Genomic DNA, 121,896 nt, shown 5'->3' on the forward strand with positions numbered 1-121,896 from the left:
TATGTACTATTCTTGAAACTTTGCTATTAAATGTGAAATTATTTTAAAGTAGCAAGTTTATTAAAAAGCAAAACAAAACATGACAAGTGAAAAGAAAGATATTAAGCAGGATATATGCAGGATGGGAATATAAAATGGTACAGACACTCTGGAAAATAGTTTCCTAAAACACTAAACATGTGCTTACCATATGACCCAGTAATTGAGCTCTTGGGTGTTTATCCCAAAAAAAGGAAAACTTATGTCCACTAAAAACTTGTACATGAATGTTCCCAGCAGCTTTATTGGTAATACTTGAAAACTTGAAACCACCAAAACATCCTTCAACAGGTGACTGGTTAAACAAACTGGTGTAGTCGCACCATGAAATATTACTTAGCAATGAAAAGGAACAAGCTATTCATATATGCAACAGTTTGGATGAATCTCAAGGAAATTATGCTGAGTGCAAAAAGCCAAACTCAAAAAAAAGTCACACACAGTAGGATTCTATTTGTATAGCATTCTTAAAATGTTGCAGAGCACAGATTTGTAGTTTTGTGCTCTGAAACTACTACTAGAGGATGTGGAGAAAGGAAGGGAGGGAGGAGGCTATGACACTAAGAGGGCAATCAGAAGGACCTTTGTGATGGAATGGGCCTGTAGCTTGACTGCAATAGATACACAAATCTATGCATACTGCAACTGCCTTCGCAAAACTCATAACAGTGAGAAAATTACCACAGTGAAAGAGATCTGACCTAACCAGTTCCATCTTGCCTGTAACCTTCAAACTGCCCTTGTACATTCCTGGACATGGGCCACGCTATCTCTGGGAGAAATTTAGTTTACAGTTTAAATGATAATACCCCTTCCCAAAACTAAACCTATTTTGTAAAACTCATGAAAGGCCACCAGATTGCAAGAGAGGCCTGAATTCTTCTAAGATAGTTAAATAATTACAAGCCATTATTCTGGAGGTCACAAGATTTACAACTTCTCCAAATACTCCTGTAATTAACATCACTATTGTCTAACCTAACATTGGCCTTTTGAGATATCTTTTCAGGCTTTTGCATTCCAGCAACTGGATGGCTCCTCCTGGACTGGCAACTCCTCTGTGACCCCACCCAAAAGCGAACTCAGCACACGAGGACCATTTTCCACACCCTTTTGATTGCATCCCCTACCCATCAGTATTCCTTCTTTCTTACCCCTCTGCCCACAAAACCATCCTTGAAAATCCCTAGCCTCCAAATTTTGGGGGAGGCTGATTTGAGTAATAATAAAATTCCAGTCTCCCGTTTAGCCAGCTCTATGTGTATAAAACTCTTGCAATTAAACTCTATTGCAATTTCCCCATCTTGACAAATCAGCTCTATCTAAGCAGCAGGCAAAATGAACCCACCGGTTGGTTACAATATGACAGAACTGAATAGAGCTATACATGCACACACACACACACAAACAAGTGCATGTGAGAAATCCGAAGAAGCCCTGTAGATAGTACGAATGTCCATTTCCTGCTCTTGATACTGTGCTATGGTTACGCAACAAGGTAACACTAGAGGAAGGGTGCGCAGGACCTCCCTGTACATTTCTTTTCAACTTCCTGTAAATCTATAACTATTCCAAAACACAAAGTTGAAAACAAACAAACAAAAAAGCAAGTCTAAACAAAGCCTCTGTGCACTCCCCTGCTATACCACTGGTGACTCTGCTCCCAAGAGATGTCCTGTGGGGAGTCTATCCTTCAGACTGTCATCTTGTCTTATCTTGCCTGATAACCCCTGTCTTCGTCCATTGAGTGTTACTATAAAGGAATATCTGAGGTTGGTTCACTTATAAAGAAGAGAGGTTTATTTGGCTCATGGTTTTGTAGGTTGTACAAGAAGCATGGTGCCAGCATCCACATTGGGAGAGGGCCTCTGGCTGCTTCTCATAGTGGAAGGGAGCTGGTGTGTGCAGAGATCACATAGCAAGAGAGAAAGCAAGAGGCGGGGCAAGAGGTAATCTTTTTAACAACCAGCTCTTGTGGGAGCTTACAGAGTGAGAACTCACTCACCTTGGAGACAGCTGAAGCTCACGTTGGATTAGGACTTTGAAGTCAGGCTGCTGGATTCAAAGGCCAATCTGTCACTATTCACAAAACCTTAATCTATTCATGAGGGATCTGAAACAAACACCTCCCAATTAAGCCCCACCTCCAAAACTGAGGATCAAATTTCAGCATGAAGTTTTGGGGGGACAATCATCCAAACTACAGCAACTCTCAAAACTTCGTATGTGATCTCAACCCCCTTCCTCATGTATCTTAGCAGTCGGAAAAGATGGTGGAAGTACAAGGGCAGAGACACACAAGAGTCTGGGTGTAGCCTGTAAGCACAGGATCAACTCTAAATGCTGAAGCTCACGTTGGATTAGGACTTTGAGGTCAGGCTGCTGGATTCAAAGGCCAATCTGTCATTATTCACAAAACCTTAATCTATTCATGAGGGATCTGAAACAAACACCTCCCAATTAGGCCCCACCTCCAAAACTGAGGATCAAATTTCAGCATGAAGTTTTGGGGGGACAATCATCCAAACTACAGCAACTCTCAAAACTTCGTATGTGATCTCAACCCCCTTCCTCATGTATCTTAGCAGTCGGAAAAGATGGTGGAAGTACAAGGGCAGAGACACACAAGAGTCTGGGTGTAGCCTGTAAGCACAGGATCAACTCTAAATGCTGAAGCTCACGTTGGATTAGGACTTTGAGGTCAGGCTGCTGGATTCAAAGGCCAATCTATCACTATTCACAAAATCTTAGATACAATGCTTACCCATTTGTGTTTCAGTTTTCTTATCTATGAAATGAGGATGATAATAGTAGCCATATCATAGGACTATTCTGTGTGTGAGGTGTGCATGTATATGTATATAGCTTAGAACAGTACCAGACACCTAGAGTTAGTAAATATTAGTTGTTATTTATAATACTCATAAAAACAACTGCTCAATATTATTATAACTCTCTACAAGTTTTAACATTCCTATTTTACAATGAAGAAGCTAGGTCTTGGCAAAACCAATTAACTAGCATGGGTCCATTAGTCACAGGACAAAGTTTATGCCCTTTTCAATATGCCTATTTGATTAAGTCTCTATGGATACCTTACTAGCAAAAGAAGAAAAAGAAAATCCAGAAAGCAGAGAAAAGGACAAAGAATAAATTCTAGGCCGGGCGTGGTGGCTCACGCCTGTAATCCCAGCACTTTGGGAGGCCGAGGAGGGTGGATCACGAGGTGAGGAGTTCAAGACCAGCCTGGCCAAGATGAAGCCACGTCTCTACTAAAAATACAAAAATTAGATGGGTATGGTGGTGGGCGCTTGTAATCCCAGCTACTCAGGAGGCTGAGGCAGAGAATCGCTTGAACCCGGGAGGCAGAGGTAGCAGTGAGCCAAGATCGTGCCATTGCACTCCAGCCTGGAGACAGAGTGAGACTCTGTCTCCAAAAAAACGAGAATAAATTCTATCCCAGGAAGAAAGATTGTACAGTTGACATTCAATAATGCAGGAGTTAGGGGTACTGATGGCCCGTGCAGTCGAAATCTGCCTATAACCTTTGACTCCCCCAAAACTCAACTACTAAAAGTGTACTGTTGGCCCAAAGCCTTACTGGTAACATAAACAGTATATATATTAGCACATATTTTGTATGTTATGTGTATTATATACTATATTCTTACAATAAAATAGAGAAAAAATTTATTAAGAAAATCATAAAGAAGATAAAATTTATGGGCAAGGCACAATGGCTCATGCCTATAATCTCAACACTTTAAAAAGCCAAGATGGGAAGATCACATGAGGCCAGGAGTTCAAAACCATCCTGGCCAACATAGCAAGACCCCGTCTCTACAAAGAATACAAAAATTAACTGGGCATAGTGGCACACGCCTGTTGTCCCAGCTACTCAAGAAGCTGAGATAGGAGGATTGTTTGAGCCCAGGAGTTCAAGGCTGTAGTCAGTCATGTTCATGCCACTGCACTCCAGCCTGGGCAATAGAATGAGAATTTCTTTTTAATCTTTATAAAATAAAATGTCTTCATTTAAAAACAATAATATGGCTGGGTGGGGTGGCTCAACCCTGTAATCCCAGCACTTTGGGAGGCCGAGGCGGGCAGACCACGAGGTCAGGAGATCGAGACCATCCTGGCTAACACAGCGAAACCCCATCTCTACTAAAAAATACAAAAAAAAAACTAGCCGGGTGAGGTGGCGGGCACCTGTAGTCCCAGCTACTCGGGAAGCTGAGACAGGAGAATGGTGTAAACCCGGGAGGCGGAGCTTGCAGTGAGCTGAGATCCGGCCACTGCACTCCAGCCTGGGCGACAGAGCAAGACTCCATCTCAAAAAAATAATAATAATAAAATAAAAACAATAATATTTTTAAAATTAAATTAATTAAATACAATAAAATACATATATTTGCTATTTATTAAGTGGAAGTGGATCATCATGAATGTCTTCATCCTCATTGCCTTCACATTGAGTAGGCTGAGGAGGGGGAGGAAGAAGAAGAAATGGTTGACTTTGCTGTCTAAGGGGTGGCAGAGGTGGAAGAAAATCTATGTATAAGTGGACCTGCACAGTTCAAACCCACGTTGTTCAAGGGCCACTATAAAAGAACATCTCAACTGACTTAAACTACAAAGGAAGTTAATTTTCGTACTTACCATGAATGTCCAAGTTTGGGAGCCTTGGGGGCTGGTGAATTCAGTGGCTCAGCAATGTCATCACTAACACGGGTTTTTCTGTCTCTCCACTCTGCCAGTTTCAGCGACGGTTTAGCTCCCACTGTGGTCCCAACACGACTGCACTATTTCCACACAACAAAATCCAAGGGAGAAGGAAGGCTACTCCCAACATGTGTTTTTTAAGAAAGGGAAATCGTAACCAGCACCTTAGTTCGAGTTGTGTCACCAGCCCATGGACTGTCGTGACTGGGTCAGTGAAGCACGTGGCTGTGTGAAGAAGGGTGGGTTACCCAAGCAAAACTGAGATTGAGTCACAGGAAAGAAGTAGACAGTGGCTCTTAGGTGGTAACCAGTATCCTCCTCCCACCATTAAAAGCACCCTTCTCCTTTGACACTCCCTTATCAACAGGCAAAATAGTAGTTAATTTTAAGACTAAGCAACAGTACAAATCTATTTTATTTATTTATTTATTTATTTATTTATTTTTTGAGACAGAGTCTCACTCTGTCGCCCAGGCTGTAGTGCAATGGTGCGATCTTGGCTCACTGCAACCTCCGCCTCCCGGGTTCAAGCGATTCTCCTGCCTCAGCCTCCTGAGTAGCTGAGATTATAGGCACCCACCACCACATCCAGCTAATTTTTGTATTTTAGTAGAGACAGAGTTTTGCCATGGCAACAAAACAAATGTTACAAAGTTTCAGCCATAACATACTTAGTTTTTGACAATTATATTTGATATATGTGTGTATCAGTCAGAAAGGCTGGTTTATGATGCCATAATAGGCAACACCAAGTTTTCTGAAACATACAACTGTGGCAGTTTATTTTTTGTTCCCAAAACTTACAGCCAACGTTTCAGGGCCATCCAAGGTCTTACTCAGTCCCAGGCTTATGCAATCTTCCAGCAACCTGAGGCTTTGGGGTTCACAGCAGTAGGAGGAGCAAGCATGGAAAATCTCACACCAGGGGACAAGTTGCCTCCTTTCCAGGCTTTTGCTAGAGCCGGTCCCATGGCTCTGTAGGGAAGTCGGGTAAAGCAGTCCTCTTTGTGTCCAGAAGAGGGAGGGGAGCCAGAAATGTCCGTGAGTACTAGTAAATGCAACCACACCCACTGTCCAGGAAGTGTGCCAGGAAGGGGCTCCTGTTCCACAGGGGTCTGGGCATCAGGGAAGAAACCTTGACACTGCCAGGACTAGCTGCGGAAGCAAAGAGCCTGTCCACTCAGTTTATTACAGCTCCCTCCTCTAGTGGGATCCCTGTCATTAGGTAGGAGCTTGGTTTCCAGTGGGGTAAATAGCTTGAGCTAATCAGAACTATTTGAAATCAAGCCATGAAGTGGAAAATATAAAGCTTTGCAAAAATAAAACACACACACACACACACACACACACACACACACACACACACACATAGATGGGAGCTTGCTAAATTGGGAAATGGTCATGCTCTATTATCACCCAGGCCCCTCCCAAGCTGTGAGATTTTTTAAGAACAATTTTAAATTCTTCCTAGCCTGTGATGTGAACAACACTGGTGTCAGAGCAGGAAGGACCTTGCGCTAAACATCTCTCCCTCCATCCCTATATGACTGTAAACCCTAAAATGTGAGAGAGCATCTCAGGAACAGGTCCAAGTCAACAACTGTGGCTACAGAGACACAGAATCAGCCACGGCCCACCCCCACCCCCACAGAGAAATTTTCTTCTGTCTTCTAAAACTTCTCAGAGAAAGTCTGTGGGTAACATGGATTAAAGACATACTCTAACTCTAAATAAGATACTTGGCTTCAGTCTGAATGAGAAGACCCTTGTAGGAGTCTCTGTCCATTAAATCAATTATAAACAGAAAGGAAATTTGGAAATTCAGAAAGCTGTTGATTCAAAATTCAGCTGAACTGGAAAAATTGTAAATGTTTGTGCTTTGAAGTAAACAAATTATGGAGGCTATGAAATTCCTGCTGGTGGATTAGGGTTTTGTTTTGTTTTTGTTTTTCGTTTTGATCATTTGTGAGCCCAAGAGGAGTAGCAACACTTAAGCTTAATTTTATAAGCTTTTTCTTGGAGGACTTGCTAATGGCTTCAATAAAGTTTAAGGAATCTAGTGTAATGAAAAAGACTTTCCCAGCATTTAGCATGTCATTGAATAAACAAAAACAAAACAACCCAATCCTTCAAGATGATCTTCTACCTAGTAAATATTCAGTTTCACTGTGAATTTTTTAAAGAGGAAATGGGTATTTAAATTTACAGTAAAAATATTTAAACAACATTTTTATCCTATTCTGTCTGCTTGTGTATAACATTTATCAGAAGAAAAAAACAAAAAGCAAAATGGGTATTTTTGTTGCCTTTAATTATATTCCAATGATATCAGGGTTGCCCTTAGTATCAACACTGCGGGTCCTGTAACCTAAGTCAGAAGCAGGCTTATTAGTGGCAAAGCAGGGTGTGATGGTGACTTGGACTGGGTCTGTTTCCAGACAGGGGACCACCTTCAGTATCTTCACTCAAGAACATACCATGCTCCTTAAAATGCCTAAAGGGCATTTTCAACTGAGAAGCGAAACTTTGGTTCACTTTTTGGTTTGATGCCTTTTACTGGAAAACGGTCACTGTTCCTGTTCCCATTAGGGGAGGACTGAGCATACTGTGAAATGTCCCCACCCAGCTCTATCCTTGGATTAGCGGCTCCAAAGAACAACATGACTCTCTAAGTCATCCTGTAAGGTGACCCAGAAGTGTGACTTGTCACACCATCCCGCCTTCTTTATTCCCTGGGCTGTGAAGGGCAGCCTGGCCTGATGCACTAAGGATTCATGCTCACAGATGATCCAGGGCATGTTCTAAACATTAACTTTACTTCCAGCCAAGTCATGGCCTTTGTAGAACCTGCCAGAGCAGAAGCTTACCTGCCCCTGGGGTGGGCAGAGGGAGCAGGGGATGGGGACTGTTTTACACTTTGTCCCTGGAATAAGATCTCTATGATTCTAGTGCTAATTTGGTGTGTGTAACCTTGTCAGGCGAAGGCATTTCTGTAACTCCTCCCCTCTGCATATAAAAGATTAAGACCCTGAGGTTTCAGGACCAGGTCGTGGCCTCTGAGAGCCCCAGAGCTGAGGAAACAGGAGTTACAATATTTGCCTTCTGTTACAACACATCAAGGCAGCAGCAGATTCATCTAAAAGGTAAAGGATGTTGAACTTGATGTGGATGGGAACCTGGTGGAGGTTCATCTCACTCTTTGGCGGGGAGGGAAGTGGATGTGCCCCTTGTAAGCCTGTAAACCTGTCTTTCTCAGCGGCTGGGATTCAGCTTTCCCCCTGAACTCCCTTGCTTGCATCTGCTTGGGAATGACTCACAAATCCTAATGGAGTCTTTCCATACCTAATTTATATAATTCGATGATGTAATCAAAACAAGTTAAACTGTGAGAAAGCCGGAAATCGGGGCCAGTGTCCACTTAACCAGCCTCTGAGAAAAATAGTACATATGGACTGTGAGATGCCAATACCCCAAAGAAACGAACACCCTCAAGGAATATTCAAATAGAGATGCTCGACCACAGTGGGCTTCTTGGGACACTAGCACTGAGGAGGCTGTACCTTAGCTTCGGCCTTTGTAATTCTGAAGCAGAGCTGCTTAAACTGCAGTATGCACAGGAGTCCTCTGGAGATGAAATGAAAATGCAGGGTTTGATTCCGATTTGGGCCTTGATAAATTGTGCACTTGTTCTAACTCCGTGGTGATGCCAGTGCTGCTGGTTCACAGGACAATTGGGTGGCAGGGCTCACTGGGGTCTCAGTGACAGTAAATAATCTTTGAGACTTTTCCATGCCTGAATCTTATCAAATCAGCAGAGTCAAAATGCATTTTACCAAAAGCATTTTCTGTTCCGTTTTTAAAGTTTTTATTTTTAAATTAGCACACAGTAAAAAATGATTCTTTTGTGTGTACTCAGTTCTATGAATTTTTTTTTTTTTTTTTTTTTTTTGAGACGGAGTCTTGCTCTGTCACCCAGGCTGGAGTGCAGCGGCCAGATCTCAGCTCACTGCAAGCTCCGCCTCCTGGGTTCTCACCATTCTCCTGCCTCAGCCTCCGGAGTAGCTGGGACTACAGGCGCCTGCCATCTCGCCCGGCTAGTTTTTTGTATTTTTTAGTAGAGATGGGGTTTCACCGTGTTAGCCAGGATGGTCTCAATCTCCTGACCTCGTGATCCGCCCGTCTCGGCCTCCCAGAGTGCTGGGATTACAGGTGTGAGCCACCGCACCCGGCCTAGTTCTATGAATTTTAACATACATACGACTTCGTGTAACCACCGTCATGAAGAATGCAGAACAATTCCATCAGGTTCCCCTCAGTTCCTTCATGCTTTGCCTCTGCAGTCATACCCTCCCTTGAACCTGGGAGGTGGATGTTGCAGTGAGCCAAGAGCACACCATCACACTCCAGCTTGGGCAGCAAGAAGGAAACTTCTCAAAAAAAAAAAAAAAAAGAAAAAGAAAAGAAAAAAAGAAAAGAAACTACTGCCAAACTGTTTTTCACAATAATACCTGTACCACCCTGCAGTCTGCCAGCAATATGTGAGAGTTCCAATTCCCTTTCTCCCTGGAACCAGAGGACTTCTCAGAGCTCTTTCTATCCTTGTTCCCACTTCTGGGTTGCCTTGAGTCTAAACTGGGGATACCAGAGTAAAAACAGAAAATTTAGCACTGTTCAATGGTAACTGGAATTCTGGGGGTTTTCCCCTAATCTACCTGCTGCTGTTTACTTTTCAGAGTCCTCAAACAGCTGCACCACACATTCTGTCCAGGCTGCATTCTTTGGAGGGACAGATTAGGGTGTGCTTCCTCCATCTTACTTGGAACTGGAACCCTTCTGTTCTATTCAAGCCCCAATCATAAAGAAAAATGTGAAAGGTGGTTAAACATACTTTTGCATATGTGAAAAATAATCATGAAATACTTGCTCTCAGGTGTTGAATAGGCAAGAAGTACGTGAGTGGTGTGCACAGTCAGTGATGTGCATTGAACCATCCTAGCCAAGAGTCACAAGCACACTCAGTGTAAGCCAAAAGCCTCTTTTAAAAAAGCAGCTCTCAGATTTCTCAATTTGAGTTTAATACTCTGGGTAACTGAGACTTGGGAAATCAAATTGCTGGCACAGCGTTAAGGCTCACAAGGGACAAATGTTCCTTTGTTCCCATTGATTTGCCGAATGTGAGTTGGCTCCTGGGGCAGCACAGATGCCTCACAGGCGGTCAAGTGAGACACATTTGGTTTGACAGAATCAATGTCTTCACAGCCCTTCATGTGGTTGTTCTCTGTAAGCATTAATTAATTTGTTGATTTTGTGAAGTAAAATTCCTAAGGGTTATGGAGGTTATGGTTCGTCCAAGTTGGTGCTGATTGACTGGACGCAGCAGCATGAATTCTCTCAAGCACAAGGTTGGATGGCATTTTGGGCTGAGGGGATCCAGAGGAATAGAGCTATTTACTTATCAAGAGCTTTCCAACTATGGATAGTCTCCTCATCACACTTCTACTAAGAGAGCAGTTGTCCTCATTGTAGACACCAGGAAATCGAAGCACAAATACTCACAGAAATACATGTTACTTGTGAAGAAATGGGCTAAACCCTAATGACAAGATGCTAACAGAGTCTCCCAGTAGGTTAGAGCCAGGGAACTTGCATTTCTTTTTTTTCTCTGAGATGGAGTCTCGCTCTGTCACCTAGGCTGAAGTGCAGTGGCACAATCTCGACTCACTGCAAGCTCCGCCTCCTGGGTTCACGCCATTCTCCTGCCTCAGCCTCCCAAGTAGCTGGGACTACAGGCACCCACTCACCATCACACCTGGCTAATTTTTTGTATTTTTAGTAGAGACAGGGTTTCACCATATTGGACAGGTTGATCTTGAACCTTCTGTGATCCACCCATCTTGGCCTCCCAAAGTGCTGGGATTACAGGCGTGAGCCACCGTGCCCAGCCCAGGGAACTTGAACTTCTAGTCCAAAGACAGAAGCTATTCCCCTATGTTTACTGAGGAATAACTTATGTGTAGTGAAATTCACTCATTTAAAATATAGAGTTTGGTAAGTTTTAGCAATTGTATACTGCTATATAATCAACACTATAAACAAGACACAGGCCAGGCATGGTGGCTCACACCTGTAACCCCAGCACTTTGGGAGGTGGAGGCAGGTGGATCATCTGAGGTCATGAGTTTGAGACCAGCCTGGCCAACGTGATGAAACCCTGTCTCTACTAAAAATACAAAAATTAGCCGGGGGTGGTGGCAGGCACCTGTAATCCCAGCTACTCGGGAGGCTGAAGCAGGAGAATTGCTTCAACCCAGGAGGTGGAGGTTGCAGTGAGCTGAGGTTGTGCCACTGCAATCCAACCTGGGTGACAGAGCGAAACTCCCTCTTAAAAAATAAATAAATAAATAACAAACAAGACACAGAACATTTCCATTATCCTAAAAAGAGCCCCCATGCTCCTTTGCCTTCAGTCCCCTCCCACAACTCGACCTCAGCCAATCCCCAATCTGTTTCTGCAACTCTTTGTTCTGCAAGGTTCCCACTGCAGGTCTCTGCACAGACCACTTCCTGTACCCTGGGTGCTCCTGTCTGCTCATCCTGCAAGTCCCTCCCCCTAGAAGGAGCCCCAAACCCTTGGCCAGGTCAGGGCACCCTCCTTGTGTGTCCCATTTCAGTGCCTATCATATGCAGTGCCAGTGCCTCACTCCCCTGTTATCTGAAGTCCCCTGAGGAAGGGCCCTGTCTGATCCCAGTGTCAGCCCTTTAGAGTGAAGAAGGATGGGGTATTACATATTTGTTTGTTTGTTTGTCTGTTTGTTTGTGACAGGGTCTCACTTGGTCCCCCAGGCTAGAGTGCAGTGGTACAAACATGGCTCACTACAGCCTTGACCTCTTGGGCTGAAGCAAGCTTCCCACCTCAGCCTCCTGAATAGCTGGGTCCACAGGCACATACCACTACAGCCAGCTAATTTTTTACTTTTTAGTTTTGTAGAGACAGGATCTCTGTATGTTGCCCAGCATGGTCTCAAACTCCTGGGATCAGGTGATCCTCCAGCCTCAGCCTCCCAAAATGCTGGGATTACAGGCATGAGCCACTGCACCTGGCCTAAACATAGTTAATCCCTTCTTTCTACTTTATTTTTATCTTTTCCTAAAAGTGTGTTTCTAAAGTTATCATTAATTGTGTTTCCTTGAAGCTACAAAATTGATGATAGTAGCCACTACAGTTCTGCCCATAGTGAGAACAATGACTAAAACAAGTTAAGAAGACAAGGTAGTTTGTTTAAAAGTGAAATGCATTTTTTCTTAGAGATTTTACTTGTTTTCACCATTGTGTCAGCAGCATTTTCCAGCAACACACACACACACACTTAGCTGGTTAGTTTATAAAATACCATTATGCAGACAGAGGTAGAGATGGATGTCACTCTTCAACCCAAAGGGAGCTCTGCTATTTCTTAGAAAAACATGTATCTCCCATTTTACACATGTGGGACACCTCCCAGTGAGTGGGCGTGGTGAGGCTTATCTCTGACATATGAGAAGTGAAAGAATATAGGACAAATGTTTTTACCCAATGCTCCTCTGGGCATGGCCGTACGTAGTACATGGTTCAACTTAAGAACTTCTACTGTCATCCAAGCTTTCCTAAATGGTGGCCAACAGACCAAGGATAGAGATAAATGAATCTGTCATATACCCAAGAAGCCACACACTCAATATTGTGTGCAAATAAAGATTCACACTTATTCAGGGTTTTCAATGACATTTAATTAGCTCAGACTAATGATGTCCCTATGCTGGACTAATGATTCCCTATGCCAGACAACAGTCAGAAAAATCAGTGGGCCAGGACCAAGCTCATCAGCTACATTTATTCAGAACTTTATAAACTGCAGAACACTTTCACATTTGGAGTCAAACTTGGCCTTCAGAGAAATTTTAAAGATGAGAAAACTGAGGCCAGGAGAACCCATGTGACAGACGGTACATCAAGGCAGTGGAAACACAGGTCTGGAGTGAACATCTGGCTTCAAACCCCTTTCTCCTTCTACCTTGCCCCACTGTCCCGGTCTTTCTGAGACCTGTGGCACAGACCTCTATGCTGAGTTCCAGACCCATGTGTCAGGCACCCCTCCTTGCTTCCCCCTGGGGGTCGGCACCTGGGAAACTCAAACTCCATCCATCCAGCACAGCCTGAGCCCACTCCCCATAGCCCTCCTCCTCCTACATTTCCCATCTGTGGACAGGCAGAGACAGGGCAGTACCCACTGACAGCCCTTCTCCTTCATTTTCCACGCAGAGTTTCCTGTGAATCTGTCCACTCTTCATCATCCTTGCCCCTCACACCCTGGTCACAGCATCTCTCTGGGCTCTTCCAGCAGCCCAGTCACTTCTCCCCCTGCATACACTCTCACCTCTCCAGTCTCTGCCCCCAGAACATCTGGCAAAATGCCTGTCTGGACCCACCATTTCCCCACTGAAAGCCCTTCCTGGGATAAGGTCCAAATCCTCTCTGGGGCATGCCAGGCCAGCTTCTCCAGGCTCCCATCTTCCCACACTCTTCTACAGGGGTTCCCACCAGCAGACAGGAGCTTCTGCTTTTGAGCTTTCTACTATATTCACTCAGCTGGTCTGAAAGTCAAGCAGTTTCTGCATGTAAAAAAGGGAGAATTTTGAGTGTCTGATATGTATAATTCCACACACAAGAGCCCACGTGTGTGCATGCACACACACACACACACACCTCAAAGCAGCTTGCTTTGGGGGTGTCAGGCACTGGAACCATTTTCTCTGATAAACCCCTTTAGTAAAGGGCCTGGAAACTTTCAGAAGTCTGAAGCCTGTCACTCCTCAAATGTCTCACCTAAAAGATGATGAAGGTCATGGCCATCTCATGTAGCAGTTGTGATAACGAAATGGACTTAGGTTCACAAAATTCCTGGTGCATGTTCCTGCTGCTGGAAGTTGAGAAATGATTCTTCTGTGAGGAGGAAGGAAGGGCAGAGGTATTTGCCAGGTGCCAGCTTGTGGGAGGCTTGCACTCACATCTCACTGTGTCCTGACAACCAGCCAGCAGCAAGCATTGAGGCCACCATTGTCCTCCCACTTGCAGAGGTCCTGTGGCTGGCCAGGTATCCCTCATGTCAACAGCAGGGTCAGGATGCCTATACCCTGCAGAGTCTCAGGGATCATGTTTTATGGGGGTTCAGCTTCTATTTTTTTATGTCAATAGCTTTAGGAGTACACGTGGGTTTTTGTTACATGGGTAAATTGTATAGTGTTTAAGTCATGGCTTTTAGTGCTCTTGTCACCCAAATAGTGTACATTGCACCCAATAAGTGACATTGTATCCCCAACCTCTCCCCCTTGAGTCTCCAGTGCCCATTATACCACTCTGTTTATAAACCCTTTATAAACCCGTGGCTTAGCTCCAACTTATAAGTGAGAATACACGGTATTTAGTTTTCCATTCCAGAGTTACTTCATTAGGATAATGACCTCCAGTTCCATCCAAGTTGCTGCAAAAGACATTATTTTATTCTTTTTTATGGCTGAGTAGTATTCCATTTTACACACACACACACACACACAAAACATTTTTTTGGTCCACTCATCAGTTAATGAGCACTTAGTTTGACTCCATATCTTTGCAATTGTGAATAGTGCTGTGATAAACAAACACATGCAGGTGTCTTTTTAATATAATTACTTCTTTTCATTTAGGTAGGTACCTAGTAGTCAGAATTGCTGATCAAATGGTAGATCTACTCTCGGTTCTTTGAGAAATCTCCATACTGTTTTCCAAAGAGGTTGTACTCATTTACATTCCTACCAACAGCATATAAGTGTTCTCTTTGCTCTGCATCTGCACCAACACCTATTAGTTTTTTGACTTTTAAACAGTCAAATTGGAGTAAGGTGGATTGGAGTAAGATGGTATCTCATTGTGGTTTTAATTTACATTTCTCTGATGATGAATGATGTTGAGCATTTCTTCATATGTTTTTTGGTTATTTGTATGGCTATTTTCTTTTTTAGGGGATGAACAATCAATACACCCGTCGGGAGGTCTTCTGCCGGAACACCTGCCATGACCTCAAGCGTTTCTGGGAAAGGGAAATTGGTAAACAGACTTACTACCGAGAATCGGAGGAACATCGTCTGGGAAGAAGCGCACTGAGAAAGTATGTGGCTTGTTTGTCTACTTTTTAGAATTAACTCATTTTTAAAATACATCTTATAATTTAGAATAGTTTTAGGTTCTAAATTATAAGCAAAATTAAGCAGAAGGTACAAAGAGTTCCCTGAGCCCCCATGCAATTGCCCTACTATCAACCTCTGCACCAGTGGTACCTTTGTGACCGTCAATGAACTTTCACTGACTTTCAAGCCATTATTATCTTGTCTGTTTTGTAAGAGCAAAATTAATTTCCCCAGAAGAATGCCAGATGGGCATATCAGAGGAGGTAATTATTTTAATTTTCCATGATTATAGTCCTTTAATTCTTATCTTTATGAACTGGAAAACTCTCTCCTCTCTGTCACCATGTCACCTTCTAGCACATGAGGGTTACACTAAATGGGGTGGGGGTGGGGGGGCAAACACTGTGTCTGTGAAAAGCAATCAAGCAAAGAAAGCAGTGCCCGGTTCTCAGCGCCCATTTGGGTGAAAACACAAGATGCCCTGCGTGGTTCCTGGAGGGGAAGGCGGGGTCTCTCCTTGTGTGCATCCCTGTTCTGGCCCAGTGAGTCTGCCGAGCAGTGGAGTGCAGTGACCTGACCCCCGCTGGGAAACGACGGTCACCTTGCTGTGGAAGCAGTGCAGGCTCGCCACCCTCACACACACACTGCAGAAAGCCATCATGGGCTGCAGGGAGGGACTGCCCTTTTGAGCTCTGTCCCCTCAAAGGGAACAGCTCAGCCAGCTGTCTGAGGAGGCCATGGCTTATGTGTGGTAAGGGAGTATGAGACCTTGTGTGCTGTCCAGACGGCAGGGCCCATGACTGCACGGCCACTGGACTGACGACGTGCCTTAATTCACAGGCAGTAAACTCACTGCTGCCTTCCCAAAGCCCCTCCTGAACCCTAGAAGGGAACCCAGCCTCCCACTTACAGAGACCTCCTCAGCCTTATTCCCGACTACCATCCCACCTGCTGAAGTACAGTAGTAGGGCACAGAAAGCTGATTTGGGTGGCCAGTCATTTCTACAGTTCCTGCCATCTTTGTCCCCCAGGCTAGGCCGCTCAGAGTCCTGTACCATGTGTGCGTTCCCTGGGGAGCAGGCAAAAGGCCTCAGGTGAAGTGAAATTGGCCTGAGGAAGATGAAGAAAACAAAGGCTCCAAGAGAGGCACAAGCCAAGGGGTGAACAAAATAGCCTCTGAAGCAAATTGTGCAGGTTGTTAAAATACTAAAAATATATACATGCGGCCTGGCGTGGTGGCTCACGCCTGTAGTCCCAGCACTTCAGGAGGCCGAGGCAGGCGGATCACCTGAGGTCGAGAGTTTGAGATCAGCCCAACCAACAGGGAGAAACCCTGTCTCTACTAAACATACAAAATTAGCTGGGTGTGGTAGCCACACCTGTAATCCCAGCTACTCAGGAAGCTGAGGCAGAAGAATCACTTGAACCTGGGAGGCGGAGGTTGTGGTGAACCGAGATCTTGCCTTTGCACTCCAGCCTGGGCGACAAGAGCAAAACTCTGTCTCAAAAAAAAAAAAAAAAAAAAAATATATATATATATATATATATATATATGTACACACACACACACACACACACACACACACGCAGTATCTATGCATATAACAAAAGAATGCAAGGATGTAAACGTTTTGGTCGATAGGATGGCAGAAGACTTTATTTGTTCTCCTCGCCCTCTTCTGATTTGAATTTGGGTAGCCAGGCTCCAGAGGCGCTGCTCTGATTAACACTCTATGTTGTCCCTTCACAAAATGGAAAATAAAGTCCCCGATCATTGGGCTGTTAGGAGGCTTGACTACGGAAATGTACCGACAACACCTAACCTGGTGCCAAACCCAAGGTCAGGGCTCAGGAATGTTAGTTCCCCTCCCTCTTCTGGACTCCCATTTAACAATCCAGGATCTAATATGGCAGCAGCAATACGCCAAAGGAAGACATCCCTTGGAGGAGAAAAACAAGATGAAAACAAAATTGCAAGAGTGAGCAAGGGTGGGAACAAGCTCAGAATTGCGGTGAACAGCAGAGACTTTGCAGCCAGCTGCCTGGGCTCATCCTTTTGGGTCCCTGGGGTGAGCAACCAAATCTCCTGGGTCTCAGTGTCCTCATTGCTATTTTAATCATGGAGAAACAGACACTACGAGAAGGAAGAGGGATGCTGGTGAGTTACTGCCCTTTGAGGGTGGGTAGAGGGAGCGCAAACTTGATCGTCTTCTTTCATTAGCAGATGGAGCACCTGGGCTACCGATGCACACAGGGGTGTGCACAAACCTCCCCCATTTTAGAACTCGTCAGGGAGGCGACACAGATGCTGCCATCTCCCACCTGCCCACGACAGGGTCTGAGCGTTTTTTTCTGTAGTCTTCTGGGGGTCCCAGCTTCAGAGCTGGTTCACTTGGCCCTTGGGCACCAGCAGCTTGTTGAGCTGCTGTGCAGATGTGTTGGCATGCTGGAGTTGGCAGCCCACACTTGAGGTCCAGCCCTCCAGGTAACTAGGATGGCACCCTCCACCTCCTCTCTTAGGGAAGAGAGTTGGGCAAAGGTGGGAGAATGGACAAGAGCATTCTAGGCAGAAGAAATGCATGTGCAAACACCCTGAGGCAAGGGAACAACTTGCCCTATTTGTGGAATGGAGAAACCGCCATTTTTATATATTGCTTGTGTATTCTCCAAAGTCATACTTGCAGTGCTGAATATATAATAGGTACTCAAGAAAAGCATGCTTGACTGGATCCAAGAAAACCATGGAATTGGCTCTTAGATGGGTCTTTGCTGCCTACTTACTTTGGTCCAGGACTCACTCCCATTCCTGTCTTCCCTCCAGGCTGATCTGCTTTGACCCCCATCGCCATTAATTCTCCTCCCTCAGCTGACCCCTCTTCCCATTCTAGTCCTTGAATCACCTTGTCCTTCAGGTTCTGCTTAGGTTCTGTCAACAGGAGATGAGAGGACTGGAGGCTAAGTCTGCCTATTTCTTCCCCACACCCTTCCTGCTCTGGGTCCTGTTTTCTAGCAGTGACTTCATCTCTCCTGGACTACAGCACCTGCTGCAGGGCCACTCCCCCATGGCTCCAGGCTCCAAACACAAGTGAAAAGCGACGGGTAGAAAGAAGCTATTGACATTTGGCAACACCTAATCAAAGTAAATTGGATCTAATGATCATTAATATCTGCTAACATCAAAAAAAGCGAGAGACAACCAGACAGATTTGATGGCCGTCCATCATATCACTGGTGATGTAGTTTGTCAAAAATAAAATAAAATAAAATAAAATAAAATAAAATAAAATAAAATAAAATAAAATAAAATAAAATAAAATAAAATAAATCTGGATCTAATCAAACTTCTAGTGCTAGCCACTAATTAACAGAATATACAGGAGACAGAGGAATGGGTTAGAGTTACACAGGAATACAGTCAGCAAAATTCAAACTGTGCCTACTCTCCAGAACAATCTGGTTTCAAAAAAAAAAAAAAAACTGCAAGGGAAGGGGAAAGATGAGGGAGAATTTCCAGATTAAAGAAAACCTAATGGATATAGCAACAAATAGGAATGTATGCGCTTCATTCGGGTCCTGATTCAACCAACCTAACGTTCAGCATTAAAAGACATTCAGAGTTGTGAACCAATGAAATATTTATTTCATGATATCAAGTACCTCCTGTTAATGTTTTAAGTGTGATAATGGCAAGGTAGTTTCTTTTTAAAAGAGTTATTAACTTTAAGGACAAAATAGCTAAATACAGTTATTTTGTTTATTATGCAGGAGAAGGGAGATGTGAGAAAGGAGATCAGCCTTAAGCTGGGGAAGCTGGGGAGTAGCTATAGGGGAGTTCTTTATTACTAGTTTCTCTACTTTTTTATATGCTTGAAATCTTCTACTATAAAGGTTTTCTAAACAATGTTATTTTGAAAAAAAAAAAAAAAGAGTGCAACTTCTCTTTCCCTTCTTCCTCACCACCTCTTCACAATCCAAGTAGTTCCATTAATTTTTTCTGTATGTATTTTGAGGCTATTTTATTAGGTGCATGCATGTTCAGAAGTGTAATATCTTCACGGTGAGGTGAGCCTTTTTATTATTAGGCAGTGACTTTATTCCTGATGATTTTTTCTTTGAAGATCTTTTTATCAACAGACTTTGTAACTGTATTAACAGACTTTATATTAAGTCTGTCAACATAGCCAAACCAATCTTGTTTTTATTAGCATCTGCCTTATGCATCTTTTTTCTGTCTTCTTATTTTCAACTTATCTCTGTCCTTATAATTTAGATGTGTCTTTTTTAAACAGCACCTAGTTGTCTGAGCACGGTGGCTCATGCCTGTAATCCCAGCACTCTGGGAAGCCAAGGCAGGTAGAACACTTGAGTTTGAGTCCAGGCTGGGCAATATGGCAAAACTCTGTCCCTATAAAAAATACAAAAATTGGCCAGGCGTGCTGCCACGAGCCTGTAGTCCCAGCTACTGGGGGGGAAGGAGGAGCGGGGCTGAAATAGGAGGATCACTTGAGCCTCGGGAGGTCAAGGCTGCAGTGAGCCATGACGGTGCCACTGTACTCCAGCCTGGGCAACAGAGACCCCGCTTTCTCAAAAAAAAAAAAAAAAAAAAAGGGACATAGTTGGACTGGATGTTTTCCTAATCTGACATATTTTAGTATAAATTGGTGAGTTTAGTCCTTTTTCATTTATTGTAACTGGCTTGTTTCTACCATCTTAGTTACTTAGAGTGCTTTACGGTTTCCCTTTTTCTGTATTCCTTTCTATTTTATTCTTACTGTTTGAACTGATATCCATATCTCCTTAATAGATAAGAACTATTTTACTAGTTTCTTCTCTCATCTTCATCATTGTCTTCTTTTCATTTTCTTTGGATTTACACTTTTGCAGAGATGTTCTCCGTTTTGATCAAGTCTAATTTATGAGAAAAATTTCTTTTCTAGATTTTGCTTTTGTTGTATCTAAGAAGACTGCCTATCCCAAGGTCACAAAGATTGTCTTCTGTTTTATTTCTAGAACTCTTATGAATTTAAGTTTTGCATTTAGATTAATAATATATTTTGACTTAATTTTTAATATAATGTGAGGTACAGACTGCAGTTCACTTTTTTTGCATATCCAGTGGTTCCAGCATCATTTGTTGAAAAGGCTATCCTTTCTCCACTACATTGTCTTTGCACGTTTGTTGAAAACTAATAACTCATCTATGTGTAGGAGTGTTTTTGGACCTTTTCTGTCCCATTGATCTATCTGTCCATTGGCACCAGTGTCACACTGTTTTCATTACTTAGGTTGACAATAATTCTTGAAGTCAGGTGGTGTAAGTCTTACAACTTTTTCCTCTTTTTCAAAATTGTTTTAGTTATCCTAGGTTCTCTGCATTTTCATACGAGTTTTGGAAGCAACTTGTCAATTTCTGTTATGTAAAACAGCCTGCTGGTTTGATTGGGATGGAATTGAATCTATAGGTCAATTTAGGGAGAAATGATGTCCTAACAATATTTAGAGTATCTGATATATGAACACAATATATATGTCCCTTTATTTAGGTCTGTTTTAATATCTCTCAGCAATGGTTTGCAGTTTTCAGCACGAGTCATATATATCTTTTGTCAGATTTACCTCTATTTTGTATTTTTGATGTTATTATAATTGATTTTTTTCATTTCAATTAATGGTTGTTTCTTTGATTTATGGGTTATTTAGAATTTGTTATTTAGTTTCATAATATTTAGGGGACTTTCCAGATATCTTTCTGTTATTAAGGCTAATTTAATTATTGCAAACAGGGAACATATTGAACCCTTTTAAATTTATTGAGACTTGTTTTATAGCCCAGAATATTTTCTATCTTCGTAAATATTCCATGTGTGTTTGAAAGGAGTGTGTGTTCTGCTGTTGTTAGGGAGAATATTTTATAAATATTCTATAAATATCAAGTTCGTTGACAGTGTTGTTCAAGTGTTTTATATCCTTATCAATTTCTTATATACTTGTTTTACTGATTATTGAAAGACGGGTATTGAAATCTCTGCTATAATTACAGATTTGTCTACTTCTCCTTGCAGTTCCATCACATTTTGCTTCATGTATTTTGAAATTCTGTTATTAGGTACATAAATGTTTCAGATTGTTATATCATCTTCATGAATTGACCCCCTTATTACAAAATGACCCTCTTTCTCTTTGGTAATATTTTTTGCTATGAAAACTACTTTGATATTAATATAACCACACCAGCCTTCTTTAATTAGGTTTAGCATGGACTATCTCTTTGTCCTTTTGCTTTTAACCTATTTTGTCTTCATATTTAAAGTGGATTTCTTATAAGCAGCATATATTTGGATATTGTCTTTTAAAAATCCAATGTGACAGTCTTTGCATTTTTATTGCATTGTTTACACCATTAACATTAATTGGTATGATTTGTTTTAAATCTACCATCGTGCTATGTGTCCTCTATTTCTCTCATCTGTTGTTTATTCCCTTTTTCTCTTTTTCTGCCTTGTTTTGGATCAAGTGAGTACTTTTTATGATTCCATGTTATCTCTTCTGTTGGCTTTTTAACTATTGCTCTTTGTGTTTAGTGGTTGCTTTAGGATATATAGTACACATCCTTCACTTATCACAGCCTGCCTTCAGGTGATATTTTATCACTTTTTGTGTAGCATAAGAACCTTACAATAGTATATTCTCATTTCTCCCCTCTTGGCCTTTATGCTATTGTACAAAGTACAACTTTACTTCTACATATGCTATAACCCCACAGTACATCATTAACAGTTTCACTTTCAACAGTGGGCTATTTTTTTTTTGAGACAGAGTCTCACTGTGTCACCCAAGCTGGAGGGCAGTGTCGCGATCTCGGCTCACTGCAACCTCCGCCTCCCAGGTTCAAGCGATTCTCCTGCCTCAGCCTGCTGAGTAGCTGGAGCTGCAGGCACCTGCCACCATGACCAGGGAATTTTTGTGCTTTTAGTAGAGATGGGGTTTCACCATATTGGCCAGGCTGGTCTCGAACTCCTGACCTTGTGATCTGTCCTCCTTGGCCTCCCAAAGTGCTGGGATTACAGGAATGAGCCACTGTGCCTGACCACAGTGGGCTATTTTTAAAGAGATTTAAATAGTTTTAAAAAGTATTAATACATAACCACATCGTTGCTTTTCAGATGCTCTTCATTCCATGTGTACATCCGGATTTCCATATTGTGTCACTTTCCTTCTGTTTGAAGGAATTCCTATAACATGTCATATAGTGACAGTCTGCTGGTGATTTCTTTCAGTTTGCGTATGTCTAAAAATATCTTTATTTCACCTCTGCTGTTGAAAGATAGATTTGCTGTGTAAAGAAATCTAGACTGACAGGTTTACTCTCCCTGACTTTAAACATATATATATATATATATATATATATATATATATATATTTTTTTTTTTTTTTTTTTTTTTTTTTTTTTTTTTTGAGATGGAGTCTCGCTCTGTTGCCCGGGCTGGAGTGCGGTGGCCGGATCTCAGCTCACTGCAAGCTCCGCCTCCCGGGTTCACGCCATTCTCCTGCCTCAGCCTCCCGAGTAGCTGGGACTACAGGCGCCCGCCACCTCGCCTGGCTAGTTTTTTGTATTTTTTAGTAGAGACGGGGTTTCACCATGTTAGCCAGGATGGTCTCGATCTCCTGACCTCGTGATCCACCCGTCTCCGCCTGCCAAAGTGCTGGGATTACAGGCTTGAGCCACCGCGCCCGGCCTAAATATATTTTCAAAGGAAAATTCAGAGAAGTAAGATTAAGCACTTTTAACAAAAATGAGAACCTGTTTACTCACACTTATATAAATAAATAAATATGAATAAATTATAAATATATATATTTAAACTTGCATGTCCTCTGCATGACTTTTAAAACCTGAACACATACACGTAATTTCAGGGGCTGGCAGGAGAGGAAGAAAGCTCTTCTAAACCAACAGCCGTGGAGATGAGTGCTCCATCTGTGTGTGTTTGGTTTCTATTTTCAGGCTCAGAGAAGAATGGAAGCAGAAGCTGGAAACAAAGCTGAGGCTGCGGAACAATCCAGAGGACACTGAAAAGCGGACAAATGTTGGCTGAGAGCTTCCTGCTTCATTGACACAAGAAGATGCAAAACACTGAGGTCACTTTGCTAGGAGAAGTCAATGCAAATCCCTGAGTCCCTTTGCTATACCTGTCAGCCCTCACACTATTGTTTCCCCAGCTGGGAGAGGATTTACCTGTAAATGCTTTCCCAGTGCTTGATGGCAGTTATTGGTCAAGTCAGTCCTCTGTGCATGGGTGCCAGGTTATTATCCCAAATGTCTCTAAAGATAGCTTATTTAATATCGAAGCTCCATGCAGCATTCCTTGCTTCTATATAATTATCTTCTAATTTTGAAATCCAAATATTTTAAACTCTAAACACACCAAGAGGAATCCTCAACCTTCATGGTCAAACTTTAAACATCGCACAGTGGTATTGCCCCACCATTTCACCTAGGAAACACAGCTTTATGGAATGCTTGTTTTCTTTTTATAAGAAGAGAAATGCACCTATCTGCAGAAATTTAAAAAAACTATCAATAGTCAAAGCACAGTTTGAAAATAAATTGATCTAATATTCTTTTTTCTTCATATAAATTTAATTGGCTTTTTCAAAAATATGTTTACCAAGAATAATATCAGAATAATTTTAATAAAGCTTGATTGTCCTGTCATCACCATGCACATGCCTTCATTTTATTACTTTATTTTAGTCTCTACATGTTTGCACTGGTTGGCTCTCTGTCAGCCCAGCCAAAGTATATCTGGCCACTCCACAGAGTATTTACCACACAGATTCTGGATTTTGAAATGGTACAGTCACTCCCTTGCCAACTCTCAAGTTCAGAAGCACCAGGGTTTGATACTTGCGAGAGTGCAAACTGTAACTGGGCCTCAGGCAATTATTTTAACCAAGGGAAGGGAGAAGAGGTGCAACGATATAAAGTCCTGGGTACTTGCTGGCTACAAGCAGCACCTGCAAGGCCTTATATACTATACACAGAGGAAATGTTTATGCAGACGCACCTGACAGCAATAACAAGATAACAACTTAAGCAAATACACTGAGAATTATATCATGGTCTAAGAAGAATGTGTGTTCAGAGTCCCAAGCTAAGAAATCCGGGAGTGGCTAACCTGGAGTTTCATACCTTAACTGTGAAGGACACCTGAATCCCCAGCCATCTTTTGGAACCTAGGTTGTACAGGTGATCAAAGCCTTCTGTTTTGGGTTAGATGGTAGTTGCTAGGTGGAGGGTGCTAAGTGAAAATGCTATATAAACTGCATGGCTTTTACAAACAGTGGTGGTTCTCTTGTCCAGCCCACTGCCACTGGACCATCCCTGTATGTAAGTTCCCTCAATAAACCCTATGTCTCATTCACTGTCTCTGAGCGTCTTCTTTGTCTTCTCAGACATGGTGCCATTTCACTGGAGTCAATAGGAGCCTGGCTTGCCATAACATTACTAGGCGATGCATAGAGTCAGGCTGGCCAATTCTGCCAGTGGTGAGTGTGGTGTTGCAGTCTTCTAAATGCCCTAATAGAGCATTAAGTATTTCTATCCACATCCCTGGGGAACCCATTAGGCTTCATCAGGCCAATGGGAATTTCCAGGAGGAAAGCAGGACTGGGGGAGTATTTCCCCAGCTTCCACACTTAATATGATCCAAGGAACAGGGCGCAGAGCCCTCTCTCCCTCTATGGTCTCTTATTCAATCTTGGATTCAATTCAACTAATAAATTACAAATTAGAGCTGGGGAAATTTGAGAATGTTTAGATGAAGAAGGAATTTTTGTTGGGTGTAGGAGGAATGTAGGAATTCAATAGAGGTTGAAGTAAAGTCATAGCTTACAGAGCTGAGAGGCTCTCAGAAGCAAAGGCCTCCCTTTACAAACTGCAAATGCTATTGCTGGGATTGAAATGCAGTAGAGTGAGGCAGGAAATATAGGTGAAGATTCATTGTGCATTTACTCATTCACCATATGCCAGGCACTGTGCTAGACAACCAGAATCCAGCAGAAAAAAACAGAGGTGCTAGCTCTGGAAGCTACAGTCTAGGGAAGAAGTCACTGGGAGTCACAGCAGGCCATGGTGCTCATGCCCTGTGGGAACACTCTCTGGCCTAAGGAAGATCATATACACATGATCCAGGAGCAGTGAGAATTCAGAGCTGGCAGGTCCTGGGTACTTTGAGGAAATACATTCAGGAAAGGTAGAGTGGGAGTGTGCAGAAGGCACAGCACACAGGGCCTTGTTGGCTGATGGATTCGAGCTTTGCCTAAGGGCACAGGGAGCACCTGAAGGGTATTAACAAGGAGCATGCTGGAGCATTGCCCAGCTACAGGAGGTGAGAGGACAGAGGTGGGAGGCCAGTCATGAGCTCCTGCAGATGGCTCTGGAGAGGCCTTGGTGCCCTGGAAGGAGGGGTTAGGAAGGTAAGGGGTAGACAAGGAGGAAGACCATCTTGGAGGGAAGCGCACAGCTCCCTGAGTGATGGGGTGCAGAGGGAGGAGTGTGTCCAGGAGGTTAGAGGTGGCAGAGGTTCTTGGAGGCTGTGAAAAGGAAGGGAATATGAAGGAGAAATATGATGTGGGAATAGAGGTGGTGGGGACACATCAGAAGCATGATGAGTGAGAGGGCCCAGGAGACATGCAATTTGCACCAAGGAGCATGCAGGAAAACGCTATTCCCAGGTGGCTGCCCAGTTACTCTAGAACACTACCTCCTCAGGGCGCTGCCTAGATAGTATAGAAATGGATATCTCAGGGCCTGACTGATCTTCAGGATGGGGGCAGAGACCTGGTAGAAATCTTGGCTGGTTCCAGGCCAGTATCCAGGGCAAGCATATGAATCCATCAGAGTCATCCTCAGAGAGAATGAATGATGAACCCATGGCCAAGGAGATAGTGAGCAGAAGAGGTTTCGGATTCGGAAAGCCAGTTTTCTTGGGAAAGATTTTATTACAGGCGTGCTGACAGGTGAAACAGTTTATGGGTGTTCTGTCTCTGCTTTTTGAAATACCCAAGCATTGCTGACTTCTCAGAGCTCTGTATCTGCCCCAGTGCCTGAATGTGCATTGCATAGACTTTTATTGATTGGTATGTTTTGGTTACAAATGTTTTAGGTGCTTTTCTGTAAAGTACCTAAATACAAATAGAATGAAATTACTCGGTTAAGACTGATATATAAAGTTAAATTTTCATATTCACTGATATGGATGAAACTCATCACTTTAAAGCCTCCAGTGGTTCCGTTCTAGGAACGTATGTTTCTATGGAAACTCGTAGATGCATAACATAGGATTGGTTTGTTCACAGTCTCAAAATAGCCTTGGAGGTTGACCCAGGCCTTGAAGTCCTGCTCTCAGTCCGCTCTGCACCGTTGGCTCAGTGACCTCCCAGAGATCTGAATAGTCCTAGTTGCTGCTCCTTGGAAACCTTAACTCTCCACAGATGAGCAAAAGCTGCTTCTTTTTTCCCTAATCTATGGAAGGGTCACCAGGATAAGCCCCTAATGGGTGTGGAAGCCAGCTTTGGGAGAACCTGAGAAGTGCAATGGGAGCAGCTGCGAAAGAAAGATCGCAACTATACAGTCAAGCTGTGAGGCCAGGAAGACCCGGGACCCCTCCAGGGCTCTCAGAGGCTGAATATGAGGGCAGAAATCTCTGCTGCCTTGGCAGCAGAAAAACCGTGGGGACAGGAACAACACTCATATATTAAGAGACCCAAAATTATCTTTTGGATGCATGAATGGAGGGCTTGCTTGTAGCACAAGCACATAGTCTTATAAGAAACACTTAAATAACAACTCCATTCAAAGCAGGGCTAGGCAGACTTAATAGATCGGCTCGGGGCTTATTTCCTCCCTCATTTAGCAGAGAGCTGGCTTCGCTTTCTGAATTGGTCAATATAAAACACACTGAGACTAGCTGCTAAGCTTCAGAGGCTTCTCTCCACACAAGGTCACTTCCTTACTGGGAAGCTTCCAGTGTTTCATAATTGTCCACATGTTTCCATTTAGCCTACAGAGTTAAGGGCTTTACAGGGCGTGGTGCTTCTGGAGCCTGCGCCCAGCACAGCGGTGCCAGTCCAAGCCCGAGTCCGGGCTGTGCTCTGCTGCTTCTCTGCCTGCAGTTTCCCCGCAACAAACATAATTTTGCCTTTCTATCAAGCGATGGCTTTAGTGATGGGTGTTCCATGACCATGTTCTCAACAGCGGCTTCATTCAGGCCCTCCCTAGACCCAGAAGGCTGTCTTGGAGGACAGCTCCCAAGTATACACAGAATTTGAAGCAAGAAGAGGGAAAGATACAAAAAAGGCAGAGAACAAAACTGAGGAAAGTTTAACACCCGCAGAGGGAGAGAAAATATAGCTTTCTGAAAAGACTCTTGCACGGGGTTTAGAAAAATTCATTCTTGATCATGGCTGTTTCTGCCAGAGGCCAGTCAGGCAAAAAAAAAAAAAAAGCCAGGAGGAGGAAGAGGAAAAGGAAGAGGAGAAGGAGGATGAGGATGAGGAGACAGGGAAGAGGAGGGGGTAAGAGGAGGAGCTGGGAGAGGAGGAGAATGGAGGAGGAGGAGGGGACGAGGAGGAAGAGGGGAAGAGGAAGAGGAGGGTGAGGAGGAGGAGGAGAAAGAGGAGGAAAGAGAGGAGGAGGGGAAGAGGCGGGGAGGCAGGCCCTGCCCACTCGAAGTGGTTCGTCGGAGTCGCTGTTGCATAGATCTGGTTACTAAGGCACTGGAACAGCTGAGACACCAAACAGGGAACAGCAGGCAACCCGGGGCTCCTCAGCACCAAGTTGCTGCTCAAATCCCTAGCACTGCAGGAACAAAGGAGAGTCGCCTGGTGGGAACTGGAACAACATGGAGAAGTATCCCCAGCAAGCTCTGGGCCCGCGGAGGGAGGTGGTACGGGCGACGCTGAAACCCAGCAGCCGCGCTGCCTGAGGGGGAGGTGAGAAGCGCCCTGGCTGGGCCTCCCTTCGGCGCCTCCCAGTGGCCGCAAGCTGGTCGGCGGCAAGTGCTGCGCAGTCAGCGGGACCCCGCGATGCGAACGAGAATGGTGGGCATAAGGACTCCTCTCCATGTGCTGGGAAATGTCAGGACAGGTCTTTCTTTCCGAGTTTCCCTTCTGAGATGGAAAGCGGTCTTTAGGGGTTTGTCCAGATCTGAATTTCTGTGAGACAAGCATGAACTCTATCAGGAGACGTTGTAATGGAACCACACCTGGTCATGGGCCTGGTGGGTGTGTTCTTCAAGAATGGGGTCTTCCGCCGGACGGACGCAGTGGCTTACGCCTGCGATCCCAACACTTTAGGGGGCCGAGGTGGGCGGATCACCTGAGGTCAAGAGTTCGAGACCAGCCTTGCAAACATGGTGAAACCCGATCTCTACTAAAAACACAAAAATTAACCAGGCGTGGTGGTGGGCGCCTGTAATCCCAGCTCCTGCTGAGGCAGGAGAATCGCTTGAACCCTGGAGGCAGAGCCGAGATTGTGCCACTGCACTCCAGCCTGGCGACAGATCAAGACTCCATCTCAGAAAAAAAAAAAAAAAGAAGAAGAAGAAGAATGGGGTCCTTATGCTAACATTGACCCCGGAAGAGCTAAAGTCTCTCCTACCACAGAGGTGGCCCTAAATCTGGGCAGAGTCTGGGAATGAGGGAGTGGAGGTGTATATGTCACCTGACATTCTGTTTCATGATGACAGGTACTGCATTCCACACTGACTCTTGTACCCTCCGCAGGGATGTGGCCTGACTATTCTGGGTGTGTGACTCCTGAGACAATGGTTGTGCTACAGGTCCTTCCAGTGTAGCTTTCTGGGGAAAAAGTATTTAGGACATGAGGTGAGCCAATGGGAAAGGCAGACATTTTACTTGTTTTCAAAATACATTTATCAAACATTATCAAGTCTGAGATTTTTCCCTGCTTACAAGTTAACACACTAGCCTGCCATTGTTTCATGGATATGGCAGGAGGCGTGAGGCTCCTGGATCAGAGAGAGGATGCTTTAGCATTGACAGCAATAGCAGTGGTCAGGGTATCGGCACCTGCACCCATTCCTCAAACCTCAGTTCCCACTGAAAACATGAGGAGGACAGGTGAAGAGCCCTGAGGTTAGGAAACTCAAATCTTGAATAAGGGGTAGTAAGCTTGCCTGACCTTTGCCCTGGTGGAAAACACTATACCTACCTTCGAATTCTGGAAGCAAACCTACCCTCCCCCGTATTGAGATTCCATAACTGTCAAGGCTGCTTATCATACCAACATCCTTGGAAAGGTAGACTGGAGCACAGGCAGCCAGTGCTTCTGCTCAGAAGATGTGCAGGAATTCTAGAGACCCAGGAAAAATGCCTCCCAACAATATCCACCCCTTATTTCTGTACTGTCTTGGCTTCTGGTGAATTTCCCCAGAGGAGACTGACAGAAGCTGGAACCAAATTCATTTAGTGTGTCTCATACAGACTCAATTGAGTCAAGTATGAAAGGACTTCAAACAGCAAGATGAAGCCAACCTGCAGTACTGACCACAGCCATGCCTCTAAGGGTCCTTGATCCAAATAGCAGAACAAATCACACAAACTCTCAGGGCCTACTTTAGAAAGCCACATGGCTTGAGTTTCTGGATAGACTGTTCCTCTTGTCCAGAGGCCTTAATTAATCCAGGAATGGCGGCATGTACTAATGATTGCACAGACTCCACGTTGGCCTGCACGGAGGAAGTCTAGGGAGATTCCATTATCCGTAATAATCCTGAACCAGGGAGCTGAGGCTGCCCTAAATGTCTTCCACTGCCAAAGTGGTGATCCCTTCAGCTAAAACCAGGGACAAATTTCATACCATTAATTAGGTGGCTTCCATTATAAGGGAAAATGTACTGAGAGTATATATGATAGTCCGAGTAACTGAATTACTCATTTTGGAGCAATTTTAGAAGTTGTCTGAGGGCCAAGTGATCCACTGGTGGTATTTCCTTAAGCACTCAGAGGTCTCTCATGACGAATCCTAAGGTACAAGTCACCTAGGGGCCTGATAGGATGAAGAATTGGGTGTCTGCATCCAACAAAGCCATGAAAGATGAAGTCCTTCCCTTCTCTGAATTTCCCCAGCATACTTGGATGGGTGTGTGCAGCCTTTGGTCCATCTTGGGGAAAAGGAGATCTCTGCCCTACCCCTAACACACTTTCTCCTTAAAGGAGCTGAGGTTAAGGTAGAGGGGAACAGAGGGATGGATTTTCTAAGCATGATGTGAAAGGGTGAAACTCTAAAGAAAAATATTGATAGATCTGACATTTTGATGATTTTTGAATATCCCAACTTGTGAATACCAAAAATGAAATAGATTTAAATTTAAAAGCAAGTAGGAAGTAATACGAAAAATTTGAAATATTTTAATATATCCCATTTTATATTGTATAATAAACTTAATAGACTTTGCTTGTACCAATCAATAAAACAATAATCAACAACCTAGTATGTAAAGAAGCAATCACTATAAATCTGCAAATTCACAATAATGGAGATATCATGAATAATAGAGTAAATTGTAATATTTATGAATTATAAAAAGACACAATAAGAGAATTTGAATTTTTAAAAACAAAATTGGCAAAGATCTTTAGAGATCATTGAACCTATATATTTTTTACTATGTTAGATAGTTGTTCAATGAGTATGCACTTCCTCCTCTATGTCTGTGGGAGGCTGGGCTTGGCTCCATGACCTGTTTCAGCAAACAGAACATGAACAAGTATAACTGGCCAGTTCTGAGCAGAGGACTCTCTGCTCAGAGACATTGTGAGAGTCTTCTTGCCCTTCTGGAAGCTTCTGACCTCTGTGATGGAAACACGTGCTCCAGGGAGCTGCCCTTCTCCAGCCTTGGCTGCAGAGAGTGGCATTGCAGAGCAGATCTGAACTCAGGCTGCAACCTAAAGCAAGCCACCCTAGCAGACTCAGGGCCCCACAGCCCGAGGCAGAGCTACCCAACCAACCCTTGAACACCGGAGTGAGGAAAAAAAAAGTTTATTGTATATGCCATTGAGATTTGGGGGTCAGGGATTATTATGCAACAAAAGGCTGACTAAGACACAAATTGGTACCTAGAAGTGAGTGTTCTATAACACAAGCCTAAGACAGGTAGCAGCAGTTTAGGTACCAAACTGTACTAGAAAACATAATAGGCTGGTAAACGGTGATAAAACGGTTACAGAAAGCTAGAAAAGAGTGGCCAGTGTTATTGTTATGAAAAGACAAAACTCTGTTCAGTTGTTGCCTGTGATAACCTGGAGGACTGAATGTGTCTTCTGTGTTCACGGTTCTATGCCTGGCATCAGACTTTGCTCAAAGCAGATATTCAAACACCAAGGAAATGGCTCAAATATCTTTCCTAAGAGGTTGAAGTTCTATTAGAGTAAAATAACTCAATTTCCCTGTCCACCTTAGTGGTGGTGTATGGACTTTTAAATATCCATCTCTGGCTGGGCGTGGTGGCTCACACCTATAATCCCAGCACTTTGGGAGGCCAAGGTGGGTGGATCACCTGAGGTCAGGAGATCGAGACTCTCTACTAAAAATACAAAAATTAGCCATCTCCTGAATGGTTGATGCCAGCCACTTGATCAGGCTTGACTCATGGCTGATGCTAAAACGTGTGACAGGAAGCCCTGCAAGGCTCCCCAGGACATGGTCAGGACTGCCTGGGATATGGGGAGCATGAGGGCAGCTTGACCAGAACGTAGGGCTTGCCTCAAGGGGGTGTTGATGGGCGCTCTCTGCTGACCCTGGAACTAGGACTACAAGTTTCTGGCCCCGGCCCCTCACACAGGCTCCGCAGGTGCTCAGTTGCCAACTTATTTCATGTGGTTCCTCATTTCACATACCACTGGAGGAAGGGTGCCATCTTGGGCTATTTCTGAATATTGCTGCTTGTAGAACTTGCTGAAAATCAAGGTCCGTGGGGTAAAATGAGTTGATTTTCAAACTTATGTTAAGTTGGTGTTTATACCCAACTTTTGCACAGGTTCTCAGCTGCAAAGCCCAGGGCAAAAACAGCCCCCTTGGTTCCCCAGGAGTTTCAGCAGAAAAGAGGGAAGAAAGGGGGGCCAGAAGCCTCCCATGTCCATAACAAAAGCCTCACAGGACATCTTAAGAGCTATAATATCTATAAATCTCAGCTCTGTGCTCCAGCATTGCCCTGTCCTGGAATGGGCCTGATTCAAATCCCATATTGTTTCCACAGGCATTTGCAGAAAGAGTGGACCACCGACGGAACGCTGCGTTTGCTGGTCGCTACCCTGCTGTGCCTCAGTTACCTCATATTTAGGGCATCGACTGTGTTTCTCGAAGACGATATTCTGATGGCTTCTATCTGTTTCTTCTCATGCAGCTTCCACCATCTGTGGAAAACAAGATCTGCTTGTTTTCCCTGAAGCCCCATGTCTCCAGGGATGGTGGCCCTGTTAGCAGTGGGTTTTCCCATTTATACAATAGATAAACTGTATGGAATTGCACTGGAAGCATTTCCGCATCAGCCCGATTTAAAATATTGAGTTTGATAAGTTTTTGCCCCTCTTAAAAATGTTTGTTTTCTCCTCAGTGTTAAGTAAGTGGTTAAGGGAGATATGAGAATTCTAATCTATGAAATTTGAATTTCTGGGCTTCCACATCAGCCACACTCACTCCGCATCTCCTGTAACCGATTTCTCTTCAAAGAAGAAACTCCTAAGTATGGTTTCCTCTTCCTGTTACTGCTACAGTCCCACCATCAAGAACACACCTGCTTGGAGGGAGGCAGAGAAGCTCCAGTGAACTCCCACTGGCCCTGGCCAACCCCACTGCCCTTGCCCTCCATCTGCAAAGAGAAAAAGGCCCAGCCTATGGCCCTCGGCTGAGGTCAGTGCTGAGAGGCAAGGCCAGCGCTTCACCAGCACCAGGTCCAGGACCAACTCATGCTTCCCTTCCCAGGGTAAGAAACTATTGATATGTGAACCCCAACGGGGCCAAATATGTCTCTTCCTCAAGTGAAGGAAAAGACATTTATTTATTTTGGGGAAACAGGGTCTCCCTCTGTTGCCCAGGCTGGAGTGTAGTGGTTCGATCACAGCTCACTGTAACCTGGAACTCATGGGTTTAAGTGATCCTCCCACCTCACCCTCCTGAGTACCTGGGACTACAGGCAAGAGCAACTGCACCTGGCAGACCTTTATTTTAAATATGTGAGTTTCCTGTGAAATAGCCACACTCAGTGATGCTGTGCCGGGCTGTGCCAGGCCTCCTAACTCTTGGGGTCAAGCCACAAATTAGTGATACTCTGTGAGGATCTGTTTCCAAAAATTTCACTTTGTTTACAACAGTAACTCGGGCTGCTTTTGCCCCACACTTCACCAAATTGTGTTGATCATAAATGAAGTTATACAGTCACTGCACGATTTGTAGGAACTGCAGGAGGTGGGGCTTAACAGATTTGCTCTGTTCTGAGTGCCATATACGATCAAAGAGTGAGATGGCATTTCTGGTTAATAACAGAGCCTGAATCAAGCGTAAGTGAGACTCACTCTGCCCATTATGGTGTGTCCCCTTCAAGCAGACGCATTGTCACAGCTAACAAGTCATTGTAACCTCAGGTGGTTTTGCATTTGAGGAATTTATGTGTGATGCCTCAGCATCCTCTGTCTCCTCATTTCTGTATCAAATATTCCTGTTTCCTGTACTCCTGTTTCTTTACCCATCTGTCACTCACACCATCTGTATCTTATATTTTCATAACAATTTGCCATAGTTTGGAAAGGACAGGTTTTGCATGTCTGTGTACTTGTGGACATGAAGTGCTTGATTTAACGCCCTTCCCTTACGAGTGCAGTAGGATCCGAGGGTAAAATAGTGATCCCTGTTCTTGGGCCTAGTGGAAGGTGAGGAAGGTTATTCTTGTCTGTCACATATATTCACATGCCAGGCAGTGTGGCAAGGGGCTCAAAGCATCTGAGAAGTCAAATGTTTGCTCTATGTCTCCAAGGACAGATGACTGTGCCCAAAAGGGCATGATTCCTCCTACATGATAGTGCCAAACCCTTAAACATTCATTCCTTCATTCATTTATATAAAACAGAATCCATCTATATCTGTTTTTGTAATCAAGCAATTTATCCTAAGCAAATGTCTACTTAACGTACAAACATATTTGCATGTTAATGACCTCAAGGTAGTATAAATCCATGAATCGTGATTTATTTACTAGTACTTAAGTATAGAAATATAAGTAAATATTCATACAATGAACAAGCATCCTTGTACATTTTCCTTTGCACGTTTCTCTGATTTAAAATGATTCTTGGCCAGGTGCGGTGGCTCACGCCTGTAACCCCAGCACTTTGGGAGGCTGAGGCGGTGGATCATGTGAGGTCAGAAGTTGGAGACCAGTCTGACCAACATGGTGAAACCCCGTCTCTACTAAAAAAAATACAAAATTAGCCGGCCATGATGCTACACGCCTGTAATCCCAGCTACATGGGAGACTGAGGCAGGAGAATGGCTTGAACCCGGGAGGCAGAGGTTGCAGTAAGGCGAGATCATGCCATTACACTCCAGCTAGGGCAACAGGAGCAAAACTCCGTCTCAAAAAAAAAAAAGAAGATTCTTAAAATTCAAGTGCTAGGTAAAAGCATGTGGACATTGAGACTTTGATATGTTTTAAAAACTGCACAGCCAAAGTGGACCAATTTGCCTTTCCGGCAGTCTTATGTGAGAGTATACAGTCCATGTACTTTACAGAGCTTTGTGTTAGCATTCTTTGTAACCTTAGTACATTTGGTAAATGAAAAATTATATCGGATAATTCAAAAGTTGACTTCCTTATATAATAATGTAAGGAAGGAACAATGATCTCATTTTCTTTGTTCTCCATTTTTATATACACTATTGTTATTGCCTGTGGTGTCCATCTGCCCCCTTTTCTACCGGGAAAATTTTTGCTTTTGATAAAGATAACTTTCTAAAATATTAATATAATTGATAGTTAATATAGTTAATAATTATTTTAATATTTTATCTATATTGTCAAGAACATTTCCCAATAATACTTTTATATTTTAATTTAATTCATGGGAATTTTGCTGTAATATTAGTGCTTTTTGTCAAATCTTTAATTTTGTCATTCTTTTACTTATGTTTTCTGAATTTGATGTCATGACCTCTACAATGTATGTTTACAAAAATATTTACCGATATATTTAAATATCTGTTGTTGTAGTTTGTTATGTGGAACTCATTAATATTTTGAGATTAACCTGGGAATGCACAAAGTACAAATGATAACATGAGTTTTAATTTGCAAACAACTAACATGCATCAACTCCTGAATAAACCGTTATTTTCTTATTGCATTCAAATTCCACACATGGCCAGATGTGGTGGCAAATAACTGTAATCCCAGCACTTTGGGAGACCGAGGCAGGTGGATCACCTGAGGTCAGGAGTTTGAGACCAGCCTGGTCAACATGGCAAAACCTCGTCTTACTAAAAACCCAAAAATTAGCCAGGCATGGTGACATGCATCTGTAATCCCAATTACTCGGGAGGCTGAGGCAGGAGAATCACCTGAACCCAGGAGGTGGAGGTTGCAGTGAGCAAAGATTGCACCACTGTACTCCAGCCTGGGTGACAGAGTGAGACTCTGTCTCAAAAACAAAACAAAACAAAACAAAAACAAAAACAAAAACAAAATCCCACACATTACCATGCACATTCTTGGATCTTTTTCTAGATTTTATATTTCACTTCAACAATGTACCTCTCTCTTTCATGCCGGTAAATAACATATTATTCTATCTTATTAGTTATTGTAATTCATGTACTTGCTCAGATAAGTCCTTCCACGGTCATGTTTACAGTAATTACCCAGCTATTTAAGCATGTTTGTTCTCTTATGTTTACTTTTGATTTATTTTAGTTTGATGTAAAAATGTTCCCTGCGCAAACTTGATTAGATCCCTTGTATATTATGGATTTATTTATTTATTTATTTATTTATTTATTTATTTATTTATTTTGAGGCGGAGTCTCGCTCTGTAGCCCAGGCTGGAGTGCAGTGAGGCAATCTCAGCTCACTGCAAGCTCCGCCTCCCGGGTTCACACCATTCTCCTGCCTCAGCCTCCCAAGTAGCCGGGACTACAGGCACCCGCCACCATGCCCAGCTAATTTTTTGTAGTTTTAGTGGAGACGGGGTTTCACCGTGTTAGCCAGGATGGTCTTGATCTCCTGATCTCGTGATCTGCCCGCCTCGGCCTCCCAAAGTGCTGGGATTAAAGGCGTGAGCCACCGTGCCCAACCTTATGGTTGGTTTTTAGACATCTTTATCATGTGGAATCTTCATATCCAATAAAGTGGATTGCATGTCCAAGTTTTTGAGACTTCTTTTATATCCATCAGTAAAAATTGGACATTTCCATCGCATATATCCTGCATATTTTGTTAATTTTAATACCAAGACATTTCAGATACAAGTGTATCTGCATAATTAACTATTTAATAGTAAACAGTTAACTGAACTCTGTCCTTAGTTCTTATCATTTTTCTCATATTTTGCCTTTGTATCTACAATAATAATATTTGCTTTCTCCATCACATTCTCCCTTTTCTGTCATGCTATCCCAGATTAAAATGGTGTTCAAAACTGGAATGAAAATAAATTTGCTGTTTCATTTCTTGTTCTGATGAGTTTCCACTTGCACAGTGGTTCTTAAACTTTTCAGCTCCAAATCTCCTTCTGAGAGTATCAAGCTGGACTGGCTTTTTATAGCATCTGAATATAAACAGAGTACTTTTTTTTTTTAAGTGGAGTTTTTGCTCTGTTGCCCAGGTTGAAATGCAGTGGCATGATCTCAGCTCACTGCAACCTCTGCCTCCTGGGTTCCAGCGATTCTCCTGCCTCAGCCTCCTGAGTAGCTGAGATTACAGGCATCCACCACCACGCCCAGCTAATTTTTGTATTTTTAGTAGAGACAGGGTTTCACCATGTTGGCCAGGCTGGTCTCGAACTCCTGACCTCATGTGATCCACCCGCCTTGGCCTCCCAAAGTGCTGGGATTACAGGTGTGAGCCACCATGCCCAGCCTTAAACAGAGGAATTTTTAATCACGTTAAACTGAATAAAAATCTGTGTCATTTGCCCAGTGAGTTATCCAAGGGTAGGGAAAGGACCGCTACACAGAGGGAATTTAAAGGGGATGGGGGAAAGTACTTGTTTCAGTTTTAAATAAATGAGGGCATTCTATTCATTAGAATGAAAACAAATTCACAAATTAGTTTTCTAGTTTCATAATAAAATGGTCAGTGTTGCCAAGTGGCTAGAATTATAATGCCTGGAGAAAGGCAATTTGATCTTAGCTCCATGACTACGAGTTAATAAACGTGGTCCCTCCTAAGCCAATCCATGTTTCCTATGGGGATAATATTAGTCCCTAGTGTTAGGATACTGTGAAGATTAAATTAAATGAGATAGTTTCCACAAAGTGCTAAATCCAATTCCTGGCACTTAGGAAACTCTGAATAAAGCCTTGTTATTGTTGCTCTTGCTGTTGTTACTCTCATAATTACCATCATCATCATCATCATAACAGAATTAGAATATCGTACATCTCTCAGTATAATCTGGGACATTTTACATTGTACAAGAAAGTCTGTAAAATCATGTGGAAAGAATATTTAAAATTTAGTTTCTCAAAAGCCCCCTTGATTTCGTCAGTGGCTACTATTTATTTATTTATTTAATTTATTTTGACACAAAGTCTCACTCTGTCACCCAGGCTGGAGTGCAGCAGTGCAATCACAGCTCACTACAGCCTCTACCTCCCAGGTTTAAGCAATCTTCCCTGCTCCGCCTCCGAAGTAGCTGGGACTACAGGTGAGTGCCACAATGCCTGACTAATTTTTTGTAGAGACGGGGTTTCACTTTGCTGCCCAGGCTGGTCTCCATCTCCTGGGCTCAAGTGATCCTCCTGCCTCTGCCTCTCAAAGTGCTGGGATTACCGGAGTGAGCCACCACATCCGGCCCAGGCTACAATGTTTTTTCTTTTATCGCTTTCATTCTCAAAGGAGGTGCGCAGGCTACCATATATATATATATGTATATATATATATATATATATATATATATATATATTTTTTTTTTTTTTTTTTTTTTTTTTTTTTTGAGACGGAGTCTCGCTCTGTCGCCCAGGCTGGAGTGCAGTGGCCGGATATCAGCTCACTGCAAGCTCCGCCTCCCGGGTTCACGCCATTCTCCTGCCTCAGCCTCCCGAGTAGCTGGGACCACAGGCGCCGCCACCTCGCCCGGCTAGTTTTTTTGGGGTTTTTTTTTTTCTGTATTTTTAGTAGAGACGGGGTTTCACCGTGTTAGCCAGGATGGTTTCGATCTCCTGACCTCGTGATCCGCCCGTCTTGGCCTCCCAAAGTGCTGGGATTACAGGCTTGAGCCACCGCGCCCGGCCGCTACTATATTTTTTAAACGTCTTCTCTGTCCATGGTTTGCTAGCCTTTCTAACTGAACAGTGAAATTATCACCGTATTTAATTCATGACTTTGCCACTGAATCTAACTCTTTAGCGTTAGCTTATGCTCTGACATACTCACCACCAACCTCAAGTCAGTATTTCAGCTATTCCATAAACAAAGGATCAATTTCAACAATTTTAAAAAGCAATTTAGGATGGTTTCACATACTGAGATTGAAAGACCCATCATTAATTCAAACCCACCAATGATAAACATTACCTTTATTTTACTTTTTTTTTTTTTTTTTTTTTTTTTGAGATGCAGTCTCACTCTGTTGCTCAGGCTGGTGTGCAGTGGCACAATCTTGGTTCACTGCAACCTCCACCTCCTGGGTTCAAGTAATTCTCCTGCCTCAGCCTCCTAAGTAGCTGGGATTACAGGCATGCGCCACCACACCTGGCTAATTTTTGTATTTTTAGTAAAGATGGGGTTTTACCATGTTGGGCAGGCTGGTCTCGAACTCCTGACCTCAGGTGATCCACCTGCCTCGGCTTCTCAAAGTGCTGGGATTACAGGTGTGAGCCACTGTGCCCAGCCTTAACTTTATTTTATTTTATTTATTATTATTAGTTTTTGAGTCAGAGTCTTGCTCTGTCGCCCAGGCTGGAGTGCAGTGGCACCATCTTGGCTCACTACAAGCTCCACCTTCTGGGTTCAAGCCATTCTCCTGCCTCAACTGCCCAAGTAGCTGGGACTACAGGCGCCTGCCACCACGCCTGGCTAATTTTTTTATGTATATATATATTTTTAGTAGAGACGGTGTTTCACCGTGTTAGCCAGGATGGTCTTGATCTCCTGAACTCGTGATCCGCCCACCTTGGCCTTCCAAAGTGCTGAGATTACAGGCATGAGCCACCGCGCCCGGCCTTACCTTTATTTTAAATCACAGAGAGCAAACTTGGGACCTTCCTGAGCCTGGGTATCCCATTCACATTAGGACCTTATCGCCACCAAAGGTTATTACCACTCACCAGTCATTATGATTCAAACTAATTGAGTTGTCTGTGCTGTAGTCTCTGAAACTGTGCCCTTGGAGACAGTCCCTTCAGTTGTGCCCTAAGAGATAACCCTGAAGCCCTGGATAGACACTCACCTCCAATGCCATATCCTCCAAGCAGGAGGGCGGACAAACACTACGTGCAGGTTTTGGCCTTTATGTTTGCCACTGAGGAGAAGAACAGAAACTTCTGCTATCCAACATGTCTTGCGTGTCTACAGTGCACTCCACAGAGATAAAAATTCTTGATGAGTGCCCTGATGTGGTTGTCAGGATGAGATTAGACCACCCCCAATTTCACTTTTGAGAAGGAGAACAAGGCCATGGCTGTCATTACAGGAGTCACTCCAGCATTTTCTTCCCAGATGGGAACACCACTGGAACCCTACAATTCCCACAGGTGAAGAAGAAGATGGAGTGTTGAGGGGCAGAGATTTTGTGTTAACGCAGGCTCATCTAGAAGCAGATACCAAGACAGGCAAGAAATGTATTGGGCGGGGAGCAGGAAAAGGCATGGAAGACCACAGTGCAGGTCTGACACCTGTGGAGGGGTGAGGGAAGCAGGAGAACTGAGGAGGAAGTCTCCCCATTTGCAGTGCAATTCCAAGAAACACTCAGCCAGGCTGATAAGCCAAAACTGACCGAAGGAGACCCATGTCTTGCCAGTGCATTTTCAGGGCCAGCACAGCCTACTCCTTGGGACACATGGATCTGATTCTCCATGCAGGTTTGGAAGCAGCTCCCCCACAGCTGCCATGAGCCTTTCTTCCTGAGTAGAAAGAAGAGGGAGGTTAGCAGGAGGTTAGCAGTACCTGCTGCCTCTAGGTACTGGCACTCATCTGCTGCCTCCTCCCTATTCATCCCAAATTCCCTTCACTCTCAGCTACCACCTCAGCTGGCTGTGGTGGCTTCCTGGTGGAATGAACCAGTCCTTCATTCCTGAGAGGTCTGAGCCCTTCGTAATGCTACTTTCCTCAGCTGGTGCTATTGCATGATTCCATCCAGTGACAATGGGCAAGGAAGTACCAGGAGCTGTCCAAGGGAATCACTTGGTTTCCAGATATTCCTCCCTGTCCCCATCATGTAAAAGCAACCCAACCTCCTCCTTCTGATCAGGGTCATATACACCTAAAAGATGGCAGGTCCTGGCCGGGCGCGGTGGCTCACACCTGTAATCCCAGCACTTTGGGAGGCAGAGGCAGGTGGATCACCTGAGATCGGGAGTTCAAGACCAGCCTGACCAACATGGAGAAACCCCATCTCTACTACAAATACAAAAAATTAGCCAGGTGTGGTGGTGCATGCCTGTAATCCTAGCTACTCGTGAGGCTGAGGCAGGAGAACTGCTTGAACGTGGGAGGTGGGGGTTGCAGTGAGTCGAAATCGCACCATTGCATTCCAGCCTGGGCAATAAGAGCAAGACTCCGTCTCAAAAAAAAAAAAAAAATGGCAGGTCTTCTCACCTGCTGGTCTCTGGACTCAAGGAGTCCAAAGTTCCCTGGTGGCAACCCTAGCTTGTAATTTAATGATACCCTCTTGTATCCTCTGTCAATGGTATACTTTATTTAAAAACCAGAAACTTCAAACTTGCAGAGCAAGGCGGTGCAAAAATGGGAAGCACAAAATCCCCCAGTGAATCATCGGAAGTGATGATAAGTGAGGCCACTTCTGCTTCCACCCCTTGGTTCCTGGACCCATGTATTCTTCCTGTCTATATGATGTCTATATGGTGTCACAGCACCATATAGAGATCTCTGATTTAATTAATGTAATGCATCCTTAAGGCTGGCACCCCATTCTGTCAGAGTGTTAGCTCTGAACTGGTGCGTCAACTATCCCAGCCTTCTGTGAGGTCAGCTATATGTATATAGTTGATATCTATGGTCATGGACCTAGCCTCTCACCTCAACATGAGGTGGGTTCCCTGGTCAGATGCTGTTTTGTATGGGATTCCATGCCCGTGGATCAGGCTTTCCACAATCCCCCAATTATTGATGCTGGCTGAGACTCTGCAGGTAGGAGATGTAAACCCATATCTGGAACAGGTATTTGCTGTCTTGAGAACAAACCACTGACCCTCCCAGGATGGAAGGGACCCAATGTAGTCAACTTGCCACTGCATAGCTGACTGGTCTCCTCAAGGAATAGTGTCACATCAACAGCTCAGTGCTGGTCTCTGTGGCTAACGGGTTGGATCTTCAGAGGCAGCAGTCACAAGACTGGCCTTCAAGAGTCAGAGTCCAGGCCATTGACCCATGCGTCGTCTCCATCTCCACCCATAGCAACTCCATCCATGTGTCCATTGTGCCACTCTATTCCATACACTGGTGACAAGGTGGCTGATGACAAAAGCTGGCTAATGTCAAGACTTCCAGTCATTTTATCTACTTAACTCTTCAGTGCCTCTTCCTTGGTGAGAGCTTTCTGCAGGGCTTTAACATTTAACACAAAAATCTCCACATTTTATTCCAGGTCCCTGATCAACCAGTCCTGCCACTGTCCATTGCTCAGGAATCCATATATATTCTCAACTCAAACCACTTTTCCTACCATACAAACTGAGTGACCCAGACGTACTGTTTAACACAACTCCCGGTGGAAAGATAATCCCTCTCCACTGTCTTTCAAGACCACCCAACTGTAATGCATGCATCACCCACTTCGGCTTGATCACACATTTCAAAATGACTGATCTGTACATCTCCCTTCAGCCTTTTCTCTCTTTTCCTCTTCCTTCAGCTCCCCCTAACCCAAAGCAGCCATCGGTGCAGGCTGGGTATGGGTGACCTGTTCATGCAGTTAGTCGTGCCTCTGATTCTGTTCGGGCTCAGCCTCACATACACTGTCTCCATCTTCTGATGGCTGCTGCTAGAACTCCCTCACTTTATGACTTAGCAAGTACACAGTGCCCAGCTCATAATGGACAGTTCCAGACATATGGTGACTTGGAGTCCCGTGGCCAAGTGTTTTATTTCAAAAAGGGCCTTATAATACGCCAAGAATTGTTTCCCAAAAGTTATATAATTCATGGCTGTGGATGATACAGATGACCTTGCCTTAGACTCCCAGGTGCCTGTATTGTGCTTCTCCAGCTGGGGCATGCCATAGAGCCACAAGGCATCTTTTTCCACCACTGACACATCCAACACTGTGGCGTCTACTGAACCATATGGCCCAAATTGCAAAACCATCATCTGGACCTGCCACAAAAACTTTATCTGTTCTAGATGTTACTCAAGGCTTTCAGCCTTCCCTGTCACCAGTATATGGAATAGAGTGGTATTCCTAGGTGTGGAATGTGTTGCCACCAGAAACCAAAGAAGGTACGAGATGCTGTATTTCCTTCCCTGTGGTAGCAGATGTATGATGTCCCCCATATGCCTGTCTCAGTATTCCCTGACCACAGGACACCAAAGAACTTCACTGAAATGGCAGGTCCCTGAATCTTCATAGGGTTTATTTCTCACTAAATGTGGAACTAATGTGTCTTAACAAGGTTTCCCGTGCACTAGCCCTCTTTTGTTAGTTCTAACTGATCAGCATGATGTTATCGATATAATGAATTTAATGTGATGTTCTCTGGTAGATCTAGACAATCCAGATCTTGTTACACTATGACAGAAGGCAGGAGAATTCACATGGCTGTAAGGCAAAACCATAAATGAATATATTTGTCTAGTCTACCTAAATGCAAACTTTTTTTCATTCCTTTTCCTAATTGGAAAGGAAAAGAATGACTCCACCATATTAATAAACACATACATGTTCATGAGGTCTTATTAATATGCTCTAGCAATGATATTACATCTGGCACAGCAGTTGTAATCAGGGCTACTATTTGATTAAGTTTGTAGAAGTCTAAGTATACAGAATCCACTCAGTTTCTGCAGGGTCCAAACTGATGAGTTCAATGGAGATATGATAGGGAACACCACCCAGGTCTTTAGTGGTGACACTAATCATCATCCTCAGGATGTGATATTATTTTTTATTTACTCTTGTGGCTGGGAGGACAGTTTTAGAAATTTCCATGTGGCCTTTTTCACTAAGATAGTTCTTATCCCACAGGCCAAGCACCTTATGTTGTGATTACTCCAACTGTGAAGAGACCAATTCCAATTATACAGTTCCAGGAACTGTAGAAATGACCACTGGCTGGGGCTCCAGATCCAACAGGTCTACTGTAAACTAGACTTCATTTACTGAAGCAAGGACTTCACTTATTACCTGGACCTCATAAGTCCCCACTCTAACAGGAAGACCATAATGGTGCTTTGGGTCCCTGAGTATTAATGTCAACTGAGACCCTGTGTCCAATAGTCCTCAGAATGTCTAGGGATTCTCCTTTCTATACAGCCATCCGAGAAAATGACCATATGTCCCTTTGAGAAGAACTGGGACAATCATTACAGTATATACTTACTGTGGTATATGAAATCTTCATCCTAGAGACTCAGCCATCTCTTGAGTTGACAGAATCTGAAAATTAGCTATTGTTGTTTTTCAGGCTTCTGAAATTCACCCCAGCCATGAGTTTGACCTATCCCCTGGGATCTTTGCCAGGGTGTTAAATCTCCTGTTTCAAGATAGTGCCTTCAAGTCAATGAATTCTTTCTTACCCCGCCTACATTCCAACCTTCTTGAATAAGCACACTCAAAATTCAATACTAATGATAATCCTTGGTCCCAGCCAGCTAGCTAATTCTTTCAACTACTTTGGTGTGTAATTTCTTTCTTCTCTTGTCAGACACACCGCAGCTCCAGTCGGGTTATGCTGGGATTTAACACTAGTCATTTGACTGGCAACCAGGAGAGAAAGTAGGATAGATAAGTAGGGAAACACCTATTGTCTTGTTGGGGAGAGGGCTCTTTAGTATCTTGCAGCATAGGGGGAAGTGCTAGCTCTTACTAGGGAAGGGTAGGCCACCTCTGCAAGCTCTATGTGTTTGGGGATGGGGGTGGGGTGGGGTGGAGTAGTCTTCAGAACTCACATCCTCAAAGACATTAATCCAGGTACCCCCATCCCACATTTCAGTACCAGGATTCCCCAGCCAAAGTCCTCACCTTAGCATAAGAGAGCTGCTTTGGCAATCAAACATTCCTGGACTTCTGTGGCTCTATCAGATCCTTGGTCAGCCACTCAGCTGTGTCTGGTGTCCTACTGCAGGAGATAAGGCCTCTCTGTAAGCTACTAAATATGTCCTCTAACTCTAACACTTAGCCTTTAACTGCTAGTTAATGACACTTAGTTTCTCATTATCCTCTATAGGACATCTATACAACTCAACAATAACCTGCCTTTGTAGGTACTTTCCCCCCATATGTATCAACCTGAAAGACTCCTTTTAGTATTTCATTGTCATATCTGGCAATGAACTATCTCAGCTTTAATTTATCATCTGGGAATGCCTTAATTTCTCCTTAATTTTTGAAGGATAGTTTTGCCAGATATAGAATTCTGGACTGACAAGGATTTTTTTTTTCCTTTTAATACTTTAAATATGTCATCCCACTATCTTCTGGCTGCCATGGTTTCTGATAAGAAATTGGCTGTTAATCTTATTGAGCAGCTGCCCTTAATCTTTTTGGCACCAGGGACCAGTTTCATGGAAGACAATTTTTCCATGGACCAGGTGGAAGGATGATATGGGGATGATTCAAGTGCATTACATTAATCGTGCACTTTATTTCTATTATTATTACACTGTAATATATAATGAAATAATTATACAACTCACCATAATGTAAAATCAGTGGGAGCCCCGAGCTTGTTTCCCTACAACTAGATGGTCCCATCTGGGGGTAATGGGAGACAGTGACAGATCAGCAGTCATTAGATTCTCATAGGCGTGTGCAACCAAGATCCCTCACGTAAGTTTCCCATCCTATGAGAATCTAACGTTGCTGCTGATCTGACAGGAGGCAGCTGGTAATGCCAGCGATGGGGAGCGGCTGTAAATACAGATGAAGCTTCGCACACTTGCCTGCTACTCACCTCCTGCTGTGTGTCCCATTTCCTAGCAAGCCACAGACAAATACCAACCTGTGGCCCCAGGGTTAGGGACCCCTGTTATTGAGGATCCCCTGTATGACAAGTCACTTCTCTCTGGCTGCTTTCAAGAGTCTCTCTTTAGCTTTGACTTTACTCAGTTTGATTATAATGTATCTCAGTGTGAATCTCTTTGAGTGTATTCTACTTGGAGTTCATTGAGTTTTGTGATTTATAGATTTATGGTTTCCATCACATTCAAGAAATTTTTAACCAATTATTTTTTCCAAATACCTTTTCTTCCCTTTTCTCTCTTTCTTTTATTTCTGGGTCTCTCATAGTGTGCATGTTTGTATGCTTGATGATATAACACAGTTACTTAGGCTCTGCTCATTTTTCTTCTTTTCTTTTTTTTATTTTTCCTCCTCAAACTGAATAGTTTCATTGTGCCATATTCAAGATCACTGATTCTTTGTTCTGTATGCTCAAATCTGCTGTTGAAACATTCCATCAAATTTCTCATTTTAGCTATTGTACTTTTCAGCTCCAGAATTCACATTTGGTTTCTTTTTCTTATTTCTATCTTTTTGTGTTTTGGGGGGATTTTTTGAGATGGGGTTTCACTATGTTGCCCAGGGGCTAATCTTAAGACAGACAGACCAAGCCTGGAAAGCCAGCTGCAAAATTCCAGAGATTACTTCAAGGTGATTAGTTAACAACCCAGCCATAGTGGAGATGACACCAGCCCATGATCCAGCTAGACTGGGACCTAAATAGCCACCAGAACAAGACACACAGACATTCTACTCAGCACAATTCTTGCATGCCTTCCTTATCAATGTTTCCCTTTTTAAACTCTGCCTTCCTCCCGACCCCCACCCAAAATCAAAATGGTTGCTTTGGATGGAATCCAGCCACTTCCCCTTTACTAGTTTTGGTTAATAAAATCACTTTCCTTCTACCAGACCTTGTTAATTGGACTCTGCAAGCGGTGAGCATCTAGACCTGAGTTCGGTTACATGGGTAACATGTCTTTAAATGGTTTTTTTTTTTTTTTTTTCAGACCGAGTCTCGCTGTCGCCCGGGCTGGAGTGCAGTGGCCGGATCTCAGCTCACTGCAAGCTCAGCCTCCCGGGTTTACGCCATTCTCCTGCCTCAGCCTCCCGAGTAGCTGGGACTAGAGGTGCCCGCCACCTCACCCGGCTAGCTTTTTGTATTTTTTTTAGTAGAGACGGGGTTTCACCGTGTTAGCCAGGATGGCCTCGAACTCCTGACCTCGTGATCCGCCTGTCTCGGCCTCCCCAAGTGCTGGGATTACAGGCTTGAGCCACCGCGCCCGGCCTAAATGTTTTTGATAGACAGATACCTAGAAAGCCAGACCAAGGGGATTAAAACAGAGGTTAGTCTCATATCAATCCCTCACAGATTGCCAGATAAGTCCAAAAGCACAACCAGAATTTTTTAAAAACCAGATCTGTATTGCCACCCCCTCCAGCAGCAGGAGGCTGCCCTAGGAATATGGGCCACCTTTCTTGTGGCTGCTGAGCTGGGGATAGTAGACACTTAAGTAAAAATGCCACAACAGTCTGTTGCAAAAATTTAACAGCTTCCTTCATTAAGCTCTCACTTGGCTGTTCTGTTTTTGATTACATTCCAGAATTCAGAAAAAAATTTGACTCTGATCATTTTTGCTACTTGGTAGTTGCTTCACTGAAGGGACCAATTCTTGGAGCGCCCTGCTCTCCCATTTTCATGTCACTCCCTTAATATATTTCACATTCCTAAGTGATCACACCTGCAGAGTATTCCTTTCCACAGGATGGCCTGCCAGGCCACCACCAAGGAAACCTTTAGCAATTGAATTACCTGAGCCTTTCTCACCACAGAGAGTGGCATTCTCCTTGCCTGCCAGATGGTGAGTGAGCCATTTCCAAATCCCCAGCTCACTGCCTGCTGTCTATACACCAATTTGTGTCTGCTAAGAAACAGACATCAAAATGGGATTAGAGGTAACAGAAATTTTTGGAGGTGAGGGAGCAGAAGAAGGTGGGAGAAACTTCAGATCATACATCAGATTTGAAACCTGTGGGACAATAGAGAGAAGGGAAGATGATTGGATAGGAAGAATCTTTTTTTTTGTTTCCATTTTCTTAAAGACAGGGTCTGGCCTAGGTCTGTCACGCAGGTTGTAGTGCCAGTCCCGATCATAGCTCATTGCAGCCTCAAACTCTTGGGTTCAAAGGATCTTCCTACCTCAGTCTCCTAAGTGGCAGGGACTACAGGCATACACCACTGAATCAGAGACAGAGTTTTGCTGTGTTGCCTAGGCTGGTCTCAAACTGCTGACCTCAAGATATACTCCCACTTTGGCCTTCCAAAGTGCTGGGATCACAGGCATGAGCCACTGTGCCCAGCCTTGAGGAAAAATCTCATACTGCAGCATTGTTTCAAGAAATACGCACCCAGGGCAATGAGGAGTCTTCAAGCCAAAATTGCCCACTGCATGGATCCAGCATCTCACCAACATGGGCCTGGCTTAAGACTCCTGCCACATTCCGTGCTTTGCTGGGAGCAGCCGACTGAAGCATGACCTCAGCACAACTGGAAGGGTTTATCTTACTCAGAGGGGCAGCAGGTGAGACCATCAGTCAAGCAGACTGTCCTCAGAGGAGATCTCAGCAATGCATTTTCAGGGTCATCACAGATTTAAATGTATGGTTTTGGGTTTTAGTTTTTTGCTTTTTTTTTTTTTTTTTTTTTTTTTTTTTTTTTTTTTTGAGATGGAGAGTTGCTCTGTAGCCCAGGCTAGAGTGCAGTGGCGTGATCTCGGCTCACTGCAACTTCTGCCTCCCAGGTTCAAGTGATTCTCCTCCCTCAGCCTCCCAAGTAACTGGGATTACAGGCACCCACCACCATGCCCAGCTAATTTTTGTATTTTTAGTAGAGACAGGGTTTCACCATGCTGGCCAGGCTGGTCTGGAACTCCTGACTTCAGGTGATCCACCCGCTTCAGCCTCCCAAAGTGCTGGGATTACAGGCGTGAGCCACCGCGCCCGGCCTCAATGTTTATTTTTCATCTCCTTCTAGCAACAACAAAGTCATAGAGAATGGCCGCATACCTCTCTCAAAGTAGACAGCAGAATTATGCAACTGTCTTGGTCTGGTGGGATTTTTTTTTTTTTTTTTTTTTTTAGTACAGATAAGAAGTAAAGTATTGAGCTTCAGAATGAAGACACGGTCCAGTTGAGTTAAGCCTCAGGCATTTCTGAAAAATTGCTTTACTGCACTCTCTTAGAAGTCTGATGAAAAATCAAATATTGAAAGGAAAAAGAAGTCTTCTTCCTCCCATGCTTCTTGTTTTAATTTAACATGCTGTATATCCTCTGGGTTCTTCCCTTCTTGGTAATGGAAGTTTGAATGTTTATGATGTAAATTTCACATTGTTCTCCCTTGAATTATTTTTGATCTGCAAAAACTTGATCATCTTTCCTCTCACATTCAGAATACATATAGTCCTTTTGATCTTCTCCTGAGTGAAGAAAGCCAGTTTCTATCTGTTTATCAGGTGGTCCCCAGGGAGGCCTCTCTGGCTGTAGGCTTGGTGTTGTTACTGCTGCATTTTGGCTGAACCTGGGTGAGCCTGTTGGTCTCAGATGACATGAAAGGTGAGCAGTGCCCCTGGGAGCTGAGAAAAGAAATGACTTGGGGAGATATCTGCATAGCCTTCATGAAGAAGACACCTATTAATAAGATATATCAGAGTCCTATGGATATTAAATTTTTCATCAGCCTCATAGACCTGCCAGCAACTGTAACTACTGTTTACGGTAATACCAACTCACTAAGAAGCCTGTTTTCCTGGAAATGTAGTTTCAACCATGAGGAAGGTATGCAGCATAACCTCACGCTGGGATTTCACCATCAGTGAGAAACCAAACTTGCTTAACATTTTCCAGGGAAGTTTTGCTTTTTCACACACACAAAAAACCATGAAATTCTAGGTTTCAAACAATTTCTACAATTAACTCTTTCAAATACCCAGATGATATTTTCCATAGTCAACAATGGAGCTTTCTTTTTAGTTGCACGTGTTCTGAATGTGACTGTGAAGTTTTGGGGGAGATGTTTACTAAATGCTTCCTTGGAGGCCATGCCTCTGAATCTTCCTGACATGACCATGTCTGACTCCAGACACTGTGTACAATGCTGTGTGTGCTTTCGCCCGTGGCTTCCTACAGATCCTGTTCATAGTGAGAGAAATGGAATCTGTGGCTACGGCAGAAAGTTTGGTGTTTCCCTCCTGCAAGCAAAGTTTTTCTAAATTGCTTGATTCCATTTTTGTCTAGTTGGCCAGAAAAGCCTATAGTTTTTATTTTTTCTTTTCTTTTCTTTTTTTTTTTTTTTGAGAAGGAATCTTGTTCTGTTGCCAGGCTGGAGTGCAGTGGCACGATCTTGGCTCACTGCAACCTCCGTCTTCCAAGTTCAAGAGATTCTCCTGCCTCAGCCTCCTGAGTAGCTGGGACTACAGGCACACACCACCATGACTAGCTAATTTTTTTGTATATTCAGTAGAGACGGGGTTTCACCATGTTGGCCAGGATGGTCTCGATCTCCCAACCTCATGATCTGCCTGCCTCAGCCTCCCAAAGTGCTGGGATTACAGGCGTGAGCCACTGTGCTTGGCCAAGAGCTTATAGTTTTTCAAGAAAATAATCATTTGTAGGACTTTTTCAGAGCTCAAAAGGAGATAGGATTGATGCAGGGCAAGTGAGCCCCAAAACTAGGGCTTAGCCTGGGTGGGTTCTTGTTGCCCAGGAAAGGATTCAAGGGCAAGCTGGTGGTGTTAGACAGCAACTTTTATTGAAGTGGCCGTGTATAGAAGCAGCAGAGGTATGACTCCTTGTGGAGCAGGGCTACCCTATAGGCAGTGTGCCCAGAGTGGCAGCTCAGAGACAGGTCTGTAGTCATATTTAGACCTACTTTTAACTATATGTAAATTAAGGGGCAGGTTATGCAGAAATTTCTAGAAAAGGGATGGTAACTTCTGGGTGTTGCCACAGCAATGGTAAATTGACATGGCACACTGGTGGGCATTCCTAGTTCCTATTTTAACTAGTCCTCAATTTGATCCAATGTCTGAGCCCTGCTTCCATGATGGAGTCCCACTTCCTACCTCAAGATGAAAGGGCAAGTTTTCTTTTTTCTTAGTTATAGGAGGATCCATACTTGTTTCACTTTTTAGATGAGCTCTAGGTCTATGCCAACATGGTACCCATGAGCCACATGTGGTTCCCTAAATTTAAACTTAAATTTAAATTAAATGAAAAAATTCAGCTCTTCAGTTGCAGTCGCCACATTTCAAGTGCTCAGTAGGTAAAGGTGGGAGTGGATGCCATCCTGGACAGCACAGGCAGAGGACCTTCCCATCACTGAAGAAAGTTTTGCCGGACAATGCTGCTCTAGAATATCAGTCACCTTGGTATGAATATTTTCAGGTGGGAATCTTCATTAGAAAGAACATGGTTCTGCGTAGAAAATGATTTAGAAGACCAGGGTCAGGGTCGTCTGTGCCACACAGAGCATTCCCACACTGGCCTGCGCTACTGTCTTCAGGGTGAGGATGTCTCTGACTTTACCCATGAGATCTTCAGGTGACTGAGTTAGAGGGATGAGCTCCTTAAGCTTCTCCTTTGTGTGAGACATTCTTTGGAGTCATTTACAAAATGTATCTCAATTAATCCTGTACCATATTAGGAAGTCATTATTATTCTCATTTTACTGATGAACTATCACCTGACTCTGAAAGAGTGCATCAACTACGTAAATTGCAGGCTGAGGTCAATGGTTAGCCTTAATTTCAATCTTGATGTTGATAAATACAGACTGCTTGCCCAGGGCTATTTACCCTCAATAATGAAGGTAACTGACATTTAAATAAACATTTACATGTCTATAAATATGAATATTTATGTATGTAGTAACATATAAGGCTTTTGTTTGAGTGTTTCAGATATGACATTTTTCTCCCTCCTTCCCCCCAGATTATGGCACAGTGTAAATACCAATTTTCTTTTCCACATTTAGGTCTACAGGAAGCAGTGATTTTCCACAGGTCTAGAGAGTAAAACTCAAAACTGTGGATTATTCCACATCTGTGTAGACTATAGATGACCATGTGCTAGTAAGTGATAGAAGGAGGATTTGAAGTCAGGTGTGTGAATTTCAGCCCTGCTCTTTCCACTGCGGAACAGAGAACCTGGAAGAAGTGCGCACAGCATGAACAAAATGTCTGCAAGTCTGAATGATTCCAATGGGCCGGTCTGTCCCATTGAGTTGAAGGTGTTTCAATGGGTTTTATTATTCTTTAGGTATGATGAGGCTAAGATCAGGAGATGACTGCTATTGAAAACATAACTTATCATGCCCACAGGTCCCAAGAGAGGGAGCCCCCATGACACCATGGTGGGGCCACATGGGGAGGCACCAGCATCAGTCACAAAGCAGAGGGGCTGGGAAACTGTGGGCAAGAGTCTGAGTCGTGTTTTCTGCAGGAAGGAATGGGCGAGGCAGGGTGAGTAGGTAATCTCCACAGGCTCTGGGGCACAAGTGCTGTCCTTGGTTGTCTGGTACCTGGCCCTGTGGTGATTAGGGCAGGAGGACGGTGGCCTGGAGTGTGACAGCCCAGTTAGTAAGGTGGTTGGGAGTGGACTCTGGATTGGTTGGTTTTTATTTGAAAAGCACACTCCTGGGAGGATGACTCCTCCCTGAGGGAGAGGAGGCAGTGAGCAGGGAAGAGCCAAGGCTGGGTGACTCAGGCACGTCACAGGGTTGTCCAGAACAAGGTGGATCTGGCATACACATGCAGGGCAAAGGTTAAGCTTCCATTTATAGAAACTAGAGACGTGGTTGATCCAAAAGGGCTATTTCTGAGGCTCCATCCTTCTCTATACTGCACAAGCATCCCCTTAAATGCCAGTTCTATGGGTATCAGAAAAGAGGACATCCTCACTCCAGGAGATTCCCGTGTACAAGGTCACCCCGGAGCTTGGCCTCCCAGAGGGTCTGTGCTTTCCCCTCCTGAAGTAGGCCTGGGATTTCCATTTCCAGCCTCTGAAGCTGACAGTCTCTCTGTGTGACGGGCACCTGTTCCAGGGTCCTAGTGGTCTCAGCACACACAGGGCTCCACTTCAAAGGTGATTTTGTAAGTGTTCAAGTCCTGAATGTCCTCCATGACCTCGGAGAGAAAGAAACAGGTTTGGATAATTCTGTCCTTATTCCTGGAGTTAGCAGTTCACTTGCACACTTCCTTATATTTTAGTAGGCCCTTTTATGCTCCTATTTTCACAATAATCATCATAATAAATAAGTAATGTAAACATTCAAATAATGCAGAAAAACATAAGACAGAAAGCGAAGGTTTCTTTTATTGTTTTAAAATGACTATTTATTGTGTACTTATCATGTTCAGTCTACTTTATATATATCATCCCATTTATTACTTGCAACAATTCTACATAAATGGGCATTATTATTCCTATTTTGGGGACAACAACAACGAAGCACAGAAGATTTATATAATCTATCCAGAAAGTCTGCCAGACACCAACATCCATTCTCTTAACCATTGCACTGTCCTGCGTTTCACTCTCACTGAACTGACTCTTATGCTTTCTCACTTTGGCTCTGTCCCTTATGGTCTTTCCTCTCCATCATTTGTTTTGGCACTCCCCGTACGGTTGTTTTATAGTGGCAATATCATTCACATACCATCAAATTCACCCTTTTAAAGTATAAGATTTAGTAGCATTTGGCATATTCACAACATTGCACAATTATCCCCACTAATTCCAGAATAGTTTTAGCACCCCCCAAAGACCCATTAGCAATCACTCCCCATTCCCTCCATCCCCAACCCCTGTCAGTCACCAATCTACTTTCTTTCCCTATGGGTTTGCTTGTTCTGAGCATTTTTTTAAATGGAATCTTACAGTACATGGCCTTTTGTATCTGGCTTCTTTCACGCCATAATATTTTCAAAGTTTACCCATGTTCTAGCATGAATCAGTACTTATTTTTTAATGACTGAATAATAATTTATTGTATGAATATACCACATTTTGTTTTATCCATTCATCAGCTCACACAACATATGACATTTGTGTTGTTTTCACTTTTTGGCTGTGATGAATATGCTTCTATGAACATTCACATACAATTTTAATGACAGACACCAAACCACAGATCCTGGAAGCTCAGAGAACACCAAACAGGATAAATACCCAAAAAACCTATACCTATACGTATCATATTCATTTGATATAAATATGATTCATGAAATCAAAGATATAGAAAAAAATAGTGAAAGAGGCCAGAGGGAAAAAATACCTTAACTATAAAGGAACAAAGATAAGAAAGAATTATATCAACTTATCAGAAACTTTGCAAGCAAGAAGAGAGTAGAGTAAAATATTTAAAGTGTGTGAGAGAGAAAAATCCACTAATCTAAAGTTCTATGCCTTGCAAAACTATCATTCAAAAGGCAAGGAGAAATAAAGACTTTCTCAGACAAACAAAAATAGGGGGAATTTGCTGCCAACAGAATTTCTTAACCTTGTAAGAAATATGAAAAGAAGTTATTGCACACCAGAGAAAAATGAATAAAATTTTTAAAAATTAATGTAAAAAATAGAAGTTATTCAGAGGAAAGGAAAATGAGATAGGTCAGAAACTCAGATCTCCATAATGGAAGAGCATTGAGAAAGAAATGAGTGGAGATAAAGTAAATACTTTTATTTTTCTTTTTTTTTTTTTTTGAGACAGAGTTTTGATCTTGTTGCCCAGGCTGGAGTGCAATGGCACAATCTCGGCTCACTGCAACCTCTGCCTCCCGGGTTCAAGCAATTCTCCTGCCTCAGTCTCCTGAGTAGCTGGGATTACAGGCATACGACACCACACCTGACTAATTTTGTATTTTCAGTGGAGATAGGGTTTCACCATGTTGGTCAGGCTGGTCTCGAACTCCCAACCTCAGGTGATCCTCCCACCTCGGCCTCCCAAAGTGCTGGGATTACAGGTGTGAGCCACCACACCCAGCTATTTTTCTTATTCTTAATTGATATAACAGGTAACCGTTTGTTCAAAATAATAATAGCAATGCTCTGTTTGATTACGTATGTGAAATGAATGACAGCACTGATGCAAGGGATGAGATGGAGGAATTAGGATTATTTTGTTATTATAAGGTACTCACACTACCTTGAAGCAGTATAAAATTATTTCAAAGTGGAATTGGATTAGTTGTAAATGCATACTGCAAACTCCAGGGCAATCTTTTAAAAAGTGAAAAAATAAGTATAAATGATATGTTAAAAAAGGAAAGAAACTGGGCTTATATAAAATCCTCAATTAAAACCACAAAAGGCAGAAAAAGAGTGAAAGACAAAATAGAAATAAAAAAATAGAAACCAGTAACAAATATGGTATATATTATTATTAATAATCACATTTTTTTTAAGAAACAAGGTCTTGCTCTGTCACCCAGACTGGAATGTAGCAGCGAGATCACAGCTCACTGTAGTCTCGACCTCCTGGGCTCAATTAGTCATCCCGCCTCAGCTTCCCAAGTAGTTGGGACTATAGTCATGAGTCATCACACCCAGCTAATTCTTTTTTAAAATTTTTTGTAGAGACAGAGTCTTACTGTGTTGTCCGGGCTGGTCTTAAATCCTAGCCTCAAATGATCCTTCCACCTTGGCCCCCCAAAGTGCTTGGATTACAAGCCTAAGCCACAGTACCTGGCCATAAATAATCACTTTAAATGTCAACAATCTAAATATACCAATTAAAAGACAGAGATTGTCAGAGTAGATAAAAAAATAATGCCCAACTATATGTTGTCTTTAAGAAATCAACTATAAATACAAAAACATGTATAGATTTAAAATAAAAGAATGGAGAAAGATGTTCTATGCATCATCAAGTTCCAAGAGAACTTGAGTAAGTATATTAAGTTCAGACAGAGCAGACTTCAAAGCAAGAAAAATTATCAGAGATAAAGAGGGTATGACATACTAATAAAGGGGTCAATTGTCCAAATAGACATAACCATCCTTAATGTGTACACACCTAACAATAGAGTGGCCAAATACTTGAAGCAAAAACTGACAGAACTGCAAGAGAAATAGATGAATTCCATTAATATAGTTGAACTCAACGCCTCTCTATCAGAAATGGACAGATCCAAATCATGAAGAGATTTATCATTTGTCTGATGTATCTGGGATGGGGAAAAGAAAGAAAGAAAAAATGGACAAATCCAGCAGGCAGAAAATCTGTAAGGACATAGTTGAATTAAACAGCACCATCAATCAACGGGATATAATTGACATCTATCAACTACTTTATCCAACAACAGTAAATACACAAGATCACATGGCATAGTCACCAAGATAGACCACATTCTAGTCCATAAAAAAAAAAAAAAAGTTAGCACATTTAAAATAATAGAAATAGCAATCAGTAACAGAAAGATAGCTGGAAAATACCAGAGCACTTGGAGATTAAACAATACACTTCTAAATAACACATGGGTCAAAGAAGAAATCTCAGGAGAAATTTTAAAATCTTCTGAACTAAATTAAAATGAAAATACAGCTTACAAAAATGTGTGGGATGCACTGAAAGTTGTGCCTACAGGGAAATTTCTAGTATTTAATGCATATATTAGAAAATAAGAAGGATCTAAAATTATCGAAGCTTTCACCTTAGAAAACTATAAAAAAGAGCAAATTAAATCCAAAGCAGAAGAAAATAAATAATATAAATTTTAACAGAAATCAATGAAACTGAAAACAATTCAAATTGAAATAAATGAACTGAAAACAAGGAAATCGACAGAGAAAATCAACAAAATCAAAAGCTGCTTCTTTGAAAACATCAATAAAATCAATAGGCATCTGGCCAGCTAACTAAGGAAAAAAGAGAGAAGACACAAATCAGAAATAAAAGAGATGACATCACCACAGATCTTATGGACATTAGAAGAATGAGAAACAAATACTATGCCCACAAATTTGATAACCTAGATGAAAAGGACCAATTTCTTAAAAGACACAACTACTGAAACTCACATATGTAAAAATAGACAATCAAAATAGGCCTATATCTATTAAAGAATTTGAATAAAAAAATTCATAACCTTCAAAAACAGAAAGCAGCAGGCCCAAATGGGTTTACTGGTTAACTGTACACCAAACATTGAGGAAAAAATAATACTCATTCTCTACAATCTCTTCCAGAAGATATAAGCAGAGGAAATAGTTTGTAACTCATTCTATGAAGCCAGCATTTATCCTAATACCAAAACCAGACAAATAAATTACAAGAAAAGAAAACTGCAGACCAATGTCTTTTGTGAACATAAGTGCAAAAATCTTCAACAAAATATCAGCAAATAAAATCCAACAATGTATGAAATGAATCATACACTACCACAAAGTGGGCTTTATCACAGGTATGCAAGACTGGCTCAACACACAAAAATCAATTGATGTAATACATCACATCCACAGACTAATGAAGAAAAATCACATGATTATATCCATAGATGCAGGAAAAACACTTTACAAAACCCAACACTCATTCACGATAAAAACTCTCAGCCAACTAGGAATAGAGGAGTGCTTCCTTAACTTGACAGAGAATAAGAATTGAACTTGATAAAGATCTACAAGAAAACCTACAGCTAACATCATACTTAATGGTGAGAAACTAGAAGCTTTCCTGCTAAGATCAGGAACAAGGCAAGGATATCCCTGATATCCCCTTTCACCACTCCTTTTCAACATCATACTGGCAGTCCTAGCTAATGCAATAAGACAAGAAAAGGAAATAAAAGCTATATAGATTGGGAAGGAAGAAATAAAACCATCTTTGTTTGCAGAGGGCATGATTGTCTGTCTTTGTAGGAAGTCTGAAAGATTTGACAAGTCTATGGCCTTACCACCCTGAATGCACCCAGTCTTGTCTGAAAGAGTTCACACACACACATACACACACACACACACACATATACATAATCCTCCTGGAACAACTAAGCAATTATAGCAAGGTTGCAGGATATAAGATTAATATACATAAGCCAATCACTTTCCTGTATACTAGCAATGAACAGTGGAATTTGAAATTAAAAACACATTACTATTTATATCAGCAATCAAAAAAATGAAATACTTAGATCTAACAAAATATGCACAAGATCCAGGAAAACTACAAAAGCTTAATGAAAGAAATCAAAGAAGTAAATAAATGGAGAGATACTTAGTCTATGTTTATGGATAGGAAGACTCAATATTATCAAGATGTCAGTTCATCCCAGTTTGAACTATAGAGTCAGCATAATCCCAATCAAAATCCTAACAAGTTATTTTGTGGATATTGACAAACCAATTCTAAAGTTTACATATCTAAAGGTACTAGATCCAGAGTGGCCAACACAATATTGAAGGAGAACAAAGTCAGAGGACGGATACTACCCAACTTTAAGACTTACTATAGGTCAGCACAGTGGCTTATGCCTGTAATCTCAGCACTTTGGGAAGCCGAGGCTGGTGGATCACCTGAAGTCAGGAGTTCAAGACGAGCCTGGCCAACATAGTGAAACCTCATCTCTGCTAAAAATACATGCCTGGGACTACAGGCGTGGTGGCGTGTGCCTGTAGTCCCAGCTACTTGGGAGGCTGAGGCACAAGAACTGCTTGAATCTGGAAGGAGGAGGTTGCAGTGAGCTGAGATCACGCCACTGCACTCCAACCTAGGTGACAGAGTGAGACTCCATCTAAAAAAAAAAAAAAAAAAAAAAAAAGACATATTATAAAGCTACAGTAATTAAGACAGTGTGGTATTGGTGAGAGGAGAGACAAATAGATACATGAGACAGAATCGAGAGCTTAGAAATAGACCCACATAGATATAGCCAACTGATTTTTTACAGAGGAGCAAAGGCAATACAATAGAAAAAAAGATAGTCTCTTCAACTAATGGTGCTGAAACACCTAGACATTCACATGCCTAGACACATTTTGCAAAAATTAACACAAAGTGGATCATAGACCTAAATGTAAAACTATGAAACTCCTGGAAGACAACATAAGAGAAAATCTAGATGACCTTGGGTATGGCAATGACTTTTTAGATACAATCCATGAAATAAATAATTGATAAGCTGGACTTCATTAAAATTAAAAACTTCAGCCTGGTGCAGTGGCTCATGCTTAAAATCCCAACACTTTGGGAGACTGAGGTGGGAGGATCGCTTGAGCCCAGGAGTCTGAGACCAGCCTGGGCAACATGGCAAAACCCTGTCTCTACAAAAAATACAAAAATTAGCCAGGTGTGGTGGCGTGCGCCTGTAGTCCCAGCTACTCTGGAGGCTGAGGTGGGAGGATGACCTGAAGTCGTGGCTGCAGTGAGCTGTGATTGTGCCATTGCACTCCAGGCTGGATGAAACCCTGCATCAAAAAATAAAGAAAGAAATAAAGAATAAAAAGATTTAAAAACTTCTAGCCAGGCACAGTGGCTCACACCTGTAATCCCAGCACTTTGGGAGGCCAAGGTGGGCAGATCATGAGGTCAGGAGATCGAGACCATCCTGGCTAACACGGTGAGACCCCATCTCTACTAAAAATAAAAAAAATTAGCCAGGCGTGGTGGTGGGCACCTGTAGTCCCAGCTACTTGGGAGGCTGAGGCAGGAGAATGGCGTGAACCTGGGAGGCAGAACTTGCAGTGAGCCGAGATCGTGCCTCTGTACTCCAGCCTGGGCAACAGAGCAAGACTCCATCTAAAAAAAAAAAAAAAAAAAAAAAGACAGTTCTCAAAAGAAGATATACAGTCAACAAACACATGAAAAAATGCTCAACATCACTAATCATCAGGGAAGTGCAAATTAAAACTACAATAAGATACCACCTTACTCCTGCAAGAATGGTCATAATTAAAAAGTCACAAAACAATAGATATTGGTGGTATGGAAGTAGTGAAAAGAGAATACTTTTACATTGCTGGTGGGGATGTAAATTAGTACAACCATACTGTATAAAACAGTGTGGAGATTCCTTAAAGAACTAAAAGTGGATCTACCATTCAATCCAGCAATCCCACTACCGGGTATCTACCCAAAGAAAAAGAAATCGTTACATGAAAAAGACACTTGCATACGCATGTTTATAGCAGCACAATTCACAATTGCAAAGACATGGAACCAATCTAAGTGCCCATTGACCAACAAGTGGATCAAGAAAATATGGTATATATACATCATGGAATATCACTCAGCCACAAAAAGGAACAAAATAATGTCTTTTGCAGCAACTCGGATGGAGCTGGAGGCACTATTCTAAGTGAAGTAACTTAGGAATGGAAAACCAAATACCGTATGTTCTCACTCATAAGCAGAAGCTAAATTATGAGGACACAAAAGCATAAGAATGATGTAATGGACTTTGGAAACTTGGGAGGGGGACGGTTGGGAGCAGAGTGAGAGACAAAAGACTATATACTGGGTACGGTATACACTGCTTGATGGATGCACTAAATCTCAGAAATCACCACTAAAGAACTTATCCATGTAACCAAAGCCCACCTGTACCCCAAAAACTATTGAAATAAATATAGAAATGAATCCATTGAAGAGGCAAGCTGGATAGCTCCCATTTACCCTTTTAGATCTGCTCTACACCCTTTAACATCTCTCTCTGTAACCGGATTCTGGGGGCCTCTGGCTCCCAGTTGGGTGCAGCATATGGAGTGGTTGTTTTATTCTGGGCCGCCCAGTGCCAACACCAACGCATACAGCAGCCTCTGCAGGGGGCCGTCTTTCAACCCTTCTCTCATCTGTTTCTCATTAAAGTCCTTCTCTGCTGCCCCATCAGGGCTAGTAATATTAAGTGTCTCACCATTATTGCTAGCCGCAGGATGATTCCTCTCCTTGTTAGTTTCTCTAAACACAGCCCACACTTTTGGAAAGAGGCCCAATGGTTCCAACTGTCAAGAGGACCATCTGTCTCCTGCTGCAAACTTGACCAATGCAGAACAACATTAAAATCAGAAGAACAATATTAAAATCAGTTGGCATAGGTGAAAGCATTGAGGAGTGAATGGGCATGGAGAATGAGGGTAAATTCTGGAGCAGGGGTCCCCAACTCCCTTCACGGTAGTAGTCCATGCTCATAGTACTGGTCCATGGCCTATTAGGAGCATGGCCTATTAGGAGCTGGGCCACAGAGCAGGAGGTGAGTGGTGGGCGAGTAAGCAAAGCTTCACCTGTACTTTCAGCCACTCCCCATCACCAGCATTACCACCTGAGCACCTCCTCCTGTCTGATCAGCAGCATTAGATTCTCATAGGAGTGCAAACCCCATTGTGAACTGTGCATGCAAGGGATCTAGGTTGCAGGTTCCTTACGAGAACTTAATGCTTGATGATCTGTCACTGTCTCCCATCACCCCTGGATAGGACCATCGCTAGTTGGAGGAAAACAAGCTCAGGGCTCCCACTGACTCTACATTCTGGTGAGTTGTATAATCATTTCTTTACATATTACAGTGTAATAGTAATAGAAATAAAGTGCACAACAAATGTAATGCACTTGAATCATTCCGAAATCACCACCCCCCATCCCACCCCACCCAACCCTTAGTCTGTGGAAAAATTGTCTTCCACAAAACTGGTCTCTGGTGCCAAAAAGGTTGGGGGCCACTGTCTTAGAAGATTCATATGGCAGAATGATAGATTACAAGATTTAATAAATGCCAGGATTGTGACTGGAAAGGAGGATAGAAGTCAGTTCCAGAAGACACCTTTCCTGTTGTGCAGTGGACTCAGAACTGGGATGATAGAAAGTTGCTCTGTGATTCATGGAGGGAATCCACACTAACCACAGGAAATCACCCATGACATCATTTGTAAGACAGAAGGAAGGAGAAACTGAACTAAGGGGTGGTAGCAGAACTGGACAGGAGGTAGTACAGAGAAGAATTATTTGCATGGTTGAACCATTGGAGTTAAGAGCTAAGTGTTGGACTTCTTTTTTTTTTTTTGGTGGAGACACGGCTCACTATGTTGCCCCAACTGGAGTGCAGTAATGCAAACAAGGCTCACTGCAGCCTCAACCTCTTGGGCTCAAGTAATCCTCCCACCTCAGCCTCCTGAGTAGCTGGGACTACAGGCACATGCCACCATGCCCAGCTAATTTTTAAAATGTTTATACAGATGAGGTCTCACTATGTTGCCGAGGCTCATAGAGCTCAAACTCCTGAGCTCAAGTGATCCTCCCACCTTGACCTCCCTAACTGCTGGGAGCCACTGCACCTGGCCTACTGGGCCTTTTTTAATGCCCAGCCTTAGCAAAGCATCTGCCTCACAGCAGACACTCAATGACTAGCACCTGGTGAATTTAGTCCAGTCTCGCCTTGATCTCTGCCCAGCAGGTTATCAGTATTTGACTATACTAAGCATTTCATTTAAAGAATGCTTTGAGCCTGAGCATGGTGACTTACGCCTGTAACCCCAGAACTTTGGGAGGCCGAGGTGGGCAGATCACCTGAGGTCAGGGGTTCGAGACCAGGTTGGCCAACATGGTGAAATCCTGTCTTTACCAAAAATAGAAAAATTAGCTGGGCGTAATGGTGCATGCCTGTAATCCCCGCTACACGGGAGGCTGAGGCAGGAGAATCACTTGAACCTGGGAGGTAGAGATTGCAATGAGCTGGGATTGTGCCACTGCACTCCAGCCTGGGTGACCGAGTGAGACTCTATCTCAAAAAAAAAAAAAAAAAAAAAAAAAAAAAAAAGCTCTGCATGCCTGCCTGTAGCCAAAAATAAATACTCATTGCTGAGTTACTTTTACTGTGGAAAAACTACTCATCTGCTTGACATTGCTTTTTCACCAAGGGGCATTCTGTTGTTTCAGCTCTGCAATTTAAAATTTCTAGTGAAATTAAATTCTGTCACTTGTTGTGGCTATGTACCATCTTAAACTATCATTAATCACAAAGACAGATAATACCAAGGAATGATTTCAATGCCACACCTGCAAGTAGTGGAGAACTGCAAGCTGGAATCAGCCTCTGCCGAGGTGCAGGCTCCAAGAGACAGCAGCATCTGTGTAGAAACCAAACACATGCCTTTGTTTCCTGTGTTTATAGAATTGTCTTCCGTTTATGGTCATTGATGCTGGATTTCCATGTACACAGGTATATGAAGTTTCCCATTTTAATAGATTCCCATTTTTAAGTAGAAGTATAGAAAAACTCTAAAAGTTAAAAGATGAATAGTAGGTTTGGCAAGGACTGCCCTGTTTACCTAGTGCTGCACTAAAAAGCCATCCCAAAACAATGGCTTGAAACAATAGCCGAGGTTTATTTTGCTCAGGAATCTGGGGCTGACTGGGCTGCTAGGCAGCTGTTGCCTGAGGGCATCTCTAAGGTTCCAGTCCATGGAGGCTGCAGTCACACGCAAGTGTCCTCACTCATGCACCCAGTGTTTGGGCTGGTAAGACTCTAGGCACTGGATGCTGGATAGGCTGGGTCTACCGGGTCTCTCTCTGAGGTGTCCCCACATGGCAGCTCAGGGCTGCCAGACTCCTAGCACGATGGTTAAAAGGATCCCAGAACAAGCATCCCAGGAGAACTGGCAGGACCTGTGTGGCTTTCTATAAGCAGCCTCAGAAGGTACTCGGCTCCCTCCTGCGGCAATTATTAAGGGCCATGGTTTAAGGTGAAGTTCGTGGCCTTTGATGGGGAGAGTGTGGAAGAATTGGTGGATATGTTTGAAAGCCACCACCAGAGCAGAAAAAAAAAACTACTGAGACGCTGAACATTATGGGATATGGGGAAATGCCCCTGCGGGTTTTGAAAGCCTTTCTCACTTGGGGTTTGCCTGACCTCCCCGCAAGTCATCTCCCAGCTCTCTGCATTCTGGAAAGCCAGGCCCTTCTACCTCTGGACCTTTATCTCTGCCTTCCCCTCTGCCAGGCAAGCCATTCCTCACTCTGGCAAATCCATTCTTCAAGATCCAGTTTCATGGTGCTGTCTGCCAAGACAGAGCCTCCACCTCTGTCCTTTCCTCCTGTGACCACACAGACTAGGCATGTTTTCCAGGCTCTTTCTCCAGCAGGACCAGGCACACAGGAAACCAGTGACCACTTACTTCACCAAGGTCACCTTTCCTCGGAGGCACTGGCAAGACTCACTGTGTAAGCACAGGTTGATTTCAGCTTACCTGCTGTCACCCGTGCTTGTCCCTAGGGATGCCTTGGCCAAACCTGAACGAAATGCAGGAACTAGTGATGAGTAGTCCTGTGCTAGTGCCTAAGACAGGCCGGGGGCCTCTGCAGCCACTTGTCTGCACTGCTCAGAGGATGTACAGATGCGTGGATGCACCTGCTTGCACGTTTGTCCGCTTTGTTTCTCATAGTGAGCCTGGTTTGGCTGCATGACAGCAGGGCATAAAAGATCCCTTCTGGTTTGAAACGGTGGTTCCCTGAGGTCAAAGTATCTCCCATGTGCCTGCTGGCCCCTTTCTCTCTCCTCCAGTGCTCTCTGCCGCCCCTTAGAAGGGTCCACCACATTTCCCACGAGGATCAAAGCAATTGTGTGGTAGAGAAGAGCTTGCCTCTGAAGGTAGGCCTTGGAGATGGCCCCTTACTGATGGTCCTCACCCATTCCTCATGGTCCTGTGCTAACCAGGCCACACAGACCCAGAGCCCTCACTGCACCAGGCACCGCTGTCCTAGCTCCAGGTTGCCACCCTCTGGGCTCCAGCAACTGGGGTGCAGATAGCACCTGGCTCCTCAGAACACAGAGGAAGCACCTCAATGTTCCCCTGGGCAGCTCGGCCATGCAGGTCCTTTCAAGCCATCAGAGCAGGGAAAGATGTCACTGTCCCCAGAGGAGACAGTGGGCAGGACTCATCTGTCCCAGCCGCCAGCAACCTCCACCCAAAGGCACCCCAGGGCACTCCGGTTAGCTCTGTCTTCACACTCCCTGGCATGGGCTGCAGCACTGCTCTGAGGCCCAGGAGCTGAGGAAGACAGCCACATCCCATGGGGCACAGGGTCACGCGGCCCTGCAGCTCGGTCCCCCGTTGCCCAAGCTGTGACTTCCCACTCCTGTTCCCTGCCTTCCAGGAAAAGCCACAGGTTCTACTCACCCTCACCTGCACCTCCCTTCACCCCTGGGTCTTGGAATTGCTGGCTGGTCAGGGCTGAGGGATTTCCCACTGAGCACACCTCGGTGTGGACTTGATGCTTCAAATCCTCCTTGCTCACTTCTCGGCTTGGTGCTGGGGCAACAACCTGAAAACCGATCTGAGTCTCCAGGAGTGCTGCCCTCTCTGACTCCACCCCCAGCACCAAGGGGTCCAGCGGGTCTCCTTTCCATTGGAAATTTCACTGCCAGGTGGTTTAGAGTCCTTGTCATTCTCTTCCCTGTCCTAGCTCATGGATGCGTGTTACTGTTTCAATTTGGAGCAGGATTCTTTTTTTTTTTTTTTTTTTTTGAGTCGGAGTCTCGCTCTATCGCCCAGGCTGGAGTGCAGTGGCGCAATCTCGGCTCACTGCAAGCTCCGCCTCCCAGGTTTACGCCATTCTCCTGCCTCAGCTTCCGGAGTAGCTGGGACTACAGGCGCCCGCCACCTTGCCCGGCTAGTGTTTTGTATTTTTTAGTAGAGACGGGGTTTCACCGTATTAGCCAGGATGATCTCGATCTCCTGACCTCGTGATCCGCCCGTCTCGGCCTCCCAAAGTGCTGGGATTACAGGCTTGAGCCACCGGCGTCCGGCCTGGAGCAGGGTTCTTAAGGGGGCAGGGTCATGGCTCCCCAGCCTCAGTGGTGTCATCAATAATGATCTGGGCCAGGTATGGTAGCTCATGCCTGTAATCCCAGCACTTTGGGAGGCTGAGGTGGGTGGATCACTTGAGGTCAGGAGTTCAAGACCAGCCTGGCTAACATGATGAAACACTGTCTTTACTAAAAATACAAAAATTAGCCAGGTGTGGTGGTGCACACCTGTAATCCCAGCTACTTGGGAGGCTGAGACAGGAGAATCACTCAAACCTGGGAGGCAGAGATTGCAGTGAGTGGAGATCATGCCACTACACTTTAGCCTGGGTGGCAGAGTGAGACTTCGTGGCAAAAGAAAAAAATCGTGTTCTGAATTATTCAGACCCTGTCCTGGAGTTGAACTGAACCCTTCCCTCTAGCTCCCCAACTAGCGCCACACTGAGGAGCAACAGCTGCCTTGAATTCCCGGCTATGCCATTCACGAAACTAGATTAGATGGCGAGGAGGAGGGTGTAGAAGGTGCTGCGGAGCTGCTGCCTCGTTGTCATTCACTTACTTAATGGACCTTGTGCAGAGCACAGTTCAAGGTCCTGGGGATGAAGTAGTGACCAAAATAGAGGAGGCCTCTCCCTGCCCTCCCCAGGCACCTAGTCCAGCAAGGAGCGGGGAATTTAGCCAGGAAAGGGTGTCAGTGAGGACAAAACATGCACAATGACTGGATGCAGGGAGAGGGCAGAGGCGGCAAACCACGGGTCAGGGAAGCCTCTCGTGGGAAGCACTGTTTAGCCTGGAACCTGAAGGACAAGAATGAGCCTGCTTCAGGGAGAGTGAGGAACAGGCAGGGGACACCAGTGCAGGGCCATGAGGAGGGAGAGGCTCAGGGGGCTCCAGGAACATCAAGACAGGTGGCAAGAGGGACGAGAGCACAGAGAGGAAAGGGGGTAGGAGTCACGAAGGGCTGGCAGAGGGATTCCAGAGTGACCCCAGGGACCGGGCCTGTGAGTCAAGAGAAAGAGGCTGGATTGATTCTAGCCACTGGGAAGCCATGGAGGGGTGTGAGCAGGGCTGATTTCACGAGGCTGCCTCTGGCTGCTGGCACCTGGCTGGGATGGGGGCGGGAGAGGCAGCAGGAAGACCAGGGAGGAGGCTCGGGCAGGAGGTGTCCAGCTGGGAGGGGACCAGAGCCTGGAGAAGAGCGTGCATGGGCACAGAGAGAAGCAGATGTGCCCAAGACCCATGTTACCTTCGGGCTAACAGAGGTGCTGATGGAACAGAAGTGGGGACGAGGAGGGAGGAATCCCAGATGAGAGTGCTCAGCACTAAGGGGTGCGCTCTCCATCAGGACCTGACCAGGGATGAAGGGAAGCTCTGAAGGTGGGTGAGGGAGGGGTGTCAGATCTCCATTAGGAAACGGAGTGGAGAATGGGCTGTGACTCTGCACAGCTCCCTGGAAATCTTGCACGTATCCATGCAGGCCACATAAGCAAGGCTCAACTGCAGTCCAGCCTGTGTCTCGGCTGAATGCCCTACAATTCCTCCTGGAGCCAGGGAAGCTAAGACTTGGGAGAAGCCACTGAGAGGTCTTTCTCATCTGCAGGCTACAATATTGCTTGACTGTAATATGGGGGCAGCTCCTAAACGACTGAGTGACCCTCTGCTCACACTGTCATCTGACCCCTCCAGGTCAGAGTCAGACTGTGGGATGAGGGACAAGGGAATTGACCTCTTGCCCATCTTGCTTCTGCTGTTCTTGTAAACAATAAACTGTCTAAATCCACGTGGGCTCATTGTCTTGTCCCTGGCTGGATGCATGGAAGTGTACCAAGTCCACCAGCAACTGCAGTCACGTAGCCACCCATGCTGTCACTTGGAAATTGTTTCACAGTTTGATAAATTGATCCCAAACCTGAGGCCAGTAAGGGTACAACGTCTTTCTGGAGAGAAGACAGAAAAGGCCCACGTGGCTGACCAAAGGAAGAGATGTGGAAGACCCCAGGATCACCCAGGCATGCTGTCACCCAGGGAAGGTGAGAGGAAGGGAACAGGGTGCCCCCTCTGTCTTACCTGCTGAGGAATGTTTGCAGGCTGAGTAGCAAGAGGAAGGATTGAAACCAGCCACCCAAACACTGCCCCTCCTGATGTCCAGCGAGTTCCTGGGCTCAGGGAGTTTTAAAAACAAAAACAAAACCAGACAGGATGAAATAGAGGAGGAGGCTGGGTCAGGGGGCCTGGAAGGAGAGAGCAGCTCTGCACATCAGCCGATGCTGTGACTCCTGACTGCAAGGCCTGCTCCCAGCGGGGAAGAGCCACAGTTAGGACAGTGGCCGGTGGGACAAGGACACACCTGGGAGCCCACCAGGTTTCGCCTGCCCAGCCACTTGATGGTGGTAAAGCAACATAGAATAGAAGAGGGCAGGGGCCACAGCACTAAAGAGCTAGAGAGAAAGAGGTGCGTAAGGAAACCATCCAGCAGCTGTGCGGACTGCCCTCCCCAGCCAGTTAGTCCTGAAGAGCCTTGAAAATTATGAGCGTGCGTGGTGGACAATTACTCAGCCTGGAGCCAGTTGCAGCAGGATGCTGGCAGTCAGCAAAGGTGACCCCTGGTGTTCTGAGTACAGCAGTCACTTGATGGCCCAGCACACCCCCTTGAGCAGCAATTACTGGCTTGCAGTTGGGTGTAGGTAGACACTGAGGGTAGAGCTCCCCACGCATGGTTCCTCCCAGGCAGCCTCTTACACGGTGGGTCTGGAGGAAAGACACCAACACGGTGGACACTGCCCAGCAAACGTCTGTCATCAAATCACAGGGGGGCAGCCAAGAAAGGAGGAAGCCAGGCGTCAATGGAATCTCCCACCTGCCTGAAAAAGTGGCCAGTCACCCGCCAGGTGCAGCTACCCCAGGCCTGGGATCTGCACCAGCACCTCAGCCTCCTTGAGGACTTCACCATAGCTCAGTCCCTGAGGAGGGCTGGGCCTGATTCGCAGTCAGATCAGCCAAGCTACAGGACCCACAGAAAAACTGAAAAAAGCTGCATATGAAGAGAGAAGTCTGCCAGGGGCACTGGTGCAGGCTGTGGTGCCCTGGAAACTGCCCCCTCCAAAGTTCACAGCCAGTGGGCTGACCGTGTGGTCTGACGCTTGACAATGGAACAAGTGGATGTCAAGTCCCAACCCTGGTTGGGACAAACATTAGGCTACAGATTGCACAGGGCCTGGGGCCTCTGAAAACCCGTGGAAAAGGACCCTTTGGCAGTGAACGTCAGTGAAACCAACAAGCTGACCGATTCTGCATAGCCCAGATGAGGATCAGAGCCACCTGGATACACCATCACACGAGGCCTGGCCATCTGTCTATGGCTCAGGACTGGGGCCCATGTCAAAGCCTACTGAAGCCAGCACACGAGGCTAAGCAAGCCTGCAAGTGTACCAGCTCCACAGTCAAGGTGACTGCCACAGTGAACTGTGCACTCCAGTACACTGACCTGGCCAGTCCTGGAAAATAGACTCCACAGACCCCCTCCCCTCCTGCCAGGAGTACCCACTGGGTGCTAATGACAGTAGATGCCTTTCTTGGGTATGACACAGCAATTCCCATTTGTGGGGAATGTGGGGGGTGCTGCTTGACAACTCCTAAACATACTGCTACATATCTGAACTCCTGGAGCACATCCAGTCGGACAATGGTACCGCCCTCATAGCCAAGAGAACCAGCCATAGGCAGCTATCTGGGGGTTGCTGTGTGGAACGTTTCATGTCCCCTACCACCCACAGACAGCAGGTGCCTTAAAAGATGAACTAAAAAAAAAAAAAACCTGAACAGATGAGTGGAGTCTAATTGTGGCAATTCTTCAGGAAGGTGCCACTCATTTAAATAAAATATTTAGTTATGAGGCAGGGAGGGGGAATGAGAAAAGACCCACACTAGCTGTGAGAGACCCTGCCGTATAATTCACCCTCCTCACTCTTCTCTGCCCACCTCCATCCCTGCGTGAGGAACCTGGGCTACTGACCAAGGCAGGGGTTGGTGTGGGAGATGCTAATCCGGTCACTCTTAGCTCCTGGCTCTGCGTGCGAGCACTGGGCAGTTGTGGATATTGATGATAATGATCATGATCATTATCTCAGGAGTGATCACTCCTAAGGTGGTGCTGCTGGCGCAGTCCGCACATCTGGGATGATACATAGTAATATCTCCAGAAGAACCCAGCTGGACAGTGTGGGTTAGGAATAGTGAGGATTTCGAAAAGGGGAGTAGCTCCGCTGTAGGAGAAGGAACAACTTAGGTTCCTGGAGGCAGAGAGAGGCCAGACCATTAGCGTCTTTTGGCTCTTGCCTGCAGGACACCTGGCCCACCTGTCGTCTCAGAATGCTGTGGTCACCTTGTCCCAGACCATTACCGTTGCCTTCAGTCTAACTTCTGGATATCCGTTCTCTCAAGAGAACCTCAGCTGAGGACTGTTGACTTTGGAGGCAAGACAGCCCCTGCCAAAAGAATGAAACATGATTAGTTTTCCAGACACTGATGAGGCCTCCCTTAGCCTCATCTCATTATTGCTGGTATCCTACTGCCAAAACAAATAAACGAACAAACAAACCAAACACTCTCTTGTGTGCTTTTTCACAGATCAGAGCTACTGCTCTGAATTTAATGGGCCGCTGGACCTATCACCCTCCACCTGACCCTGATGACTGGACCACACTCCCTCACTTCCACCTCTTTCCAAATACTTCTGGATGTGAGAGGCCAGGCCTCAGCCAGGGGACATATGTGAAGATCACTTTGGGACAAACTTGCCTGTCTTGAAGCAGTTCTTTCCAGGGCAGGGAACAGGGACAGGTGGCCAAACACCTGGGCTCCAGCTCTGCACCTGGTAGTGCTGGAGTTGTGCAGTCACCCAGCTGGCACCTGGGCTCTGGTGTGAGGCCGTGTGGGTCCAGTCCCCCATAGCTACCCAGCCCCCTGTTTATCAGGGACAGAGTGTGTGCTTCTGCTTGCCCTGGAGGGCCTAGGTTTCCTGGGTTGTGATTCCTGGGGCTTTGGTCTCGAGGAAGTTGAGATAAAGTCCGTAAAGTGCTTAGCCCACACGTGGGCCCTCTTCAATGCATCCAGAGCCCAAGCTGCATCTCTTACCTGCCCTTCGCAGCAGACGGGACTCCTGATGGTAGAGCAGGGGTGTCTGGGCAGCTCCTTCATTTACAGACAACAAACAGGACCCAGTTACGAAAAGGACTTGGCCAAGGTCCCAGAGAGACCAAGACCTGGCAGCCAGGACCCCATCCCAGGTTCTCGCTCACAGCAAGAGTAAACGCCAGAGTACGTGTCTGTACAACCCTTGACAAAGCCAACCAGAGAAGCCCTGACCCGATCTGAGTTTGACCTTGACGCTCACTCTCACTCCAGTCCATAAATCTAACTTGACACTGACCTGACTTCAACCCTAATCCCTAATTCTATCCCTCACACTGACTTTAACCCAGACCCTCACCTTATCCTTTCCCAGGTGCCCATAAGAGGGCAGCCCCTGTCCCTTGCTGGGCCCCAGTGGTCAGCCATCCTTCTGGAAGAGTGACAGCTGAGGTCCTGGGGCCCTCCTTAGGGCCCTACTAGTGAGCACCTGCTTCACTCACACAGTGACACTAAGTGCCTCTCCAGCAGCCCCTGGCCACCCCTCTGGCCTCAGCATCCCTCCAGCCTTCTCTGGTGCTGCAGCAGGCAAGGGGCATGCACAGTGAGCACCCTGATCACGCAGTGGCTCCAGCATCCTCGGGGGCGGTGTGAATGGACAGAGGCTTGGTCAGCACTCGGGTCCCTCAGATGCCTGCCAGCTCCCACTGTGGGGTAGCTGTTCCAGACCATACTCCAGACAGGGAACAGGGCGGCTACGCAGGAGGCCCCTGGGGGGGCTCGCTGACAAAGAAGTCGGCAGTCCCTTCAGAGGACTTCATGGGGCCATGCTGTGCCCTGGTCCCTTTCAGGACACCCTCTCCATCAACCACTACATCTGGGTCACTGGCTATGGCCTGGCCACTCTGTGGTCTTCCTTCAGCTGGAGCTCCACACCAAGCTGCAGGGCAGTGCCTGGAGGTGTCCTGCCACACTGGCATCATAGCTGCCTGGTGTGGGCACATGGCCCCAGGAGGGCCAGGCCTGAGCCTCTGGTGCCCTGTGTGACTATGGAGCGAGGCACAGAGGGTGTCCATCTTTTCTTCCCCTTCTCCTGAGGCATCGGCATCAACTTGCTGTCTTGCTGTCTACTCCTGGCCTGAGTTTGCCTGGGGCTCCATTTCCCTGGGGCCCATCCATCCTGGAGACACCAGAGGGGTTGTTTGCACAGATGCTTCTCCAGCCAGTCTGAGATGCTGACCTGCTCTGGGAGTCAGGCCCTTCAGAGTCCAACCCCTCCCATGTCAACCTATGTTCTGTCCTCGTCCCCAACTGCTGTGGAGCACGGGCCCCTGGCAAGGCGGCCTGCACTGTGCCCCGGGAATGGATGGAAAGCAGACACCACTGAGGACTGTTGACTTTGGAGGCAAGACAGCCCCCACCAAAGCAATGAAACATGGGTCCGTGTCTGGAAAGGGGCTGTGAAGAGAGGAGGCTTCTTTCTAGGGGAACGGGGGCTTCATATGAGCTAGGCCTGCAAGGACGGATCCGCCTGGGACCTAGTGGGACTGGAGAAGGGCATTTCTGCGGGAAGAAAGATGAGTGAGAGGGGCAAGAGCAGGAGGGCAGGGCAGGACGGGGCAGCAGATGGGGTTGACTGGTAAAAGGAGTAGTGGGCCTGGGAGAAGCAGGGCTAGAGGTTGCATGATTGACTGCATGAGGGCCCGGGCTGCAGGCGGGGGTGGGGCAAGTGTCCAGGGCCAGGGCTGCTATCTAGGATAAGCGAGTGGTTCGGCTGTGCAACCTGGATACATCTGCTCACGTTAAGGCCCTTTGGCCCCTTGGGTATCTGTCATTCTCAGCCCCACATCCTGGCCCCCGAGGGCAGGGCCAGTGTGTTTGAGTTCCACTGTAGCCTGGGACTCAGCCCTTACAGGGGAGGAAACTGCCTGAGTCCGTGAATGGGCCGTGTCTCCCCGGGCCTCTCCCCACCCTGTCCCTGGTGATTGTGAAGTGTCGTGTCTCCCTGGGCCTCGCTCTACCCTGTCCCAGGTGACTGTGAAGTGCCATTTGGGATTGATTAGGAAGAATCTTACACTTCCTCAAGATCATGACTGAAGAGAGAATCCTCATCCTGGGAAGGAGGTGGGAACTGGAATGGTGGAGGGACCAGAGCTGGACCCTGCCAGGCTGCTCTGAACATCAGTGAGATCACTGAGGTGCTAGGGTCCTTGCTGGCCAACGCTACCAACCAACGTGCTCTCTGGGCAGCCAGGTGCTCTTGCAGCAGCTGGGAGAGGTCACCCCTGGAGTATGGACTGGGCGGGTCTTCTGTACATGAAGCACTCACTACAGTAGTCAGGCTCACCTACAGGAAGGACTCCTGCCTGTCTGCTCTGTGAATTTTGTTGTAAGGGTCTGATATAGCCCTGTCTGCCCTTGGACTCTTCCAGGACCCTTTTAAAACACTTCAGCCCCCAAGGCTCTGTCCAGAGGCTCTTATTTATTTATTTTTATTTTTGAGGCAGGGTCTCATTTTGTCACCCAGGATTGAGTGCAGTGGTGCGATCTCGGCTCACTGCGACTTTGACCTTCCAGGCTCTGGGATCTTCCCACCTCAGCCTACCGAGTAGCTAGGACCACAGGCACACACCAACACACCCAGCTAATTATTTTATTTTATTTTTGTAGAGACAGGGTCTCACTATATTGCCCAGGCTGGTCTTGAACTCTCAGGTTCCAGCAATCTTCCTGCCTCAGCCTCCCAAAGTGAGCCACTGTGCCCAGCCAGAGGCTCCAGTGCCACCGGTGTTGGGTGAGGCCTAGTGAGAGGGTGGGCAGAGGGCCTTGTTGAATCTGAACTGCAGCAAGGGCTCGCAAATCTCAAAGGAGGCAGGGAAGTATGCTGGGGTTCCATCAGCATCACATGAACTCAGGGCTGGCTGCATTTGAGGGCAGGGTCAGGCTGTCCTCACTTGTCAGGGGACAAGAGCTGGCTGATGCCGGTTGGAAAGGATAGAATCCCAGTGAGCTGCCCAGTCCCAGTAAGCATGAGTGCCTGTGCACCCTGCACGTCCTCGCTCTTCCGCAGTTCCATACCCTTCCTGGGGGTGTTGCAGGCTCCTGGCAGAACCAGAGCCCGTGCCCTGCATTTGGGCTGGCACATTTAGTGGAACCAGCCAGAGAAAGGCTCTCCCTCCTTCCTGGGGAGGTGGTGGCAAACAGAGGCACCAGGCTCTCTCTGCCCACTTCTCACATCATCTCTGGGATTCTGTGGGTGCCCCCTGCCCCAAGGCTACTGCTGGGGACTCAGGTGTGGCTGGACTTTCCAGAGCCTCCCTCAACCCTCCTCTCATAGGCTGAGGTCAGTACTTCATTTGGGGGAGCCACAACCAGAGCCAGGAGCCTGACTTGCTCAGAGCCTAGGGAGTGGGACCAGGAGTGATCCAGCTTCTTCTCCAGAGCTGCACCCTACACAAATCCACCCTCTCCCTGTGCTTCGCCCTGGACCCTTTCAGAATACATCACAGTGTCTGTCATCATGCATATCCTGTTAGGGCAGAGGGAGACCCTGCATGTCACCTGGCACAAGTCCCTCAATGTGGGGAAGAGAAACTGAGGCCCAACAGGAATGAATCTGCCCCAAGACCCAGCTGCTGCCTCTCTTGGTCCCACACTAGAACCTCTGTTTAAATAAAGTCCTCCCCTCCCAAAGGTACCCCTGCTCCCCAACCACAGCAGGGTCTAAGGGTTTATTGGTCAGGGCCCAGGCAAATGTCATGTGCCCCTGCTGTCCCCCCGCAGGCCCACAGAGGTCACAGGTGAATGATTCACAGGCCACTTGGGGTGTGCTGTCAGTGAGGGTTTGCCCACCCCCTGCCCCAGCTTGCTCCAGTGCCGCCATTTACGTCATGGGTACACGGCCTGCAGTTCACGGACCTCCAGGCCCACCCTGTTGACTGCATGCCCAGCGAGGCTTAGAGCCTGCCAGAGGTCAGGACAGCCCAGCAGACTGAAGTCAGTCTTCTGAAAGGACTCTGGAATTCAGCAAAATGGATGGAAGGTCCTTTACAGCGTATTCACTCCACCATTTACAGACGGCAGCACTGAGGCCCAGAGAGGCTCTGCAACTTGGGAGAAAGGCTCAGGCTAAGAGAAGTCAGGGGTTCCTCACCCCTAGCCTGTGAGCTGCTGCAGATTAAGGGGTCATTGGAGATGGGCTAGTGGCCAAGGGAAAACCACCACATCCAGGGCCACACCCATCAGCCCTCACCCTCATCCCAGTCAGGGCAGCAGCAGCATCTTGCTGTGCAAAACAAAATGCTCATCTCCTCCAAGAGCTGCTTCCAAGGGCCTGTCCTGCCCTTTGCCTTGGGTAATGAGGGACAGGCCAGCAATGCCCTGCTCAGCTCTGCAGTCTGTCCAGGAAAGGCCAAGCTACCAGAGCTTCCTGGAGTGCCAGTGGCCAGGTAAGCGGTGCAGCCTCATGTCTTCTTTCTGGATGTGCTCATGACAGGACTGGCGGGAGAGAGGCAAGGCTGGGGCCAGCTGACCTGTCTGATCCCAACCACATGCACAGGATCTAGGGCCCAATAGCTGTGTGTACCCACCTCCCAACCCAGAGGAGGCGTGTCTCCAACTCAGCCCTCAGCCTCAGTCTGCGAGGAAAATGGGGCCCTTCCTCTCCCACTGTGCTTGGGAACGCAGCCTGGAGCAATCATGGCCCCAGGGTCCCCAGGGCTGGGATGCACTGTGGGACCCCTCCCTGGCTCCTTTAATAAGAGCAGGATCAGGGACACTGTGAGGACCCTTCCAAGAGTCACACATGAGCTGTGAATTTGAGCTCCCTCCCACGATGGTGCCATGATGTCTGGGAAGGGAAAAGGGTCTGCCCCAGGGGCCAGGGCATTTCCACCTCGGCCCACAGCCCCTGTGCCTCACCTCCAAGGCCGTGAGCAGGAAGTCATACAGGCCTCCTGTGTGGTTGGGGTCCATCATGTCACGGATCAGGTGGATCTCGGCTCCCAGGTGCTGAATTCTGGAGAATACCATCCCACCAAGAGATCGAGGGAGACAAGAAGAGGGCTGTCATGGACAGGAAGGTGGGGAAGGAGCCCTGACCTGGATGGCTAGACACCTGGGGTGTGGTTCTCACTCTGCCTCTAGCACCCCAGCACCCTGGCTGGGACCCTCCCTTTTCTGGGCCTTGGCTTCCCCATCTGTACTGAGAGAAGCTGCATCCATAAACCCTGGGGTTCAGAGGTGTCAGAGGATATCATGGTGGGGGTAGGACCCTGCCCCTGCTCTGCACCCCCAGTTCCCAGCCTGTCTGCTTCACCGGGCGCGCGACACCACGTAGATGAGAAGCGGCAGCAGGTCGTCCATGGGCAGCTTGTACTCCCGGCCCAACACCCGCGACACCGTGCCCTCAATTTCCCCGTATGTCCTCTCCAGCACCTCCAGCTTCTCCCGTGGGTCCACCGTGGTCCTGCAGCAGGGTAGCTGGCTCCAGGTCAAGGACCTTGGTTCAGTCCCAACCAGGAGCACCCCACACTCTGCCTCCGGATCCCCAACCCACTACGGCTCACACTCACATGATCTTCTGCAGGCACTCGGTGGCTGACAGGAAACACTTGTCCCTGACCAGGGAGTACCTCTGCATGGTGGAGGGAGTGGGCTGGATGAGGCCATGGCCCCCCAGCTCTGACATCCCCTCCTTCCCAGGGCCGGGCCTGAGTCTCCTGCCACCCTCCCCTTCACTGCCAGCTTTAGTGCAGCCCCACCCTGAGGACTGAGTGACCCAGGCCAGATCACAGCTCCACTATGGGCCTCAGTTTGTGCAACCATAAAACAGAGGGGAATAGTCTCCAGGAGGTTGGGAGGATCCAAATGGATAAGAAGATAATAATCGTAACAGGCACTGGCCGCTGGGTGCCGCCCAGTTCTGAGTGCCTGTGTTGATGGTTCTCAAACCCAGGGCTTGGTGAAACACAGGTTCCCGGACCCACTCCCTGCGCTTCTGACTCGGTAGGTCTGAGGCAGGTCGAAGAATCTGCTTTCCTAACAGGCTCCCAGATGATCCTGATGCTGCCAGCCTGGCAGACAAATTTTGAAAACAGCTGCCTCATGTGCCCACTTCACTCTCACAACAATTTTGAGGTGGTTCTGGCCAAGTGCCGTGGCTCACGCCTGTAATCCCAGCACTTTGGGAGGCCGAGGCGGGCGGATCACCTGAGGTCAGGAGTTGAGACAAGCCTGGCCAACATGGTGAAATGCTGTCTCTACCAAAAATATAAAAACTAGCCAGGTGTGGTGGCACGTGCCTGTAATCCCAGCTACTCGGGGGGCTGAGGCAGGAGAATTACTTCCACCTGGGAAGCGGAGGTTGCAGTGAGCTGAGATTGTGCCACTGCACTCCAGCCTGGATGACAGAGCAAGACTCCATCTCAAAAGATAAATAAATAAAGGCCAGGTGCTGTGGCTCATGCCTGTAATCCCAGCACTTTGGGAGGCCGAGGCAGGCAGATCACTTGAGGTCAGGAGATTGAGACCAGCCTGGCCAACATGATAAAACCCTGTCTCTACTAAAAATATAAAAATTAGCTGGGCATGGTAGTGGGCACCTGGCAGGCACCTGTAATCCCAGCTACTCAGGAGGCTGAGGCAGGATAATCACTTAAACCCAGGAGGCGGAGGTTGCAGTGAGCCGAGATCGCGCCACTGCATTCTAACCTGGGCGACAAAGTGAGACTTTTTCTCGAAACATAAATAAAGTAATTAATTAATTAAGAATTTGGAAGTTGTTCTAGTGTTGGCTCCCTTTCACTGATGAGGCAACTGAGGCACAGTGCACGAGCCTCTTGCACACGGTCACACAGCCAGGTAAAAACCTATGTTTGAGCCTGGTGGTTATAAGCCAACAGCTTACCTCCACCACACTGGGAAGTCAGAATGATGGTGTCTCCTCCCACCCTGTCCCTCCCCAGCTCCTCTGCAGCCTCCACCCAGCAATCATGAGGCAAAGGGCTCCTCAAAGCTGCAGGACCTCTGGGGGCCCCTGGCTTGGGGTTCTGGCCTCCATCTCACCTGATTGCTCGTCAGCGTGAGGTCCTTGAGGGGCCACAAGTGCCTGAAATCGAAAAAGTGAGACAGGAAGCTTTGCCTGGACAAGGGGCAGAGTCTGAGGTCAGAGGGCAAATTCCCTGTGCCACTGTGTCCCCCAGCAGAGCTGGGTCCTAGAAAGGGTAAGGAGGTCAGCTCAGGTCATGGGAAGGACAGAAGGATTCCTGGAGAAGGCAGCACTCCAGAAGCTCCAGGGAGATAAGGGTGGCCCAGAGGCTTGTATGAGCCAGGTCATGGTGCCCAGCAGAGAGGGAGGGCTGGAGAGACTGCACTCCATCCAGGAGGCTCTGCTGAGCCAGCACAGGGCCGTGAGCAGGGGGATGCAGTCCTCACACAGCAGAGCTGGAGGCTGGTGTGGGGAAGCGACACTGAGGCGGTGAGTGAGGTGGGGCACGCTTGGGAAGCACTGGCAGCCAGGTCTCTAGGCTGGTGGCTGGTCAGACACAAGACACAGTCACCAAGATAGAGGAAGAAACAGGGATTTGCGGTATGGGTGGGAAGCACCATCCCTGTGTAACAAAGGAGACCTGGATGTGGGAGCAGAGAGAGTGTCCGTGCCCTCTAATGAGGACAGTGGGGTCACTTGTGGCATCAGTGGATAGACGGGACACTGAAGAGAAAGGACGTCTTGGAGACTGAGGGTGGAAGGGAGGCCCTGGGGTGTGGTAAACACCTCCCGACTTGCACCCAGAGCAGTCTTCGGTTTCCCCTGAGGACCTCCTCTCCCCTACTCTCAGCCCAAGTGCTCAGAGCAGGTGACCTTGCCCCAGCCTCAGCAGTGGATATTCAGGCAGGCCTGGTCACTCACTGCTGGCATTCAGGGGTGGGCTCAAGACTCAAGCTGAGCCAGCGAGGGACGTCAGGGGCTCTGTGGAAGCTGTTGGAAGGCAATGCCAGCTCCTCTATGGGGACTCTGGGAGTGAGCTAGGAGGGTATGAACCTTGAGAGGTTGGTGCTTATGGTGTTTGTCACCACAAGGGGCAGCCTGAGAAGGACCAACAGAGAGAAATGGAAGGTGATTCCCTCTGTCGTTCAGTTGAACACCTAGATCCAGCCACACTCGAATGCATAAGCTTAGTACTTGGTGGGTACATGAACCTATCAACCCCAGCCCCACCTTTAGGTTGAAGACAATCTGAGTCGAGTCTGTGTCATCTGCTATGCTAGAGTCCTGGTTAACACGGCACAGGGGAAGGGAAGGCTTACTTCTGCACATCCAGGAACTCCAGCAGTTGGGTATCGGGAAAGAGGCTCAAGCTGGCGATGCCCTGGCTGTAGAAGCTGTCCTCCCGCTCATGAAGCAGCAGGTAGAGCGTGAAGAGCTCTGAGTAGAAGCTGGGCAGCATGAGGGGCAGCACCAATCCATGTACCTGGAGGCCTCTGATGGGGAGACCGGAACAGGTTGGGATGAGCAAGGTGGGGTCTAGGATTACTACTAGGAGTCACCTCTCAAAGAGCTCCTAGTTCCACAACGAACAGTGTCCCGGCCTCCAGCCTCCTCCTCCCCAGAAAACCTTTTCCAAGCCTGTTCTCAGTCATGATTTGCCCAATTCAATTCATAACTTCATTCCCTCCTTTGACTTTGACAACCAAGATGGCAGGTGGGACAGGAGTTTGATCCCCATTTGACTGAAAGCAAAACCAGGGCCCCAGATGGGTCAGCAACTTGCAGCCAAGCTCTCAGCAGCCATTCCAGGCTGATTCAGTTCCACCTCCTAGTTTGCTGTGCTAGGACTCCAGGCGGGGAGTTCTCCCTAATGTCTAACTAACCCCATCTCCCTTGCCTCCTACAATGCAGTGACAGGAAGGCCTCTCTGATCAGGAACATCTTCAGGTCTGGAATCTAAAGACAAATTGTAAGGTTTGCTCCAGGGACTGGGGGAGACAGATTTAATGACCCACCTAACTCCTGTATAACCTCAGACTCATCCCTACCAGCCCTTGGTTTCCCTATCTGTGTACAGGGAGAAGAGGGTGCCTCGGGGAGCTACTCACCCTCTGCATGGGAAAGATGAGATTGGGATCACACATTTAGAATATAGATGCATTCAATGTATTGTAGCAGTGCCCCCTCCCTCTGGTTCCTCACAGAACAGAGGTCATGGGTCATTCTAATCCACAAACAATCAATGCAGAGTCCTTGGTCAATAGAGTGAATGCCCAGCACTTCCCCAGAAGCATCTCTTTCCCCAAGTGAGGTCCTAGGAGCAGACGCATGAGGCCTCCCTCGACTCGGCAGGCCCCAAGGAGGCCTGGGCCAGTCACCTTGTCTCTGTGTCTTCATCTTCCTCCAGGGCCTGGCCCTTGCGCTGTAAGGCAACTCGAAGCAGACCCCTGTGAGCCAATGAGAGAGAAATGGTGCGGCTGCCACCTCCCACAGAACTGGAGCTCCACCGCCAGTCAACAAAGGCAAGAGCAGGCAGCCTCTCAGAACTGTGGACACGGCCTGTAGGGTTCATCCTCTCAAACCACAGAAGTTAGAAGGTTGGGCTCCAGGATGTTAGCCTGAGAATCCTGGAACCCCAGCAGCAGAAGGAACTATAGCATCTAAGGCTTCTATTTGCAGTGTTTCATGGGGTCGCAGCCCAGCCTGGGACTGCAGGTGTGTTCTGAGTCTAGGGTCAAGCTCAGCCTACGGTGGGGTGAGAGTGCCCGGGGTCAGAGTCAGCCCAGGGCCTGGTTGGAACTTGGACTCTAGCTGAGGGCTGCAGCTGGGCCTTTGCTGCACCCTCTAACCCCTTTGCTCAGCAGCTGCACACTGACCAAGGCTCTGGTTTGTTGTTGAATCAGACACATGGCATTCCTCCCAGATTCAAGGCAGAACTGATGCCTGGAAAGGGCACACTGGTGTCACAGGGCAGTGGCTGTCCCATGTGCCAACGAGCTCACCTGTAGGCAGCCCAGAGTTCCCGGGCATGCTGCTTCACCTCCTCCTGGGCCAGCTCCTGAAGGTGCTTGTTGGCCCCGACACCCGCGTAGGTAGCCTGGAAGGTTAGCATCAGTGTCCGGAGCAGCTTTCCCAGAGGGTGCAGTGAGTTGCTCAGAGCCTGGGCCAGTGCATAGGCAACGGAGAGAGACTAAGTGCCGGGGTCTGAAGCACAGCATGCCCACACCAGCCTCCCGACACTTCTTCTATCTCATAGACGGGAACACTGAGGCCCTCCGAGGACAAGGGACCCACAGGCCTGTCCCCTTCAGTCAGCACCCTGCTATGAAAAATCGGAGCCCTTCCCCACCAGAGGCAGTGAGAATGTCACCCCCTTGGCCACCCTGGCAGGGTTCTCACCTTCCTGAGGTACAGCTGCAGGGCCTTGGGTTCCCGGTGCTGTAGCAGCTCCTCCAGGATGTCTTCCATACTGCCCACACTGTCCTCAGGGTGGGTCCTGGGCACCACACACAGCGTCCCTCACCCACACCTGCGCCCAGCTCCCTCCCCCCAGGAAGCCCTCCCCAGCCCACCCTGATCTGTGCATGTGCACGCAGCTCGGCCTCACCTCTCACAGCACAGGTAATCCTGAGACCTGCGCAGCTCCCTGGAGCTCTGCACGTCGAAGCCCAGCAGGGCCTCCTGCAGGTCCCTGGGGCAGCCAGCACACACAAAGTCCTGGAAGGGCCTGTAGACTCCCTGCCAGCGGCTTTCCACAGGGAAGGCACCCACGCCCAGCTGCCTGTGATGGGGATGGAGGGTGGGTGATGGGGCAGGGAGAGATGGAGGTGAGGTAGGCAAGACTCTGCCCAGGCCCTTGGAGGGGTGGGGGTACCAGCCTGGCCCAGGATCAAGCCCCAGGAAGGGTAGATGGATTGAACCATGCAGAGGGGGCTGACCTCCACAGCTCCAGAAGGAAGAGCAGCAGAGAAAGGGACAGAGACAATCTACCCTGCGACCAGAAGAGAGACAGAAGCATATGGAATCCTGGAAAGATGGAGACAGAAAGGTGGGCAGATCTGAAGGCCAAGCCAGAGAGTGGGTCTTGGCCCAAGAGAGACCAGTGCCCAAAGTCTGGGATTCTCCTCCAAGACATCCCTCTCTGCCCTCCCTTACAGCCAGTTCCTTCCTACCGTTGATCCCACCTTGGCCAACAGGCTGGGTCCTGGCTGCATGTGTCTAATGGAGCCCTGCACTCCAGTGTCATGCTTGTAGGCTACACCCAGCCCACACCTACGCCCGGGCTGGGGACTGCCCCTAGGGATTGCTGTCCACTCCCAGCTCTTGCTGTCAGGGAGAAGCATCATGCAGGGACAGCAGGCCAAGTAGTCAACTGTACTCCCTCCCTACATCTGAAATGCTGCCTGGGACCACTTCCCATTAGAACTGCCACCCACACAGATTCCTTCCTCTGTGCAATACTAAGTCTTCCTCAATAGATGGAACAACAGCAACCGTTTTCCAAGAAGGAACTCTGTCCCTACAGGAAAAGAAGTCTAACCTCCTCTCAAATACTCCTTGATAATGACTGTGATTCCACTTAGCAAGTTTCCTTCTTTACCTTGGCTGCCAGGAAACTCAGAGCCAGGCTTAATGATCAGTTGTAAATGCTGTAGGACATGTCTGCCTATCCCTTTCTTTTAAGGTTAACACATGCTCTTATTTTCTATATTTTTTTTCCTGTATGTTTGGTTTGTAAACCGTATTGTATTCTTTCGAGACAAAAAAAAAAAAAAAAAAAAGCAGGACCTAAGCAAAGCCCACAAATAATATTTTTCCTACAGTTTTGTGGTGTACAGCATTATATCCACACAGCCCCTGATTCCAAGAGTCTCTGACTGGAGTTGTACACCCTACGCTCTCTGGACTCTCTAGAGTGCTAAGAGGGGGGTGCAAAAAGGCCCCTCTGATGAGACGTGAGTCCTTGGGGTAGAAACACAGACATATCCCCAGATAGGCCCAGAGCCAGAGGGGCCAGGCACTCACCTCTTGCAGGTGCTGCTTGGGTCTGGTGGGAGGGCAGCTGTGTCCAGCACACCCTGTGTGTGCAGTCCTCTCCCTGCCCCACTGCCAAACGAGCCCTCCAAGGTGAAGCCATTGGGGAAGGTGACCTTGCCCTGGGAGTCAGGAAAAGGAGCAGGAATGTCTGTCTGCCCAGTTACCCTTCCAGTCAATCGTGACAGGCCACATGCCTGTCCATCAGTGTCAGAGAGGCTAAAGACTGATGAGTGGGCTTCCTGTCATCCATTCAAGCTGCCCCACACTGAGGGGTTCATAATCCTCTATGCCTGCCAGAGCCCCCACACCAACAGCTGTGCCCATGTCTCAGGGGCTCGCTCGCCTCTGAGGTAGGAAGAGGAGAGGGACGGAGAAGGGACTCACAGGCAAGAGTGGGGAGACCACCACTGAGGGGCTGGGGTGGGAGTAAGCCCAGGGACAGGCAACGCCTGAGGAGGGAGGTGTCTCACCGCATGGGGCTGTGCCATTCATAGCAACCCGATCTCCACCCCTTTGCTCCAGTCATTATGAAACCAAAACAACCCCTACATTTCCAAAGGCCCCAGCGGGGACACACTGCCTTCTCCTGGGTCAGCTCAGGGAGGCACACAATGAAGGCCAGTACCTCCAGGGACAGTTGCTCCAGTCACTGGTGCTGGTGGAGGGCATGTATTCTGAACTAGGAGGGTACAGGAGGACACAGCCAGGAGACCACCGGTACCCTCTGGATAGCAGGCAAGGCCACTGGTCCTCTCTTACCTCACTCCAGAATCAATCGCAACTCTGTGGCAGGGTGCAGTCACTGTGCTCACCCCTTGGCTCTAAGGGAGGTGTGACAGGCCTTCCCCTGCCTGCTCCCCCATCTGCCTGTACCCCCAGCCCTGAGTCCGAGTGGGGAGATTACAGACCCCAGCCAAGGCCTCGGCAGGGTGTGGAGCGGGGCCTCGGTGGTCCTCACCTTCCCCATGAGGGTCAGGTCCCTGGTGAAGGTGCCCTCATACAGGGAGTCATCTTCAGAGAGGAGGATGCCTGGACCCTTGGGGAGAGGAAGCCAGGGAGGGTAGAAACGGTGGGTGAGGAAGGGCCAGAAAACTCAGGGTGGAGACAGATGGCAAAAGAAGGGAGGTGTGCCCTGACACACGGGGAGAGGGACCCTGAGCCTCATCATGCCCCACAGGACTGTACCTAATTAGGACTCTAGCCTTTGGCCTGCTGAGCACCAGCCCCATGGACCCCATCCATGGATTTCCGCAAATGACACCCTCTACCCTGGTTCCTCACCCCAGTGGCTTCTTCAGGAAGCCCTTGGGAGCTCAAGAAATGTGGGGCTTTCTCTGAAACATTCCTGCTTCCCTGCTTGTCACTGGCCCTGGGAATGGCAGAGCTGACCAGGCTCCCTTGCCCCATGGGCTGCTAGGAAGCTCAGAGCCGAAAGGGATACAATGAGTGTTCAGCTTATTTCCAAATCTATTTTGCGTACTTATTCTTCCCTTTTCTTCCTCTTTCCTCGAAGGCCTCCTTCAATCCTTTCGAGAATGAATTAGAGCATAAACAAACCAACAGACCGTAATAACAAGAGCAGCCATCAGCCAGAGCCCCACATTCCCCAAGCACCTGGAAGGGATTGGGTGAGGCAAACGTGGGAGTCCCAGGCTCAGCGGTGAGGCTCAGCAGACCAAGGTGTGAGTGTCAGCTCTGCCACTCAGTGAAGGTGACACGGAGCAGGTCCTCTGATCCCTCTGAGCCTCTCATTTGTCATTCACTAGGGACACACCGGGGATAATAATGACATCAACCTGCAGGGCTCTTGGGAGGATCCCACAGGATCAGGGTGGGAGCTTAGCCCAGAGCCAGGTGTCAAGTTAGGACTCTATGAATGTCAGCTAATGCATCATCACAAGTAAGCACTCGATTCTTGCTAGTTCGTGGAATCTATGGTAAGTATTCTTAACCCGAGTTGCTGATGGGGAAACCAAGGTCAGGTAGAGCAGGGAGTGGCCAGGGCCAGGGGAGGTGGGTGGTAGGGCTGGCTTCCTGCCCAGGTTCTGGCTACCCAGGAACACAGACCCCTTTCCCATCCCTCCCTGAAAAGCCTCAGCTCAGCCTCAGGGCCCCCAGCAGGATTGGGGTGCAAAGAGAGGGGTAGCCCAGGACACACTCTGCTCACCACCGTCTTGTCCGCCTGGAAGGTGCCCTGGTAGCAGACACCTGCCTGGGTGACCACGACCCCCGGGCCGTGGCGCTGACCAGCCTGCCACATGCCGATGTAGCGCTCGCCTCTGCAGGGAGAGGAATGTGGCCAGAGTTGGATGAGACTCATTCCCATGCACCTCCTGGGCACTCTGCTGGCACGGGGCGGCAGGGAGTGCAGATAAGGGGCAGTGACATCACCTGAATCCACTCAACAGACACAAGACCAGAGGGGTCAGGACCCCCAAGAGGAACAGAGGGTAGAGGAGGGAGGCAGGCAGCCTGGGAAGGGCATCTGGGAGGCTTCTCTGTGGAGGCGGCAGGAAGGACAGGTGGAATAGGAGTGTATGCAAAGCCATGGAGGTAGGAGCATGTGATGGATACGTGGGGACTTCCGTGGTCCAGAAAGGCTGGAGGGGTGCATAGGAGATGCAGCTGGGGTGAGGTTAGAGAAGCAGGCGAGGCCGTGATTGCCAGGCCAAGGATCCAGGGCTTTATCACACAGCCCAGAGAGCCAGCAAGGGCTGCAGTTTTTAGATGTGACAGAGCAGGGGGTCTGTCTCTCCAACACCATGAGGAGGGGTGAGGGTCGGGGGTGACCCTGCAGTCAGCATGACCAGTATTCCCTCAGCCTGAGCCTCCATGGCAACCGAGGGACTGGAGGAGAAGTGAGGGGCTTAAGAGAGACACAGTGGAGGACAGACGGGAGCCTGTGTCCTGCAACAATCTGGTCTGTGAGGGCCCTGTCCATCCCTCTACCCTGGGAGTGGGGGCTGCAGGGCCCTCACCTGTCACCATCCTCCTCGATGCCATAGCCGCTCCTCTGGCCCCTCTCCCAGTGGCCCGTGTACCTGAAGGGCTGGGGGGCCTGTGGACCACTCTCAAGGACCCCAAATCCATGCCGCAGGCCTTCCTGGAAGTAGCCTTTGTACACCTCATCGGTGCTGTACCTGGGGAGGGCCATCAACAGCGAACTCTGCCTCACGGAGCTCGGCCCAGAGGATGGGCCCATCCCACGAGCCCCCAACCAGGGTCACTTACTCACAGATGCCGTAGCCACACATGCTGCCTTCTCGCCAGTGGCACTTGTAACAGTCGAACCTGTCCTCAGAGGCCTGGGGCAGCAGGCGGATGCCGAAGCTGACAGCATGGTTGTGGGGATGGGGATCAGCCCTGACCTGAGACGCCCATCACACCTACTCCATGCCACCCAGGAGTATCCCGGCCCCCAAGGAGCCTTCTGGACAATAAGGAGACTCTCAGAGGCCCTCAGTCTTCCTGTTCTTCAAAGGGCCCCTCTCAGGACCCCTCCCTTCAGCCTGTCCCCGGGCACCATACAGCACCTTTTGGCCTGTACCACTCCCTCCATGACCTCGAGCTCAGACGGGCCCCCTATTCAGGCCCTCGGTTCCCCTTCTGTACAATGAGGCAGGCTGGACCAGATTGTCTCTAAGTTCCTGCTTGAGGTTTGGGAATTCAGGATGGGGCCGGGCTGGCGACCACAGCAGGGGAGGAAAGCACTCCCCACCCACCGCAAGCCTCCCAGCAGCAGCCCCAGCCAGCCTTACCCATGCTCCAGGCCCTGGCAGAAATTCCCCACGTGATTCCGCCCATCCGGCCATTTCAGGGTTCCCCTGGAACACAGTGGAGGTTCACGAGCCTCAGGCCCACCCATCCCTCAGCAACCTCAGCCACCTACTTTCTCAGACACCCTCCCTTTCTCTTTCCTTGGACTGGGCTCTCTGCACCAACCCAGCCTTCTTGTCTGAGCTCCAAACATCCCCTGCAGAAAGCCCCTTTAGCCCTTTTCTACTCCTGGCCCAACTGTACCAGCAGCCTCATGGGGCACACTCACCACATCCCATAGGGAAAGCCCTGGAGACATCTAGGTTCCCTTTTTCCCTTGACCAACAGGAAGCTCAGAGCTAAGCATCAAGCTCAAGTTCAATGCTAGTCAGTGGGGTTTCTACCACCCTTCTCCTCACTTCTGTGTTTTTTCTGTCCCTCTGCTCATAAGTCTTCTCGAGCCCTTTCTGAAAGGAGGCAGGGTATTAGAACTAGCAGAGGTGCTTGAGAGTGTGGCCTTGTGAGTCCCTTCCCCTCTCTGGGTCTGTTTTCCCAAATGTGGCATGGGGTAGGGCCACATGCTCTGTAAAGGCTTGCCTGTCTATGGGGTCACACAGACCTGTGATTGAGGCCGAGTCACCCCATCATTTGCCCTGAGACCTTGGGCAGGTCATGCCCATCATTGGGCCTCAGTGTCTGTACCTATGAAATGGGTAAAAGCACTCCATACAAGCGTCTTTATGAGAACCGATGGCAATAGAATGTGTGCAAGCCACTTCACCACCACCAGACATCCGGTATGGATGTGAGAATTATTCTCCCACCCTCCTAAGAATGGAATGGCACCTGCAGGCTCTAAGGCCAGGGCATGGTTGCTGCCCCTTGTCCTCTAGTGTCACCATCAAGACTTTATTTGGCACAGACCATCTCTGGGCCAGGCCCAGTCCGAGAGGACTTAAAAGGCAGTCTGAGAATTGACTGTCCACAGAGAGTAACTGCTCCTGGTGCATGTCCTGAGACAGGTTTGTGTGCTGCTCTCTGCCCCCACCCCCACAGAGCCCCACCTTGCCACCCAGAGCTCCAGCCACTCACTTGCCGTGAGGCCGAGCCCTGCACCACTCGCCCTCATAGGTGGCCTGGCAGAGCCGGCCCTCTGCGCGGAAGGTATATTCTGCACAGCGGCAGGCGGGAGGCTGGGAGGGCTCCAGGCCAGCCCCCAGCACAGGGAAGTCCTTCTTCCCACGCAGGACCTGGCGAACAGCCTGGGTCACCTTCCACTGCCAGACTGCCTGGTGGGAGGGGGAACACGGGGAAGGGATCACTGCTGCTGGAGGCTTTCCCTCCAAGAAGCCTTCTGGGGTAGCTCCAGGTACCACCCCTCCACCCTCCACCCCCACTCCGTTTTGTCACCTGGGGGGCCCTTTAACTGCTCCCTGCTGCCCTCTGTGGCCCCCACCCAGCCTGAGATCCTCCTCTGCAGTTGCAGGGCCTGCCCAGAGGACAAACAAGACCTCAGGGCAGGGATCAACACAGGACCCAATTCTGTCTTTAGAAAGAAAAATACCCTGTTCTTTTTGGCATTCTAATGCCTGACCCCAATTTCCTCTGACCAGGTCCCCAGAGGCCTGCCAGACACTCGCTGGCACTCCTGTGGGGCCCTGCAGGGTTGCATACTTCTGCCCTCTTCCTACCCTGTCCTCTGACCCCACTCCTGCAGCAGCTCACCCACACTCACCTGGCCCTGGGAGTCCTTGGCACAAAAGGAGAACTCTTCTTCAGGCGTGAGGAGGTGAAACGTGCACCTAGACAGATGGAGGGGACGAGTAGGCCCCAGCTCTGTCCAGAAGGGTGGAGGGGCCCAAGCCAGAGTACCAGGGTGTGGGCAGGTGTCATGGGGGTAAAGGGAAGGTCTGGGGTGTCAGCCGAGGGGGTCGCTCACCCGTCCTGCCCAGGATCCACCCACACCAGCTTCAGATCAAAGGTGTGGACGTTGTGGCCCTGGAAGAGGACAGACACAGGTGTCATCCGGAGCCCAGGACAGATGCTTGCCTACCCTCTGACCCAGGCTTGCCCCAAGCTCAACCCTGCATGGCCACCGAGGCTATTCTGCCCAGCACGTCCAGCACTGAGTCCCTCTCCTCCCTGGCTTGCTCCCCACCTCAGGGACAGCTGCTCCATGTCCCTTCCACCCCAGGGCTTGGCCAGTAACTCAGAACCAGCCTCTAGCCCCCTGTGGCCACTAGAGTGGTCTGGAAATGAAGCTGGGAACTGGTCAACCCCTGCTGGAAACCTCTCTATGGCTCCTACTACCTGGGGGTTGAGACTGCTGAGCCTAACATTTGAGACCTCACAGACCACCACACCGTCACGGCCACTCCGCAATCACACCTTCACGAGCTTGCCCCGACCTCTCCTCACTGTGAACCTTTGCTCCTGCTGTTCCTTCTACCCAGAATGCCATCCTGATCTGAGAGCCAGAAAAAGAGCCCCTTCCTATGGGAAGATTTTGTGTAGCAACTTCCTGCCCGGCCCAGTCAGGCCAGTCACTGCTCCATACCAAGACAGGGAGGAGGTGGGAGCCCAGGCCTGAGGGGTGAGGAGGAGCTTGCCAGCCGCAGGCCATGGACAAGAGACGGCCCACCAGACACAACAGCATGTTCAAAGGTCCAGCGTAGGAGAGAGCTAGCACAGGGAAGGGGCAGTAGCTCATCAGTGTACTGGAGCGGAGTGTGAAGTTGAGAGTGGAGGGGAATTCAAACTAAATCAGAACCAACCCCAAAATCAGGCTTCAGGGGACACAGGTCTAAGCTGGGCAGGAGCTTCCCGCCGGGTCCCTGCCACCTGTCTGCAAGGGGGCTCCAGGCCAACCTTATAAGGGGCAGAGAAGGCAGTGCTGTGGACCTCACCAGGACAACATGATTTTGGGGGGATGAGCCAGAGTTGGTGACTGGCCATGTAACAATTCCCAGCCCCAGGCCTGGCTCCCTCCTGACTTCCACAATGCTGAAAGCCCAGGCACTGCTCCTGTGGGGTACTTTTCTCTAGAAGCCTTCTCATCCAGCCCTCCTTAGTCACCCCTCAGTCACCCATGACTTCCTGTCTGGGGTTCCTCTCTCATTTGAGTACAATGGGAACTAAGAGTTGTCTGGTGTCTACTGTGGAACAAATTCACTAATAATGACCCCACATTCCAGATGGGAAAAAGAAGGTGAAGACATGTAACCAAGGACACCAGCTGGGAAGGGCTGAAGCCGGGACAAACCTTGGACCGAATTTCCATTCAGCCCATGCTCCTCTGGGGACAGCTCCAGCGGACCGCCCCTCCCCAACACAATGCCTTTCTGTCCCTGACTATCCCTCCAAGCCCACGTTCTCAGTCCCAGTAGCGTGCCCCTCTCCTGCTCCTTTCCCAACCAGACCCCAGAACCCTACTGTGGCCCTAAGACCTCGGGTCAGCCCCACCCCCACCTGCAGCAGGACGAGGGCATCATCAAAGAGCAGCACACGCTCAGCCCGCAGCGGTGCGACCGTCACGGGTACGTCCTGGCTGTCCTGAAGGAGTCTGTGAGCAGGTGTGCAGAGCACATCCTGGTGGGGCAAAGAGGACAGTACAAGGCTTAGGCACCTCTTCCTGCAAACTGGCAGCCACTCTGCCACCTCCCCCTGTACCCCAGGCACCCCCGACAGACCTCCTCCAGGAGACTTGGAGTGATGGACAGAAATGCACTGATGATACATTCCTGGCTCTCTTGAAGCTTCAGTGTCCCCTCCCACATCTCTGTGCCATGGCCCCAGCCATTCCCCTATCAGTCCTCTCCCAGTACTCAGCCACCCCTGCCTCCCTTCTGCAATTCTCATTCCTCCACCCAGTCTCCTAATTCTCCACACCAGGTCCAAGCCTCAGGGCCCAGGGGACTCTCCTCCCTGCAGGGGCAATTCATGCCGTGGTGGGCAGCGACGCAAGGGTGTGATCGGTGACATCCCCAGGCGAGCGGCAATCTGCTGATTGCCTCTTCCCTAGGCCAGGTCAGGGTCTGGCCCAGGACATGCTCAGCAAACAGATAAGAATGGCTGGACAGAGGGACTTTACGGCCTCCTGCTTCAGCCATCACTCCCCCTTCCATATGGGGAAACTGAGACCCGGAGAATACAGCAAGCAGCTCAAGGCCCCCAACAGCTCCATGCCCAAAAAGGACCCCCCTCCCTAACTGCCCCTCAGGCCCCCAACTCACCCTCAGCCGGCCTCTCAGGGTGTGCCAGAGAGCCTGTGTGGCTGCAGCCTGGTCCAACGCCTGCTTCATGAAGGACTGCAGGTTCCCAAAGAGGGTGACTGCGTTCACCACCAGCTCCTGGGTTGGGTGATGCTGAAGGGGGACAGGGCAGCCAGTGAGTGGGGAGCTTATTGGAATCTTCCCTAGCCCAGTCCTGGTCCCGGCTGGTCGAGAGGCCTGAATCTAGGCCAGATTTTGCCCTTTTCTCCCTGACAGCTCCTCTTCTGCTGGTGGGGCAGTGGGTAGAATATGAAGGTGCTTCCCCAGCTCAGTCCTGGGCCCATGTGTCCTCATTCCCAAGATATGATTCTACCCCTGCTCTCTGGGTCTCTGCTGGCTCTACCAGGGCAGGGCCACGTGCCTCAGACACCGCAGGGAAGAGCAGTGCTGTCATCCACTAAGATTCTCTCGGGCAGAACCATGCCTTCGGACCCCCTCCTCAGGGCTGGACCATGTCCCCCATGTCCCCTGGAAACCCCAGGACAGGACTGTAACTCCCTCAACTCTCTCCCATCCCCCGGCATGGCTGAGTCCTTCTTGTACTAGGGTTCCTGAGTACAGGCTGAGTCCCCTGAGTCTGGGCTCTATCCCTCCCTTCCCTCGGCTTCCCCACATGCTGCTGCCCTTGGTACCCACCTCCCCAATGGTGTCCCCGAGGCTCAGCAGGAGGAGCACGTACTGTTGCACGTGATGAGTGAGTGGCTGGTGGAGGGCCTGGCCCGGCGATGCGCCCACCAAGCCCTCTGAGCTCACACCTGACAACAGCTGCCGCAGGGCCTTCCGCTGGCCCCGCCAGTACTCGCTGTGTGTAGAGAGGGCCACACACCACCTTCACCCCTTCCTCCATTCCTGCACCCACACCGCCACCTCCCTGCCCCTGCTAATCCCCCAGACCCCAAGACCAGCCCCAGGCCCAAAACCTCTACCCTGTCAGATCAACACAGTACCCCCAACACAGTACCCCCTCAGCATCACCCAACCACCAGCTCCTGGGTTGGGTGATGCTGAAGGGGGACAGGGCAGCCAGTGAGTGGGGAGCTTATTGGAATCTTCCCTAGCCCAGTCCTGGTCCCGGCTGGTCGAGAGGCCTGAATCTAGGCCAGACTTTGCCCTTTTCTCCCTGACAGCTCCTCTTCTGCTGGTGGGGCAGTGGGTAGAATATGAAGGTGCTTCCCCAGCTCGGCCCTGGGCCCATGTGTCCTCATTCCCAAGATATGATTCTACCCCTGCTCTCTGGGTCCCTCACAGGTTTAGGAGCAATATCTCAGAGTGTGAAGGGATTGCTGATCACAACCATCCACCCTGAAGGAATGCCCCTCTTTCCCTGCCCCAAGGCCAGCCCAGCTGGAGTGGGTCTGAATTCTGTTCCTGGCCTCGCTGGGCCTTTCCTCTTTCTCTTCCAGTGTGGATCAGTACAGACTTGTAGAGCCAGAAGTCCTCCAGGATGAGTCATGGGCTGTGACACCCACTGCTCTGGGGAGGGGGCTCCCCTGACCCCACCCTCACTCAGGCACTCCCGCCCCATCAGGGGCCACTGCACCAGCCCTGTGCTCACCTTCTCCTCTTTGCTGCCTTCTGGAAGGCCTGCACCACCATGCAGCTTGTGTAGGATTCAATGTACCTGCAGGCAGCACAGGGGACACCCTGCAAACCCAGTCCTCAGCCCCAGACCTAAGCCCCTGGTCCCTGGATCCCCAGATCCCACCCACTAATCAGTTGCAGCCCTGAGGGCCCAGACAGTGACCTGGCTCTGGCCACTGGAGACCTCGACTCCTGGGCCAACAAGACAATTCTAACATACAGTCTCTCTTCCCTAGGAGGTCCCAAGCCTCAGGTCTGGAGTGTCTGAGCCTGCTGTCAGGTGAACACCCAAGCCCAGGTGAGGCTGACCCCATGTGAGCACCAACAACGGACTGAGCCCAAACCTTCACCTGAACCCTGATCCATGTGAGGCCCACCCCCAGGTGAACCTTAATGCCAGGTGGCACTCTGACACCAGGGCTGAGCCCCAGCCCCACCTCCAGTGGTCTTACTCTATGTGGGCCTGCAGTACACGGTCAGCACCTCGCAGCAGCAGCAGGGACTCCAGACTGGTGGAGTCTGGGTGGCGCAGCCTCTCCTGCAGTGAGTGCAGACTTTCCTCCGTCACCTCCCAGAGTTGCTGGGAGCTCTTGTGCAGCTGTTGCAAGAGCCGCAGGCACTCTCTGCCCCAGGGATCCGAGGGCTCTGGGGCTGGGGCAGGAGCACAGGCACACTGTGAGTGGAGGACGTGGGCTCTGTCTCCCAGGGAACATGCAGAAGCCCCGGGTGTTCACATGAGGGCCACCAGCACCTGCCAGCCCTGGAGCTGTGGCAGGGTCTGCATCCCTGGGATCCACAGGACAGAATTGGTGAACCCTAGAGCTGAGCAGGGGAAGGGCAGGCTGGAGCAGTGGGCAGCACTCTTGAGGAGGAAATAGGGGTGCACACCCACCTCCTCAATCAACAGGGACAACCCTGACCTGACAGCCTCAGGGAACTAAGTACACACACGAATTCCCCCCTGGCTCTGGGCTTCCTCATCCTGGACTCCTCAGATCCAGAATGTGGAGTCCACAGGGTCACACAGTCCTCTGCCATTTCACAGATGCACAGAGGCACCTGACCAAGGCCTCACAAATGAGACCTAAGCTGGAAGTAAAACCTAGGCATCCTGTGTTCCAGTCAGTCTTGTTCCCCTCCCGGCACCACCAGGTGCCCTAGGTGGGAGCAAGATGAAAATTCAAGCAAACGGCAGTCTCTAGTCTTTTACCCTGGGAGAGGAGGAATTCCATCTCTTTGCACAGCCTGGTCTGGGCTACAGGTAGGTTCATGGCCTGGCCCCTCAGGGTTCCTTTAAGAAAGGAGCAGTCTGACCTGGTGCAGTGGTTCATGCCTATAATCCCAGCACTTTGAAAGGCTGAAGCGGGCGGATCACTTGAGGTCAGGAGTTCAAGACCAGCCTGGCCAACATGGTAAAACCCCCGTCTCTACTGAAAATATGAAAATTAGCCAGGCATGGTGGCAGGCATCTGTAATCCCAGCTACTCAGAAGGCTGAGGCACAAGAATCGCTTGAACATGGGAGGCGGAGGTTGCAGTGAGCCGAGATCGCACCACCTCCATCAGAAGATGCTGATACCAGGTGTCACCACTCCTATTTGAGGTTGAGGAAGCTGTGGCTCAGCGAGTCCAACAAGGTAGGACTCCTGTCCCTGGGATCATTCCTCAGTGCCCTTCCCTCCCCACTAGAGAGCCTAGACTCACCAGCTGGGAGCAGGGGCTGGAGGACATAGCTGTTGACACGGGCGAGGGTGGCTGAGAAGACCTCCTCCAGCCTCAGCAGGGCTGCCTCCTCAGGGTTGCACATGGCCGGGTGCCAGACTCAGGGCCTCCTATGTAGGGCACAGGTTACAGCTAGGAGCAGGGCCAGTGCCCATCCTCTCAGGCAGGGTGCCCAGAAGCAAGGTCCATGACCACCCATATCAGAACTCAGCAGTGAGCCCATATCACCTCAAAGGGGAGTTCCTGGACTGGCCACTGACCCCTGCCTTGCTCCCTGCCTGGGCCCAGCTGAGGGGTCCTTGAAGGAGAGAGAGAGCTCAGAGCTGCCAAGGGAAGCAACCCTTTCTTCCCCAAAGGGTAGATGTTCCTTAAGCCCAGTTTGGCCTGCTCCTTCCTCCGCTCAAATACCCACCATGGATCCCAAGTGCCCAGGGTAGTGTTAGTGGTGCCCTGGTCTTGGCCCCTTTCCATCAAGTCTCCCCTCAGGGATTCTGCAGTCTCTATAAACAGGGCCATGCTGTCAGAGGAGCTCAGCCTTGTCCTCTAGCCCATGGTTCAGGACTCCTTGTCACCCAACAGGGCCGTGTATGCAAGGAGAGTTTTGGAGGTATGGGGGAGTCTGGAGGCCTCCTGCTAGAGCCACGAAGGATGGTCAAGAAATGAAAAGGAAGGGAGGACCCAGCAGGCAAGTAGGGGGACCCTGAGAGTAAAGCTCATGGGTGTGAGGGCCCAGCCTCTGAGGGCGGCCCACCAAGCAGTACCCCGAAGGACCACAGCTTCGCTGTGCCTCAGTTGCCCATGGACAGCCATGGAAGACTTTAGAGGAAGGTAATGATGGGATCCAAAGTAACATTTGGGGGAATAAACATATGACAGTTGCAGAGGAGATGGTGCCAGGCAGTGAGAGAGAGTTCAATGTGGATGGGAGCCTGGACCCTCCATGGTCCCCCAACCAGACAGAGGGATCACTGATCACAACCATCCACCCTGAGGGGTGACTGCTGGATGGATGGGGGCCCTCGGGGTGGGCAGGTGGGCTTGAGCCTTGGGATTTTCTGCCCTGGAGTGAGAGAGACCTTCCAAGTAGGCAGGAATCACCTGGGAATGTGGTGTCTTGCCTAAAGGGAGGGGCGAAGAGAGGCCTGGGCTCAAACCCACCCCCACAGCCAGGCTACAGTCTCTACTCCAACAAAGCCCTCCCCACCAGACCCTGGTACCCTCACTTGGCAAAGTTCATCTGCCCAAACGACCTGATCAGGTATCTGGGGCAGAGAGTTACAGGGTCTTTTAGCCCAAGACCCGCAGACTGTCTCTCTCCTTGTCTCTGACATGCTGGGCTTTGGAGTTAGCCAACTTGTGTGGGGCAGGGGACATAATCAGGGCAGTCAGTGATGGGCAGGTGACACAGACAGACCTAAAAGAGTGAATGGGAAGGGGTCTCAGCCCTCCCTTCGCCACCCCGCCCCGAGAGTGCCACGGGGGCATCCCAGGCCCCTGGCAGAGCCTACAACTCCCAGTGAATTGGCTCTGGAATGGAGCGGGGCGGGTCCCTCAGAGCTCTGGCCAAGGGCCCAGGCCAGGCATTCCTGCCCCACCTTTCCTGCTACTGCTGCCTTGGAGGGTGAGGCTGCAGAGGGAGAGGCAGGAAGGGGAAGCCACCAGACACCCAGCTGCAACTTCTGTGCTGCAGCTTCTTCTCCCTCTGTGGGCCCCTGAGGCAGACCCAGGCCCCCAGGACACAGGGGGCTCCAGGTCAGTTCAGGCAGACCATGAAAGCCCAGCCAAGGGAATAGGGTGCAGCCAGGCCCACCTAACTCTCACCCATGTCTCCCGAAACTGCTGGAATGGAAAGGCCCTTTGGGGATGACCTTTCCACTCTTAGCTGGTAGTCAGCTGGGGTCTAAGCTAAGAGGTGAGGATATCCAAGGCTGGTTGGGGAGGTGGAAGAAAGGGTGAGGCTAGGATGGGAGATGCAGACCAAGAACCAGATCAGTGCAAGTTGAAAAGATACTGCAGTAAATAACTCGCTGTTAGGAAGACTTGAACACCAACATCCCTACACTCTCTGGGGGGCCAGCACCACGACCCCAGGTGACACCATACCTTGGCAAGGAGCTCTCTGACCCTGGAGACAGCCCCTCATCCTCAGGCTTCCTGTCCCTTGTCCCCACTGCTCAGTCTCAGCTGCTCCCCCAGGAGTAGCCCTCACCTGGCTGCTCAGCCCTGGCCATGCCTCAACTTATCCACAGCCTTACTCCTCTCTGTACCTCAGCCACCCCCTCTCCGAAATGGGGGTTCAACAAGATCACAGCATTTTTTTCTTTTTATTTGTATTTCTTTCTATTTTTTCTTGTTTTGCTTTTTTAGAGATGGGATCTCACTATGTTGACCAGGCTGGTCTTGAATTCCTGGCCTCAAGTGATCATCCCATCTTGGCCTCCCAAAGCTCTGGGATTACAGGCGTGAGCCACTGCGCCCAGCCAAAGCAGATTACAGCTTTTCAAACTACTTAAGTCTCCCCTCAAAAGGACAAACAGGTGGAAGGGGGCTTCTCTGGGTGTGGGGATCCGGTTCTTAGACTCTGCACCCCACAAAACAGCCTACGACTACTGGGGTGAGTCCTCCAGATTCAAGTTGGCAACTGTTAATCTGGGAGTCTTCCACATCTGTGGCCCCAAAGGGATCTCTAACCCTGGGAAACTGAGTCACACCACCCAGAGGAATGGGCAGAAGTTAAGCATGGCTGGTAAGGCAGTGGGTGGGGGGAATGCTGTGGTGGAAGCTGGGATTCTAGTTAGGTGACCCTGAGGGGCCCAGCTCCCAGGCTAGGGAGTCTGGGGCTTCATCCTGGAAGTGATGAGGAGAGTGTAAGTGCAGGGGTGAAGCAGCGTGAATGTGCATGAGTGTGCACATTTGCAAGGCAGGAGGAGGAGGTGCTGAACCTTAATATGAGGAGGGTCCTGCAGGAGTACCCCCCCAACCCCTGTCCCATCCTAAGCTTCCCCCTTCCAGTCAAGGGCATGACTTCCTCACCCTCTCCCTCTCTCCAGTTCGAAAGTTCCTTAGTGGCAGGCTGTGCCCAATGTACAGACCGGGAAACAGAGGCCCAGGAACAATGGGAGGGCCCAGAGACCCTATCTGTAGAACTTGTGCAGGGCTCAGACCCAGACCTCTGGCTCCAGCCCACCAGGTTCACCTAGCTAGATGGCTCAGAGAGGCTGGGCAACTCATCTGAGGCACAGAGCAAGATCCTGGCAGGGCCCTGCCTCATAGCTATCCTCAGGTAGCCCTGATGCTCCCCCACGGAGTGGGGTGGGGTTGGGCGGGATGAGGACAGAACTGGCCAGTCACGGCGTGCCCAGGTGAATCAGCGGCTGCCCCTGTGGCACTCTAACCAGTAGCCAGACCTGGTCTCTCCTCTGCGTTCCTGGCCTCTGTCCACACTAGGTCCCTTCGCGGCAGGGTCACTGGGGCCTCCCCTGTCCTCTCCCAGGTCTGCCTCCTCAGGTCCCTGACACACCTTGCCATGACACTCACTCACTCTGGTATTTCCTGGTCTGAACAGGCAGGGAAGTTCTGCCTTCTGTGGAGGCTTTTTCATGGGCTGCCGTGGAAGCCTCTTCGTTATCTGCCGCCCGGTGGGGGACAGTAGAGAGACGCACTGCCCAAGGGAGGGGGCACTGAAGTGTCACACCTGATCCCTCAGTCTCATGCTCGCCTCTCCCCGCTGCACCCTTCCCCGGCCCCTCCGTGGCTCCAAGCCTCTTGTCCTAGGCAAGCACCCCTCCCTGCTGTCGCATATGTCCCAGCTTCCCTTCCTCTCCCTGCCCAGGCACACACTCAGTCGCTGGAGTTTCCCAGACCCGAGCTCCTGTTCCGGCCGCCAGGCATTTGCCGTGCCACTCCCATGCGAAAAGGCCACCTCCTGGAATCCCGGGTCGGGCCCTTCCGCCCTAACCAGCCGGCGTCACCTCCTCCTGGCAGTCTCTCCTGCTGGCTGGGGCCCTGTGGCCCTGGCACCACGGCTCAGGTCAGGCCCGGGGCGCTGCCCCAAACCCGAGCCGGCTAGCAGCCAGGTAAGGAGGACTACGCTGTGAGCCCCGTGGGGACCGAAGGGGGTCTTACGAGGGATTCGGAGGGCGAGGGGATGACTGCCGCTGGGACCAAGGAGCTGGGCGGGGACCGCGGCAGCCAAGAAGGCGGGAGCCCCCACCTGGACTGGCTAAGCGTGGAGCACAGACACCCGTCCGCAGACGCGCGCCCTCCGTCGCGCCCTTACCTGAGCGCTGTGGTTGCCCCGCGCCTGGAGTGCTCGCGCGGCTCCGAGCTCGCACCCCAACGCTGCCCCCTGCCAGCCCCGCCCCCTTCGCCCAGCCCCGCCCCTCCCCGCCCCGCCCCGCCTCCCGGTGTTGTTCTGGAGTTGCAGGGGCCACGGGCGGGTCACAGAGGAGGTGGCGCGCCGCATTGATCCGTCCCCCGCCCCAAGCCTCTCCTGAGGTCTCCCTCTGCTGTCCCCCGGGATGCGGAGGCCCCTGGGACCCGGCGCGGGGAGGAAAAGTGGGACACTTGACCCCTCCGACCCCTACGCACCCACGCGCACACTCAGGCTCGCCTCTCGCACTCCCGCTTCCCCTGCAAGGCTCTGAGGCTGCCGCCGCGCCGCCACCTCGCCCCGCCAATCAGTCGCTCTGCAAGCCTGTGGTGCAGCCCTGTGACCTCCCCGGTCTGCCCTGAGTCACAGAAGCCGGCACACGCGGAGCGCTGTGTGGGTTCGTGGAACTTGGAGCCGATAGAGGGGTATATTGAGGTGCCCTGCTGCCTCCTGGGCTGGGTGTCCACGGGCGGCCGCCCCTCCTGTGCGACCTTGGGGAAGTCCCCTTTCCTCCCCACTCCTGAGTCTGAACAGGCCTAGCAGAGCATGAAGCCGGCCGGGTGTGTTTTGTGCGAAGGCCTGAGACCTTGGAAAGGGTGACTGAAGACTGGTCTGGGACAGACTCCCCGGGGGGCAGGAGGGAACGTAGTTGAAACCTGTAACAAAGAAGGCCCCCGTCAGCGGCCTGGTCCCCCTCTGGCCACCAGGCTAGTCACCCATTGCTGTCAGTGGCACCCAGATTCCAGTGAGGAGGAGGCTCAGGGTCCAAGACGGCTGTAGAAAAGCAGAAAGGGTGGCCCAGCAGCCCCCTACTCAGCCCCCTACTGAGGAGGTGGGAGGCATCCCCCATCCTGCCAGGCTGAAGACCCCCCCAGTGGAGGTAAATGGGGGCCTGGGGCCTGCCAGGGTCATCCCCTGGCTCCCTTGGGTTGTCGCCAGGTGGGAGTTTTACCATCTGCCAAGCTGCCCATCACCCTAGGTTTGGAGGGTTTCCGGACTAGGACCCTTGCCTGAGTGACTGCAGGCGGCAGCGACCTCACCCTCTTACCCCACATTGCTCTCTTCCTGGGTCCCAGTCATGCAGAGGCGCCCCTTTCTGCTTCTCCATCCCTCTGCACACTGCCAAGGCCCGTCCTAGCTCTGGTCTCCCCCTTTTCAGCCTTGTTTTCTTGCCCCCTTGTGCACCCCCTGCTGCCTGAGGGACTCCACTCCCAAAGGCCCTGCTCCTCTGGTAGAGGTGTTGCTGTGTTGGTGGGTGGGGCTGCCTCAAAGGAGGCCTCTGGTGAGTGAGGTGTCCCCTCTGGCCCTCTGGGAAAGCCTCCCCTCCTCATGCCCTCCACCCCCAGTCTCCGGACCTTGGCCCCCACCCCGCTTCACAGCCCTGATGGCCTGCAGGACTGTCTGCTGGGGCACTTGGCTCCCTGAGTCTACAGCACAGCCTGGCAGAGCCACCACCCCAGCAGGTGGAATGAACTGAGGCTTCAGGTTCTAAACAGGCCTCCAAGATTCTGTGTGCCTGTGGGGCAGTGGGAGGTAGCAGAACATTCTGGAAAGAGACCTGGTATGGGGCCTTGTGCTGCCTTCCTCTTACTGTGCGATCACAGGCAGTGTGCGGCCTCTCTGTGGCTCAGTGCCCCTGCTGGTGAAATATCTTACCTGCACCTCCTTCTCAGGGTTATGTGGGACTCAGAGGAGGGGTATGGTGGGTTCAAGGGGCTTCTTCAGGGATGAGCACGGTTTAGAGGATCTATGGGTCCCCTAGAGCATGGGTATGGGTCCCCTAGAGCATGGGTATGGGCCACCAGGCATCCCTGGGGCTTGGGAGGGAGGCAAGGGCTGGAGAGAGGCCATGGCCTCAGGAGGAGCATATGGCCTCACTGCTTGTGACAGACAGGGGCAGGTGGGGCAGGGCCCTGAGCAGGACAGATCTGATCTTATGCTAGGTGTCTCTAGGCCTCACTCTCATCATCTGCACGTGCAGCTGAGGGAAGGCAGTGCTGCCTGGGCTCAAGCAGGAAGGGAAGGGCTCCCACGGCTTCCTCCCTAGAGTCCAGACTTCCTGTTCAGCCACATCTAGGGGAATGGGAAGGCTGACTGAGCTCTGGGCAGCAGGCCAGTCCTTCCCCCATTCCCTGTGTGACCTCATGGACACTGCAAGCCCAGTTTTCCTATCTGCTAAATGGGGCAAGACCTGCCCAGCCTCTCTTCCAGCTCATTCTTGGCTTGGGGTCAGGTAAGGCCTCTGATAGTGCCCAAAGGACAGCCTCTGCTGAGTCCACCTGCCTTCAGTCCCCTGCAACACAACCAAGGGCCCCTGGCCAATCCTACCACAGATGTGTATACACCGACCCACACTCACTGCACACAGATACAATTCCACAGTCCACATGAACCCATCTACCACTGAACCCACTGGCAAGGACTCCAAGTTGCACAACTCTAGTGGCGGCCCTAGGCACGTGTGTGCAGATCGTATGCCCATCCGCAGGGACACAGACCTGCACACTGCTCCAGGGAACACACACGTATGTGAATGGCACCTGTGATTCTGGAACCATCGAGATTCACACCCAGCCACACACAAAGCTGCATGCATAATGCACATGCACTCCCGTGTGCACCAGTGCCTTAGTACACAAGGCACATGCTCAAGTACACGCAGGTCTGGCGCAGGCCTGGCCAAGCCCCACAGCTATTCTGAGCTGAGCCTGGGGCCAGTGAGGTCAGGGATAGCCAACTCCCAGCAGGCCCCAGGTGCTGTGGCACAGGCCTAGGCTGCCCAGTTCCCGCCCCCACCCTAGGCTGAGTCCCTGGATCCTAGCCTAGCTTTGTGACTAGGGGGTCCCCATTTCCTACCCCCAGCTTCCTCAGAGCTAAACCTTAAGCCCTGGAATTTCAGGCTCCAGGAGACAACATTCCACAGGGTCCTCTGGGCACTACCCCCTGCCTTGCTCATAGCTTCCAATCCAGAGGCCCTGGAGGCTGGACTGGGTCCCTACAGGAAGCTCACAGGAGCTAAAAATAGTACAGGAGGGAGAAGCAGTGTTCTGCAGGCCAGCATTCACAGCACCATGTATGGAGGGGACACTGTCTTCCAGGGATCAAGGCTGGGGGACTTGGAGTCCAGAGCTCCCCAACTCCAGATATGATGGGCCCAACTGATTTTGAGGTGCAGGGGGATGTGGGGGCCTCCTAAGATGAGGTCCTCCTAAGAGCAGAAACAGCACTGGACACTGGGCAGTGCCCTGGGTTGGAGGCAAAGGCTGAGTTGGAGGTCATAGTTCCTGTGTGACCTTAGGCAGGGCATAAACCCTCTATGAGCTTAAATTCCTTACTGAAAAGCCCTCAGAGATGTAAAGTCCCTCAAAGATGGGGGGAAAAAAAACCCATGTGGTGTTGGGTACTGATTTTCATCCTCAGCTCCTGGCTCATAGCTCCCATTGCCCTTGTTACAGTCTTTGGCTATAATGTGTTGGGCCTCAGGGCAGGCCCCAGGAAATGGAATCTCTCTGACCTTCTCCTGCCCTGCTTTCGCCTGCCCCAAGCCAGGACCCTAATCTTCCCACACCTTTCTGATTGCGAATCTTAAGACTCTCCGCAGACAGGGTCCTGTCCTATACTCTGGGAGGAAGGAATGCAGATGTCATGAAGCCTCCATAAACCCCAGGAGGACAGGGTTCAGAGGGCTTCCAAATGGCTGAACATGCGGGGGCTGGCTGGCATGCCCAGGAGGGCATGGAAGCTCCACACCCCTTCCTCCATATCTCGCCCTATGCATGTCTTCACCTGTATCCTTTGTAATACCCTTTACAGTAAACCAGTAAAAGTAAGTCAGTGCTTCCCTGAGTTTTGTGACCCACTCCAGCAAATGAAGCCCAAAGAGGAGGTTGTAGGAACCCCAACGTGAAGCCGCTTGGTCAGAAGTTCCAGAAGCCAGACTGGCGACTAGTGTCTTGGGGCTGGGTGGGCAGTCTTGGGAACTGAGGCCTCAATCTGTGGGATCTGACACTATCTGCAGGTAGATCCTATCAGAATTGAATTGGAAGGCGCTCAGTTGGTGTCTGCTGCTTGGCATTTAGGGAAAAAACCCACACATTTGATCACAGAAGACTTCTGTGTGGATGATTGTTGTGTTGGTGTACGAGCAGAGGAAAAGATACAGTTTGAGAGAGTTTTCAAAACTCTAACTTTCAGGATGTTCGCGTTAACGTGGTGTTTAATACTGGAGAATTGGAAGCAATGGAAATGTCCAACAATAGGACAGAGATCCAACAAGGTAGGTTTTTTTCTTTTCTTTTCTTTTCTTTTCTTTTTTTTTTTTTTTTTGAGATGGAGTCTTGCTCTGTCACCCAGGCTGGAGTGCAGTGGTGCGATCTCAGCTCACTGCAACCACCTCCTCCTGGGTTCAAGCGATTCTCCTGCCTCAACCTCCCGAGTAGCTGGGACTACAGGCACGTGCTACCGGTTAATGTTTTGTATTTTTAGTACAGACAAGGTTTCACTGTGTTAGCCAGGATGGTCTCGATCTCCTGACCTCGTGATCCACCCACCTCAGCCTCCCAAAGTGCCGGGATTACAGGCGTGAGTCACCACACCTGGTTCTTGTTGAGTTTTTATACAGTGTAGTATCACACAGCCTTTAACAAGAGTGATAATAATCATAATGACTAGCATTTAATGAAGGCTTGTGATATGCTGGTGCATGATACTGAATTAAAAAAAATAGAGATGGCATTTTGCTATGTTGCCCACGCTGGTCTCGAACTCCTGGGCTCAAATGATTCTCCTACCTTGGCCTCCCAAAGGTGTGAGCCACTGCACCTGGCCCATGATCCTGAATTTTATCTGTTTTACAGATGAGGAACTAAAGCTCAGAGAGGTAGCCCACCTGAGGGTTCACAGCTGTCAGTATGCTCATGTCCCAGAAACCTTGGTGCAGTTTTAAGCTTTAACAACTTCAGAAGTTAGGACATACAAAGCTACAAATTTCCCAAAAAAATTTTTTGAAAGTTTGTTTAAATTCTCTTTATGCTACTTTAGTTTTGTGAATTTTGAATGACTTGTTTCTTTTTCTTTTCTTTTCTTATTTTTATTTATTTATTTATTTTTAGGAAGACAGGGGTCTCACTATATTGCTTAGGCTGGTCTCAAACTCCTGATCTCAAGCATTGCTCCCACCTCAACTTCCCAGTGTTAGGATTACAGGCATGAGCCACCACACTCAGCCGACTTTAATTTCTAGAGGCACAAAGGGAAACTTAAACTTTCAAATGGTGTTTTTTTGTTTTTGTTTTTGTTTTTTGAGACACAGTTTCACTCTTGTTGCCCAGGCTGGAGTGCAATGGCACGATCTCAGCTCACCACAACCTCCGCCTCCCAGGTTCAAGCGATTCTCCTGCCTCAGCCTCACGAGTAGCTGGGGTTACAGGCATGTGCCACCACGCCCAGCTAATTTTGTATATTTAGTAGAGATGGAGTTTCTCCATGTTGGTCAGGCTGGTCTCAAACTCCTGACCTCAGGTGATCTGCCTACCTCGGCCTCCCAAGGTGCTGGGATGACAGGCATGAGCCACTGCACCTGGCTAACTGGTGTCTCTTATACATTTGTATTTTATACTTCTGAGGTTATTAAAGCTTAAAACTGCACTGAGACTCTTGGGACACCCTGCTATTTAAGTTCAATCAGTTTGACTTTGAAGCCCATGTAATAGTATTTGGCTATGGTGGGGTCAAGGAGGATCTAGAGTACTTGAGTTGGTTAAAAAAAGTTCTGGGTACAAAAGTGTACCCAGTGTACAGTACACAGAAATAGTGTACAGTGAGATCTCAGCTGTGTTCAGGAGTCTGCAGAGAAGTGGAACCCACGCAGAGCAGGGGCCATCTCAGGGGACACCGGGGGATGCATGTGATTGTATTTTCTTTCAGATTTATTCACTGGGCTTGCCCTACTTCTTGATGGATGGATGAACTTTACAGAAAACAGAAATAGCTCTCCCCTTGGCTGAGCTGTGATTGGGAGCCTGTAAGCAGCAGAGTGCTACCTGTCCTGCTAAGGAGAGCCAGCACTCCCATATTCATTAATTCATATCATCCTCACATCAGTCATGGGAGTCTCGCCCTCCCCACTGCATGGATAAGAAACACAAACAGAGGAGTAATGCTTTGCTCAATGCATCACTGACAGGCTCACTTAGTCCTCACCCTGTCCAGCTTCCCTGACCCCATGTCCCGAGGGTGACCTCCCTGACTGGTCAGTGTGGCTTTCCCTAGCCTGGCCTGTGAGCAGCAGCATGAGGAAGTGGGGATTGGAGTGCTGTAACAAGTGATCTGGATTTTAGCAGAGTTCCTGTTTGCCTGGCCAGGGCATGCCTGGGGAGGACTGGGTGGCCCAGCCCACTCAATCCCCGGATTTTGCCTCCCACTGTTGAGCGTTTCCTCAATGGGTCTCCTGGGCCACCGTCCTTCTCCAGCAGCTCTCGTTTTCCTGCCTGGCTGTCATCTCCAGGCCCTGACACTGGCTGGTGACCGCAGGTGGCCCTCTGCTCCTTGCTGCAGCCTGCTGTGGTCCTTGCCCATTCATGGCATGTCCAGGCCAGAACCTCACAGGGCTCTGGAGCCACAAGGTCTCCCCGGTTCTCAGGGCAGGCCTTGCTGGCCCATCCCCAGCCTGCACAGACCTTCACCAGTGTCCCTGGTGATAAGAGTTCCAGGGACCCAACACCTGGACTGCTTCTTCCAACACTCAGCGGCAGGATAAGAATGGAAGGAAGGAAAGAAAGGAGGGAGGAGGAGTCTACCAACTCCAGGCCTCCCCACTCCTCTTCTTAAGTCTTCAGCCCCTCCCCCAGGTATCTACATTTCCTCAGAACCTCCTTCTGTCCCTCAGTTGTCAAGGCTCAACATGGGGTCAGGGCCAGAGTGCAGTGTGGGTCAACTTCAGCATGAGGTCGGGGTCCTTGCTTAGACTCAAGTCAGAGTCAGCGTTCGGGCTGGGGCAGAGATTGAGGGCAGTCAGGGTCAGAAAATGGTCTTCCAGCCCTTCCAGGGGCGGCCCACTTCTGTCCTGTGGGGCTGAAGATGCTGGCTTCTTCTGGAACTCTCCGTAACACTGCCAGCTGGCAGCTCTGATCATACCGTCTCCTGCTCTCCGGCTCTGGTGTCCAGGGTGACCAGAGCCGCCTCTGGGCAGGAAGCCAGGCCAGAAAGACCAGGACATCCCTGAGCGCCTGTCACCATGGCAACCTGCCCGCTCTGCCCCCTCCAAACTCAAATCCAGTATATTTTTCAAATCTAGCATGACAGAATGGGAAGGGCCTTCTAGATCAGCAGATTCCAGCCCCACTCTCTTGTCCCAGATGGAGAAACTGAGGCCCATTTGCAGAAGGGAGGGGGACCTGTTGATTAGGGACCTGGCTCCAGCCTGTCCTCCCTCCCGCCCACCCCCACCTCAGTGTCCCTGGGGGCGCGGAAGGTGGGGGCAGGGATGGGAGCCTGCAGCCCGATCTCCCGGGAGGGAGAGGGCGGGCCCTCCACCCAAGCGATGGCGGGGGCGGGAGGCGCGGGAACCTGACACTGAGGATGAATAAATGATGCTCGCTCACTACCCGTGGCCAAAGCTCGCCGCCGCCGAGCGCCGACTGGCAGGGGCAGTGACCGGCGGCCGGCCCGTTCGTCCCTGGGCTCCGCAAGCGGCGCGGTGGCGCGAAGATGGCGGGGCAGCCGGGCGCGGGGACCCTCTGGGTGCTGGGCGGCGCCGCACTCGGGGTGTGCCTCGCGGGGGTTGCCGGGCAGCTGGTGGAGGTGAGGCCGCCGCGCGGAGGGACTGGGGAGGCTGTCACCCTCCAGGCAGGGCGCTGGGGGAGAGGGGGCGCCTTTCTGATCTGGAGCTTGTTTGATCCCTTCCTCTTGCCCTGGGAGATCCAGTCTCCTGGGCGATGCAGCCCTGCCCCAAGCCCTGCCAGGCTGTGAGAAAGACTCAGCCCCACACTTGGGGTTTCTGGTCTGATGGAAGGGCACAGTCCCCGATTTCTGGAACATTAGTCTGAACAGGGGAGACTCACCTTGACTTTAGGGATTCCCAGTCTGACTGGGGACACAGCCCTGCCCGGACTGATGGGGGATCCTGGGTCCCCATCCTCCAGCCTTTGGTCTCACTGGCAGGGAGGTGCACAGCCCTGGGTTTTCTGGACCTCTAGTCTGATGGAGCAGATCTAGACCCTGAATTTAGGGTCTTCTGGAGGTAAGAGCCTCTATCTCCAGAGATGCTCCAGGGACCCCTGTCTAATGGAGGGGGAGACATAGCCTTAAGATAGAGATGAGGGCATTCCAAGTTGGAGAGTGGGGGCAGCAGGATGAGGAGACCCTTTACAGAGAAGCCATGTGGAGCACTAGGTCCAGAGGGGCAGGCAGGGCAGGACCCAGGGACTGGGGAGTCTGACTTGGTCCTGGTGATAACCGGGAGCTTTAGAAAGTTTCTACTCAGGGACGAGTCAGGATGAGTTCTGGGTTGAAAGGAGGGTAAATTGGAAGCAGGCACACAGTGGGAGAGGTGGGAGGAGCTGCTGAGATAGCACAGAAGCAGGTGGAGAGGATGGCTGGGTGGTTGGACAGAGCCTGGCTGGCGCCAGGAAGGGTGGGGCCATCTGTAGCCTCCCTAACCCCCTTGTACCCCACTCCTGCTGAGCCTGAAAGGGGAGCCAACAAGGGAGCTGGCAGACCAGACCTAGAGTTCTGGATTGTGAGACCCGAAGGAGAAGGCCCAAGAGCCCAGGCAAGGGAGGAGCAGGGGATGCAGGCTGTGCAGGCAGGGGCGGACCAGAAGGAGCAGGAAAACAGAAATGCAGAGGCAGTTAGAGGTGCCAGGGAAGTCCTGAGTGGCGGGGGCATGGGGACAGTGTGGGATAGGGAGGACAGAGCCATGGGGAGGTCATTATGGGGGGACACAGCCCTGAACTGGAGGGTTTGATGGGGACATAGGGACAGAGCCCTGAATCCGGATGCAGCGTGTCCCTGCTGTTGCCCAGAGGGCGTGACCATGAAGCTGGGCTAGAGTCAGGTGTCAGCTCCAGTGTCCCTGTAAGGGGAGCTATGCTTGCTTGAGCCCCATGGGGCATACTTGGGCCCCTCACAGGCTGCCCTGAGGCCTGGGTACAGAAACTGAGCTGGCCTAGGTGCAGACAGAAAGCTGGGGGTGGGGTTAAGTCAGTTCTGAGCCAAGGACCCTTCTCCCTCACCCCCAGGAACTCATCTTCTCCCAGTTCATCACAGGAAATTGCATTTGGAGGCCATCTGCCTGACATCTGCCTACAGCCTGAGCAAAGCCCTAGCTCTTCCCTCACGGAAGCAGCAGAGACATGGGCAGGGCTGGGGGCCATGTCACCACCCACCTCAGCCCTATGTGGCTCACCATCACTCTCCATCAGCCCATGAAGCCCTGAAGGAGGTGGTGGCCTCCATGCTCCAGAAATCAGACCCCAGCAGGGCCCACCATGAGGAGAAGACCGGCTGTTACCTGCTGTCGTCCACCCAAGACCCCTATCAGTGAGAGTAGGCCCAGCTCCACCCACATCAGGGCTGGGGCAAGAATGTGTAGGAAGTGAGCTGCCTTGGCTCAGAACCTGAGAACTTTGCCATGGCCCTCAGAGTCTTCCAGTCATACAACCAGTCGGGCCAACACATTGGGCCTTAGAATTAGGGCAGCTGCCACCACCAAGCCCCTAACCCTAATGGCACAGACATGTCCCTGACCACACCCACATGCACGCCAACCACACGTGTGCCCAACCTCACACATGTTCCCCAACTTTACATACATGTCTGACCCCTCACATATATCCAGGGGACAGTACTGAGGAATGGTGTCATCTTGTCAATAGCTCACCCTGGCAAGGAGAAAAGAGCCTGAGAATCAGGTACCAATCCCAGACGACAGATCCTCTGGGTTACCTAGGACAGGTTGCTGATCCTCTCTTGAGTTCTGCAACCCACGCTGAAGGGTGGCATGCACTAGATGAAGAAGCACCTGGCTCATGACAGATGCCTAATCCATGTTTATGGACCTGGGGAAGAAGGACTGGATGGTCGAACTGCAGGTTGCCTTTCTTCTCAGAGAACCAGAAGGGATTACTCGTGTCTGTCCTTATTTGGTAATCAGGGGACAACATCTCGCTCATACGCCCCAGGGTTCTCTCTCCCTCAGAGGACAGATCCCTCTCCCTACCCCTCAGCCACACTAAGTGACAGACATGGGGTCATATCCATCTCTGGTCAGGGACAGGTCTACTCAAATTCCACACTATGGGTCCATGTCCCTTCAGACCTAGGGAGGACTGTGTCCCCTAGACACCCAGGGCAGGACCATGTCCCCTAGACACCCAGGGTGAAGCATGTACCTAGACACCCAGGGCCAGGATCATGTCCCCTAGACAGACAGGAGCAGGGTTGTCTCCCCTCAGACCTGGGCAGAACTCTGTCCCCTAGACACCCAGGAGCAGGGCTGTGTCCTCTCAGACCTGGGGCAGGACTGTGTCCTCTAGACTCTGAGGCAGTGTCCTGTCCCTTCAGTCCCCCAGGGCAGGGTCACATCCCCCTGGAAAGTGGGAGTGTCTGGCTCTGCTCTATTCAGGCTTGCTATAGCCACGATTCTGCCTTTTAGCCTCCAGGTGTCGCCGCAGCACTGCAGGCCTTTTATTTATTCAGTGCCTGTCCTGTGGACACTCTGGCAGTCTTCTGTTCAGAGAGTGACTCCTAGTAGGGTAGGCGGCCAAAGGAGGCCACCTGGCAGGGGTCCAGGCCAGCTAGCAGAACTATGAGGCCCTGACTCCTAGCTCCACACCTCACCTTCACTGGGGAGATGTGAGAGCAAAGCCAGTCAACCAGCACCCCCGAGGCCTTACCTTGTCTCTGGCCTTGGTCCTGAGACCCTATCCGCTTGGGTGGAGCCCAGGACTGGAGTAGGAGGATGTGTTCGTAGGGGTCTTGAACCTGGCCAGGACAAGCCATCCATGTTTGCTCCTCCAGGCCTTGGTTTCCCCAAGCATCAACCACCCTCCCACTTCAAATCCCTGGCTCTGCTCAGTTCTCTTGCTCTAAATCTGGAACTTTCCTAGGTCTAGGGTGTTGGTAGTGCATGCTTAAGGAGTTGATTCTAGGAGATTCTGATATGCTTGGGCTGAGTGTTTGCTGAAACCTGGGCCCTTCTCAGCAGGTTCCAACCAGCTGGCCTCTGCCTAACTCACTCCCCTCTCTCCTGACCCACAGCCCAGCACGGCCCCGCCCAAGCCCAAGCCACCCCCGCTGACCAAGGAGACAGTGGTGTTCTGGGACATGCGCCTGTGGCACGTGGTGGGCATCTTTTCACTGTTCGTGTTGTCCATCAGTGAGTAGCTGTTCCCTTCCCTCTCCGTCACACTGCAGTGGGAACGCAGCACTGCCTGCCCCCCAGAGGGCTTGGAGCAGCAATTCCGGGCAGTGCAAGTAGGCCAGGCACCCGCAGGAGACCCACAGTGGTTTCTGGCACCTCCTGATCCTCACAAACTCCCTGTGGAGGGCTGACAGGCCGGTGGTGACCTGAAGTGTTCTGCCGGACCCAGGGAGGTAGCCACATGGCAATTATGGTAATTACAGGGAACTCCACTGAACTGAGGACTAGGACGAGGACGTGTCATTTTTCCCTATGGCTGGCCTCCTGATGCTTTTCCTGCAGTTTGGCCAGCTTAAAGGCCCACACCCAGGGGCCCCAACAAGGCCATCCTCCACTAGAGGCTCCCCAGACGCCCAGCAGATGTGGCTCCCAGGCTTCGATCCCTGCCTTGTCAAATACCATTTTCCGGGAATGACTCACACCCGCTTCAATTAAAAGCAGGAAACCCATTCCTCTCCTGGGCTCTGGGAGCTTCTTGATGCAAAGTCACAGCAGAAATGGGCTTGGCCTGCTCCCCTTAGCCCTCCGTTCAGGGTGGAGGTCTGGAGGTGGGGAAGGGGACAGAAAGACACAGGAGACAGAGGCCGAGTGGGGAGGCTGCCATGGCACAAAACAGTTTGACAGAGGTTCCCACGAGGCAAAAGCAGAGTGTGGGGGAATGCAGGCAGTAAAGGGAGAAGCAGCCCACTCCCCTGCAAAGGCATCACAGAGGAGGGTCCTCTGCGCTGCAGACCGGTGGGAGGGTGGATGGGGTTTTGCAGGAAGGGAGGCTGGAAAGGCATTCTGGGCAGAGGGAATACTGTAAGCAGAGACTGGAGGAAATGCAGCCTCACGCAGGGTCTCAAATGACCCCAACTGGACATTTGCTGAGTGCAACCTGGGTGGGGAGGCGAAAGCTGCACTTAGTCCCAGCCGGAGCTGTCCCGGGATGGGGAGCCCCAGAAAGCTGGGTGGTCGACAGAGAGCCCACCCAGATGTGAGGGGCTCCAAGGAACACATGACATCTGATTTGCATGTGCTTCTCCTGGCACCAGAAGTGCCATCCCAAGAGAAAATATCTGCCCTGCAGAAAATCCCCGCTCCCCCATCTGAGCAAGAGCCTGTGCTTTGTTCCCAGCCGCAGCTGAGAACCAGTCAGGCATCTTCGTGGAGGCCCCACAGACAGACAGGTGTGCCTGCAACCTCAGCCAGGTGTCCAGAGAGGGAAACAGCCCGCTGCAGGGCTGGGAGTTCATCTGCCCTACAGGAGCCACGGGCATAGCCTAGGATGCAGGTCTAGGGAGCAGCAGGGAGAGCACTGTGGGCCTCAAGACACAACAAAGGTGCCTGGGGCCACATGAGAAAATTGCAGTGTCAGACCCCAAGTAGCACTCGGCCATCAACCGCACAGACCATCTCTAACGCCATTTCCTAGAAACGGTAAGGGATAGTCCCAAGACGCCTGAGCAGCAGGCAGCACTTGTTACCTTCCATTGCAGGATCTAGGCAGTGGGGATAACACAGCTCCCTCTCCTGGGGGGAGACATTTTTCCTGCTTCCCAGTCTGCTTGGGCCTACGTGGTGCAGCTGTTATTGGAGCATTGCCCTCAAAGCCCTGCAGGAAAAGGGGATGGGGCTAGATGGGGTGCCCCTGGAGGTCTCCTCCAGACCCAGGGACTTATATCCCAAGCCTCTGCCTGGGCCCTGGAACTTGACCCAAAGCTCCTTGTGTCTCGCTTCTTTGAAGAGAAGCAACCAGGCCAGGCTGTGTGGGGCAGGCCTGAAGTGAGGGGCGGTGTTTGAGCCCTGCTCTGGCTGCCATCAGCTGCCCACTGAGCGCCTTTGGAAGCCCCAGCCTCCCAGGGCCTAGGACCAGCTTGCATGGAGCCTGAGTGGGCATGGTCCCAAGGAGGTTCCTGGTGGGTGGCTAGAAGAGGTGGCCTAAACCAAAAGGGTTAGGATTGGGTACCAGCTTTGGGTCTTAGGCATGGACACAGGTTCTGGAGAAATCTAGGACCGAGCTTCTTGGATAAGACCTGCTGTCTACTCAGGTCCACCCCCGGACACTCAGATCTACAGCTGGGGCCTTGTGTAGCACCCTCCTCCAAGTGTATGCCTGGATGCTGTTGGCTCCCCAATTCATTCACTCTGGAGTCCAGTCCTGTTCCCCGAAGCAAAGGCTTTGAGATCATCCCATTCATTCATTCATTGATTTTTTTTTTTCTTTTATTCTGAGCCTGGGTGAGACCTAGTGGGACCACAATATTTGTCTGAAGGGGTTCTGCCTTGGTTGCATAAAATGACCCCAGAAGGTACTCCAGTCCAGGGTACATAGATCTGATCCATCTTCCCCAAAATAGACCTAGCTCATCCTCCTTGGGCCTTTCTGCCCCCAGGAGTCTGCCAGAATTTATGTCTGGTCATCTGATTTATAATAGGAACCAGCTCCATCCCCTCCCCTAAGACTGGGGCCAAGGTGGTCAGGCTGTGGGGGCCTTAGAAAAATAAACTCAGTCCAGCCAAGTCCTGGCAACCCTGACCTGCCCTGCCCATCACTAGACAGGCCAGCTCCATGCCCTGGACCAACTGGCGTGGGTGCAGCTGCCCTCAGCCGGAAAACCACTCCTGAAATAACTCCGTCTGAGGTGAACGCCCCAGGGCAGGGTCTGTGCCCTCTCATGGGCTCCTGCCCTAGCCAGGGAGAGCCCAGGGATGTCCTGGGAGGCTGAGGAGGACATGCAGAGCCACGTCCTCTCATGACTGAGGCAGCTTTGGCCCAGCTCTCAGTAGCATGGGGAGGAGAAGCTAAGTTGCACACCTAGAGGCCTGGGTTGGAAGTGCTGGATGGCCCCCAGGAAGCTATGGCTTAAGTCATGGTGCAGACCTCTGCCTTACCCTCCAGTGACTCTCAGTCTAGTCAGAAAGACCCTCAGGACCAGGACTAGTGACATAATTTAGCCAGGGGCCCTTCCAAGCATGGGGGCCTGTGCAGCTCCATGAAGTCAGCCGTGCTTAGGAAAGCCACCTTGGTCATCATAGGGTCCACAGGGGTCTTGTCAAGATGCTGAGCCTCCTGCCAGAGTTTGGTGGGTGAGACACATGTGGGTGGATGGGGGCGGGCCTGAAGGAAGGCGGGTGCCATTCCTGGGATGTCTGAATCCCAGCCCCAGCCAAGCCTGCTCTGTCCTCCCTACAGTCATCACCCTGTGCTGTGTCTTCAACTGTCGTGTGCCACGGACCCGGAAGGAGATTGAAGCCCGGTACCTGCAGCGAAAGGCAGCCAAGATGTACACAGACAAGCTGGAGACTGTGCCACCCCTCAATGAGCTCACAGAAGTCCCAGGAGGTGAGCTGGCCCTGGCTCGAGCCCTGCTATGCCAGACAGTTCCTCAGCCCTGCTGCCTGGAGTCACCCTGTTCCTCCGCTCCAACCACAGCAGGTTCAGGGAGGGGCCCCAACCTTGCCCCTGGAGACCAGAGCACAGAAATTGGTTGGCATGAGGCAAATAGAATGAAGAGCCTATTCCCCGGTAGGAAGAAGGAAGGAAAAGGCAGGGTGTAGGAGGTTCTGGGGCTCTTCCCCTCGGGACAGTCAGACCCCAGGACCTTGTCTCACCACCATCACATGGTCTCTTTCCCCTGCCCCACAGAGGATAAGAAGAAGAAGAAGAAGAAGGACAGTGTGGACACAGTGGCCATCAAGGTAGAGGAGGATGAGAAGAATGAGGCCAAGAAGAAGAAAGGAGAGAAATGAAGACATCCTGGACAGCTTGGGCAGCAGGCCCTGGAGCTCAAGCTGTGGCCAGGGTCCAGGAATGTTGGACTCTGAGCTCATTTGGGGACCACAGAGGCTGTGGTCATAGAGGGAAGCTGAGGCCCATGGCTACATCCTCATGGCCCCTCAGGGGCAGGAACCAGACAATCTAGTAGGTGTCCTGCCCCCCAGCCCAGACTTGGCTCCTTTCGCCCCATCCATGTGGGTACTGCCTCGGCAGAGGTGGTATGGTGCCACTGTCCCTCTGGAGATACACTGCTCTCCCCACCGTGACCTGCCTCTCTCCCACCCTTTCTGCCAGGGATGGCGGTGGCTGTGAAGGAGTAACAGGATAAGGGGTTACTTCAGCCACCCTTTCTGGCGCGAAATGGCTGAAGTGCATGGGTCAGGGTGTGAGGCCACTCCCAGACTGGCCATGAGGAGGCAGAGAGGGTCACTGGAGGACATTGTGGCAGCAGGAGGGACTCTGTCTGGCCAGGGAGGAGCCCTGATGGTGAGGAGACTTCCGCAAGCCTGGCAGGGATCCAGCTCAAGGGAGTGAGTAGAGGTGGCTTCAGAAATGGAACCCCCAGCCCAGCAGACACCAAGCTCAAGGCAATGGGTGACCATCATTTCACACGTTGTGATGAAGCTGAGGCTGCTGCCAGGCCCGGCATGAGGCCCGGGGGCTCGAGCTCGGGGCTGTGGGCTGCAGGGCTGGGTCAGGGGTACACAGAGCTAAGGTCAGTGGGCTAGAGGGTGCAGGAAAGAAAGCTGGGGTCTGGGCCCCTCTTGGGAATCAGAGTATATTTAAGAAGCCAAGGGGGACCTCGGGCTGTTCTGGTGGCCCCTTCTATGCCCAGCTGTTCTGGGAGGTCCCAGGGCCCTAGGAGATCACAGCAGCGCCTTCCACATGCTGACCATAACAGTGCCAGCTTCTTTGCAGCTTCCTCTTCTACTATTTCCCACTATGGGCACCTAAAAGAAGCATCTCTGACCAGAAGCACCTGGGGGAGGGAAGATGCACAGAGGTGCTTCCAGATGGCATCGAACAGACTAAGGCTCTGAAACCTAGGCCTGAACACTAAGGTCTCGAGACACCAGAGGTTCCTGAGCCAGGGGAGCCTGCTGGAAAAGCAGCCTGCAGAGATTTGTGAATAAAGCTGAGTGCCTTCTCAGAGCCAGGCCTAGAAAACGGCCTCCTGAGATGACCCCTCAGGATGCGCTATTCCTGGGGCATTTATGTGGAGGGTGATGGGCAGTCAGTGACAGATGGCTCAGACCAGGCTAAAGTCCCCTCCCTGACTCTTCTCTCAGCCTGAATTAGGATGAGATAGAGGGAGAAATGGGAGCCAAGAGGCTGAGGGGCAGCTGCAGTCACCTGGGCCCACCCCGGAGGCAGGCACAGGACTCGGGAGGGATGCCGCCAGCTCTCTGGGTGCTGTGTTCACAAGGCTGTGTTCATGACTTTCAATAGACCTGTGAGGGTCTGTGCCCAGTGCTGGGGACACAGAAGAGTCAAACCTGGCTCCTGACCTGGACCTGAATCATCATTGTACAGGGAGGAGAGTGATCCAGGCTGATGAGGAAGGCATATATATAACATGGGGTCTTAGGAGCAGTGAGGGGCAGGGTGATGGCAAAAGGCCCCGTCATGGAAGCTGAGGACTCTGACACCAGATGGAAACAGTTGACTAACCTCTGCCCTTGGAGTCCAACCCATGGGCTTCTCATACATAGGGGTGACAAAAGCCATTCTATTTATGCAGAATTTTCCTGTGCGGCCAGGCAGCAGAAGTCCAGAGGGGTAGGGGCCACTCAGGGTCACACAAAGCAGCAGTTGCTGAAGACTGGGGGAAGTCCAGGCTTGGGCTCCGCCTGCCCTCCCCCTGACATGGAGCCACCACGAGCCTTTTATGGGCAGGCCTGGCTGCTGAGGGTTGGAATAACGTCTGACTCCACTGTGTCCAGACAGGGGACAGGGATAAAGGGTCAAAGTTCACTATGGCTCTTTGGGGCAATGAAAGGCTATATTCTAGCCTCTTGTCAGAAATCAACCAAAGTTAAGGAAAGCCTGACTCCCACAGTTATCCCAGAAAGAGCACCCACTTTCCAATCCAGACAGCTGCACCCCAGCTGTGTCCTGGCAGCCCCAGCTTCAGCCTGGGCGGTATGTTCCAGGGCGCTCGGTCATCTGACCCTAATATCACCCCTTCACACCCCCTCCACCTTCTGTGGGAGCCACCCCAAAGCTTTGAATGGGGGCAGATCCTGGAGGCTCTGCAATTTTCAGTGTAAACTGCCTGCAGTTCCCCATCTCACCCTCATCTGGTTCACCTGTGGACTCCCACTACAGCAGGTCCAGGAAAGGCGGGGCCTCCGAGGCCCAGGAATAAGGAGGCATGGAAAAGAGTAATGTTTAATGGAGTACCTCATCTCCACCCTGACTCTCAGGGCTGTGAGAGCTGCACCCGCAGCAACCTGGGCACAGAGGCAAGGGGGGCCCACAAGTGAGGTAGGGCACACGGAGTCAGAGGGCAGCAAGGAGGCTGAGGGGCAGTGGGAGTGCCAGGAGCAGGGCCCTGGATGGGGCTGGCAGGGCCAGGGCCTGCCCGCTGAGGCAGTCCCAGATCCAGTTTTGGTAGGAGGAGATGTGTAGGTAAATGGGCGGGGCCTCACTCTTCTGGCAGCCTGCACCCCAGCTCACCAATCCCACCAGGTACCACGTGCCCTCCATGGAGCAGACCAAGGGCTCTCCAGTTAGCTCCTGTGGGAAGGGTTGGGGGAGTAAGGGTCACGGAGGCCAGGTGAGGCCAGAGACATGACCCAGCTCCAGGACAGGCAGGATGTCCTCACACCACACCTCCACAGTCCCCCAGTGCCAACATAGGTGAGAAGTGCTCCAGACCCAGGAGACCTTCCTCAAAGGGTTTCATCCCCCACCTCTTAACACCCACCTTCCAGCTCCCCACGGACCCCCTACTCCTCTCACCTCCAACCACCATCCCTGTTCCCAGCCCCCATCTGTTTCCTCCCAATCTCCCCCCAACATCCTCCATCCCCACACCCCGAGTTCTGCCCACCCCTTTCCCTTCCCTTACCCATCCTCCACCCCTCCCCTCTCCCTCCCCAGATGCCGCTCCCCCAGGTGCCCCTGAAGGCGAGTGAGCGAGGAGAGGCCGCTCACATAGCAGAACTGCTCCCTGCGGGTGTCCTCCGCACATATCATCTGGGACTTGATGATCCGAACCAGAGTGGGGATTTTGGTGAAGTTGTGGTAGAAGTTGTCACAATCCTTGTTGTTCAGGATGATGACTTCCTTCTCCTGAATTGTCCGGAACTGAGGCCACATACCTGTGGGACAGGGCCCCGTTTAGGCGCGGCCACTCACTGCTGCCCACTGACGCCAGCCTCGCCTCGTCCTCTCTCCACTCTTCCCCAGTCCCACCTTTTCTGCTTTAGCCATGCACCCCCACCCTCGTTCTAGCACGTACCCATCGAGGGCCCTCAACACAGAGTCCCTGGAGCAGGCTGCCCCCAACCCAGCTTTGCTGGGCCTGCTGTGGCTTCCTGCAGAGCCCAGGCCACTGGGGCCCTTCACACTCCCTCCACCACACTCGGCCTCTTGGTTTTTGCCCTTCCTTCCCTCCTGAGGGCCTGCCAAGTCTCTCAGGGACCAAACCTTCCTTCTCTTCAAGCATCCCTTCCTCCACAGGCCTCTTCCCTGCTGAGCCATCCCAGACCCCTCCATGGAGCCCAGGCACTGCTTCCTCCTGCCTCTCTGACTAGTGTGTCCCTGTCCCTGGCTTAAGCTCCTGGGAGACAGGAGACAGGCCACAGCAGGGATGATAAAGTCACCCCCAGGTCCTCCCACATGGGCTGAAGCCCCCGTGGGCTGTTTTGAGAGTAAGTTGGTTCCTTGAGGCCATAGGGAAGGACATCTCTCTTATGGGTTGGGGACCCCCTGAAGGAAGTGGACAATTCTAGGGTCCCCTGGATGTCCCTGAGAGAACACACCTGCTCTCTGGGCCTTGCTCCTGAATTGGGATGACAAGGAGTTGAGGCCCACTGAGGGGAGGGGAAACCATGAGCTCCAGGTGCAGACTGCTCCGAGCCGGCCATGTGGGCCTTCTGGGCAGCATTTTACAGCACAGAAGACTGCTCCCCCCACCTCAGGTACTCTGCTGCAAGCTGCCGATGCCTGGGTAGCAGGTGTGGACTGTGAGGTATTACTCTGTGCCTCTCTGCCTTCGAGGAAGTTCTGTTTACGTGCCCTGGCCTGGCTCAGGATTCAAAGGCAATCACAGTCCCCTGAGGCTAGAGCAGCAGTGAGGTGTTCCCTGTGAGATCCTCAAGGGAAGGGAGACCTCAGAGATGAGAGCCTGGCAGGAAGGTCACGGGAGTGGCGGGCTCCCTGGGGAAGGTACCTCAGAAACTTCCATCTGTGGTGGCACCCTGGCCTGCAACCACGTCCCTTCTCACAGCACCCGCCCTGGTCTGGGGCGGCTTTGACTCACCGTCAGCCTTGGAAAGTCCCCAGCCCGTCACAGTGCAGAGGGAATGGTCCTTCACCACATAGTCCGAGCCGGGCAGGCAGATGGGCCGCACGTACTTGCTGTACTTGAGTGCCTGCTTGAGCTTGAGGAGGCCGATGTCGTTGGCCTGGCCCACCCAGGACCAGAACCTCTGGGCCCGGTACCTGCTGTGCACGATGACCTGGAGCACCAGGACGTCGGAGGCGGTCTGCGTCATCTGGTCAATCCATGGACTCCCCACCCTCACTGAGTAGATAACATCATGCCTGGGGGGCCATGAAGGGAGGCCATGATCAGCTCCAGGCCCCCTGCCCCAGCCTCCGGCCCAGGCCTTCCCCCACTCTGCTGCCCCCCGAGAAGATCCAGGCAGGGCCACCCACCCACTTCAAGCCCCCTGAGCCTACTCCTCACCACAAACATGAACAGGGCTCTGCACACTCACTCTGTGATCCAGTTCTCATGACCCTTCACTTTATGGAGGGGGAAACTGAGGCTCAGAGAAGTCCAATGAAGCACTCAGGACTGCATAGCTAGGAGGCAGTGGAAGGGATGTGGACCCAGTTTTCTCTGGTTCCAAACTCTACTCTCAGTCCATAGCATGGATTCTTTCACCCCATGCTGTGCCCTGGAGGGGGCAATTCCACTCTTTCCAGCTCCATGGAATGCACCATGGCCTGGCTCTCTAGCTGTGCATCCTTGGGGTACCCCTTGGAGTCTGTATGTTGGCCCTTAGGCCTGGAACACACTTCACTGGTCAGTTCTCACAGCCAGCACTCCTGGCCCCAAAACATGAGAACACGCCCTCTTTTGTCCCCACACCAACCAGGCACCCTTGTGAGTATCTATCTTCCTTTCTGTCTCCCCCACCAAGCTGGGGGGAATGATCTATCCCTTCTCTGCCCCCAGTGCCCAGGCCAGGGCCTTGCTCAAAGAAGTGTCAGAGACGGTTGATGGAAGGGAGGAACGAGGATGTGGGTGCAAAGAGGGTGAAATGAAAGAACTAGGAGCTTCTTCCCATGGAGAGGAGGCATGAGGCTAGACAAATGGCTTCTGAGCTTCCATTTCCCATCCGCGGAATGACTGCACGGGACTGAGAGGCCAGGCGAGGCGAGCAAAGGGTGGGACACTCAAAAGACTGGAGCCCTGAAGGAATTTTCAGGACTCAGCCTCCACCTGTTTGGAGCCCAGGTAAGGCTGGGGCTGGGACTGTGGGGCTTTGCAGAGTGCAGCGCTGCCACTGCTGCCACTGCCGCCAGAACAGCTGGCAGGGAGGAGGTGACTGGGCCCGCAGCAGCTCCAAATGCCTCTCCACCCACCCCAATTCAACCTCGACTCACCGGGTCAGGCAGTGGGCCACAGTCAGCACCCACTGGGAGGCAATGATGGTGCCCGCACAGATGTGTGTGCCATTGGCCCGCACGCTGACCATCCAGGGCCACCGTCGAGCCATGGCTTCTGGGTCCCTGAGGGTGAGGTCCTGCTCGTAGGAAAAGCCACAGGCTGAGGAGGAAGGTGAGAGCTTGATGAGGGATGGATCTTTCCCTGTCCCTCCCCTTCCCCAGCCTGACCTCCTGTCTCTCCAACCACTGGCCTGCACCCATCCAGGGGTGCTCCCTTTTCACCTGTCACCATGGAATGATGCTGTCCACATGTGGACTAGGGTCTCACGCCTCAGAAGGGCCCAAGCACTGCCCAGATATCTCTCTCCCTGTTCCCACAGCCCGGGCCCTAGAGCATCCCCAGCCGACCAGCCTAGTGCACCACTGGCCCTTCTGCCATCCCCAGCACACTCTCAGCTCTAATCAGATCCTTCACTAACCTGTTCCTATTTCCACCTGGTTCCACCCTCACCATGTCCCTTACTTTAGCCAAAGCAGAGCTCTCTCCCTCCTCTGGAAACCCCTTTCTGTGGTTCAGTAAGAGGAAAGTGGATGCCCCAACAGAAAAATGGGCATAGCCCAAGGAGGAAATCCCAGCAGCCAATGACCACAGAAGCTGCTCAGCCCTTAGTCTGCAAGGAAATGCAGACTGCTGCTGCTGCTGCTTCTTCTTCTTCTTCTTCTTCTTCTTCTTCTTCTTCTTCTTCTTCTTCTTCTTCTTCTTCTTCTTCCCTCTTCTTCTCTCTTCTTTCCTCTTCCTCTTCCTCTGATGAGGTCTTGCTCTGTCACCCAGGCTGGAGTGCAGTGGTATGATCATTGTTCGCTGTAACCTCAAACTCCTAGGCTCAAATGATCTTCCTACCTCAGCCTCCTGAATAGCTGGGACTACAGGCACACACCACCACACCCAGCTAATTTTTTTATTTTTTAATTTTTTGGAGAGATAGAGTCCCACTATGTTGCCCAGGCTGGTCTCAAACTCCTGACCTCAAGTGATCTTACTGCCTCAGCCTCCAAAAGCACTGGGATTACAGGCATGGTCCACTACCTCCAGCCTGGAAATGCAGATTTCAATCACAATGAGATTCTGCTCTGTACCACCTGCCTGGCAAAAATGCAACATCGGTGACACCAAGTGTCAGTGAGGATTATCACCCAGAACGCCTACCCAGCGGGAGTGCTCACTGCTGCAGCCGCTTTGGAAAACGGTTTTTCTAGATTGAAGATGCACGTATCCAACATCCCAGGAGTCCCACTCCTAGTGTTTTCCAAATGGATTCGTGGATTGTAAACGTTAAGTAGGCCGTGACCAGCCTTTTTAAAGGATAATACACGCAAGAAAATGTCGGCATGCACAGCACGGGGTACCATAAGTCCTGTTTGGGCGACTTTCTGTGGCAGTTAAATGCTATGTGTTGAGTCCCAAAATAATAAGCCTTTCTTATGTGGGTCTCTGAAAGCCACTGGGCAAGAGAACATCTTACGTGTGCGCCTTGGAGACACCACAAGAAGGCTCACACAGCCTGGCCCTGAAAGCTGTGCTAGAGATCCTGGAAGTCCCTGGCTGGGAGCCTGGGTTAGAGGCATGATGGGTCAGGGCCTGGAGCAGGGTGAGAGGCCACCTGCCCCACAGCCAGCTCAGGCTGGGCAGGAACACACAGCCGGCCCCAGGCCTTTCTGACTTTCCTCCCTCTACCTCAGCAGGAGGGGAGGCCTGTGAGGACAAGACACCCAGAGCTCTGGGCCTCCAGACAGGACCAGGCCTGGCCCACAGGTGTATAGTGCTCGGCGAATACCTGTAGAAGGAGGCGGTCCTCTATCCTGCTCCCCCCCGCCCCCCGTCCCTTCTGCTCCCCTAGCCCCAGTCCAGGTCCTTAAGACTCCTCTGTCACCCTTCTTGCCCCACGGAGTCTACGGTACTCACAGTGGTATGGGTCGACTTTGCCTTCAGAAACTGGGGGTTGGGTCGCCATGGTGGTCGAGGACAGTGTCTGGGTGGTCGGGGCCTGTTGGGGAAGGCGAGGCCGGCCAGAAGGACAGGTGGCCTTGGGGGCACAGCGGGCGGTCTGGTCGGCGGGATCAGCAGTGGACAGCGCCCTCGGGGCTTCCCCTGCGCCCCAGCAACCTGCGGAGGACACCAAGAGGATTAGAGGTGGAAGGCGAGGGCCGTGTTGGGCGGGTGGGGTAGGCATCCGGAGGGACTCACCCGCAGGCTTCAGCAGCAGCAGCAGCAGCAGCAGCAGCAGCAGCAGCAGCAGCAGCAGCAGGGAACCAGCGCGGGAGGGGGCAGACCTCCGGGGGCGCTGCCCGCAGGCCGGGCTCTGGCACCAGGGACCCATCCCAGGGTAGCAGCCGACTGCGTCTCTCCGGAAGGCACTCCCAGTTCCGCCCCCACGACGGCGCCCCCTGTTGACCTCATGCCGCGGCCTCTGGTGAGCTGGGTGGGGATGCTCCTAGTGCCCCGCCTGCGTGGCGCCCCCTAAGGGCCACCCGCCACGGCCCTCCTGGTGTCTGACCCGCAAGGGCGCCCCTAGTGACAGCCTTCCCTTATGCCTCCCGGGCTGGGTACGCCCCAGCTGACCTCCCTCCTTGGC

At 49.8% G+C, this 121,896-nt stretch overlaps 4 protein-coding genes across 18 annotated transcripts; 2 read left to right on the forward strand and 2 right to left on the reverse strand.

Moving 5' to 3' along the window:
* Window positions 1-9,870: 9,870 nt before the first annotated feature.
* On the forward strand, window positions 9,871-23,686 carry FAM240A (family with sequence similarity 240 member A). Its single transcript, XM_010374782.2, has 3 exons — window positions 9,871-10,044; window positions 14,803-14,948; window positions 22,973-23,686. The coding sequence occupies exons 1-3, from the start codon at window positions 10,012-10,014 to the stop codon at window positions 23,061-23,063; spliced, it is 270 nt and encodes an 89-aa protein (XP_010373084.1). The 5' UTR covers window positions 9,871-10,011; the 3' UTR covers window positions 23,064-23,686.
* Window positions 23,687-51,922: 28,236 nt separating this feature from the next.
* On the reverse strand, window positions 51,923-98,220 carry ALS2CL (ALS2 C-terminal like). Of its 11 annotated transcripts, none has more exons than XR_004058834.1 (30): window positions 98,142-98,220; window positions 93,845-93,972; window positions 92,594-92,792; window positions 92,116-92,181; window positions 91,197-91,362; window positions 90,522-90,653; window positions 89,758-89,877; window positions 88,229-88,287; window positions 88,025-88,091; window positions 87,382-87,578; window positions 86,292-86,357; window positions 85,769-85,863; window positions 85,512-85,673; window positions 84,701-84,812; window positions 82,522-82,652; window positions 81,435-81,522; window positions 81,104-81,277; window positions 80,896-80,992; window positions 80,499-80,656; window positions 79,875-79,943; window positions 78,816-78,989; window positions 77,574-77,616; window positions 76,082-76,143; window positions 75,826-75,975; window positions 75,429-75,525; window positions 70,515-70,571; window positions 69,737-69,865; window positions 62,633-62,703; window positions 60,498-60,618; window positions 51,923-52,778 (listed from the first exon to the last, which is right to left on the reverse strand). XR_004058834.1 is itself a non-coding variant. In XM_030936263.1 (26 exons), exons 2-26 carry the CDS (start codon window positions 93,945-93,947, stop codon window positions 74,925-74,927), a joined length of 2,868 nt encoding a protein of 955 aa, XP_030792123.1. In that variant the 5' UTR covers window positions 93,948-93,972; window positions 98,142-98,220; the 3' UTR covers window positions 73,148-74,924. The 11 variants fall into 11 exon arrangements, 2 of the variants coding, with proteins under 2 accessions (XP_030792123.1, XP_010373077.1); XR_004058836.1 differs by lacking the exon at window positions 98,142-98,220 and adding an exon at window positions 97,404-97,506; XR_004058838.1 differs by lacking the exon at window positions 81,435-81,522 and adding an exon at window positions 83,492-83,569 and having other exon boundaries at window positions 51,924-52,778; window positions 85,765-85,863.
* On the forward strand, window positions 97,783-114,599 carry TMIE (transmembrane inner ear). Of its 5 annotated transcripts, none has more exons than XM_030936289.1 (5): window positions 97,783-97,938; window positions 102,429-102,510; window positions 109,494-109,611; window positions 112,832-112,981; window positions 113,285-114,568. In XM_030936289.1, the coding sequence occupies exons 2-5, from the start codon at window positions 102,430-102,432 to the stop codon at window positions 113,386-113,388; spliced, it is 453 nt and encodes a 150-aa protein (XP_030792149.1). In that variant the 5' UTR covers window positions 97,783-97,938; window position 102,429; the 3' UTR covers window positions 113,389-114,568. The 5 variants fall into 5 exon arrangements, 4 of the variants coding, with proteins under 4 accessions (XP_030792149.1, XP_030792154.1, XP_030792158.1 ...); XM_030936298.1 differs by lacking the exons at window positions 97,783-97,938; window positions 102,429-102,510 and adding exons at window positions 98,271-98,631; window positions 98,942-99,114; XR_004058847.1 differs by lacking the exons at window positions 97,783-97,938; window positions 102,429-102,510 and adding an exon at window positions 105,824-106,034 and having other exon boundaries at window positions 113,285-113,946; window positions 114,335-114,599.
* Window positions 114,600-115,787: 1,188 nt separating this feature from the next.
* Window positions 115,788-121,641, reverse strand: PRSS50 (serine protease 50). Its single transcript, XM_030939437.1, has 6 exons — window positions 121,548-121,641; window positions 121,227-121,439; window positions 119,261-119,423; window positions 117,906-118,189; window positions 116,576-116,742; window positions 115,788-116,155 (listed from the first exon to the last, which is right to left on the reverse strand). Exons 1-6 carry the CDS (start codon window positions 121,639-121,641, stop codon window positions 115,919-115,921), a joined length of 1,158 nt encoding a protein of 385 aa, XP_030795297.1. The 3' UTR covers window positions 115,788-115,918.
* Between the last annotated feature and the right edge of the window lie 255 nt (window positions 121,642-121,896).

This window comes from Rhinopithecus roxellana, chromosome 1 (assembly GCF_007565055.1).
Source record: "Rhinopithecus roxellana isolate Shanxi Qingling chromosome 1, ASM756505v1, whole genome shotgun sequence".
Classification (NCBI taxonomy): Eukaryota; Metazoa; Chordata; class Mammalia; order Primates; family Cercopithecidae; genus Rhinopithecus; species Rhinopithecus roxellana.

Excerpts from the sequence above, each read along its gene's own strand:
- PRSS50 (XM_030939437.1), bottom strand. The coding sequence starts at position 121,641 with ATGGGTCCCTGGTGCCAGAGCCCGGCCTGCGGGCAGCGCCCCCGGAGG. Across the intron at positions 121,440-121,547 it reads GCTGCTGCTGCTGCTGCTGC|TGTCCTCCGCAGGTTGCTGG; the intron begins TGCTGCTGCTGC and ends TAATCCTCTTGG. Across the intron at positions 119,424-121,226 it reads CAAAGTCGACCCATACCACT|CCTGTGGCTTTTCCTACGAG; the intron begins GTGAGTACCGTA and ends CTTCCTCCTCAG.
- FAM240A (XM_010374782.2), top strand. The coding sequence starts at position 10,012 with ATGTCTTCACAGCCCTTCATGTGGTTGTTCTCT. Across the intron at positions 10,045-14,802 it reads CCTTCATGTGGTTGTTCTCT|GGGATGAACAATCAATACAC; the intron begins GTAAGCATTAAT and ends TTTCTTTTTTAG. Across the intron at positions 14,949-22,972 it reads GGAAGAAGCGCACTGAGAAA|GCTCAGAGAAGAATGGAAGC; the intron begins GTATGTGGCTTG and ends TTCTATTTTCAG.
- TMIE (XM_010374781.2), top strand. The coding sequence starts at position 105,942 with ATGGCGGGGCAGCCGGGCGCGGGGACCCTCTGGGTGCTGGGCGGCGCC. Across the intron at positions 109,612-112,831 it reads ACTGTTCGTGTTGTCCATCA|TCATCACCCTGTGCTGTGTC; the intron begins GTGAGTAGCTGT and ends TCCTCCCTACAG. Across the intron at positions 112,982-113,284 it reads GCTCACAGAAGTCCCAGGAG|AGGATAAGAAGAAGAAGAAG; the intron begins GTGAGCTGGCCC and ends CCTGCCCCACAG.
- ALS2CL (XM_030936263.1), bottom strand. The coding sequence starts at position 93,947 with ATGTGCAACCCTGAGGAGGCAGCCCTGCTGAGGCTGGAGGAGGTCTTC. Across the intron at positions 82,653-84,700 it reads TCCAGGCGGACAAGACGGTG|GGCAAGGTCACCTTCCCCAA; the intron begins GTGAGCAGAGTG and ends CCTGACTCCCAG. Across the intron at positions 80,657-80,895 it reads TGCAGCTGTACCTCAGGAAG|GCTCTGAGCAACTCACTGCA; the intron begins GTGAGAACCCTG and ends GCACTGGCCCAG.